A 144,179-nucleotide genomic window follows, 5' to 3' on the forward strand; every position below is an offset into this window, starting at 1 on the left:
ACCTACACTGATTTATCTCTATGCCCAGCACATTGTGAACCTGACAATTATCTAAGAGGCAAATGGGGAAAGGAGGCATAATGCAGACATGAAGTGCGGTAGGTACTCGCATCCCCCACTATGTGATCAATATCACCCAGACACATGCAGACAGTCATGGACATACAGCTCATCTTACTATAATGTGTCTGAGAAAGCAGGATCCTTATTTGCATCTTTATACAACTACCTATCTATCCCACATCTGTAGTCTATATCTACCATCCATCCAGTTACCTATGTATTTCTCATATCTAATCATCAATCTTATATCTATTGTATTATATTTGTCTCATACTATTTAGCCCTCTATCTATCATCGATCCATCTCATATCAATTGTATTCTATCTATCCACTACACATCTCCTATCTCTCTATCTCATACCTGTCAATGTCATCGCTATTCTATCAATCATCTATATCTTATCTAATCATCATATCTATTCTATCAACCATCTCTTTCCATATCTATTGATCTTTGTTCTATTCTGTATAAAATCGGAAACACCGGGGACAGACGTTTTTGTCTTCATATAGCAAAGTGCATAGTAACTTTCCCACTACTATGCTGCCATTGGAATATTAAGGATTTATTCTCCTCTTCTAGATACAGGAGGGGGGGGGGCAGTCAGTGGCTTGTGCTTTGAATATATGGAGAGACATCATCACAGCTGGTGGCAGACTAGATGGAGCAACCTGTCATTAGCTTTCCCCTCCTCTAGAGGGAGCCCTGTGGTCTGAAGAAGATTAACCAGATAACTGACCTATGGACAAGAGGTGAAGACAGGGCGGGGTGTATAAGTGTCTTTAGGGAGCATCCCAGATTTACCTACAATTGGAAAGTTCTGCAATTTAATGTATACTGCATATGACAGATTCGTGAATCGAATCAAACTGAGCCTCAGATGTGTATGGACGTACGCATCAGCCTGTGGGTTTTAATATATCCAAAGGAAAAAACAGCACTCTCCTGGGTAATAGCAGATCCATTATTCCATAAAGTGCAAGTGCGACGTTTCGGCTCTAGATGAGCCTATTTCAAACTCATGTCGAGCCGAAACGTTGCACTTGGACATGGAGGACCTGAAGCCCGCTTCTTTTCAACGTGCACCCACCATTTTGGACTAGCGTTTGTGCTGCTTGGACTCCCTCCTTGTGTTATATATATAAAATTAGGGTATGAGACCACCCAAAAGTATATTGAAAAGTTATTTATATAATATATAGTTGTACTTGAATTCTTGTACAGATGAGGTGTTCTTTTTTTTAGAAATATTTTCCTAAATATCAGTTTTAATTAAAAAAAAAAATCTTGGCCACCTTACAATTTATCATCCTAAAGCCGAGCCCCGGGGCCCCCAGGTCTAATGCCTTCCCGTCCTCAGAGAAATGCCACCCTCCACTTGTTAATGAGATCCACACCTGAATATGCAGCTCCATTCCCCAAAGGTTAATGGGTTGCATATTTGGGATCTTCCAGTAACACTACCCCTTCTTCCTTCTGTATTGGGCTTTCCCATATATGTGCTGTGAGATCCGTCTCAAGGAAAGCACAGTCAGCCTTTGAAACGCTATACATCCCGTGCTTGTAACTAAAAACCTCCCCAGACGTGAGGTTCTCTCCTGTGGGACCAGCAGCTGGTGTCTGCCTAATAAAACACACACTCTCACATAATTCATGGCTGACCTCCTCCAGTACAGGCCTATCTACAGCACACTCATGCACACACCTCCTCCTACCACCCTGGGATTTCGCAGAAATTTAGTGGTGTGCAAGATTTAAAAAAAAAAAAAAAAAAGTGAGTGAAGGAACAAATATTCCCTTAAAGGAACAGAAGTAAATGGTTAAGTTGTTGCTTAAACGGGGGTGGCCATATATAGCAAACTTTAATAGGAAAAATACAACAGCTATCAATATGAAAGTTTGGTGGTGGCCCCATGTGACCGATGTCCAGCAGGACTCGGGACTTCCCGTGATGTCGGATCTGGACACTCCTCCAACCACTACTATAAGGGTGATGTCACACTCACACATGGCGTTTTTAAACCATTTTAATTAGTGCGTTTTCAGATGGTAAAAAACGCATGCGTTAACAAAACGCATCCGTTTTTAAAAAAGCATGCTTTTTTGTCCGTTTTTAATTGCCCAAATTCGGAAAACTGGACAAAAACGCATGCGGTTTTTAAAAACGGATGCATTTTTAACGCATGCATTTTTTACAATCTGAACTAAAAACGGCCCAAAAACGGCCTAAAAACGCCATGTGTGACATCACTCTTAGGCTGCGGTCACACGTTGCCTTTTGTTTGCGTCTAATGCGTTTTCAAACAGAAGAATGGGTGATTTACCTAATGACATTATTGTCAACATTGCATTTACAAAATGCAAGTGTTAACACAATGTTAACACATGCAACATTGCCTCAGGGTGCGTTCACACGTTCACATGTTATGAACGCGGCGCTAGCGCACAGGGGGCGGAGTTTGGGGCGATCGCATATGCGTTTCCAGAGAAACACATGCGATCGGGTTATTAATCGCATGCGTTTCCCGGGAAACGCATATGCGATCGGCCCGAGCCCCGCCCACTGTGCGCTAGCGTCGCGTTATGAACGCGACGATAGCGGAACGTGTGAACGCGCCCTAAGGCTGCAGTCACATGTTCATTTTGATTGCGTTTTCTAACAGCTGAAGAGGAGATTTACCTATTACATTGTTTTCAATATTGCGTTTACAAAACACACGTGTTATACGACGTTAACACAACGTTAAAACAGGGTTAACACAATGTTAATACATGCAACATTGCCTAAGGCTATGCATCCATTTTTGACAGGTTTGACCAATTATCTTAATTCAAACTGGTCAAAAACGCATGCTTAACGGATTGCTTAAAAACGGGCCAAAAGCGCGTTCAAAATGCCACGTGTGCCATCACCCTTAGGGTGATGCCACACATGGCATTTTGAAACCGTTTTTGGTCAGTTTTTAAGCAATCCGTTAAAAAACGCATGCGTTAATAACGCATCCGTTTTTTAAAAACGCATCTGTTTTTTGAAAATGTATCCATTTTTGACAGGTTTTCCAAATTTGCGCAATTAAAAATGGACAAAAAAAACGGATGCGTTTCCAAAAATGCGTTTTTTAACGGACTGCTTAAAAACAGACAAAAAACTGTTTCAAAACGCCATGTGTGGCATCACCCTGAGGCTGGTGACACACGTAGCGCTTTGCAAACGCAGACAAAGTCGCGCCCACCGGGGAGGGCCTCAGCCCGATCGCATCGCTTGCTTTTTTGGACGGACTGCTTTAAAATGGACCAAAAACGGGTTCAAAACGCCATGTGTGGCATCACCCTAAAGGTTTTCTGCTTACCCCCATTGGTACCTTTGCCACAGTATTGCATAGGGGGTGACTATTTAATGAGCGAAGAACCTGACATGACTTCTCTCCTTTCCATTGTGTCATGGGCTCTTATACAGCACTTCTAAAATAAGACGTATATATATTGTCATAAAGGAAAGATAGAGGTATACAGCTGTAAACATATCATATTCTCATGCACTCATACACACAGTGATGTAGACCTGGAAATAGAGCTCTATTGATTACTGTTAAGAATGCTTCCTCTATACTCCGGAGACTCTGGAAAGATCACACGTCAACCATCTCTCCACACTTCAGTGACTAAGGGGATCTATAATGTAACATACAGGCCCTATTACGTATATAGCGCTAAAGAAATTAAGTGCCCCGTTGGTTTCTATCTAGAGATGAGCGAGTATACGCGTCCGAGCTTGATGCTCGTTCGAGTATTAAGGTACTCGAAACGGCTCGTTGCTCGGACGAGTATTTCCCCTGCTCGAGATCGAGCATTTAATTAAAAAAACACAGTGAAGAACAATGAAGAATAGAATAAAAACAGTGAACACAGGATCATTTAAGTGAAAAACACAGTGAAAAACACAGTGAAGAATACATTACAGATGTTCGCCACATCTGCTTACTTGTCGGAAGATACGTGCGGAACGGTGCGAACAAAATAGTATGTGAAGAACAATATATATGTGTGAAGAACACATTGAAGAACACGGTGAGCAGGACAGAGACAACGGGGAGCAGCACAGAGACACCGGGGAGCAGCACGGAGACATCGGGCAGCGGCACGGAGACATCAGGGAGCGGCACGGAGACATCGGGGCACGGAGACATCGGGGAGCGGCACGGAGACATCGGGGCACGGAGACATCGGGGAGCGGCACGGAGACATCAGGCAGCAGCACGGAGACATCGGGGAGCAGCACGGAGACATCGGGGAGACTTCAGTGGAAGAAGAGCAGCGGATCCCGGGACAGCGTATCTCCCAACAAGTAAGCAGATGTGCCGAACATCTGCAATCTATTCTTCACTGTGTTTTTCACTTAAATGATCCTGTGTTCACTGTTTTTATTCTATTCTTCACTGTTCTTCACATCTGCTAACTTGTCGGGAGATAATATACGCGCGGAACAGTGAAGAATAGATTGCAGATATTTGCATACATCTGCTAACTTATCAGAAGACATTCTTTTTCAATTAATTAACACATTTTATTCCCGAACCATGGTCCCTTTGAAAAATGCTCGAGTCTCCCATTGACTTCAATGGGGCTCGTTATTCGAGACGAGCACTCGAGCATCTGGAAAAGTTCGTCTCGAATAACGAGCACTCAAGCATTTTAGTGCTCGCTCATCTCTATTTCTATCCATTCTGTGAAAATGAGCACGATGTTCGCTATGTAGTCAGATAGTTTCTGTATAATATATAGTAGCTGGGAATTGCAATATAAGAAGTGTTGTAACATGTATTGACCCAGGGGCGTAAGGGTGATGTCACACGTGGCGTTTTGAATGCGTTTTTGGCCCGTTTTTAAGCAGTCAAAAAAAACGGGCCAAAGCAGTAGTTTTAAACAGTTTTTTGAAAACACATCCGTTTTTGACCAGTTTGAATTTAGATAATTGCCCAAACCTGTCAAAAACGGGCCCCATAGAAGCTGCTGTGGCTTCTACCACTGTAGTTACGCCCATGATTGGGCGTAATGTTATAGAGCAGGAGGAGTTAAGCATATTGAACATTGCGTTGTATCTCTAGGCAGCATGTTATAGAGCAGGAGGAGTTGAGAAGATTGTACATAGTGTCATATCTGTAGGCAGAATGTTATAGAGCAGCAACTGAGCTGAGCTGAGATTGTATTAGAACACACAAATCTGGTGGTTTAGGGCACCCCAGGACATATTAGTTGGTTGGGACCAGTCCAGCCAAAATCTACTGGTTTTGGCTGACTTTATATGCATGGCCATCATAGCAAACATCCCAGAGACCTTCTGTGAATAGAAAGCTGCCAATAAGCCTACTTCCCTTATTTTAGTGTAGTCCAATGTTATGGATACAATTGAAGGGGAGTTGTAACACCTACAATTTGTTGTTTCTGTAGGAAGCCAAACAATAACAAAAATGTGTTAAAGAAAACACATTAGGTAACAGAGCCAGGCTTTGAAGCTCTCCATCTATACAACACAGTCTAGAAAGGGGGCACTGCCCAGCTGGGGTCTACTTAGGGGTCTGCGTCTTGGTTTTGGAAACCAAGTTAGCGGCAGATATTGGAAATTTCATAAACTATAAGAGACAAAACAAATAAAAATGTATAAGGATTTAAATCAATGGACATTTTAAAGGATTTTTTGTATGTATTATTGTACATATACAAGATTCGTCCAAAGCGAGTTGGTAAATTCGGATTCAATCTGTTGTCTGAAAATGGGCAGATTTGTACTGAATCCATGTATCAGATCTCTTATGTCTATCCCTAAGTCAGAAGGACTACATGGCACTATATACTACACCATAGAACAGTAATAACATTATTTTAGGGAATTGTTTTATTTTTCCAGGAGTCACTTTCATCACATAGATTGTCACACTGATGTATTCAGTATCGTGACCCATCTCTTACATGGTGGCCTTCATTACCCTAGGCCTATATGGAGGGATATCCCAGGGTGCTAAAGGTTATATTTGCATAAGACAATACACCCCCTGAGATAAAACTACTAAGCAGGGTGAGGATGTTATATCATAGGAGGGGGCTGCAGAATGTAGGAACACCCACTTGTCACTGAATAGGTCACCACAGTGTGCGTCAGGGAGCAGGCTGCAAGGTGCTTTTATGTGATTAGACTGACTGGCACTTCATGTGCAAGTGAATTTTTTCACACCTCTTAATGTGACCCCCTGCTGGTTGCTTGTTTCTCAGTTTCAGTCCAGAATCCACAATTCAAAGCCTAGTTTCACTCCAGCCTCATCTCCTTTTCTATCAATGACAGGGGTAGCAGCAACATTGCCACCCCAGCTGCCTCCTCATAGAAAACACCCTCATTGATACTGGCTCTAGACATGTAGAAAGCCATCAACGCGTCACTAATGAGGCTTTTACTCCGTATTCAGCTCTTTACTCTTCTGCTACTTCAGTAATGATTAGGGTATAGGCAAATCATTAGAACAATAGCTGGGAGAGGAGGTGTCTGCGTTCTTATGGAAGAAAAGACAGTCATAAGAACAGGCCATATATATGTTAATATAAATATATAATACATACTCATTGACCAAAATCGTTTTTGGCGCGATTCACACAGAGCGAAATATTGTGAAAATTTGTGGAAGTTTTTTTTCCTGAAACTTGCCTACAAATCTAGTGTAAGGTTGCATTCAGATGAACACATGCCCGCATGGCTATGGCCATGGGGGCCTACGTCCGCCGCAATGGAGAGGAGATGGAGGTCCTATCTTTTCTCCATGTACGGCGGGGTACGGTGCCGCACGTGTGCAGCATCTTATCACTCTGTGTGGCCATTGCTGTCCCCCATACGTTCATATGAATGTAGCCTGTACATTCAGTGTAATAGATTGCAATGCTTGAAAACAGCTACAAAAACTCATAATTTGGTAAAATTTTATCCACTATTTTACTACTTTAACAGGTAAGTCCATTATTGATCTGGAGCAGCAAGCTCACAGACCTAAGGGTTCATTAAGATCGCTGTCTAGGGGGGAGCGTACATGCGGCCGCAAATTTGCGGCTGCATATACGTCCCTGCACCTACACCGGGAAAAGATAACAGGTAATATGTGAATTAACCTTGTTACGTTATTATAATGTTTTCTTTTTTACTTTTTTTTCAATCATGACAAGAGGAAGATCTAAAAATTGAATAAGAGGAAGAAAAATTGTGCGGTTTATTGCCTACATCAATACAGCCAGGGCAAATTTCTTTTATACCTTTAAAGAAAACCTGTCATCACATAAATGCAGTTGTACATAGTGCAGGCAGCGTGTTATAGAGCAGGTGGAGCTTAGCAAAATGTACAGATTCCTAGCTTTATGCAGAATGTAATCGAGCAGTTTATAATAGTGTCCTATCCACAAGCATTATGTTATATAGTAGGAATAACTGAGCAGATTTTACAGAATGTCCTTTCTGCGTGTAGCATATTATAGAGCAAGAGGAGCTGAACAGATTGTATAGTGTCCTATTTGCAGGCAGAATACTATAGAGCAGGAGGAGTTGAGAAGATTGTGCATTGTGTCCTATCTGTAGGCAGATTGTTATAGAGCAGGAGGAGTTGAGCAGATTGTACATAGTGTCATATCTATAGGCAGTATGTTATAGAGCAGGTTGTCACGTGTTCTAATTGCAAGGTGTGTGGTCTAGAGCTGGAATAATGGGAGGTATTATCCTGAATACAAGGACTCAGTATAACTTGTCATTAGGTTATTGATAGCTCTGTGCTTTCTATGTGTAGGAGTCCAGTGGGCGGTGTCACTTAACAATAAGCAGCCTCCATAAGCTTACATACAGAGATACCATTTAGTAAATAACAAGCTATGCTAAGTCTTCTCCATTAATTATATTTCAATCTGTTCAGCCCCTCTTGCTCTATATATGACATTGTATACAAGATCTAAGCTGATATCTTTAAGGCCTTGTATATACAAGTGGTTTCTTCTCTGCTTCTCCTTCCTCTTGTGTCACAATGAGATCACATCATCTCTTCTTATCCTCCCCTGAGCAGGATTCCCATAACATGGCCAAGCTTCTTGTGTCACACAGTAATAAGTGTCCAGTCAAGTCAATTAATTTCATTATCCTGATGTCTATGGGCTTTCACAGAATCCTTTTTTCTGGCGGTGCTTTAGATGAGAGCTGGAGTTGAAAGGGAGCTTTCCCCCTGGGACGTCTCTGAGTGAAGTCAGGAACATCATGCTTGTACACAGGCGGTTACATTAACATATTTGGCGGGATGGAATCCAATGTCTTTCCTGGGTATCCAAGAGATGCATCTGGCACCGAACAATGCGCTTATTAACCCTTTTACCGTCAGGGGACCTCCTTGCTGACAACTCCTGTGTCTGACAGCAGGGCCTCCACCGGAGGCTTTTTTCAGCCTCATTACTGTTTTACATGTATATTTTAACCCCTCCACCCTGCGAGAATCCTATTTGCACAGATCTGTTACTACAAGCCTGAGAATTAAGCTCTAGAGATGTCACATATGGCTGAGGTTGACAGTGAGAGGCCCCACAGGGAACATTATCATACTGATCAGAACTATAATAAACTCATGGCAGCTATAATCTCAACTGCGTTTGACCCGGGACTCAAGGGACCCCTGTAATGAATGGGTTACATGCATTAATTCATGGCAGTACATGGCACGCAACTATCATCCCCTTCCTGTGGGTCATGTCCTTGGGGATTGCTTTTAATGAACTGTATGATGTATCTGTTCAGGAGAAGAAGTGACTATATTAGAGGCGGATGTGTTCACACAATTTTTGTGGTTACGGCTTATGTCCCTGTTTTTTTAAATGTTCATATTTTTCCATATATACAGTATTTTAGATATTAAAAGTACTGTCAGGATTATATTTAACTATGATCCCCTATAACTATCTGTCATACATCTTTATAAAAAAAAAAAATAAAAATTAGATCTTATATTATATAGGTAACTATATTAATATATATATAATCCTTATTTTCAGGTCTCATTTTCAGGGGATGTCTTATTTTCCCATGGACGAAAAATCACAGTTATTGTTGAACAACAAAATGAACATTTATTAATATACTGTGGTCATGTCATCACATCAACAACCATCTGTATTCCATCAAGAATTTCTTGTGAGACTATTTCCATGCACAACAATCTATGGTACATTTAATGATCCCAGTATTTCTCAATATCTATTGGAATTATTGGCCCCAATCTTTGATTTTCCTTCAATCAGCCCTTCTTGTTCAGGTAGCTACTCGTAGCATTTGTAGAACAGTGAGTGATTTTATCCCATGAATTTGTTACCCATGTAACAACCTCATGCAGTATCTAAATCATCTACTAATACTAATGTGAGGCACAGGGGAAATGTAACTGACTGTCTCTAGGTCTTATTTTCACAGGAGGCCATATATTTCTAAGTTTGAAAAAAATTGCACTTGGTCTTATTTTCGGGGAAACAGGGTATTTTTCCATCATATAAGTAAAGTCAATTAGAATATGTTATCTTTCTCATATTCTTATATAGCTTATACCTATTGATCACAATCTATTGATATATGTATCTCCTATACTTCAATCTCATAACCATCCTATATTTTTTGCACTGCCACCTGAAGAGCACTAGTGGTACTGCACTTCCACAGCTATGCCTTTACTCTCACCTGCTGCATTTACTCCTTGACAAATTGACCATCCATATTATTATGGAATGGATCTTCTTCAGGTCTTTTAAGAATATGTTTGCATCCATACTTACATAAGAGATCGGGAAGCAAATCATGACTACTGCTCCCTTACCTGTACATAACATGATTGAGTCGGCTTAGCACTACTATAGCCAAAACTTACTTAGGATTTAGAATATCTAAATGGGGATCCATTTTCAACAGTTTTCTAGAAAGGGGACCCTAGGTCTCCCAATAAAGGCCGTCACTAGGAATTTTGGGGCCCCTGACTGGAAGATTTTTCTGTCCCCTTACACCCACCCGCCCTCATTCCCAACCCACCAGTGTCCATTCCCACATTGATAAATACCTATTTAGTTTTAGGCCAAAACATCACCGCCGCATCATAGTGTATGCGCCTAGGGAGGGAGGGGAGAGGAAAAGACGGAACTGCAGGCCCGGGGAGAAGAAGCTGGAAGGGGAGTATAGTTTTTTTTTTTCAGACTGATGGCGACAAACAGTGCCCCTTTTGTTTGGAAAACGGGGGTCCCTAGAACACAGTCCCACAAGACCCCCATGATGGCGGCCCTGCTTTCAATCCCATATTTACAAGAATGCAAGGAGAATAAGTTGAAGAGAGCAATGGTCAAGCATGTGCTTTTTAAAGGGTAACTAAACTTTGAATGATCAATAAAATTTGTAATACACTGTATTAAGGAAATATGTTTGTGTGTCCTTTTTCCTTTGCCTTTCTTCCTTATTTAAAGGAAATCTACCATCAAAATCAAACATGATAAACTAGGGAGAATTACTCATAGATCCAAGCATTATGACAATGGTATTATTCTTATATTTGTTATCCATGAACTCATTCTTTCTTAAATCAACTTTTCTAATAATAATAGTGAGCCCGAGGGCCCCAGGGTCCTCAGTGCAGTAGCTTTAAAGGCTGTTACAATGAGTAGAGCAGTTTCCTCCTCCCCCCGCCTCACCACATGCTGCTGGCAGGGATCCAGGTAATGTGAAGTAAAGTTTTATAAAGTACTGAAATGATTCAGAATGCTGACAAAGGCATCAGCACAGCATAGGCTATTGGAACCTGCCACTAGCTAAAAATTACATTCCTGCTGACAGGTTCACTTTAAGAAACTGACTGTTCCTGTTCTGTTTTGTATGAGTGTGTTGTCTATTTTTATTATGAATTCATAAACTTGAAGGGGTTTGTTCCTCAACAAAGGACCAGCATAGGACATTCTCCAAGGCGTTGTAAAATGTAGACTGGCACAGAAGCCCAGACTACTTTATATTATGACTGCACACAGATTTGCCATTCAGAGCTGTAGGAAAGCTGGGTGCCATGTTACGCAGGAGCTGTAATGGCAAACATTAGGAGTCAAATGATATTTTTCAGCTTGAGGGAAAGTATTTTCTATAGGAAATAATATTTGTTTTGTGCAGGAACAGGAAAAAAAAAATCGTCTAAACTAACCCGGTCTCATGCTGAAGCGACAACAATGTTTCACGCATGCAGGTGCGCATCCAACTATGGCATAAACAAACTATTTCATAAGCATTCATTTCTGAAATATTCAGCATTGTTTACTGGGTACAAGGTTAGTGGAAACATCATGCAACGTGAAGAGCTCTATAAAGCGGCAATAAAAATAATAACAACTTTTTTGTTTCCCAAGCAGCAGGCGCAAACATCAGCAAAGAAGGATCACAGCCCAGAAGTCAAAAGCAATGTTAGTTTTATTAATTGGGGATCAGTACCTGAAAAAGCAAATACCGGCATGTCCTTTAAGGGTCTGTCCACTTTCAGCAAATAATCAGCAATAAAAAATCCAATTTTCCAATGTAACTTTCCTTATAAATTTCTCATTGTTTTTAGATGTCTGCTTGGTTGTTTACTTACTGTGTATATAAACCTGTCCCTGGTCATGTGATGTCACACAGGTGCACAGCTGATATTAATGAGCCATGCACCTGTGTGACATCACATGACTAGGGACCGGATTTTATCCACAGCAGGTAAACAGTGTAGCTTCTTGTTGAATGTCAGCAAGCAGAGATCTAGAAAACAGTGAAGAATTGATACAGAAACTATATTGTAAAATTGTGTAACTATTTATTACACAAACAATAACAATTATTTGTTGCAAGGGGATTAACATATTTAAGGTTTCATGCAAACAGCTGCTGTATACATCCATGTGCTATCCAGTTTTGTTAACTGATGGCAAACTGACACATTAATTTCATTGGCCCCGTGCACGTGAATGTGTTTTTCATGGATCTGTTAGGCGACTGTACAAAACTGTAGGTCCTACTCCTGCCAATGTTTGCAGCTCAGACCCTCACATAGAACTCTATGGGAGCATAAAATGTATGGACGTCACAAAGGGGTCATCCATTTGTGGATCACTTGCTAGGTAACACAATCTTGTAACCCTTCAAGACAAGTGACATCATTTACCAGCCTTCCAAATCTCCAAAATTGGACGACATGAAGACCATTTTTGCAGACATAGAGATTGGTAACAGATTCCACGCTATTGGACTGCTTAAAAACGGCCCAAAAGCGGGTTCAAAATGCTACGTGTGCCGCCGGCCTAAGGGTGGTGGAACACGAGGCATTTTGAACCCATTTTTAGTCCGTTTTAATCCCGCATTTTCAGCCCGTTAAAAAACGCATCCGTTTTTGTCCGTTTTTAATTAAGATAATTGGGAAAACCGGACAAAAGCACATGCGTTTTCAAAAAACTCAAAACGCATGACTAAAACAGGTTTAAAAATGCCATGTGTGCCACCACCATTACTCTGATGACCGTGTAGTGTCTCAACTGCACCACAATAAGGATACTGTGATCAGTCCACAGTATCTGTTACATGTGAGTACTCATATACTATCAGGGTGTGGTCACAAATTCTGCTAGTGTGAACGCAACACTAGTGGAGCGTGGGACCGGGCCATTAGGGTGCGGTTACATGTTGCGAGAGGTGATTTGCCTAATTACATTACTGTTAATATTTTCATTTACATAATGCAATGTAAACACCATGTTAATGTATGTGTTACCATTGAATTAAGGCTAGCTGTTTGTTAACACATGTGTTAACAACGTGTCAACGTCATGTTTACATTTTATTTTGTAAATGTTAACAGCAATGTAATAAGGCAAATCACCTCTCCTTATCGGTCATAATTTGTTTCAAAACGCAGTGGATTTTGCTAATCTGGTGGGTCCATCAAGCATATAGGTTTCAGAAAAAGTGCTCAGTATGGAGTCCTTGTGTAGGTCCACCACTGGTCAGACGAATATACTGATACTGACCATGTGAAAATGGCCTCAGAGGAAGGATATTCGGCCTAACCTCAGTCTAGCCTTTGTTTTTTTTAGCAATTGTTTGCTTTAAATAGAAAATGTTTCCTATTTCCTATAGATCAAAAGCTTCTGTCATTGTTTTGCATTCTACATATCACATATACATATATTATTTGAGGCAGGAATGGTTTGTACCCTAGGTATTATTTAAGCAATTCATGACACTTCTAAACAAATAAGCAAAAACATAAACATACCCCAGGAGCATAACATATCTGCCGAACACGCCTCAATATTACACAGACAGATATATCAGTACACTTTACAGCAGCTTAAGGGCGCTGTCCCAAGTTGCGTTTGCAAACGCAGACAAAATACGCCCACCGGGGCGGTCCGCGGTCCGATCGAATTGGCGTTTCTATGGAAACGCCTGCGATCGGGAACGAGCCACCGGTGTTGTGCATTAATTTAACGCAAAACACCGGCGGCTCGTACCCGATCACAGGCATTTCCATAGAAACGCCGATGCGATCGGACCCTGGACTGCCCCGGTGGGCGCGGTTTTGCAAACGCAACGTGGGACAGCGCCCTAAAGGGGTTTTCAAAGCAAGTTAGGCCCTATCAACAGAATAGGGCCTAACTTGCTGATCGATGGGAGTCTCAGTGATGGGACCCCCACAAATCACGAGAACCACTGAGATGGCTGGAGCATCCGGTCACACATGGCCGGGCTGCCCTGTTCATCTCTATGGATGAATGGCCATCTTCGTCAGCTCCATAGAGATGAAAGGGGCAGCCTGAGCTGCTGAACTGGCTGCTCCGGCCATCAATGTGGTGATACAAGGGGTGCAACAGGGGTACATTGGACCCCCATTCTTGTGGTCTGTGGGTTCCCATCACAGAGACCCCCACTGATCAGCAAGTTAGCCCCTATCCTGTGGATAGGGCCTAACTTGCTTGTTGGGAGAACCACTTTAAGGACCCATCATATAAAATAAGTATAATAATATGATGTGATATGTGATATGTAAAGCCATCAACATCTAAGGTGAACTGCATGATGCAGAAATAGCGGAGGTGCAAGTATGCCGGTATGAAAACCTTAGTGCACGATCTGGGTATAATCTCTATGCCAAATCCTGTGCAATCTTACACTTTATAGAGGTCTAGGTAAACTGCCCCAACAATAAGAAGTATTTGAGGATAGGGTATAACAAACTGATATGTGAGGGTTCAACTGCTGGGACCCCCCTAGCAACACAGAGAACAAAGGTCAAGTTCACACTAATTGGTGGAGCAGCAGGTCAGCACGAGTCCTGACGTTCTATTCAATGGTATAGGATTATAGAAAATTGCCAAGCACAGCGCTCAGCTATCTCCCACACTCTCAATCACTGAGACTGATTTTAGTAGAAAGTGCAGCACTGTGCTCTGCAATGTCTCACACTCCCATTCTATAGAATGGGGCAGCAGTACACATGCTTGTCCTGCCGCTCCACCCATTTGTGAGAATGGGACTCCCATTCTCCAGATTGTTGGGAGTCTCTTTCTTGTGATCTGTGGGAGATGCTCACCAATCATGGTATCCCTGAACATGTATGCTAACCTATTTAAGTAGTATGTAAACACAAGATGGGTTATAAGGTTGACCAACAGGGTAGGACCCATAGGATCCTAAGTAGAGATGGGTGGACCAGATGTTTGCGTTTGGGGGGCACGACCCGGACATATTGTCAAATTGCTAGCCGAACGGCCAATCCAGCAAATTGAAGCCCCAAACCTTGGCTATGATTGGTGAGGGGGACACCCCATGGCTAGTACCCCTGGCCAATCATAGCCATGGATAGTTACTGGGAGTGTCAATCTGGCAATATGTCTGGGTCGTTCTGTGTCAAATCTGAACCCAGAAAGCAAACATCGGTTCTGCTTATCTCATCTCAATTTTAGGTTTAGGCATTTATCTTTCATTTATCTTTGTTCTTCTGAAAACTGGAGGGTCCCAGCAGTCAGACCCTTTCCATTAGACACTTACCCCTTATCCTGTGAATTTCTGTAGTGCCATTGCCTCATTATTGGTTCACACATTACTTGAGTATGGCGCCATGAACCTAAGAACCATAATACAGCACCCATATATGGGTGCAACTTCATGTCTGTGATTTCACATAGCAGAGAGGTTGCTGTATTCCATAGGAATCTGACAATACATAGTGGGGCTTATTTACTAAGGGTCCGCAGACGCACATTTTCGTCGGACTTCCTGACTTTTTCGGGTTTTGCCCAGCTGTGCCATATTTAACTGGGGATTGTGTTGCACGCGATCGGATGTTGGCGCAGCCGCCCTGGCTTTCCTGCGACATAAATCGGGGGACGGGCTGTCGGCCAATCCGACTAATTCGGACTGAGCGCGTGATTTAACTTTCAATGCGAGATCAAGCACTTACATGCACCAGGAAGAAGAAGGTGAACTCTGTCGGACCTGAGTGGGGAAGCGACATATGCAGGATATCGGGCGCACAATCTTAGTGAATTGCGGCACAATGCATTATCATCAGACAATGCACTTTCTGTAATACTGAGAATACTTGTGTGTGTGGGGTGTGATAAGGTGCACGAGGGAGTTGTACAACCTCCATACACTACAGTAGAGACTGCACTCACGTGGCTTTATTCTTCTGTAATACCAGAGACAGATATGAGCTAGTTCTTTCATCACATGGCCGCTAGGATTCTTCTATTGTCATATACCGTCCCATGTTGTCCTTCCATATATTCTACACGTGTCCATGAATGGGTAACGCGCTCCTTGTATGTTCGCGTATAACCTCCCCTGTGTCAGCCTCTGAGTATAATCTGTGATTGTGTGATCTGATTTACCAAATAACCTCAGTGCACGAAACCCGTCTAGAGTTTCATTTTAAAAACCACAGACATGTGTATACAAGATCGTATCCTCAGCCACTTGACCTTAACGCTTCCTGTAGGTTGTGATCAAACACAAAACCAAATACCATCCCCAGAACTGAACTCCAGTAACGCTCCACGTGTCCCGAAATCTTCACGGATTGTTGGGCTTCGGGGGGGGGGGGGTGCACATCCTTAAACTGAAAAAGGGGCTTTGAAGACTTAAAGGGATGTTTTACTTTTGCCCAAATCACCAGAACGAGCAGCACTGGGAGAGGGGAAAATGCTATACTTACCACCCCAGGAACTGATGTCACATTCATGGGCTGCTGGGGACAGACCTGGACTCCTCCTGTGATTATCTATTGAAGTAAGATTATGATTATGTAAATGCAATGTAAACACAATCTTACTTCAATAGGTGATGGCAGGAGGAGTCTGTGCGATGCGTTTTAAAACGCATTGCAAATGCCACATGTGACGTGACGCAACATAATGGCTCTTCCTGCGATCACATGTTGAGGTAACATTGCGTTCCATCACATTTAGTAATGCGATCACAGGAGGAGCCTATGCGTTCCCAAACACAACGCAAACGCCACATGGAAATGCGACCTCAGATTCCTGGATAACCCCTAGGCAGCAGAAATAAAAAGAAAGCATATCCCATTCTGACATTTCCATTGTTCGGCATTGAATTCAGTCTGAAATTCCAGGGGTTCAGCCGATGCATGGCCGCCTCAGACAGGTAAATCATTTGCTGTTCCCAGGTCCAAGGAAGCCATTCATTGGCTAAAGCGTGCCAAAAACTGGAACAATGCAGAAACCGTGATCCAGAGCAGGGTAAGTATGTGGTGATGCCCAACATCCTGGTATGAGCAGGGGCTACCGAGCAGTTGTTATTCATTCAGATTTAAAGCCCCATTAATGAGGGGTCCTCCACACTTCAAAAAGTTAGGGCATAGACTTCTGAAATGGGAGTACTCCGGGTAACATTGATTGCCAGGTTGGTTCCCTCACAGCGCCTCATCCATACAAGTGGCAGTGCCTGGTACAGCGACTGTGCAGGGGGAGCTGCTGTGCCTGGATAAAGGACAAGTGTTTGCAAGTTATCAGCTTATCTGATGTCTTGTTGGACAAACTACAACCCTCATCATGCTCCACAGGACTACTGAAACAAAACCGTGGCTGACAGACCCTTGTAGAGGAAGTAGAGTCGCCCCGGGGATATGATATCATGCTTGTATAACGCACTCCCCCCCTCCCTGCGTCATCCACACAGAAGTGTCGCACAGCCGGCGGGCGCAGGGACAGGATGTTTGGCGCATCCCCCGGATCCGGCCTGTGGGAAAGTCTCGGGCGGGAGGGCGGCGCACGTGTTGTGTGTGTGAGTGTGTGCAGGACACGTGTGACGCGGCGGCCGGGCCTCCCGCACTGCTCTCCTCCCCGGGGCCGCCTGTGTGCACAGGTCGTGAGAACACACCGAACCCTGCAGCCTGCGGCCGGGCCCGGTGCCAGCACCATAATCCCTTCCTGCCTGCGCCTCGTCTCACACAGCGGGGGCGCGCAGCACTCAGCCCGGCGCGGGGGCGCGCAGCACTCAGCCCGGCGCGGGGGCGCGCAGCACTCAGCCCGGCGCGGGGGCGCGCAACACTCAGCCCGGCGCGGGGGCGCGCAACACAGCCCGGCGCGGGGGCGCGCTCCTCGCTCACCGTGTACCGCGTACTCTGCGCAGGACGCCGTTCACACCAGGTTTACTCTGAACTTTTTATATTTCTAACCAGAGCCATAAGATTTATAGAAATGACAGTCATAAAATTCAAGCAGGGTAAACAATGGACACTTACCCATAGCTCCAGGCACGGTGACTGTGGTTTTCTTCTTATATTTATTATTTATGACCTCCTCCCTATTAAAATCAATGTTTATAATTATGTCAGTGAGACAGAAGGGCTTTGGGACTGTTACCAGAGCCCCTCCATGTTGCAGATTCACAAGCTGTTACACTGTCTCCTTCCCCCGCTGTGTGAGATTTAGGGCGCTGTCACGCGGGACGTTTTGGCTGCGTTTGCAAACACAGGCCAAGCCGCACCCATCGGGACGAGCAGGGGCCTGATTGCATCGGGTTTTCTATAGAATCGCTGAGCCGATCGGGCTGCGGCCCGCCCCGATGGGTGCGGTTTGGTCTGCATTTGCAAACGCAGCCAAAACATCCCGTGTGACAGCGCCCTTAGTGATGGGAAGTAGGATCATTAGCCTTAGCTCACTAAAAAGAGCCGGCTCTACTGTCTCATGAATAGCTTCCTATTAGGGTGCGGTCATACATAACGCTAGCGCGCAGTGCTAGGGGGCGGATCTCAGCCCAATCACACATGCGTTTCTATGAAAACCGCATACGCATTAGGGGCAAGATTCGACCAAGCGGTATGTGCGCTAGCGGTACATGTGACCTCACCCTTAAATGTATAATAGGGAACCTCAGTCCAGTCAGTCAACCAATTTCCACACCACTTTGAGGGCGCGTACACACGTTGCGTTTTGGTTGCGTTTTCATTGCGTTTGAAACGCATATACAACAGCTGATTACATTGCAATTTACGTTTGTAAACGCAATGTTAATGCATGCGTTAACAAAACGCATGTGTTAACGCATTGTTAGCGCATGCGTTAACATCGCGTTTACGATGTGTTTTGTAAACGGAAATCTTTACAGTGATGTAATTAGGCAAATCACCTCTCCTCAACTGTTGTATATGCGTTTCAGACGCAATGAAAACGCAGGTCAAAATGCAACGTGTGAATGCGCCCTTAGGGTGCGGGCACACAGTGTGTTTTAAACACATTGAAAACACATACTTTTTTTTGCATGTTACTATCCATTTGGTTTCTTTAAATTAGTTTTTCTACATTTATGGGAGTGTTAAGTGTGAAAATGTTTACACTGCCGCTGTGTGACCTGAGCCCGCTGGGAACGCTGCAGCGCATGCCCCTTATGATCAGAGCATAATGACCTCGGTATTGCTATGCGCAGTGTTTTCGTGCCCAGGGTCTGACGCAAACTCCAGTCAACTTTGAAGTGAGATGCAAGTTGGTTGTATAAAGTCAAGGAGAGTTTAACAGTAAAGTCAAGTTGGGGAGCTGTGAACACCTCCTCCTCTGTGATTGTGCTTTGGACTTCAGGAGATCTGGTTAGTGATGTCTCTGGATGCAGGACCATCAATCACAGTGAAAGGGGCTTTCTGAGGAAGAGAGAGCTTGACTTCAGTGTCAAAATCTCAACCTCCTTTACTTTATACAACCAGTTTACAGTTCACTTCAAAGTTGATCTGCTGGATGATGCCACCGCACTGGATCATGGCAGAAACAGGATCTGGAAGGTGTTCAGCTGCTTGTCAACATACTGGTAGTGGTTTATAAGGTTAAAGGAAATCTACCATTTGGTTTTATGCATTTTTAACCAAACATACCTTGATAATGCAGTAGCAACACTTCTGCAGAAAAATATCTTGTTTAATCCCTGAACTGAGTGGTTTTGCTAAAAAATACTATTATAAAATTATGATAATGAGGCTTCTGTGGTTGCCCAGGCACTCTCCTCTTCTTAATGCTTCAGCCCTGTCCTGCCCAGTATTAGTCGAGAACACTGTGTTGGCCCTGACAGGCAGAAGTAATCAATTGCTGCACCATCCCCCAGTTGCTGTGTATGTTTCATCCAGCTCAGTTTGGTAAGTCCTGTCTCGACAGTTCAGGCATCTCTTTTATGTACAGCAACCGTTCTGCACCCAAATTTCCCAAAGTCATGAACTTTATAATTGTTTTTTGAGCAAAATCACTCAAATCAGGCATTAAACAAGATATGTTTCTGCATCAGTGTCGCTACAGCATTCTCAAGGTATGTTTGGTTCACAATGCATAGACACAAATTGTAGTTTTCTGCTAATTTCTGCTGCCAGGTTCCCTTTAAACCCAAGCAGGATGTTGGCATAGTGCTGGTTGGGCTCCCAAACTGACAGGTGATTTTCATTGTAGCTGAAGATAGCCATCTACATTAGGTAATTGCATGCATAACAATTCCATATCTTTTTCATATTTTATGGGAAGACCCCCTTAAGAGCAGATCGGTATGCAAAAAAACCCTGGCTCCCCATCAGCCGATCTGATGTCTGTGAGGACACCAATCCCACCCATCATTCCAGGTCCAAATATAGGCGGCCTCATGTCCATATACAGCTGACGGCTGAGGTAAGATGCACTTGATCTATTCCTGCGGGGAGGTAGCACGTTCTATGAAAGATTTTCCTGACAGCTGAAGAATTAATTAATTGGGGTCACGGTTCTCTCATTTATAGCACAGGGCAGGATTATGGTGTGAAGCTGCCATTGCTTCCAGCAGTCAGTGCTCAGGATAGTGAAATAATTAGCTGCCAGATACAAGCCTTCCCATCCTTCAGCTTGTCTTCACCCACTTCAAAGCTTCATGTACTTTCATCAGGAGGGAAATTGATCCATATGCTGTGCATTCTTACATTGGTTTGCTTTGGCATCTTCAGAGCTCATTGTCAGAGGGATGGATAACCTGTTGTATATCCGTTTACCGCTGGTGGTGCACATGGCCTTCCATCATTAGATACAGTTTCATGTAGCCAACGTATTGTGCGAGTGATATTAAATTTCTTGCTCCAGTCCCTTCAAGATTACATTATGGCACCTCTATCTTTGGTCTAAAAAAAGATGCCTTACAATGTTATTCAACCCCTGTTCTGGATTGCACTCTAAAACCTGTGTACCACTCCGAATGATCTCCGCTCCAAATCAGATAATTATAATTTGGGTACCCGAAGAAAGAATCACACACAGACACCTATGGTCTCTAAGATTTTCTAATTTATTATTGAACTACAGAGTATTTATCTAGCTATACATGGTTTCCCATGAAAGATAGTTCTCAAACTTTAAGTTCCTAGTGATGTTTATACAATAAAAATAATTTTCAACCCCCTTACTTTACAATTTTACTCAGTTTTATTGCCGTTTTAGCTCCTATCACTTAGTGATGGTCATTGTAAGATTGCAGGGACTCTCTAAGCACTTCATGATTCCTCTGTGCTATGAGATGCTGTGTGCTGACAATGTGCTTAGATTATCAGGGTGCAGGGTTTATCTATCTTTTATTTAGCTTTTGAACATTCTACTAGAATCTGAAACATAGAAAAAGAGAGATGAGATGGATATAACACACAATGAGACTTTCAGCTCTGCAAACTCACCTAATCAATGAAACACAGTCAGCTCTGCTATAAAGTCCTTATCTTTCTGTAGCTTGTAGAGTAAGTTTCTGCACGCTGCTGCTTGCCAGCAGGAAGTGCCTGTGTCTGAGCTGGTCTTGTAAGGAGGCCCCTTGCAATGCTGTATTTTTGTTAATAACAGTGAATTAGAGAATGTGTTATTTTGTTATTTCGAATATATTTAAGAATCTTGTCCTTGTGGGAATACCCCTTTAAAAGGGAATACCCCTCTTAGGTACTACGCTTGGTTTTGATTGGCTTGTCTTAATTTGGTCCTATTTCCACAGTTGTGCACTAAGTAAAAAGAGATATATACGCATTTACTTTACATGGTGTTAGATAAAGTATGTACTTCACTAAAAAATAAAGTCCTATTCTTAACACCCCAAAAACATTTTGTATCCACAGGATAGGACATAACCTGCTGATTGGGGGAGGCTTCCTCCCAACGAAAAGAGCAAGACCCTGCACATGGACCCTGCTCTCCTATTCATCTCTATGGCACTGGCAGAGATAGAAGTAGCTAAGCACTGCCCTCTACTATCAGTGCCATAGACTGAATGGACCTGTTGCTCCTCTCATTTGGGGTACAACGGATCCTGTGATTGTGCTATGACCCCCACTGATCAACCACTATCCTCTATGCACAAGACTAGCTGCAACTGGGAATCTCTTTTAACCCCTTCATGAACGGTCGACTTATATATACGCCGGCTGATTGTGAAGTGGAGTGTATTGCACAGCCAAAACCTGCCAATAACTGCCGCAGTCAAAGCTGGCACTTACCACTGCTGATTATGGGTGCCGCCATCTTTGATGGCTGATCGGTTTCCATGACAGCGGCAAGGCTCCCACAGGTGTCATTCAGCATCCTGTATTAGAGAGACAGTCTAATACAGGAGCAGTGTATTCACAATGTACTGCAATACAATACAATTGTAGTATATTGTCTAAGTGATCAGAACCCCTAAGGTTTAGGTTCCCTAAGGGGGCTGAAGGGGAAAAAAAAAAGTTTGGAAAAATATTTAAAATTTTTTTAAAAATGTAAAAATTCAAATCACACCCCTTTAGGAAATAGTAGCAGAGAAAACTTTCTCTAGAGTGATCTAAGTGTATAAAACATAACTTTTATTCAAATCACATAAAAGAGCACAAAAATTATATGTGATAAATCGTTAGGGTTGTGGGCATATACTGTTCATAAGTAAAGCCGCCTTGTGGATGTAGTACAGTTAAAATTAACATATATCCATCATCACAGAAAACCACCATCCAGTAGAACCGTGTGATGGATGTCATAGGGGGGATACAAGGGGTATCCGGGCAATTCAATGATGATAGGTCAATGAAACGCTAGGTGGCGCATGCTGTAAGCAAGAGCTCCATAATATCAACTGTAAGTCACACCCCTTTAGATGAAAAAGTTACGGGTGACAGATTATGGCAACACAAGGGTTTTTTTTCTTTTTTTTAATGTATGGTTTTTGAATTTTCTTAAAGGTATTTTTTAAAGACATACCTAAACTATATACATTTGGTATGTCTGCCATCATACTGATCCATAAAATAATTAAATACCTTATCTTCATGTTGCTGAAGTTAGGGACTCGGCAAATAGCCTACCATATTCAAAATCTAGAACTACTCCACCATGATTAATATGCTACTACAAAAAACGGAGTTATAACGTTCTTTTATAAAAGCAATAAATTTAAACCTTTATTTATTCCACAAGAAAACACACAGTTGTATTATCATAAAATAATTGGTGTATTTTTTTATAGAGGAAATCCAAACAAAAGGTCTGATGAGACAAAAGACCATATGACTGCGTTACAGGGTATCTTACTCGATTCTATGGTTCACACATCAATATTCGCTGTCATTGCCACAGTCATGCTTATCAAGAGTGAGCATAAAGTGTGCCCCAAATTATGAGATTCACAAGTAACAGACAAGTGTCCTACCCATTTTGCGCCTTCTATGGCTGCCTCTCGGACTCCCAAACGCGCGTTCTCCCACGCTTCTTCACCCCCTGAAGAGGGGTGCCCAAGCCAATTTTATGAATGGATACTATGGGCTCATGCACAAAATGGCTACATTCACACGAACGTGTGATTTCTTGTATTTCCTGACATTTATTTGGTCATTTTATTCTTTAACTTCCCATGACATCTTGTTAAAAAAAAGTGTTTAAGCCATGAACTTCTCTTGCTTGTTCCTATGGATACTTTGTATTGCGGGGAGTCCTTGACACACAGGATGGGCTGTTTAGTAATTTGTGACAATGACAAATGTTTAGCAAACACGGGAGAAACACATTTGATCGACAGTCAACATAGCAAATGTCATCAGTATAAACAGGCCCTGTGCAAATATGGCAAGGCTCCTTTCTCCATGTCGTTACGAGCAGAATTATGAGAACCTGACGTGGACATAGGATGTTTTATTAGATTGGATTCTGTTTGTTTTGCAGATTTGCAAGTGTCTCATCTCATGTTGTAACATCTCATAAGGGAACTGAGCATTGGAAGACTGGCCATACATTGTGTCCCAGCACACATGGGTATGGCAGGCCATAATTTTTAATAGGAGAAACGTTTGTAACATTCTTTAAAAGCACATATACCCTACAGGTGCAGATGACTAGACAAATGCTATATGAGCCATGGCTATATGCACTAGGTAAATAGGGATACTATATACACAGATAGGGCACATTTACAATGCTGTTGTTGGTCCATGAACTTAGTGCCCTAAGGCATGGACTGCCATCACTGCGGGGGACAGAACTCCTTACTAGAGATGAGCGAGCACTAAAATGCTCGGGTGCTCGTTATTCGAGACAAACTTTTCCAGATGCTCGAGTGCTTGTCTCGAATAACGAGCCCCATTGAAGTCAATGGGAGACCCGAGCATTTTTTTAATAAAACTGAACAGTAAAAGAACAGTGCAAAAAAAAAAATTCCAGATGTTTGCAGATGTTTTACTTGTAAGAACACATTGAAATAACACTATTCTTCACTTTGCAGGTGTTCGCGCGTGTCTCCCGCTAAGTTAGGAGATGTGCACGAACATCTGGAATGTGAAGAATAGTGTTCTTTCAATGTGTTCTGCACTTAAATGCTCCTGTGTTCACTGTTTTTAATGTTTTAATTCTATTCTTCACATTGCAGGTGTGCGCGCGTGTCTCCCGATAGGTTCGGAGATACGCGCGCACAGCTGCAAAGTGAAGAATAGAATTAAAACATTAAAAACAGTGAATACAGAACCATTTAAGTGCAGAACACATTGAAAGAACACTATTCTTCACATTCCAGATCTCCTAACTTAGCGGGAGACACGCGCGAACACCTGGAAAGTGAAGAATAGTGTTATTTCAATGTGTTCTTACAAGTAAAACATCTGCAAACATGTGTAATATTTTTTTTTTTACAATAAAAATACTTTTATTCAATTTATTTTATTAATTTACTGCTCGATCTCGAGCCGGCGAGATACTCGTCCGAGTAACGAGCCGGTCCGAGTATGCTAATACTCGACCGAGCAGTATACTCGGACGAGTATACTCGCTCATCTTTACTCCTTACATTATAGCCATCTATCATATAAGGAGTTCTTGTTTTTTCACTAAAAAGAAGCAATAACAGGATTACTGTCTGTTTAGTAAAGATGCAGCACTCCTTACATCATTGATTGCTATGATGTAAGGAGTTCTGTACTTAGTAGTGATGTCAGTCCATGCCACAGGAATATGGAAGGTCCAAGGTTCGCTCGACCGACAATGGTAGTGTGGCAAATAAGAAACTTGTCTGTAATAAAATATGTAACCATATTCATCAGGAACCTGGTCCAAGAGTGCCTGTATTTTTGGGAGTGACTGAGCTTTGTTTAAGGGGATTTCCGCTAACAGTATTTACCCCAGGGCAGGTACCTAACCCATAGCAGTCTTTCCAATTAGACCTTCAGTATCCAGAAGTTTCTTGGTTCCAAAGTCATCTGTGTAAACGGAGTCGAGGCACTAAAGTATGACTCCCACCACATGGACTTGTATTGAAAGGTATATATGTAGTCCTAATATGTGATATGCTTAGTACCCCTTAGACCAGTGGTGGCGAACCTATGGCACGGGTGCCAGATGTGGCACTCAGGGCCCTCTATGTGGGCACCCAGGCCACTCCCCCAATTTCACCAAACAGGACCAAATCCACCAAATCTTCGTGTAGTCCCAAGAAACTTAAAAGATGCTGCTCTCAGCTCTGTTTTAAAGTGACACTTCGTTGGCTGTTTGGAACTGCAGTAAAAAGTGAGAAGGTGTTGACTAAACTGCATTGTCTTGGAGGTCCTCCTGCTGGATCCCACCATTCTTCCTGGAGAGAAGCTACAATGATAGTCTGAATGTGTCCACCTTCTTTCAACTGTATTGGTGGCCTCAGGGGGCCGATACAGTTGAATGATGTTGAAGAACAGGTAGCAACAAGTTACTACTATGGTAAATAAGTGGATTCTGGTTGTAGTTTGGGCACTCGGTCTGCAAAGGGTTCGACATCGGTGCCATAGACGTTTTCATGAAACATGTTTAAAATTACACCTGTGCCAACACCTACTAATGTTTTGTGTTATGTAGAAAGAAGATGTCTCTCCGACTCCTGGTAAAGCTCTGGATTCCAACGTCCGAGATATAATATGATATGTTTAGAGCAGAGGAGCCCCGGCTGGTAGCTCGACTCTGATATACTCCGTGTAAGGACCTGCCAGAAGTGACATTACTTTGGCTACAGAAAGCTGCACAGCGGGTTGCAGTCCATCCATGTTGCATTGCAAGGTAAAAACTGCTGTGAAAACCTGTGCGTGGATGAGATATGTTTATGTACAGCTTGCTGCAGCTATTATACCTCAGCATTATCGTCCTGTGTGAACAAGGATTAATAACAAGTCCTGGAAGGAGTTTTTCTTTCAAAATGCTCTTTTTCCGAAATCTGAATGAACAAGCCAAGTATTTATTGGCATTCCATTCATAAGGCTATAGCAGCATTTTTTCCATTTCAGTCCTGAACATGAACGTGAAATTCAACATTACTTTCAGAATGTATTTGTTTAAGCTGATTCTAAAGAATGTTTATGTCTAAGGAAACTGCTCTTCATTCTTTTATCAGCTTTACTCCTCACTCCCACGGGTTTTGTTTTACTTTATTACTTTATGTCGAGAACCCGAACAAGGCCAAAATGTTTTTTTTGGCGGTTAAGTTCTAAGGGTCTGTCAACTCATTTCTATGCTTAATCCTGTGTCAAGTGTCATGCAAGTGAAGGGAATTTCTGCATCACAGTAAGTGACTGCCATTTTAGGACTATAGAGGGTGAATCAACATTTCAGAAATGGGAAACGGAAAAAAAATGGACAAATCTGAATTTTCCATCAAGTAATGGATGAGAGGGATCTATTTTTTAGGCTATGCTTGGAAAGTTGCTGCCATTTAGAAAGCCACCACATAGGGCAAGGTTTATCCAATCGGAAGGTGGTCATGTAGCAAGTCAAAGACCAGAATTAATTGCTGCAGTATCTGTGGTGGTCAAATAATGTATCAACACAGAAAGTTGCAAGAACAACCAGGAACATGCCCTGTGATGCACAGCTATGTGACGTGTTGTCCACTGTGGTGAACTTGAAGCTAAAGGCACTGGATCCAATCATTTTGAACCTGCTTAATAATCTTCTATCTAATTGAAGAAATGTTTATAAATGTCAGATTAATGAAAACTGAATGTGAACGCCCAGACGAGAATACCCCTTTAACTGTTGTCCTCCCAGGCAGTGGTCCCAGCTGCAATTACAAAGTATTCCACTTTTGGAGACCTCCTAGAGAGGTGATCAGTCTCCATAGTCAGCTCCTAACATGCAGAGGGCACTATTCGCAACAACTACCCACCCTATGCATTGGTAGGGTTGTTGTAGACCCAATATGGCAGATTTAAATATGATGGCCATGTTCCAGACATGCCCTAAAAGATCTTCATGGACATATTTCTATCCGCCGGAAGTAAGCCTCAAGCCACATGGTTAGGTCCGACAGAAACGGATGACGCCGAACCTACATTTTGGGTCTACTCATCTCTACTAGTGAGGAATTGATACATAAAGCAAATTGGACAATAGTATCCGGTTTCATCATACAAACAATAACCATTATTTGCAGTAATGGGAACACATTGACTAGACTGTGCTCTTGGTCCCGCTTTATCCGTGGACCTCATAGTAGTTGCTATGACTGCTATAGTTGTTAATACACCAATATAATCCAGACTCTTTTATTGTAACATGCGATCTACAGTCTACATCCCCAACACTAACATCAAACATTAATTGTACAATCTTACATAACCATTGGAAACACTGGATCATAAACTGGATTTTGGCAGAATCGTAGCATGTAAACACAACTTCATTAACCAGCGCAGATGTACATCCTTAGGTAAATTATACTTTATTATAGGGTGCAGTCTCCTTAAGGAATAAAGGAGCAGCCCTAAGGAAGGCAGCGACAAATGACTATATTTATATCGTGCAATGGAATATAAATTCCAAAAACAATAGTGGGTAGAAAATTATTTATCTGTAATGAAAATGACACCTGCTGTATTAGAAGGTGAACTTTAAAAAAAAAAAAATTATTATTTTTTTTGCAGGTCCAAACCCTACAATACTTCCATCACCGAAATTTTATAAAATAGTTTTTTCTTAGTTGTAACACGTCTTAAAGATTTCTGTGCTTTTGTTTTCTTCTGGCATTGTACTACACTGCGTCATCTGTCGGTGCTGTATAAATAAAGGCGCTAATACTAGGATTACCACACAATATATACCACAGCGTAGGCTTGTACCGCAGCCTAACTCGTATAACCCAGTGAAGTTGCTGATATTATCCCTCAGTTGATGCAGGGAGGGTTCGTGCACTAACCAGAGTGAGCTATTTCGGGTCAGGGGATAGATTCCAGACAGGTCTGGTTAGGGAGGGACATTGGGGCATAGAGGAGGAAGGTCAGCTGACGGCGGCTTCACAAGCAGAGACCTGCACAGTTCTGGGAAAGTATCATCTTGTGAGCAGGCCCTGGGGCTTCTGTAACGTCATTCCCCGGCTCTGTTATTTCAGTCACAGGAAGGTATCCTGTTAGGGCTGTCAGACAGGGTGTGCCGCAACGTCTCTGTAACACAGGCCACAAGTCAGTGCAGGGAAGTGACACAGCCGCGGCTTCTGGTGTGAAGTGTGCGCAGTGACATCTGCCAGCGGAGGCCTCCTCCCGATGGAAACCTGACACTGGCTGTGTGTCACAAGGAAGCAGGGAGGGAGACACAATGACACATAACCTCTGACACCACATGACACGGATCCTGGGGAAATGTCAACCCAGCCTCACACTTACCCTGATGCACGACTTAGCTCATGGCCAAAAGAGATCGCCTTTTATCTGTTTTGTTATACATTAGTCATTAAATGCACAGGCCTTGCATTGATATAACACTTTAGACATCACAGTAGAAGGCTTACCGTGCACAAATAGCGGATCCGTTGCTGAAGCGTCTGTCCTCACAAACCGTATGTCTTTCATTCTTTTTGGGGATCCTCATAAAAAATGTAAGGCTGGCAAATGATGTCACTATTTTTCATGTTCCCGTAGATTTCTACGGGAGGCTTGACCCCCAAACACAGACAGGAATAGGATCTGATATGAGTTTTCTACAGCCTCCACATCCAATTGCAAAAAACAATTGTCAGTGGGCCACCCACAGAAAGTAAAAAGTTGTTGCCTTAATTGTTGTCTGCTTAACCCCTTAAAGGGGCTTTCCCACAAGACAAGTAAGGCTCTGTCTCCGCGATGAGACTCCCACAGATCACTAGAACAGGGGGTCTGATAGGGTCCAAGGTACCTCCGTCAGACCCCTCTCCCCTCCCCGAGATGAGCGGAACAGACAGCCGTGCGTGACACCCCCTTGAGGAAGCGACGGTGAAACGTTCGTCGGGGTGCTGTGGTGGTGGTCTTGGGATCCATTTGTATGGTTGGTAGGCACCTATACATATAACGCTCTTTTTGGGCAAACTTACTATTGGGTTCCGGTATATACACATATATTTATTTTGTGCTCTCTAGATTTATTTCTATACCTATTGAGGGTGGATTTGTGTTTCATTGACCACCACCACTCTTGTGTGTTTGTTGTGTATTTTAGGTGATGATTTTAAATAGTTTTGTCCTTTTTGGTTGCCTTTTGGAAATAAAGATTGAAGATTTTATTCTATTGTTTCATGTATTGTGACTTCATTAATGTGGTCCTCAGTGCGTGTCAGTTCTGCTCCATTCATCTCTTTGGAGCTGATGGAGATTAGCGACTTCTAGTATGACATACTTCCCCATATGAGAAGACTAGTTCTATAAACCATACATTATATTCGGGAACTTGGCACAGACTTTGCCAGTTTACACCACTGCCCACAGTTAACACCCATGATTGGTGCCATCACCGGCTGCGGGTGTTAACCCGTTAAATACTGCTCCCGGCAAAGCTGCCATCTTGGTTCTGATTGTCTGCTCCCATTACAGCCTCCAGTATGTGGAGTATGTGACCAAGTCATTGAGGGGTTAAAGGGGATGTGTAGCAAATATCATCTATCACTTTGTTGACAGGACAAGGCTATATTCACAAGACTTAGGGTGATGCCACACATGGTGTTTTGAAGCCGTTTTTGGTTCCTTTTTAAGCAGTTTGATTAAAAAAATGTATGTGTTTTTTGAAAACGCATCCGTTTTTGACAGATTTTACCAATTATCTTAGTTAAAACTGGTCAAAAATGCATGCGTTTTCAAAAAAAGCATGTGTTTTTTTTTTTTTGGTTCAAAAACGCATGTGTTTTTTTAACGCAAGCGTTTTTGGATGGGCTGCTTAAAAACGGACCAAAAACGGGTTCAAAAAGCATGTGCCCATTTTTAACGGTCCGGTTGCATCCATTTTTTTCTTTTGTTTACGGTGGAATTCCTGATTCTCCTAGCAATGAGACATTTTGCTAATGAGTGTAGTCACATTTTTATCATGGACACATTCTATTGAGAAGACAGTTAACAGGCTACACTAGTGCAAGCTTTGCTATTTAACAACACAGACATGTTGAAAAACAGCCACAAATGGACATTTTTTTCATGTAAATAAGCCTTTAAATTTTCCCTTTTATGTCAAAAGGTAATAAATATAAACTGGATCTCATGCGTTTTGCCATTCTTTTGCACAACAATAATGCAGTGTTGCCATGTATAAACACAATTCCACCTTATACACTGAGCAGCCTATAACAGTATTGCAAATCTGTTGATGAAAAAACTGTGCCCCATTGGACTTTGTCCGGCATTGCAACCCTTTTTTATGGTAACCACTTCTAACTTAGTATAAGCAGAAGACAAAGTCCTCCTCAAAGAACATCTTTAGGTCCAATGGATTGAGACTTGTAATTACCAGCTACTAATGTTTCGCCTCCATTTGTGTCGTCATCTTGCAGGATGTCCTGTGCAGCTTACTCATCATTTCCCTAATACAGGGATATTATTGGAATTGCTTCCTTAAGCAGCAGGAGTGTCCTGAAATACACATGTAAGACTGCTGGGAATGAGTGTGATGCAATGGTTTATGGCACTTGTAATTGTCGGCAAGGAGAGACCACAACCTTTTGGGTGTCACCTCTGACTTCTGAAGTCATCATTTTATGTTTAAATCTATGGAGATGTACCTTTTTAGAGGGAAAATATGGTGTACCTACATTTGGAGTTTAGGTGAAAGCATATTTTACAAGTGAAACACATTAATTTGACATATATTATTGAAAATCAGTGACTGAGCTGAAATTGTCCTGTGCACAATTGATATAGTTTTAAAGAGAACTTGCCATTTAAATTAACACACCCAAAGTAAATACTGCACCAAAAACTATGATTAAAATCATTGCCTTTATCCATAAATTGTTTATTTCCATAACTGCAAAGTTAAAAAAGTCAGTTTGTAAACTTATACTAAGTGAGTCCTGCATATAAAATTTTACTTGCACTGCCCTGCCTCCTCGTTCCTGGTTGACAGGTCTCACTGCTAGGCATGCGGCTGTGTGGAACATTGAGAGAGAGCTTTGTTACATCATTGGGCACTTCATGTCATGTGACCAGGGTGATGTCATCGAAGGTCCTTTTACCCAGTTGCATTTGCAACGTCTACCCCAGGGGTGCACAACCCGCGGCCCACCGACCCTCAGGTTGCAGCCCCCACCCTGCTGCCTGCAGCTTCTAGTGCAGAAGCTGGTCTGTAATTGTATTATGTTTTTGCCACTTTTTGTGGCAAAAATGAAATAAAATGTGCAGTAAGTACACAGTGCTGCAGGACCTGTCCTGCTGTATGGAAGCTCAAGGACCTTTGATGATGTCATCATCACATGATCCTCTGGGTTCTCTTCCGTACAACCCCCTGTGGATCAGGGCTCATCGTGAGGAGAGGGGAACTAGAATTAGGGGCAGGGGAGATGGAACAAGAACTGGGGGCAGGGAGGAGGGCGGATAGAACTGGGGGCAGGAGGGAGGGGTGATAGAACTGGGGGCATTAGGGAGAAGAGGATAGAACTGGGAGCAGGAGGGAGGGAAAGATAAAACTGGGGGCAGGAGGGAGGGGGAGGATAAAACTGGGGGCAGGAGGGAGAGGGGGGACGAGAACTGGGGGCAGGAGGGGGGCTAGAACTGGGAAAAGGAAGGGAGGGGACTAGAACTGGGGGCAAGAGGTAGTAGGAACTAGAACTGGCTGCAGGAGTGGAGGGGATGCCATGTCTGACCGCACATTTTTTTTACAAATGTGTGCTTAACTACTAACTTTATCAGGTCTACTACACCAGTTTTCTGCCTTGCAAACTGCCAGTAATTTCTATTATTTTCCCCTTGGGCTGGCAGAGCTTGAAGGGGTGCACAAGCGGCAGATCGGGCCGGTGGGGTTTTTTTTTGTTTTAGAAAAGGTTATTCTGTGCCACAGACTGTCCCGTTTTCACTGTGCGTATACACGGCCTACATAACCTAATTCCTGGGTCAGTAATGCTGAAAACCACATAATCAAATTACCCGAATATATTCATGCGATCCCAATGCAGGGACTTTTGCTATCAGCTTGAATAAACTGACATCAGCATATAGCTCTTCCTGAATCATGAGTCACAGTTCCTAACCCTTTTTCGGTGATAGACATCAGAATGAAGCAAGTCTCATACATCCACAGAGCCATCACACGGTATACACCAAGGCTGTCACACCCATGTTGGACCTGCCTCTGACCTGTTGCTGGAGAGCGATTGGGGCACCCACAGCTGTCATCAATTTCTAAAGCGCCCATCAAGAATACACATGTGCTAATCATTCCTCCAGAATGACATTACAGGCGGACATGCCTCTCATGCTGAGATCCCAAATCTTCAGCCTGTTGTAGAAAATAAATCATGTCCCTCTGGGAATGTACTTGGCAGTTGGCGGACGCCAAATATAGATGTTTATTGTAATTTAATAGAATTATAGCAGGAGTATGCCAACACTGGAAGCAACGGACCCTGTACCCGATAGACATATTAGCACCCGTTTCTGGGGAAGAAAACTTTTTCTCTAATGGTAACATTCTGTTACATAAAAGATTCTAAAAACGTATGTCTTAATATGGTAGCCAAAGCGCACAGCCATGTACCGGGGTTTTTTATTTTCTGTATTCCGTAATCTGCCTGTAGAGACGCCTAGTGCACATTGGATAAAAATGATCTAAAAGCACCCATTAAGCCAATCATCTAATGTGTACGGGGTGTTCCAACTTTCCAAAAAGGGCACACATATTGGGGAAGATATCTGCCATCTGTTAAATAAAAAAAATAATTTTATTCCAGGATTGTAGCTGGTTTTGGAACACCCTGGGGCACTCATGTGTAAGAACTCTTCGCTGAATAGAGCACAGCCACACTGCTTTTAGTAATAGCACTATCAGGCTTCTGGTTAGATATTATAGCAGAGGGGAGGAGCTGGGAGCAGTTGGAAAGCAGAGATCTAAGAACACATTGGTGTGAGGAACTCTGCCAGTGCTTCAATCCTATAAATATAAATCCATTGTTCGCAGGCCTTTTCTTATAAGCATACCCCATGGTGTAATTTATTAATCCAATTCAGCAAGACTTTTCTGAATTGGATTAAAAAAAACTCTCTAAAATGCCTTGCAATGTATTTATCTTATTTTTTTCTGTTTAAGACCTTTTTTGACACACTTTCTACTAAGGTATTACTGGAAAAGGGACATGACCAGGAGTAAATCGTCCGTGTGCCACAAAAATAATAAGGTCCACCAACTAGATGTAGGTCTAAATTAGAACTTGACAATATTACACTGCACCAGAATTTATCATCACAGAGAGAAATCTTTAAATCCTGCGATCAGTCTGAATCAGTCGGATCGTCTGACAGCACGCCCCCTGATCTGTGTCGCACGGAAGCCAGTGCAGCTGTGCCAAAAACTGATCGCATGCGACACAATCCTAGTGCAGACTGTAATACCTGTCCAAACCGTGCAATCCCCGAAACAGAAAACAGTCCGACGAAAGTGCGATCCCTGACTCTTAGTAAATAAGCCCGTTGTCTGACCCTTTATTAGGCCTTGTAATGTTGTTGATAAAAGCCAAAACAACTTTGCAACACATGAGAGTTGAATGGTAATCATATGGGCGTTCTTTTGGCCATGATAACTACACAGTTACTATAGGGCAGCGATGGCAAACCTTTTGGAGGTCGAGTGCACAAACTGCAACCCAAAACCTGCATATTTTTTGCAAAGTGCCAAAACGGCAATACAAGCAGTAACTTATTGCAATTTTTTTGCTCCGTGCTGTACCACAGCTTTCAGTAGGCCTGAGAGCACCAATATCTTTGTCAGAAGGAGAGGAATTTTGGGTTGTCACTGGAGCTTCCCTTGACAGCTTCCTAAACAGGGAGATTCAGGGGTTGCTCAGGAGGGGCTCCAGTGTTAACCTGACCCTGTCCACACCGCTCTCTTCCTGCAGCCTCAAGTATACCAGGATGCTCCACATTAAAAAAATGCTAAACATGGCAAGTCCTGAGACTGCCTATCGAGAGGGCTCTGAGTGCCACCTCTGGCACCCGTGCCATAGGTTCGCCACCACTGCTATAGGGGGTCAATTTGTTTGCCGAGGTTAAAAAACAATGTCATAGTCTGCACTAATTAAAATTGGTTATGCTCTATATTGCTCTATCCTGCTGATTACTGACTGCCATACAGAAGTAGAAAGTAAGGTTGTCCACAATATCATGGGGAGAGTATGAGATCCATATTCCTGCGACCATGGACAATATACATCTGTGATATGTGAATACTGCACTTTAAGGCGCATCAGAGAAAAATGCATGCAGTTATTTAAATTCACTTTTTAACCTTGTAGATGAGTGGTTTGTTCTTGGATGACATACATTTGGCGTAGGTCTTGCCGAGCTGTCTTCTATACATCAGTGGAGTCCGTGTGTTCTTTCATGCAGGATGTTATCAGAAGTCTGACTCCAGGATCATCAATTTCGGACTTTCATGCTCAGAGGCAGCTTTGTGACAATTGCTCGGGCTTGTTTGCGTAAAGATACCCTGAAACTGTACCTGCAGTCTGTGCTTAGATAACGGATGACAGCACAGACACAAATCACCCAATACTTTGAACACAGGAAGGGTGAGCTCAGGGCAAAAAGCAGATGTCAGGAAAAACTGGTATTACAAATCACAGAGTGACCTGCAGCTCAGGCCATGCTTTCTTCAATCTACATTCCTTGCGTCTTGAAGTCGTGGGAGCAGCTGGAGGGTGCCTGACAGCACCACCCACACATGTCTGTGGTCACAGGTGCCACACTGCACATAGATGCCGACACATCTTCTGAAATAACGCCCTATCTATAGCTGTCACACTCATTCTAAGTCAGGACGTAAATCTTAAGGAAGTATTTCATTGTGGATTCAATGTTTAATTTGCTGTGCTTTTGCTTCTTCTCCAGGTCATTCAGGTTTTGGGGCAGAGTTACAAGTCTCTACAAAGTAATTTAGCTGGTCTAATGGGATTCAGATCTGGAGAAAGTGCAGGACACTCGATTTCATATCACCGAGTGTCCAGCAGCCATTCCTTAATCATGTGACCTTCATTACCAGGCTCCATAGGGCATTGTTTGCAATGAAGCAGTCAGCAGTGTGGGACATGGCCAAATGACATCCATCTCTATGACTCTTCCATTTTCCCTAAATCTCTGTTGCAACCAGCTGATAGACACACCGTGACACTCTAAGCTCAGTGGCTACTTTTGTCGAAGAACTCTCAAAGCTTCTTAATGTCAAAATCCGAACAGCATGATGAGGAGGACTGTTTAAAAACAAATTCTCATTGAATGTGTGGCGATTTATAGATCAAAAACCTGTTTCTGCTCCTTTTTAGAGAACACCAAGTTGCGTGAAAAGTAATTAAATTTTGAGTTGGACATGTGCTATTAAAAATGAAGAGGTCATATTAAGTTCATCTGTAAAGGTTAGCGTGCATTTTAGGCTCATCCTGAAATTTCACCCGCAAGTCAAATATCCATCAGTATTGTATACAAGTAGTATAGAAGGTTCAGAAGGTTGTAAAGGGGCAGCGTTTACAAACACTATGCAAAATACCTGGGGGCGGGGCTTGGGCTGATCGCATATGCGCTTCCAGCTCTTAGAAAGGATATTGCAGAAATTGAATTTTTATGAGAAATTCAAGTGCTTTCTATAGCAGAAATGAAGAAAGGGGTGTCCTTCTACTACAACGCTTGATTTACATGGAAATACCTATATGTAGCATTTAGTGCAGTGAACAGTGAATGTTATTCCTGCTGAACCGCTTTTATTCCTACATGTCATGGTATTATCATGGATTAAAGCCTTTCACTTGCTGATGCTAGGGGCTGGATACTGGATCTATGCACTATTGTTACACATCTATCAAGATGTATTAGGATGTTCTTCTTGTCGGTTTCCTGGAGGCAGGCTAAGGGTCAGCACCAGGACCATCTTTAGTGTAAGACACATTTGCCCCAAAGCCCAATGGTAATATGGAAGGATCTTTTCCAAATCCCACCAAGAATAGCTTGTTTGGCGAGTTTTTCCTTTTTTTAATCAGCAAACAAGCTGCAAAATAGGAAAACAGAGGTTTATGAAGAAGATGGAGATTTAAGATATAGTGGTAGACAATGGATAAACCAAGGAACTCAATTGTCTCCTTGTCATAACTATTCCTAATGGCCCCTGTTACACATAAGAGAAAATCTGTTCAAATCCACCATTTCTGGTGGGACTGGTTGAGTAACTTGTGTGTATGTTGGCCTCCTGACTCTTAGATAAAGTCATGGAAAAGGTGGATCAGTGATGACATATTTCAACCCCCAGATATTTTGTTATCAGCCTTGTCAAGCAGTAGCCCTATGAAGCCTACATTAACATATTGCGTTTATAATATATTCATCATACATGCCAGGAAAGCTTCAGATGTATATGCTGAACGTATCCATGAACATATAGTGGCCTCCATTTTTGCCTAGTATACATCGCATCTAGCAGGAAACGCATCAGCGAAGCCCATAATAGCCTATGGGGGAAAGTATGGCATTCATTCCCGGCCTTCACTGAGCATACGCTATGGGAGGTCCCAAGTGATGCAACATCCTTGTTAGTGAAATGAATTTCATCTTTTATAAAGGGCAGAGCCCTCTTATAAAGGGCAGAGCCCTCTCCATATAGGCCATGTGTTTCTATGTTAGGTATTGCCGCATCCTAAAAAGTTCAATCTAATATATAAAAATAGTTATTCCTGGCGGTGAAATTCATAGCGGAAAATAGCGACAATAGTTATTGGCGGCAGAATATGGCAAAATAAAGAAATTATGTTTAGTACAAAAGGTTTTAACTTTTTAAATCCATTAAAACACAATAACACCTATATAAGTTTGGTACCAACCCAAAAATTAAAAGGAGATGTCATTTGTAGGGCACAGTGAAAGCCGTAAAAACAGTCAAAAAGAAAATGGCGCATGAGTGTTTTTTCTTCAAGTTCATTCATTTTTGGAATTTTTTCCTGCTTCGTAGTACACGATGTGGAAAATTACCTACCACCAGTAGGATGTACAATTTCTTACTCAGAATGAAGCCCTTATAAAGTCATAAACACTGAAAAATAAAAAAAAGCTATGGAGCAAAAAAAAAGGGGAGCAAAACACGGAAACGCAAAAACTAGAAACGGCATAGGTGGAAAGGGGTTAATACTGAGGGGCCCAGGCACAGTTCAGTCCGGCAGGGAAACGCTCTCCTTACAAGGGTCAGACTGTCAGATAACTTCAAGTAACAACCATTCACTCTATATTTCTCTATAAGGTGCCTGGCATTGTGCATGAGGATTTAGTTTGCATGTAGCTGCCAGGTTATGGATCCTTGTGCCATGAAGCTTCTGGCACCAGACCGCAGTTTTTGTCCATGGGCATTTAAAGGGATTGCCCACTTTCAGCAAATAATTGATATGGTCTGTGTAAGGAAAAGTTATACTATTTTCCAATATACCATATATACTCGAGTATAAGCCTAGTTTTTCAGCACAAAAAATGTGCTGAAAACCCAAACTCGGCTTATACTTGAGTAAAAAAAATATCAAAACTCACCTTTCCGGCTTGCCCTGCTGCTGGCTACGTACTGGGGCAGGGGGCTGGTTATATACTTGGGGATATGGGCTGGCAGGCTATATACTGGGGGGCAAGTGCTGGCTATATACTATGGGGCAGGTTCTGGCAGGCTATATACTGGGGAGGCTATGACCAATGCATTTCCCACCATCGGCTTATACTCGAGTCAATAGGTTTTCCCTATTTTGTTTAAAAATTAGGGGCCTTGGCTTATATTTGGGTTGGCTTATACTCGAGTATATACAGTACTTTTCTAGATCTCTGCTTGCTGTCCTTCTATGGTTTACTTGCAGTAGATATAAATCTGTCCATGGTCATGTGATGTCACACAGGTGCACAAGCCATTATTATCACACAGCTTTACTCACTGTGTTGTAACTTTCCGTCCACCTGTGTGATGCCACTGGGTGGAGAGCAAGCAGACATCTAGAAAACTGTGACGAATTGATACAGAAAGTTTATTGGAAAATTGTATAACTTTTCCTCATCAATTATTTGCTGAAAGTGGACAACCCCTTTAAGTCAGCAGAGCTTTGAAAACTTGTATGCACTATACACCTCAGCACTTGTTGACCCCTCTCTGTGTGATCTGTCACTTTATGGCAGTGATTCCTAAATTGTTCCATGGAAAAAAGGCTTTTTTTTGTAATTTATAGTACTTTTTTTTTTTGTTATTTTCAAATTAACTCAAAATGAATTCCCTATTTTGTTTCGGTCGTTTTGATATATAATATGTATAGTATCGGGCAAACGGGGTGACTATGGCAATGCTTTTTGTAGTGTAACAGGGGATTTGGTTTTTATTATATGGGGAAATGTCATTGTATTTTTATGTATGCTTATTAATTTTTTTATGTTTTTTTTTTTTTTTGCTTTATATGTTCCCCATAAAAGACCCCTGGGGGACATTTTCACGTTGTTTTTTTTTAATTTTACTTTATTTTAAATTTGAAGTAACGAACCACATCTCCCTTGTCCCTAGAGTCTCCGGGTGCCTCTGACCCCAGGAGAACGGGTCCTGCTCCCGCCGCTGCAGACTCTGGACTTTAGATGTCAGCGGGCAGTCTGAAACGAGTTAATGCGGCTGTGTGCTACCGTACAGTTTACGTTTGAGTGGCCGCATTGCCCATCCATTGACAGAAAAAAGATATTGGGGCAGATTGACTTACCCAGTCCTGTCGCGATCCCGTGGTGCGTTGTCCGATTAGGTTTTGAGTCCGGCGCGATTCACTAAGATCGTGCGTCCGAGTTCCAGCAGGTGTCGCTGCTGCGCCGAGGTCCGCCAGAGTTCACCTGCTTCTTCCTGGTGCATGTGAGTGCTTGCTCTTGCGACATAATTCCTTTTTTAAATTTCGCGGTTTGTCCGACGGCCACGCCCCCCGATTTCTGTTGCATGCAAGCCGGTGCCGATGCGCCAAAATCCGATCGCGTGCGCCAAAATCCCTGGGCAATTTGGCGCAAACAGAAAATGCGTCTGACGGACCTTTAGTAAATGAGCCCCATTGTGTGTGTTGTGGACAGATGACGTCAACGAGTTTTTTTTTGAAAAATAAGATAGAACATACTATATCTTTTGCTGTACATAAGAGTTCTCACCCCTTCCCCTTACTGAGCCTGTGGTATGCTATGCCTGGGTGCAGCATATGTTCATCTGAAAGGAGCCTTAGTTTGATGATGAAGAGGTGTGTCCTAATATTTTTGCCCATGAGGTATATTACTAGTACACGGTAAAGTGTCTTCTGTATGACAATACGACCATCTGTTTGTATGGCCGTATTGCCCACCGGACCGTTGCATTGATGGAAAAAAGATAAAGATATTGTATGTGTCGTGGACAGATGATGTCAACGGCTTGAGAATGCGCTAGGTAGCCCAAAACGGTCGATCGCCAGACCCCGCATACCATCCCTTTAATAAAGTTATCTGCACATGATTCTGGTGAGTGCTGCTCTGCTGTTTCTTATTTGGAATTTTATGGCAAAAAAAGTTAGAATGTGCGGTATCTTTTGCCGTACATACGACTTGGCAGCATGACTACCTATGGAGAGGGGAGGGGTGAAGAGTTCTCATCCTTCCCCTTACTGAGCCTGTGTTATGCTATGCCTGGGTCCAGCATATGTTCATATGAAAGTAGCCTTAGTTTGATGATGAATAGGTGTGTCCTAATATTTTTGCCCATGAGGTATTTTACTAGTACACGCTAAAGTGTCTTCTGTATCACAATACGACCATCTGTTTGAATTGCCGAATTGACCACCGTACCGTTCCATTGATGGAAAAATGTTATAGATATTGTATGTGTCGCGGACAGATGACGTCAACGGCTTGAGAATATGTTCATATGAAAGGAGCCTTAGTTAGATGATGAAGAGGTGTGTCCTAATATTTTTGTCCATAGGGTATATCTCTAGGACAATCTAAAGCGTCTTCTGTATGAAATATCTTACCAGTCCATCAGAGTTCTATATGTGCAGCGCTGTTGCATTCTTACATTGCAGGGAGTTTGTAGGCCAAAGGTGCAGGGTCTTCCTTTGCTTATCTGACTAATAATTCAGTATTCATACTGCTATGTTTAGGAAAGAAATACGTAGACCCATGTACGAGTATTGTTAGTCAGTGCTACTAAAGTTTACTTGACTTTGAATGGAAGGAGCGATACGTAAGGGCAGGACATAGAAAATTCTCTGCCTGGTTTCTCGGGAAGTGAGTGTCCTGACGAGACTGCACATGGCAGAGACTGTTAGCCACACACCCTCTGCCCTTGAGATGTCTTCCAGTCATGCCTCATCTTGCATTAGCTTCTTTCCCTTTGGGCAAACCATCATCTATGGCGACGCTGTCAAGGGACATGTACAAAGAAGATAAAAGGGAAGGGACAGCTTTTCCATAAGATCTGGTGTAGCTATTGGAAAAGGACGTGTCCACTGCTGAAGGTGATTTATAGATACTGCTGTAACAGTTTTTTTTTTTTTTTTACTGCTGGGCAATATTGTTTATGACCAGCGCAGCCTGAATGTTATAGAGGACACATAAAAATGAGCGCTCACCATATACTATCATAAACTCCCAATCGGGGTCTGTAAAAATTCTTTCCATGTCATATTGGCCTAAAACGAATACAAATGTCCTCTACAAGAGTGTATATACAAACCCACGGTGACCTATTTTTTATACCAATGTTTTATGTGAAACGTATGTTTAAGAAATCCTTTTTTTTTTTTAAATTTGTCACTATATTTCATGAAAATACTATTCCCTACCATTTTCACTATGGCCACTAGGCTTAAGGAGGTTTCCTCTTTTGTAGATAACTCAGGAATGCGCATTTGTGAAAGTTATACAAAGCCCTTCAGATTGTTTCCGGGGTATCATCCATGCCCCATTGCATACAGATCAAGTTAGCGGGGAACAGTCATCCATCCCATGGACAGTAAGCTTAGTATAAGTATTAGAGTATAACTTTTTCTTCTATTTTGCAACATTTGCAGAATCTTCAGGAGTTCTCTGCAAAAGTAAAAAATCACTACAGGATTAGAAAGTGTCAATCTTTTATTGTGGAGGGTTCTTTGCAGCTTAATCACTGACAAGACAAACAGGTTTACAATAAAAGATAAAATAATTGCATCCACAATGAACAATAGACAATAGACAATTCTTTGACCATCTCTGCAAAATGACCTCTATATAGATAAAACTGACCAATCATTACATCACTACTGACAATAAATGATGTCACAGCTTATCTCCTCCCCCTCCCTGTACAATGACCTCTATATAGATAACACTAACCCATCATTACATCACTACTGACAATAGATGATGTCACAGCTTATCTCCTCCTTCTCCCTGTACAATGACCTCTATATAGATAACACAGACCCATCATTACATCACTACTGACAATAGATGATGGCACGGCTTATCTCCTCCCCCTCCCTGTACAATGACCTCTATATAAATAACACTGACCCATCATTACATCACTACTGACAATAGATGATGTCACAGCTTATCTCCTCCCCCTCCCTGTACAATGGCCTCTATATAGATAACACTGACCCATCATTACATCACTACTGACAATAGATGATGTCACAGCGTATTTCCTCCGCCACCCTGTACAATGGCCTCTATATAGATAACACTGACCCATCATTACATCAGCACTGACAATAGATGTCACAGCTTATTTCCTCCCACTCCCTGTACAATGACCTCTATATAGATAACACTGACCCAACATTACATCACTACTGACAATATATGATGTCACAGCTTATCTCCTCCCCCTCCCTGTACAATGACCTCTATATAGATAACACAGACCCATCATTACATCACTACTGACAATAGATGATGGCACAGCTTATCTCCTCCCCCTCCCTGTACAATGACCTCTATATAAATAACACTGACCCATCATTACATCACTACTGACAATAGATGATGTCACAGCTTATCTCCTCCCCCTCCCTGTACAATGGCCTCTATATAGATAACACTGACCCATCATTACATCACTACTGACAATAGATGATGTCACAGCTTATCTCCTCCCCCTCCCTGTACAATAGCCTCTATATCGATAACACTGACCCATCATTACATCAGCACTGACAATAGATGTCACAGCTTATTTCCTCCCACTCCCTGTACAATGACCTCTATATAGATAACACTGACCCAACATTACATCACTACTGACAATAGATGATGGCACAGCTTATCTCCTCCCCCTCCCTGTACAATGACCTCTATATAGATAACACTGACCCATCATTACATCACTACTGACAATAGATGTTGTCACAGCTTATCTCCTCCCCCTCCCTGTACAATGACCTCTATATAGATATCACTGACCCATCATTACATCATTACTGACAATAGATGATGTCACAGCTTATCTCCTCCCCCTCCCTGTACAATGACCTCTATATAGATAACACTGACCCATCATTACATCACTACTGACAATAGATGATGTCACAGCTTATCTCCTCCCCCTCCCTGTACAATAGCCTCTATATAGATAACACTGACCCATCATTACATCAGCACTGACAATAGATGTCACAGCTTATTTCCTCCCACTCCCTGTACAATGACCTCTATATAGATAACACTGACCCAACATTACATCACTACTGACAATAGATGATGTCACAGCTTATCTCCTCCCCCTCCCTGTACAATGACCTCTATATAGATAACACTGACCCATCATTACATCACTACTGACAATAGATGTTGTCACAGCTTATCTCCTCCCCCTCCCTGTACAATGGCCTCTATATAGATAACACTGACCCATCACTACATCACTACTGACAATAGATGATGTCACTGCTTATCTCCCCTCCCCCTCCATGTACAATGACCTCTATATAGATAACACTGACCCATCATTACATCACTACTGACAATAGATGTTGTAACAGCGTATCTCCTCCCCCTCCCTGTACAATGGCCTCTATATAGATAACACTGACCCATCATTACATCACTACTGACAAAAGATGTCACAGCTTATCTCCTCCCCCTCCCTGTACAATGGCCTCTATATAGATAACACTAACCCATCATTACATCACTACTGACAATAGATGATGTCACAGCTTATCTCCTCCCCCCCCTGTACAATGACCTCTATATAGATAACACTGACCCATCATTACATCACTACTGACAATAGATGTTGTCACAGCTTATCTCCTCCCCCTCCCTGTACAATGGCCTCTATATAGATAACACTGACCCATCACTACATCACTACTGACAATAGATGATGTCACTGCTTATCTCCCCTCTCCCTCCATGTACAATGACCTCTATATAGATAACACTGACCCATCATTACATCACTACTGACAATAGATGTTGTAACAGCGTATCTCCTCCCCCTCCCTGTACAATGGCCTCTATATAGATAACACTGACCCATCATTATATCACTACTGACAAAAGATGTCACAGCTTATCTCCTCCCCCTCCCTGTACAATGGCCTCTATATAGATAACACTAACCCATCATTACATCACTACTGACAATAGATGATGTCACAGCTTATCTCCTCCCCCCCCCTGCACAATGACCTCTGTATAGATAACCCTGACCCATCATTACATCACTACTGACAATAGATGATGTCACAACTTATCGCCTCCCCCTCCCTGTACAATGACCTCTATATAGATAGCACTGACCCATCATTACATCACTACTGACAATAGATGATGTCACAGCTTATCTACTCCCCTCCCTGTACAATGACCTCTATATAGATAACACTGACCCATCATTACATCACTACTGACAATAGATGATGATGTCGCAGCTTATCTCCTCCTTCTCCCTGTACAATGACCTCTATATAGATATCACTGACCCATCATTACATCATTACTGACAATAGATGATGTCACAGCTTATCACCTCCCCCTCCATGTACAATGACCTCTATATAGATAACACTGACCCATCATTACATCACTACTGACAATAGATGTCACTGCTTATCTCCTCCCCCTCCCTGTACAATGACCTCTATATAGATAATACTGACCCATCATTACATCACTACTGACAATAGATGATGTCACAGCTTATCACCTCCCCCTCCCTGTACAATGTCCTCTATATAGATAACACTGACCCATCATTACATCACTACTGACAATAGATGATGATGTCACAGCTTATCTCCTCCTTCTCCCTGTACAATGACCTCTATATAGATATCACTGACCCATCATTACATCGTTACTGACAATAGATGATGTCGCAGATTATTTCCTCCTTCTTCTGGTTTCACTGGTTGTAATAAATTAAAAAGAAAATAAGAATTTATTAATTATTATTAGAGATGAGCGAACATGCTCGTCCGAGCTTGATGCTCGGTCGAGCATTAGGGTACTCGAAACTGCTCGTTACTCGGACGAATACTTCGCCCGCTCGAGAAAATGGCAGCTCCCGCCGTTTTGCTTTTTGGCGGCCAGAAACAGAGCCAATCACAAGCCAGGAGACTCTGCACTCCACCCAGCATGACGTGGTACCCTTACACGTCGATAGCAGTGGTTGGCTGGCCAGATCAGGTGACCCTGGGATAGACTAGCCGCTGGCCGCGCTGCTCGGATCATTCTGTCTCTGGATGCCGCTAGGGAGAGAGCTGCTGCTGGTCAGGGAAAGCGTTAGGGTGTTCTATTAGCTTACTGTTAGGCAGGAGTGATTCTCAAAGAACCCAACAGCCCTTCTTAGGGCTACAATAACGTTCTACTTTTTTTATTTTAATTTGCATCTTTTACCATTTTGTGAGGAATTAGCAGGGGGACTTGCTACCGTTGTGTTTAGCTCTTAGTGGCACACATATCCATAGCAAAGACCGAAGTGGGAAAATTCAGTAGGGGTTGGATTTCTATTAGGCAATAACTCAGTGTCATCTCATCTGGCATAGTAGTGTGCTTCCTTTGATACTTGGCTAGAAAATAGCCATAGGAGAATACAAACAGCTTCTTGAAGCCTACAGTAGCGTTCTATATATTTGATTTCTGGTTGATCTGCTGGTGGCTGTAGTTTCTGCAGTGCATGTACTTGCCAATTCTGAGCAATTTGTAGTGAGACTTGCGACCGCTGTGTTCTGCGCTTAGTGGCGCACATATCCATAGCAAAGGCCGAAGTGGCAAAATTCAGTAGGGGTTGGATTTCTATTAGGCACTAACTCAGTGTCATCTCATCTGGCATAGTAGTGTGCTTCCTTTGATACTTGGCTAGAAAATAGCCATAGCAATAGGATAGGATTGTTTGGTTTTAAAAACTCAAAAAAAAACAAAAAACACAAAAAAAAAAAAAAACACAAAAAAACACAAAAAAAAACAAAAAGAAGTAAAAAAAAAAAAAAGTTATAACTCTCATTTTAAAAATGTTTAACCCGAGGGCTAGGGGTAGAGGACGAGGGCGGGGACGTGGGCGTCCAACTACTGCAGGGGTCAGAGGCCGTGGTCCTGGGCGGGGTGAGACACCACCTGCTGATGAGGGAGCAGGGGAACGCCGCAGAGCTACACTCCCTAGGTTCATGTCTGAAGTTACTGGGACTCGTGGTAGAGCACTGTTGAGGCCAGAACAGTGCGAACAGGTGATGTCGTGGATTGCTGACAATGCTTCGAGCAATTTGTCCACCACCAGTCAGTCTTCCACGCAGTCCACCCATGTCACCGAAATCCCCACTCCTCCAGCTCCTGCACCTCAGCCTCCTCCCCCCCAGTCTGCCCCCTCCCAGGAAAATTTGGCATTTGAACCGGCATACTCTGAGGAACTGTTTTCTGGACCCTTCCCACAGTCACAAACCACTTGTCCGGTTGCTGCTGAGCAATTTTCCGATGCCCAGGTTTTCCACCAGTCACAGTCTGTGGGTGATGATGACCTTCTTGACGTAGTGGAAGTGTGTAAAGAGGTGTCCGACGATGAGGAGACACGGTTGTCAGACAGTGGGGAAGTTGTTGTCAGGGCAGGAAGTCCGAGGGGGGAGCAGACTGAGGGATCGGAGGATGATGAGGTGACAGACCCAAGCTGGGTTGAGAGGCCGGGTGAACACAGTGCTTCTGAGACGGAGGAGAGTCCTCGACCTGAACAGGTTGGAAGAGGCAGTGGTGGGGCCAGACGGAGAGGCAGGGCCAGAGCTGGTGCATCAGCGCCACTGTCAACTAGTGAAGCTCCCGTGGTGAGGGCTCTTGCGGCGAGGGCTAGATCTTCAGAAGTGTGGAGGTTCTTTAAGGAAACACCGGATGACCGACGGACTGTGGTGTGCAACATTTGCCAAACCAGGCTCAGCAGGGGTTCCACCACTACTAGCTTAACTACCACCAGTATGCGCAGGCATATGAATGCTAAGCACCCCACTCAGTGGCAACAAGCCCGTTCACCTCCGGCCGTGCACACCACTGCTCCTTCCCCTGTGTCAGCTGCTAGTCAGCCCCCTGCCCAGGACCCTGGCACAAAAACCCCATCGTCGCCTCCACGATCCTCCACAGCATCCACCAGCGTTCAGCTCTCCATACCCCAGACGCTGGAGCGGAAACGCAAATATAGTGCAACCCACCCGCACGCCCAAGCCCTTAATGTGCACATCTCCAGATTGCTTAGCCTGGAGATGCTGCCCTATAGGCTAGTAGAGACCGAGGCCTTTCGCAACCTCATGGCGGCGGCCGCCCCTCGGTATTCGGTCCCCAGCCGCCACTACTTTTCCCGATGTGCCATCCCAGCCCTGCACCAGCACGTGTCAGACAACATCATCCGTGCCCTGACCAACGCCGTTTCTGACAAGGTCCACCTGACCACGGACACGTGGACGAGTGCTGCCGGGCAGGGCCACTATATATTGCTGACGGCACATTGGGTTAACTTGGTGGAGGCTGGGACCGAGTCTGACCCTGGGGCTGCTCATATACTGCCGACGCCGAGGATTGCGGGGCCTACCTCGGTCCAGGTGTTTCAGGCCTACTATGCCTCCTCCTCCTCCCACCCCTCCTCCACCTCCTCCTCCGAACTACCATCCGTGGGCACGGCGCCATCAGTCGGTAGCTCTAGGCACAGCAGCAGTGCCGTCGCTAAGCGACAGCAGGCGGTGCTCAAACTGCTGAGCCTAGGCGACAAAAGGCACACCGCCCAAGAGCTATTACAGGGCATCACGGCGCAGACTGATCTGTGGCTGGCACCGCTGAACCTCAAGCCGGGAATGGTTGTGTGTGACAACGGCCGTAACCTGGTGGCGGCTCTGCAACTCGGCAGACTGACACATGTGCCATGCCTGGCCCATGTGTTAAATCTGATAGTGCAGCGTTTCCTCAAGACATACCCCAATCTGTCTGATTTGCTCACGAAGGTGCGCCGCATCTGTGCGCATTTCAGGAAGTCCAGCCCAGATGCTGCCACTCTCAGGGCAGCGCAGCGCCGCCTCCAACTGCCCGCTCACCGACTGTTGTGCGACGTGCCCACGAGGTGGAATTCAACACTGACCATGTTATCCAGAGTTTACCAGCAGCGCAGAGCGATTGTAGACTGCCAGATGTCAACTTCCACCAGAACTGGTAGTCAGGTCAGTCAGCTTCCTCAAGTCTACAATGAGGAGTGGACGTGGATGTCTGATATCTGTCAGGTGCTGAGTAACTTTGAGGAGTCAACACAGATGGTCAGTGGCGATGCCGCCATCATCAGCCTCACCATCCCGCTGCTTGGCCTGTTGAAAAACTCTCTGGTCAGCATGAAGTCGGAAGCTTTGCGCTCGTCACAAGAGACGGGGGAAGAATATTCCCTTGTTGATAGCCAAAGCACCCTGAGGTCTGTTTCTCAGCGCATATCGGAGGAGGTGGAGGTGGAGGAGGATGAGGAGGAAGAGGAGGAGAATGTTGGCGAGACACAAGAGGGGACCATTGTTGAGTCCTTCACTGTTCAGCGTGTATGGGCAGAAGAAGAGGAGTTGGAGGAGTTGGAGGAGGAGGAAATGGACAGTCAGGCCAGTGAGGGGAGTGAATTCTTACGCGTTGGTACTCTGGCGCATATGGCAGATTTCATGCTAGGCTGCCTATCCCGTGACCCTCGCGTTCAAAGAATTTATTCCAGCACCGATTACTGGGTGTTCACTCTCCTGGACCCACGGTACAAGCAAAATCTTCCCACTCTCATCCCTGGAGAGGAAAGGAGTGTGAGAATGCATGAATACCAGCAGGCCCTGGTGCACAAGCTGAAACAGTATTTCCCTTCTGACAGCGCTAGCGGCAGAGTGCGTAGTTCTGCGGGACAAGTAGCGAGGGAGAGTAGGCGAGCAGGCAGCTTGTCCAGCACTGGCAAGGGTACGCTTTACAAGGCTTTTGCCAGCTTTATGTCACCCCAGCAAGACACTGTCACCTGTCCCCAGTCTCGGCAGAGTAGGGCTGATCTTTACAGAAAGATGGTGAGGGAGTACGTAGCTGACCATACCATCGTCCTAAATGATCACACAGCTCCCTACAACTACTGGGTTTCAAAGCTGGACATGTGGCACGAACTGGCGCTGTACGCCTTGGAGGTTCTTGCCTGCCCTGCCGCTAGCGTCTTGTCCGAGCGGGTTTTCAGTGCAGCTGGTGGCATCATCACCGATAAGCGTACACGCCTGTCGACTGACAGCGCTGACAGGCTGACGCTTATTAAAATGAATAAAGGCTGGATTTCTCAGAATTTCCAATCTCCACCAGGTGAAGGAAGCTCAACCTGAATAATTGATCCACTCCTCCTCCTCCTCCTCATTTTCCTCCTTCTCCTCCTCTTTGTACAGTAAAGCAGAGGAAAATGGCTATTTTTTGACAGGGCCCACTGGCTCTTGCTATAGTACTTCATGCATTTAATTTTTCTGGAGGGCCACCTACCCGGTCCTCTGTTTGAAACAATTTTTGTGAGTGCCACATACAGGCACTCAATCTATTCCATTTTTCTGGAGGGCCACCTACCCGGTCCTCTGTTTTAAAAAATTTTTGGGACTGCCACATACAGGCACTCAATCTATTCCATTTTACTGGAGGGCCACCTACCTGCTCCTCTGGTTTGAAACATTTTTGGGACTGCCACATACAGGCACTCAATCTATTCCATTTTACTGCAGTGCCACCTACCTGCTCCTCTGGTTTGAACAATTTTTGGGACTGCCACATACAGGCACTCAATCTATTCCATTTTACTGGAGGGCCACCTACCTGCTCCTCTGGTTTGAAACATTTTTGGGACTGCCACATACAGGCACTCAATCTATTCCATTTTACTGCAGGGCCACCTACCTGCTCCTCTGGTTTGAACAATTTTTGGGACTGCCACATACAGGCACTCAATCTATTCCATTTTACTGGAGGGCCACCTACCTGCTCCTCTGGTTTGAAACATTTTTGGGACTGCCACATACAGGCACTCAATCTATTCCATTTTACTGCAGGGCCACCTACCTGCTCCTCTGGTTTGAACAATTTTTGGGACTGCCACATACAGGCACTCAATCTATTCCATTTTACTGTAGGGCCACCTACCTGCTCCTCTGGTTTGAAACATTTTTGGGACTGCCACATACAGGCACTCAATCTATTCCATTTTACTGCAGGGCCACCTACCTGCTCCTCTGGTTTGAACAATTTTTGGGACTGCCACATACAGGCACTCAATCTATTCCATTTTACTGGAGGGCCACCTACCTGCTCCTCTGGTTTGAAACATTTTTGGGACTGCCACATACAGGCACTCAATCTATTCCATTTTACTGCAGGGCCACCTACCTGCTCCTCTGGTTTGAACAATTTTTGGGACTGCCACATACAGGCACTCAATCTATTCCATTTTACTGGAGGGCCACCTACCTGCTCCTCTGGTTTGAAACATTTTTGGGACTGCCACATACAGGCACTCAATCTATTCCATTTTACTGCAGGGCCACCTACCTGCTCCTCTGGTTTGAACAATTTTTGGGACTGCCACATACAGGCACTCAATCTATTCCATTTTACTGGAGGGCCACCTACCTGCTCCTCTGGTTTGAAACATTTTTGGGACTGCCACATACAGGCACTCAATCTATTCCATTTTACTGCAGGGCCACCTACCTGCTCCTCTGGTTTGAACAATTTTTGGGACTGCCACATACAGGCACTCAATCTATTCCATTTTACTGCAGGGCCACCTACCTGCTCCTCTGGTTTGAACAATTTTTGGGACTGCCACATACAGGCACTCAATCTATTCCATTTTACTGGAGGGCCACCTACCTGCTCCTCTGGTTTGAAGAATTTTTGGGACTGCCACATACAGGCACTCAATCTATTCCATTTTACTGGAGGGCCACCTACCTGCTCCTCTGGTTTGAAACATTTTTGGGACTGCCACATACAGGCACTCAATCTATCCCATTTTACTGGAGGGCCACCTACCTGCTCCTCTGGTTTGAAAAATGTTTGGGACTGCCACATACAGGCACTATCCAAATTAAATTGTCTCCATAGCAGCCTCCACACGTTGTCTCCATTGCTACCTCCAAAAGTCGTCCATATAGCTGCCTCCATACATCGTCCCTTTATCAAACGAGGTGTGTCAGGCAGAAATTTGGGTTGTTTTCATGGATTCCACATCAAAGTTGTTAACTTTGTCGCCACCCTGCTGTGTTATCCACAAAATATACTGGCAAACTTTTACCATTTAGGGATATTATTTCAGCGCTTCTTGCGCATCTGTTTACATTCCCCTCACCCGGCATATCCTAAACTTATAAGAACGCTACTACACTTGATCTTATACAAAAGGTTCTTAGAAGTGCTGTTTGGGGAGTAGCCTAGAGACAGGGGCTTGGATTGGCGAAAGCTCGCCTGGCAGCGGAACGCCAGCTCCATGCGCATCATGCGCTTCTTGCGCATCTGTTTACATTCCCCTCACCCGCCATATCCCAAACTTATAAGAACGCTACTACACTTAACTTGGTGCAGGCTGGGACCGAGTCTGACCCTGGGGCTGTTCATATACTGCCGACGCAGAGAATTGCGGGGCCTACCTCGGTCCAGGTCTCAAAGGCCTACTATACCTCCTCCCACCCCTCCTCCACCTCCTCCTCCTCCGAATTACCATCCGTGGGCATGGCGCCATCAGTCGGTAGCTCTAGGCACAGCAGCAGTGCCGTCGCTAAGCGACAGCAGGCGGTGCTGAAACTGCTGAGCCTAGGCGATAAAAGGCACACCGCCCAAGAGCTATTACAGGGCATTCCACATCAAAGTTGTTAACTTTGTCGCCACCCTGCTGTGTAATCCACAAAATATACTTGCAAACTTTTACCATTTAGGGATATTATTTCAGCGCTTCTTGCGCATCTGTTTACATTCCCCTCACCCGCCATATCCTAAACTTATAAGAACGCTACTACACTTGATCTTATACAAAAGGTTCTTAGAAGTGCTGTTTGGGGAGTAGCCTATAGACAGGGGCTTGGATTGGCGAAAGCTCGCCTGGCAGCGGAGCGCCAGCTCCATGCCAAGATCCAACTAACATAGTTTTAACTGCAGCACCTTTAATCTACTACTAGTTCACTGCCTCCATACATGGTCCCCTTATCAAACGAGCTGTGTCAGGCAGAATTTTGGGTTGTTTTCATGGCTTCCATATTAACTTTGTCGCCACCCTGCTGTGTAATCCACAAAATATACTGGCAAACTTTTATCATGTACCGATATTATTTGAGCGCTTCTTGCTCACCTCCTTTGGTTCCTCTCTGCCACCCATTGGTTTGAAGCCTGAGTCCATTTAGGGTATGTCGCCATGACACTCTCTAGCCTGCTGCCGCTGCCTCTGCATGCCGTCCCCTATAGTGTCAGGGTCAATTATTGGATGTTTTAGATGCTATCTAGCTTCATTCTGTCACTCTGTCATGGCCATGCTGTTGCCCATAATTTTGGCATAATGGTGCGATTAGGCAGCCTCAGAGGCATCCATGCATGCTGCCCCTGCTGTTTCCTGTCCATTTCCGTGGTGTTTCCATCCTTTTCTGAGGTTCCCAGGTGTTTGGCCAAGCTTCCCTGTGCAGAGCCTTGGTCCCCTTGAAAAATGCTCGAGTCTCCCATTGACTTCAATGGGGTTCGTTATTCGAGACGAGCACTCGAGCATCGGGAAAAGTTCGTCTCGAATAACGAGTACCCGAGCATTTTAGTGTTCGCTCATCTCTAATTATTATACATTTGTTTTATTTTGAACAATACTTGCATAAAGTACCAAGATTATCTAGGAAACATTTAGGCTCTTTTTATCCTAGACATTTTTTTCAGCCAATGTTGATAAGCATAAATTCGCTTTTACCATATCCTTCCATTACTACTTTTTAAAAGTTGATTAAAATTACAAAACCATTCCCGAAAAAAGTATTCCATTGAGTAGGGTGGGTATCCTGACATTAATTCCTTACCCTCTATATGTATGTTGTGTAAGCAGATGATTTTGTGTACATGAATGGTATTTCCTATGCGGAATGTTTAAAATCTCATTTGACCTTAAAGTCGTCGCTAATTAAATGGTGAAATCCGGGTCTGATTATTATCCTCAGACAATAGACGGAACTTTCACTCGTTATCTGCTTCTTCTTAATTGTGCTAATGATATGAATGGGTCACTTTCTCCCTGTTTATTCAATTTGTGTCTGTCATGTCTGTTTAGAACATGCATAATGAATTTTGAAGTCTGCCGGGAATCCTGATTCTTTAAAGAGTGACCTTTTTCGGTTAAAAAAAAAAGCACAATATAATGCAAAATATGTTTTTAAAACGCTGCTAAACTTTTTGTAAATTAAACTTTGTAATACACATTATTAAAGAAATCTGTTCCTGGGTCCTTCTTTTTCCTCTGCCTTTCTTCCTTATCAAGATTGTGTAAATAATAATAATATTAATCTTTATTTATATAGCGTCATCAAATTCCGTAGCGCTTTACAAATCATAGGGGACATATACACATATAATATTACATTACACGGAACAAACAGTTATATGGAACAATAGGAGTGAGCTTTCTGTTATGTTTTCACTGACAGCTGAGATATAAAGTGTCTAATGACTTAAAGGGAACCCGTCACCAGGGACCTCATTTTCACTAAAGACAGGTTTCAATGAAAAAATGTCTTTCTGCCTTTTCTAAGCATTTGCATTACAATGTTATTAACTTACCTTACACTCCTAGAATCCTGTTCTGAGTCCCAGGTTTGTTTTGGTTTGGATGCATTTCAAAAAATTACATGTGACTTGTCTGTGTCGCTCAGTCAATCAGCTCCCAGCACCCAACTCTTCTCTCTCCTTGTGTGCAAAAAAGCAGGCAGGAGGAGCTGTACAGAAGCACAAAGGTGGGGGCTGGGAGCTGAGGAGTGAGTGAGCAGCACAGAGTCACATGTATTTTTTTGAAATGCATCCAAACCAAAACAAAGCTGGGACTCTGGGCAGGATACTATCAGTGTGCAAGATAAGTTCAAACACAAATCCTCAGAATGCAAATGTGAATGCTCTGAAAAAGCAGAAAGACAGTTTTGCAATCCAGCTGTAATGAGCTTCTGCAACCTATTTTTATTGAAAATGGGGTCCCTGGTGACAGGTTCCCTTTAACACTTTACAGACTGTCCCTAGATAGTCTCATCAACTCAGAGAGCTGAATCATCCAGGGAAATATTCTCTTTGTGTGGAAAGAGTTAATCATCAGCCCACTTATCTGTCTGGTGTGGATGGACCTCAGAAGACTTTCAGATTAATTGCTCACTACAGGAGAAAGGAGCAGAAAAAAGGCACCTAGAAGCTGCTTTATTTAATGAAGAATATTACAAAGTTTACTATTATCACCTGCTCTATTCATTTCTGAAAAACAAATAGAAATCTGCTTTTAAGGTTAAGTTTGTTTTAACATAAACTATAAATTTTCTCGGGTATTACGTGTAAAAGTTAATATTACATTCTTGATATTAAAAGAAATGTCCACACAAATGTGATTAGCCTTGTTCCACACTATGAAATCCATATGGCTTAGTATGGCATGTATATACCTATAGATCCATTAGCAGTTCCTATAGCAGTCAAGTAAATCTGCACAACTGAGCGATATTAAATGACCGTAGTCCTAATTCAATTTAATGTGTGTGATGTCTAAACCGCATATAGAACTGGACCACACACATAATGTGATTAAAGAGGAGGCTAGAAGAGGAACAGGTGGGCTAATGGTCCTCAGGGTTCTCTTGTTATTACAGATGATGACTGGTGGAAGCTTTGGAAGGTTATCTTCAAGTCCTTCAGTACTAGAAATAAACTAACGGCAGGGTCATATGCCAGCTTCCGAATCCTTCATGACTGGCTAGATCTCACAAGTTTTTAGTGAATGCAGTGATATTATTTGGACATTAATGTTAGAAAAATAAGCAAAAAAATGACCATACATTTCATTGAAATTTACCCAATGGGTTGGAAAGTACGGGGTGAATATTTCGGCTTAAAACCAAGTCTATGACGTTTCCTGAGTTACAGAGAGCGACTGTGCAAAATTTAGTGATTGTAAACGCGACGGTGCAGATTCCTTTAGCGGACATACATACACCTATTAGATTTATATTTCATAATGGGCAGAGAGTAGTAAAATATTATGTGTGGGCTTATTGTATTTAGGCCTACAATGTAATCTGAAAGGGTTACAGAGATATGTAGGAGCCGACAGCCATGAAGAGACTGGTACTCCTCCTGTCATCAGCACTGACTCACTTCATTACTCCCCCCTTACTGTATTGTATTTCAGGATCCATCTCTACGCACATTACAGAGGACACCACCTCTCAACAAGTCATAGTCACATTAGTACGTACTTCTTAAAGGGAAAGCTTACTAATGACTCAACTGACTTGAGTCAGGAATAAATGACTCTATACAGTGTTTACAACCCAAAAGATATTGTTGCTATACATTGATGAAGGTGGGAGACAAATCAATTGTGATCTAGATGATAAGAAATATTAATATATATATATAAAAAATAAAAGAAAAATTTATATCAGATGTTTTTTGATGCTTAAATAGCAAAAAAATGAATAAAATGAATCCAACTCGCTTTCTGGATGCAGATTCTTACATGTAAATAACTTTTAATGTGGTCATAAATAAAGGAACTCCTTTAAATTCCAAAATAAAAACAGTGCCTCTCTTGTCATTGGGCTGTGTCTCTGATGGGGGCTCAATTAACTATCAATTTTGAGACAAACACTTTAAACTTGTATATCTAAGCTCTGAGTAAGCTAGAGTAACCATGTTCTAAAAGGGGTCTTCACACGTAGTAGATTTTGTAACAGACATTTCTTGGACTATTCTATGCATTCAAATACTATTTTCCAAAATCCATGAACTTCCCTCCAGAAATGTCCCCATTATGTAATGAAGGCCTCTTGGTAGGAATTCACACTTAGCAGATATATAAATGTCAAGCCAATTCAATTAATAACTGTGGTATTAATCAAAATTCTCTACAATTATAAAAAGTAATCTTTAAAGGAAGTTTTTGAATCATTTGGATCTAGATAAGAAATAATAATAATAATAAAAAAGTCGAATAGGTATTTCCCAATCATACTGGAAAATCTAAGGGTGACTGGGGTGGGGCAAGAAAATTAAAACAATGTGCGATCCAGCTCAAAGGCGCTCCAATTTAGGCAGAATATGGTTTAAAACTCTTATAGTTTATATACCGTAATCGTTTTAAAAAAAAGTACAGATAAAAAAGTATGGTAGACAGAACATATTTCGGTAACTAAAACTTACTCATCGCTCTCATGTATAGTCGTACTATGAAAATGGAGAGCCCTCTTTCAACTAAAACTTACTGTTTTTTTATGCAAACATTAGGTTATGATGTCGTTCTAACATTTGCCCTGATCCACCAATCACACCAATGGCTGCACCAATATAAAAATTATGTATCAAACCAAGAAAACCCTAAAATTACTCAAAGTAGTAGACAGATCTACACATTGATAATAAGGCTAGAGCTACACAGATACTTTGCAACTCCCATCACATGACCACATCACATTCTGGGTGTTGCCTCCCCCCATCTCATATTGATCACCTTTGCTAATGAGAGAACCTATCACCAGATTTTACCCCACTAAACTACCAGCCTCCAACAGGTAGGGTTGAAATGTCCTTTCTAGAATTCCCATTTTTATGTGAAATGTTGCCCGTATACCTATAAAAAAAATATTCTCCAAAGTGATGTGAGCAGGGATGAGTCATATTTTACCTGAGATGAGTCATGTTCATGGAGGGGGGAGTCACTTTAGATGCCCCCAACTTTGGTTCTGTAGCACTTGGTGTCATAGTAAAGATAAGAATGTCATCTTTCAGATCAAGTCAAACTTGAGGTTCTGTGAGCTGAAGACCCAGAGATATAGGCAGTAGGAACTGGACCTTTACCTACAGCTCACATTTCCAACTATGTTTTTTAACTTCTTGTATATCTGGTTCTTATCTTTAATATCAAACCAAACTCTTGTTTCTAGGTTCTGTAGAACCTACGATAATGGCATCTGAAATTACTCTCTCCCTCTGCCCTCTGAACTTGACTCATCTCAGGCAAAAGATTTAGAATTTTCTGCTCACATAACATTTTTTTTATAGGTAAAAGTGCGAGATTTTACATAAAAGAGGGAATTCTAGAAAGGACATTTCAAACCCTACCTGAGGGAACTGGTAATTTAATGAAAAATGAAAAATCCAGAATGGAAAATCTTTCACATGGTCCCACCTGACCTTATTAGGGTTGCATTAGCGGAGCAAACCACTTCATTTCAGATTATTCTTTTGCAAAATATAGAAAGAAAATCTTAGAAAACTGGCAGAATCCAAACAGCATTCTTTCTGGTATCTCCCATCCATAAATCAGCGCTAACATTACTCTTTGTCTGACTTGAAAGATGCCCAGAGCCAACAGATACAGGTATACTGAGGCCAGCAGGCTCCACGTTTCTCCTTGTGGTTGTACGTCTGCCTGCCATGTAACCTCTTTTTCCTCCGGCAGTGTTTGTCCCAGGATAATGTGATCGGATCAGACTCTCAAAAAAATCAAGTACCGCAAACCACACAGACTAAACACAAATCACTCCATGAGGTGCTTATCACTGGATGAAGATGGGGCTTCATATGTTACTGAGACAGCTTCAAAGGCTGGGATGATACACTGACTAGATCTTGATGAGGTGAAAAAATTGATTCCAGCATTTTTTCCTTGTATGGCATGGTTTGTTCAGAAGCATTTACTTGCATATCTTACATATGTGTATAGGGAGAGGTGTGCCAATAGAGCATAGCTGGGCAGGGGCATGTGTACAGAATCTACCCCCCTCCCAAGCATACTAATCTGCTGGCAGCATGTTGTAGGGAAATTAACACCTTTATTTGTCTTTATTATGCCATTTGCAAGAAATTCTCATTTAATCCATATGCTAATGAGGCAGTTGGTGCACAGAGGATGTGTCCTTAGCACCTGGAGTGCTGTTTTTTATGCGTGAACCACTTAAACTACCCGTTCCATCATACATACAGGAGATTTATATTGTGAAAAGCACAGGGTGACATTGATTGTAGTGATTTAGGCAGGAATAGCAGTGCTCCTGGTGCTGAGGACATACCCAGGCGCACCAACTGCCTCATTAGCATATGGATTGAAATGGGAATATCTCAGAAATGGAACAATAGACATACAATGTGGACAATGACAGTACTTCCTACACTTACACATGGTGGAGGTGGACTCTTAAAGTGTACCACAACTTTTAACCCAAATTAAGAAGTTCAGTACAGTAACAGTTTCCAGCCATTATGTGACTTTACCTTTATGTAAATTCTATTTCCCAGAAGCTTTATCTATATCATTGTGCTGTGGGAATCAGGAAATAGACAGGGCAAGGAAAAAACAAAGGTTTTATATTGAAGAACCGCCAGTGAATGTGTCCTACCTCTGTGTTACAACGTGTTCCATACTAACAAAAAACATTTTAAAAGAGCACTGGTTTACGGTTATAATTGAGATATGAATTAATTTTTGGGGCTTTAGATCTGGAATCTGAATTGATTTGGCATTCAGAATTTTGCACATACATCTATGTAAAATTATAGTAAAATTATAACAAAATTACCATATGTACTCAAGTATAAGCCTAGTTTTTCAGCACAAAATTTGTTCTCGAAAACCCTACCTCGGCTTATACTTGAATCAAGAAAAAAATTAGTCAAAACTCACCTTTCCGATGTCACCCGTAGGTCTTATGCTTGATTCGATGCTCCGGTGCCACCGCGGGTCCTTGGATCCTCTTCAGGTTTTTCTGCTTCTCTTCGGGTCCCCTCGCGATGCCGGCGGCTCACAAACAATGACTTCGGCAAGCAGCTGACGTAATTCTGTGTGCCGCCCGAGCGCTAAGACCCGAAGAGGAGTGGAAAAATCCAAAGAGGACCGAAGGACCCGAGGCAGCACCGGAGCATCGGAGACAGACTGAGCAGGCTGTATACTACAGGGGCTGGGCAGGCTGTATACTACAGGGGGCTGGCAGGCTATACACTACAGGATCTAGCAGGCTATATACTAGGAGGCTGTGACCAATGCATTTCCCACCCTCTGCTTATACTCGAGTCAATAGGTTTTCCCAGGTTTTGGTGTTGAAATTAGGGGCCACTGCTTATACTCGGGTCGGCTTATACTCGAGTATATACGGTTAGCAAAATAACTTTGTCCATCGAAAAGAGGCAGCTTCTTTCAGGCTGTTGTATAATGTAGACTTTTAAGCGTCCATATTCTTGAGCAAAGCAATTGATTGTCAAGTGATTCTGCTTAATTTCATCAGATGAGCATAGAGCACTATGGTGACTTACATTTTATTTATCTGAATTGTGGGAGGTCTGAGTGTTTTTCGGCAAACTAAAGACAGTATACTCAGTCTTCTCATGGGGAAAACCTAAAGAAATTGCATACAAGACACTTTTAAAGCTATAGCCATTAGCTTGACATGATTTGCTTGCCAAGACATTTATTGTCGAAGGTTCTAGAAGCTAGACATATCTATGTAAAATTCTAAATTTTCATGTTCAAGTCTCAGGTCATTTACAGGAATTCCTGAAGTCACCTGCACAACCAGGTACATTCTGGCACGTTCCAGTCCTAAGAAACACTTTGAAGTAAATGTGCAGCCTCAGTCCATTATCCTGCCGACAGGAAACCTGGTCTGGATGAGGGGATGGTCCTCACAAAGAAGTACATTTTTGGAGAGGCTTCACTGTATTAGGAAGTGTTCTATGCCTTAACAAAATTTTGATTAATAATGAAGGCTGAGATGAGAAATGGCATGAAGGAAATAGTCACCTCTGGCATGTTTATGGAGGAGTCACAAGATATGCTATAAATATCTAGTAAGAATTTGTCTCCTCACTTATCAGACATAGAACATAGAAGATATCACGATAATATGAGTTATGAAAACAGTTTTATGCAACATTGTATTGCCAATGCTGTTTCTGTAACTCATATTGTGTAGATATCTACTGACATATATACCTCATGATAAATTAGGCGCACCCACCAATCTGCATTGTCCTTAAAATTATGCACTCTATCACAGAGGGCTGCACACTTTTCAGGTCTCTATATGGGTTGGATTGACTTGCCAAATGTGGCCTCATTGAACCTCTGTTCTGTGAATAACTAGTGGGTCGTAGAGGTGAGACTACTCACCTACAAGTAGTTAATAGTATATATATATATATATATATATATATATATATATATTATATTAAATAGAAAAATAGGCGGCACTCCAATGTTTGTGGGGATAAATCAAGTGGTTTTTATTCCCAAGTTGCTACGTTTCTGCCTCATCCGAAGCCTTTCTCAAGCCTTGAGGAAGGCTTCGGATGAGGCTGAAACGTAGCAACTTGGGAATAAAAACCACTTGATTTATCCCCACAAACATTGGAGTGCCGCCTATTTTTCTATTTTATATGGACTGTGGGACCTAGCCGACCCGTTTGTGCGTGCACCCAGCCATATCTATTAAGCAGTGCCGCTGTGAACTTTCTTTTTTCTTATATATTATATTAGCTATAAATATGTTGTAAATGTCTAAACTATCTTACAAGATTTTCACATTTCAATGACAACTAGTTCACACGAATTCCTGGTGTCACCTGTACAGCCAGGTATATTCTGGCGTGATCCAGTCCCCTATATACACTAAAATAAATGTTTAGCCTTAGTCCATCATCCGTCTGTCAGAAATTGTATTTTTGACTACTAACAGCATGTAATAATGTGCATCTTGTAATTTTATATTGTTCCTGTTAGCAGGGGTTGTAAGACCACAAGGACCAGACTGTCCTCTTCTCAGCTTCTCCACAATGTCCTCCAGGCTGGACGATGAAGAGCAGCTATTTAAGTTATATGTCTGTCAAGAGTTCATAGTACATTAATGCTGTAAATTACTATTGATGCCGGATATGACCTCTGACTCCGTCACAGCCGAGGGAGCCTTGTTTCGCAGCATCCTCCAGCATTTTGGTTTTCCTTCCGTTAGTATTGCTCAAGCTGTTTGAACTGAAAATGTCCTTATGGATCATCAGTGGAACAATCACTAGTGCGATGTGATGGTTCTGTGACCACTTGTAGTTTCATAGTTAAATGGGATATTAATATTATGTCTTATATTTTTTCTAGTTTGTGATAAAAGGATAATTATCTTCATCTTCATTTCTCTTTGCCCCGAACACCTGTGATCACTAAGCTTTATTGACAAATATGTTCCATTGGTCTCCATCTGCTGGTTTCATCTTATGTGGCAGGTTGGTTCCAGCCCATTTTCCCCTTATTTAGAATAGATACTTTATACGCAGTGGCGTAACTAGAGTCCACTGGGCCCCGGGACAAAATTCCTAATGGGCCCCCTCCCCCCAATTATACCGAAAAAAACCCCTCAAAACCCTTTCTGCTAACCGACATTTCAGTGATTATTACATATTCTGCCCCCCACAATTAATTATTTAATATTCTCTCCCCCACAATGAATTATTAAATATTCTGCCCCCCACAATAAATTATTAAATATTCTGCCCCCCCCACAATGAATTATTAAATATTCTGCCCCCCACAATGAATTATTACATATTCTACCCCCCCATAATGAATTATTACATATTCTGCCCCACATAAGGAATTATTACACATTCTGCCCCACATAAGGAATTATTACATATTCTGCCCCTCTACAATGAATTATTAAATATTCTGCCCCCACAATGAATTATTACATATTCTGTTCCCCCATACCGCGGTCGGTACGCCACTGTTTATACGCCTCTTAAAACTTCTGGGCCCAGATGCGACTACAGCCTCTGCACTCACTGTTGACCTCCTCACTCTTGAAATTTCCCTGTGCTTCTTCCACCCTTCCCTATCTGCTTCTATGTCCTCCTTGTGTTGTTCCTTCATGTTTCCTATGAAGTTCATGTTCATCTTATTTTTGTCCGGTTGCTTATCAGTGACTCTCCCGAGGAAGACCAGTTGCTAGGGTTGCAGTGAACTTGGTGAAAACTTTTTTCATGGCATAATAGTATTAAGGGCGCGGTCACATAGTGCATTTTGGTTGCGTTTTAATTGCATTTTATAACACATTACAACAGCTGAGATGAGGTGATTTGCCTAATCCCATTACTGTTAACATTTGCGTTTACAAAACACAGTTTAAATGCAATGTTAACATATGTGTTTGAGGTGATTTGCATTTATGCAAATCATCTCATCCCAGCTGTTGCAATGTGTTTCAAAACGCAATGAAAATGCAGCCAAATGCACCGCGTGACTGCGCCCTAAATCTCTTATAAGGGTGTAACAGAGGATACCCCAAAGAGTGTATGCAAGAGAGAAATCTACAGAAATAAACTCAGGGGAACATTAAAGCACATGATGAAGTGCTTGTGGCTAGGGAGGAACTATATAATAACTATATAATAGAGTAGGAATCACAGCACATGGCGCCAGGGCTATATAATATGATGGAAAGCAGGGCCGATTCTAGCATATTTGCTGCCTGAGGCGAATATTAAAATGCTGCCCCCCCCCCCCCCGCTCCCTGTTCAGTAAATGCTGAAAACGTTACTAACAAGTAACATCCCCCAGGCAGCTCCCTGACACTGTGTGACTGACTACAGGATCTGAGAGGCATTAGTGGCATCTAGTACCTTATAGATGACAATCTCTTCCATCAGGACGACTTTATTCCGGGTTCTCCAATCCATGACGTATCACTGCTGAATGCACGGCCGGATATCTTCAGCTCCGTGCAGCATCTCCACCCGGCGTCCCTAAAAATACCACAGTCACTTACAGTATAAAGTCTCCTGGATAACAACACTGCGCTCCTAAATAATATATACCCCTCACAACACAACTGACCGCACTCTACCCCACATATAACACATCCCTTCATTATATATATTCTACTGGAATTGTAGCATACACAGCACCAATCAATATACAACACCCCCAATTTATTAATACAGACCCCTAACATTTAGTTTACATGATGCAAAGTAATCCTAAGTATGGTATCCTATAACTAATATATCCCACCCTGTTATTATGTTACATGTGAATTTATATAGAGTGCTACCCTGATCAATGTAAATATATAGCACCCCCTAATGAATATATATATATTTTATTTTTATAGCCCCCCCCCAGTATAAACAGTATCTGGCGCATATAAATATATACAGCCCCCCAGAATAAACAGAGTACGGTCCCCCATATAAATATATGCAGCCCTCCCCCAGAATAAACAGAATACGCCCCCCCCCCATATAAATATATACAGCCCCCCCAGAATAAACAGAATACGGCCCCCCATATAAATATATACAGCCCCCCCCCCAGAATAAACAGCATCTGGCCCCCAATATAAATATATACAGCCCCCCCAGTGTAATAAGAATTTGGCCCCTCATAAATATATACAGCCCCCCCAGAATAAACGGAATCTGGCCCCCCATATAAATATATACAGCCCCCCCAGAATAAACAGAATCTGGCCCCCCCATATAAATATATAGCAGCCCCCCCCTCCCCCCCCCCCCAGGAAAAATCGGATCTGGCCCTTTATAAATGTACACTGGCCCCATATAAGCATATACAGAAGATATACTAGTACCACTACAACTCCCCCCCCCCCCCCCCCCCCGTTACAGGAGTAATCGCCCCCTAATATATATATGGCCACATTTAATTGATTTGACAGTAAAAATAATAAAACTTCTACTTACCCCCGGGCAGGGTGGTCCCACGGCGCGCGGCTCCCGTCTTCAGGCGCCTCTTCTGGCAGCCTCGGCTCTCCTGAGTGACACAGGCGGCGTTACGTCATCATCAGCCGCCTGTGTCACTGCACTGTACGGAGCGACGCCAGCAGCCGGAAAGGCGCTGTGTCGCTCCGCATGTAAATCGCACCTGTTTCTTAAAGAGATAGGTGCGATTTACGTGGAGGGCGATTCGGGCGCCGACGGGCGCCCGAATCGTCCGCATTGGAGCGGCAAAATGCCGCTTTTAAAGAGGTCCGCATTCTGCCGCCCGAGGCGAGATTTTCATCTCGCCTCATGGCAGATGCGGCCCTGATGGAAAGCATTAGACCCCCTGTAGTACAGTAAGTATTTGTTCAACATTAATGGGTGCTGGGACCTGCCCTTGTACTATTTAAACACCAAGACCTGGTCTGTAACTATTAGTGGGGGGGTTATCATGTGCTGGCACTCGTTTGCCAAAGTATGTACCCTGCCTTGGCGTGAAGCTGGTCTAAAGGGGGTAATAATGGCAATTTCTGGTTGGTTACTAGCAGTTGTGATTATTTCGGGGCTTCTACGCCAGTTTGGTCTGGCATAGAAACCCTGATAAATTTCTCCTTATCTATGTATCCTGCTTAATATACATAATCTAGTATGATAATGATGTTGCCATAGCAGCACTGTGATCAACAACTAAGAACCTCGAGTTCGTTATATAATGTAGCCTAGCGGGAGTAGATTATTGTGTCATGTCTGGATGTGCGGTCCAGTTCTTTTTCTCTCCCCATGTTGGTTTAGTACATTCTATCCCTTAATTTATTGTTTTTTTGCCTGGTACCAGCACTCTGCCCCATTCGACCCTGGTGTTTTTAAGTTAGCAGGAGACTGCATAAAAGGGCCATCTACTTGCCATCAGCCAGTGTCTGAGACCACATGGAACAGTGAGTATTCAACACCTGTTCACACATGGTGAGCCTTTTTTCCTGTTCACATGGTGCGGTATTGCATGGCATCTGCTGCTCCTGTCATGCGGTGCTGGTGGGGGCCCAGAGCCATGGGGGCTCTGACTGCCAGTATGGATTCTGGGGGGCAACCGGGACTTGGTCCTTGCTGGTGCTGAGCTGCAGTGGCGGTGGATGCCATCTGATACCGCACACAATAGCGTAGGGACCCACCACAGCGAGGTCACCATGAAGTGGATGGTGGGCTTACACAATTTGATCAAAATGTAACTAAGAACCTCGAGTTTGTTATATAATATAGCCTAGCAGCAGTAGATCATTGTGTGATGTGTGGAAGTGCGGTCCAGTTTCTTTTTCTCTCCCCAATATGATCAACAATGTTTTTCTTGTTAGTGAACATGGATTTAGTTTAGTTCTTTAGAACTAGTTATGTATACACTGTCTACACAACCATGTATGGACAGCATTCCTTTAGAACTATGGCATAAGCACTGAATGGCGGTCATTTACTAGGGGCCCGATTCGCGTTTTCCCGACGTGTTACCCGAATATTTCCGATTTGCGCCGATTTCCCCTGTATTGCCCCGGGTTTATGGCGCACGCGATCGGATTTTGGCGCATCCGCGCTAGCATGCAAGCGACGGAAATCGGGGGCGTGGCCGAACGAAAACCCGACGGATTCGGAAAAACCGCCGCATTTAAAAAACCTAAATTGTTGCGGAGCTTGCACTTACCTTCATCCAGGATAGGCCGGTGAATTTGAGTGCGTTCCGATGCTCTTCAGGGCAGCAGCGCCACCTGGACGTCGGAGGAACTACCTTAATGAATCCCGGCCGGACCCGAATCTACTGCAGAGAACGCGCCGCTGGAAGTAAATCTGCCCCATTGTGTTTTTCCATGTTTGTTCTGTTCTCCAGGCTTTCACCAGCACAGTTATTCCCAGACAATCCTTTCAATTTCTGGTTTGAAAAAGTTTCTTCAACTTTTTGGTTTGAAAAACCCATTTTCCAAATCTATTATGGATATGTGAAATAAATTAAAAATGTTTTAGCAATATTGTCAGTGTGGGACTGGCCTGCCAGAGCAACATTGCATTGTTCGATGAACCCTGGCTTTAACCTCATGCTGGAACAGGAGAAGACAACCTAATTTGCCATGAATGATGGGCTTAAAAATGCTTTTAACTGGTGGGCCTAAGGACTCCAGTGATATTATTTTGGGTCCAGTGGGAATTATGCTATGCTTTCTTTCTCCAAAACTACAATATTCATTAAATTAATTTAGTAATTTTCAACTTTAAATTGACTCTAGGATATATTTAGGGAGAAATCAGATCTTGATTGGGGGAGGTTTTCTTAAAGGACATCTACCACCAGGATCAATGATTGTAAAACAAGCACGCTTACATGCTGGATTGTCCCCCCTTATGGCAGGATCTGCTCTTCTTTTGGTTCCTTATGCCCTTGTTTTTACTAAAGAAAAAAAGGCCTTAAAAATTATGCAAATGAACACGAGGGGCTTTGGGCTCAAAGGGGTATTCCCGCAAAGACAGGTTTCTTATATGTACTCAGGATAACAAAATGTTATTAACAAAAATACAGCATTTCACAGATATAAGTCCAACCTGTCTCTAGTAGTCCTGTTGTACACAATTTCAGTTGACTCTAGACATGAGCCAGTAACTTCTGACTTAGGGTTGGTGGTCAGGTGATTCGTATGTGACAGTGTGGAGCTGCGATCTCTGTCTCTGTTGTATGCCTATAGCCCCGCCCCCTGCTCCAATCTCACACTGATCACTTCCTGCCAGGACATCGTGAGCAGAAAGATTCCACAAACTACAAGGAGAAAAGTGATCCGGGGGAAGAGGGAGGCAGGCAGGTATATCTGTGAGATGTAGCAGAGCTCACAGTGTAACAGTGTAAAAGTCTGTCATCCTTTGTATAATAGGCATCATGCACCTCATGCACCTCGGATCTGTCTCATCTCTCTCTTTCTATGTGTCTGTGTGTCAGTACAATGTCAGAAGACAGGTGAAAGTGTATATACACCTTATACCCTGATAATGTAACTACGTAGTAACCCCCCAGAACTAGATGGATTATAATGTCTTCTTAGTGAGGCCCCATCAACACCCTGGGATTTTGCACTGAGCAGCCTAGGGAGTGATAAAAGCTAATAACACTGAGTAACATTGTAAAGAAAGGTTTTAAAATGATCTCTATTGTGTAAACAGCACGAGGGGATTCAGATGTGAGAATTTTCTTTTGTGGTAAATCCCCTTTAATTAACAAAAATCCAAAAACGGGCAGCACTCCAAATTGTGAAGAAAAGGTGATTCTGTTTTTATTCCATAATGAACTACATTATGGAGTTATGGAGTCTTGAGCCCCTCAGGCTCATTTGCATGATTCTAAAATCCCTTTTTTTAAAAAAAACAAAGGCATAAGAAGCTAATGGAAGAGCAGATCCTACCAGAGGGGGCACACGCCAGTATGTCAGTGTGCTTGGTTTACAATACCAGATTATGGTTTCAGGAGATATTTTACTGTGTATAACATTGGTGGTTATGGAACGGAAACGGTTACAAAAATCTGAGAGATATTGTTATGCTCTGAAAGATTCTATCACACAATGCTGGAATCCTCTGAGTGACCACTTCATGCTAATTAAATTACCCTTTAGCCATGCTGGTAATGGCCTTACTCTCCCAGGGCCGTCTTGCTTCTCATAGACTGGAATTAGCCCCGCTCATTACAAGGTAGACTGAAAGGAATGAATAGCTGAGTATGCCTACACTGCCAGGAACCTAAGCGGCCACAAAGGGCTCAGTGAGCCGCCAGGACCAGACAGCTTGGAAGAGACGAGGCCGAAGTTAGACTGAGACAGAGCAGAGAGCGTTGTCTTGTTTAAGTGCTCCGTTCACATAACTGAGGCTTTTATCCCTGTTCAGAGCAGATGTCTGACAATTCCCAAGTGGTTATGGACTCACTTGAGAAGGCTAATTCCCATTCTCCATGTTCATTAAGCTAATGGTTTACCCTAAAGTGACATGCCAGCATACAGACCACAACCCACCATACACTTATAAGATTACTCCACTGTTTGCTTCACTAATACACATTATTACAGTTTTCTTCTGAAAGATTGTCCATATTGTCACAATGAGCTAGAGATCAATGGGTTTTTCTAATATTACTCCTTCCGTTACTACTAGAAATCTAACATCCACCATTAAGATCTCATAGCTATTGTGCGCAGTCCGCAGCCACATTCCCTCCCTTTTTAAAGAGGTAGGTCAGCAGTTTGCGAAATTGTAGACAGTGTTAGGAAGCAGCCCTAGAGAGTTGTTTAATGATACCTTTGTATAAGTTGTTATAGGACTGTAAAACATGTAGTTTGGGCCTAGGGGTGGTGGTGTGATAGCACATTGTAATGAAGGGGTTAAAACAAGACAGCTTTGGGTCTTCGGAAGACCCGAGGCTGTCATGGCGACAGATCGCTGTTCCCCGATGACGTCACAAGGAGCGATGATCCTTGGCAATGTGGCGATCGGTGGGAAAACACCCGCGAGATCGGTGCTAGCAATATGCAGCAAAGACTTACCGGCTATGGAGAGGGATCAGCCCGTGAGCCCTCTCCATGCACCCACACCTGGCATGTGATGTAATACTACGTCACATGTCGGTAAGGGGTTAAGTTATTGCTTGGTAGCGCCAACTTTTGCTGCGATAACAGCTGTAAGTTGCTTGGGGTATCAGGTCTCTATCATTTTTGCACATGGAGAGACTGTAATTCTTGCCCATTCTTTCTTGAAAAACAGCTGGAGCTCAGTGAGGTTGGATGGAGAGCATTTGAACAGCAGTTTTCACCTCTTTCCACAGATTCTCGATTGGATTCAAGTCTAGACTTGGCCATTCTAACACCTGGATACATTAATTTGTGAACCTTCCATTGTAGATTTTGCTTTATGTTTGGGATCACTGTCTGGTTGGAAGATAAATCTCCGTCCCAGTCTCAGGTCTTTTGCAGACTCCAAAAGGTTTTCTTACAGAATGGTCCTATATTTGAGTGATGAGCTGTGTTGCTTATCGTTTGTCATTGTGGCCAAAAAGTTTGATTTTGTTTTCATCAGACCAGAGCACCTGGTTCCACATGTTTGGTGTCTCCCAGGTGGCTTGTGAAAAACTCTAAACAATACTTTCATGGATATCTTTGAGAAATGGCTTTCTTCTTGCCACTTTTCCATAAAGGGCAGATTTGTGCTGTGTACGACTGATTGTTGATCTATGGACATACTCTCCCACCTCGGCTGTAGATTTCTGCAGTTCATCCAGAGTTATCATGGGTCTCTTGGTTGCATCTCTGATTGATCTTCTCCTTGTCTGAGATGAAAGTATAGAGGGACAGTCAGGTCTTGGTAGAGTTGCAGTGGTCTGATGCTCCTTCCATTTCAAAATGTTCGCTTGCCCAGTGCTCCTTGGGATGTTTAAAGATGTGAAATCTTTTTGTATCCAAATCCGGCTTGTATCCAAAACAGTATCACGGACCGCCTGGTGTGTTCCTTGGTCTTCATGATGCAGAACCCTGATATTATCACAGAGACTTGATAACACACAGGTGGATTAGATTTATCATCAGTCATTTAGGACAACATTGGATCATTCAGAGACCCTCACTGAACTTTTGGAGTGAGTTTGCTGCACTGAATGTAAAGGAGCTGAATAATGTTGCCCAACTTTACAGTTTATTTTTTTTTTTTACAAAGTTTAAACTATCCAATAAATTTTTGTTCCACTTCACAATTGGTTTGAAGCCTAACATGTGGCAAAAGGTAGAAAAGTTCAAGGGGGTTGAATACTTTCTCAAGGCACTATATTTGTAGAATGTCCATGCAATCTGCCAGCCAGCGCACACTATGATGCGGCGCTGTTGCCGCTGATGATGTCATAGTGTGCACTGGCTGGTATATCGCACGGACGCGTCTCTGATGGCTGTTAAAGGAAAGAGAAGAAAGAAGAGGAGCCGCGGGACGGGAGCATCGGGGAGCTGCGCCGGGCATCAGGAGAGCCCGAAGGTGATTATGCAAGTTTGTTATGTTTTATGTGCTTAGCAAACTGCGGGCTGGCTGGCCGTAGGCTAAAGGGTGGTGGCAGGCTGTATACTACATTGGGCTGACAGGCTGTATATTACATTGGGCTGGCTGTATACTACTGGAGGCTGGCTGGTTGTATACTACTGGAGGCTGGCTGGCTGTATACTACATGGGGTCTTGCTGGCTGTATACTACATGGGGTCTTCCTGGCTATATACCACTGGTGGAGGCTGGTTATATACTACTGGGGGCTGGCTGCCTATATACTTCTGGGGGTTGGCTATATACTTCTGGGGGCTGGCTATATACTATTGGGGGCTTCCTGGCTATATACTACTAAGGGCTGGCTATATGCTGCAGGGGGATGGCTATATACTAGGAGGCTGTGACCAATGCATTTCTCACTCTTGGTTTATACTGGAGTCAATAGGTTTTCCCAGTTTTTGGTGGTAAAAAAAACTGCCTAAAGCAGATTATCTGCCCTGAAAAGGGTAAACTCTCTCTCAGGATCCTGAAAGTAGATAGGGGGAACTTTCTGTGTTTTGGCAGCCGGTGGATGGTGGAGTGCCCATGTAGGATAATGCCAGAAACAGACTAGCACACACACAAGTACACAGAGGGACAAGTAACAGATAGAGACAAACCGTTGTAGTTGGACAGAACCGGGTCAAAACTAAGATGGCGGTAAAGGCACAGAATATCATTACTAGCTTTCATTACTCACTATCATTACTGTTGCACTGTTTGAGTGTCATTATTTATTTATTCTCAACTCGCTAAAAGAAACAGATATCAAAATAATACATATAAAAGGTTGAGTAAATGTAGCAGAAGTCGGAAATTACTATCAGCAAAAAGGCATAAAGAGACTAGTAGAACCAGCAAGGTGTAATGGAACTGGGAAGATTCATAAAGGAGTTCCTGGATGCCACCCCTCGAGTCACTCGAGTAACGCTTGCTGGACAGGGCTGGGCTGAAGAGATCTGGGTGTGGCTCAATCAATATGCAAAGGAAATTAACGTCTTCTAAGCCGTGTTGATGGGGTTTGTACACTTTCAGCAAATAATTGATATTGTTTGTGTAATGAAAAGTTATACAATTTTCCAGTATACTTTATGTATAAATTTATCACAGATAGATCTATGCTTGCTGTCATTCTGTAGGACTCTTCACTGTTTACTTCCTCTGGATCAAACGATTCCATGGTCATGTGATGTTACGCGGTTTTTTAGTATCACAAAGAGTAATCAGAGCTGTGGGACATAACAAGTCGTGCACCTGTGTGACATCACATGACCACTGTTTATCCACAGGAAGTAAACAATGAAGCTTCCTGTTGAATGTCAGCAAGCAGAGATTTAGAAATTGGTATATTAGAAAGTTGTATAGTTTTTCATTACACAAACAATATCAATTATTTGTTGAAAGTGGACAACCCCTTTAAGCTCTGCACTGGTTCCAAATATGTCCAGTACCCCTACCAATCTCTATGCCCCGTGCTTCTTGGTGCACAAGAATGTCCACTGGGCTAAACACTGGCCTTGTCATCTCTAGAGCACCTGGTCTACGTCGACTAGGCTTGGTTTGTAAATCTCCCTTGTTTTTATTCTATAACAGCAATCAGTGGTCTTCAAAATAGTGAGGAACTGAAACACAATGATCTGATCTGCTTATCCTGTAATATTGAGACCAGGGCCGGTTGTCGACGAGTAAATGTGTTCCAAAAAACTTGCTCAGTGAAGATTCCAAATTAGCCTGGCTGAACCTAGAACTACAGAACTGAAGTTTTGAGTTCATTTTTAACAAGGTAAAGCACACAGAGCGATTTTATTTGAAGAAACATGTTCATGCGAAACCGGCCTTAAGATGCACCAAATTTATCAGTAAAAATAAAATTTAAAAAAAGTTAAAAACATATATATATTTATTAAATAAACCTAAAAATTCTAATCACCCCCTTTCCCTAGAACTGATATAAATATAAACAAACAGTAAAATTCATAAACACATTAGATATCGCCTCCTCCGAAAATGCCCGATCTATCAAAATATAATAACAGTTTTCACTGCGTTTAAACCCGTAACAGAAAATAGCGCCCAAAGTCAAAAATGCCACTTTTTGCTATTCTGAAAACTATAAAAAAATTCAATAAAAAGTGATCAAAAGGTCGTACAGTCCTAAAAATAGTAGCATTGAAAACTTCATCAAAAGTCACAAAAAATAACACCACCCACAGCAGCAGGTACCGAAGTATGAAAAAGTTATTAGAGCCAGAAGATGGCAAAATAAAAAAAATATTTTACAGGAGGTTTTAATTTTTTTTTAATGTATGCAAAAATTATAAAACCTACACAAATGTGGTATCCCCATAATCTTATCGACCCAAAGAATAAAGTAAACATGTCATTTGGAGAGCACAGTGGAATCTGTAAAATCCAAAACAGCGCAAATGCGTTTTTTCATCAATTTCACTGCATTTGGAATTTTTTTCCCCCTTCCCAGTACACCGCATGGAATATTAAATACCATCACTATGATGTGCAATTTGTTATGCAGAAAACAAGCCATCACACAGCTCTTTACATGGAAAAAATAAAAAAGATTTTTTAAGGTGGGGAGGGAAAAATTAAAACGCAAAAACGGAAGGGGGCCTTGGTGGGAAGGGGTTAAAAAACTTCCCCAGTGTAATTTTTGTGATTCATTTAAATCATAAAATACGTTAACTTTTTGTTTCTTCTTATGTCACACACTACGTTGAATATACTGATATTTTATCTAACAGTTTAGATTTGATTGTACCTACTATAACATATCACACGATTACACTATCATAGCATTTCTTCATCTCCACAGTTGCACGAAGTGTTGCAAAATGTTGTCTTCTTGCCAACGTTAAAAAACACAAGATGAATGATATAACCAGATACAGCGGAAAAAAACACAAAAAAGGCTGCTTGCCAGTCATAGAAGAGTTCCCAATGTCTGAATTAAATAATTACATTTGGCTATCGCTGCCAAATTCCCGGGTCTTGTCTAATAGACTCACATGGCCAACACTCAATCTTTTCTTTGAGTCCTTAAGTGGCCAAAATATATGTATAAGTAAAGTTTACTTTCCCCTGGGCTGAGCGGGGAGGGATGAATTGCTAGCAGTGTGAGTAACGTGGCCGGCTATTGTGCGGCTCCTCCAAGGGTCAGGTGGGGACCATATGTTACCATTCTTTTGACTCGTTAGTATGTGTCTCCATGACGCCCGGATCAGCATCGGTCCTTTGTCCAGCCAGGAGAGAATACTATATATATTCATGGCTTGGCAGTGGCATGTCTTAAAGAGGGAAACAAATTGATACATACAAGCTCCCATCCCATTGGGCTCACAGGGCACATTTAAAGGAGACAATAAAGGACATTGCAGCCTGTTTAAAATCTTGAGAAAGCCTTGGTTCCCATAGAGATCAGATGGTAGTCCTGATCCGGCCCATTAAACTCTAATCAGATGTAAATGTCTCCGCGGGCCGCAGTCCTGAATTCATTACCAGCTTTCAATAAAAGGAATCCCTCCGAATAGAAAGGGTCGTCACAATAACTAGTTTGTTTATCAAACCTGCTGTCATTTCTGAAAGGGGTTTCACTTAGGGTTGTCCTTTAAGGTTAACCCCTTCCATACTGCAGGACCATAAACCATTAACCTCTCAATGAGGTGCAGATTTATCACTAAGACATCCCTCAATGCCGTGCAAGGAGGACCTTGTACAAGTTGTCAGCTCAGAGTCAATAATGTTTGACGAAGACATATAGTGCAACACACGGACAGCTGCAAAATTGTAGTTGCGTTGCATTCAAAGGCATAAATTAAAGCTTCTAGACCCAAATTCCAAATCTGTAACATGGCCCCCACTTTCCAAGTGTCCTATATAATTTTTTTTTTTTTGAAGCAAAGGTGAATTGGGGTTCCCTGAACCACCAGGATCAAAGGGAATTGAGGTTCTCTGAGCCACCAGGATCAATAGTGTATCTGCTATTTCTGCATTATACATTTGCATGTTGCATTAATTGATCATTACATTTGATTTAATTGAAAACTCGGGACTGGTTGCATCATTTTTGTGTTTGATCCTCCCAGAGTGTGGCTAAAGACTGGTTGAAGCAACATTATTTATTAATTTATTGAGGAAAAGCAGACAAAAGGCAGCAACCAAAAAATTACCAGTTATTAAATTGGGTGATGCACGCAGCTCAGGGTCCTGGTGTGAAGAATCCAAAGATTCATGCTTGACAAAGATTAATGGCGAATCGAAACGTTGCAGTTTTTTCATGCCTGTGTGAATAAAGGTTTATCACCTTTTTCATCATATTGGATGCTGTGGCCTTTTCCTTTCTTTATTAATTTATTTAATTATTTTATCAAATTATTCAGATCCCTTATAAAGGGTGGCCAAGCCATTATACAAGCACCGTTACTTCACTTGTCACCCCTTTCTCCTCATAGATTGTAAGCTCTTGCCCCCAGTCCTACTGTTTCATATCACTATGTTATTACTCTATCAAGTCTGATTTTGTTTGTGTATGTACCCAATGATCTGTAAAGCGCTGCCGTATATGATGCTGCTCTATAAATAAATATTAGCCATATGTTCACAAAAATATTCCATGTGTCCTCTAAATGTCATCCGATTTTTAAGATCCGCCAAAAAAGGAAGCCTGGGAGATGATGTGTCTACCTGGTCCCAACCTCTTAAAGGGCATATACAATCAGGATGAAGGACTATATGCAAATGAGCCTGGTGCTCCTCAGGATCATTTGCATCCAGTCTTTTTTTTCTTGGTGATAGATGCCCTTTAAATGGTCTCATGAATGTGCTAGATTAAAACTGATCGCCAAATATGGACCACATTCCGATGACATTTGTGTGTCATTCATGTGGCGTCCATACCATTCAAGACAGGACCCTTCAAAAGATTTGAGACAAGCTAGTGTTATAATTTGCCACCCCTGCGTTTTTTTTTCATGGATCCGCAAAAAACGATGGCATGCAGATTACACGCCGTTTTCATGTATAAAAGGCTCAGAAAGGGATCACACATTGACAGACCACGGATTTGATGAACATCACACATTCATGTTCAGGGAGACATAAATTGAAGTTGTTGGGACCCAATGCAAAATCTGTACCAGGCCTCTTTAGTACACTATTATTATCTTTGGTATTGCTCTTCTTTTATTAGTTAGAGACATCTTATTAGACCCCCTTTTGCTCGTAGGCCTGGGTTTCTACGCACCCTCTGCACACCATGTATACACTGGATTCCCAGGTATTGTGGAGTTAATAACATTCTACACATGATGACATCATAGATCTGTATTACTATTGTCCAAAACATCTGCTACGCACTACAGGGACTCTGTTTTATGAGTTACCAGGTGAGTCTACAGATCCAGATGGTGAATTCCCATAAACTTAACAGGCGTTATGCGGGTTGCTCCATGGAGGATATTTACAAAAGAGAACATAAGATGTCAGTACTGTATAGGGCTCAGTTCGGTATCTACAGTATAGATCAGTGATGTCTTGCGATGTATATGTTCATCAGAAATACAATTTCAGTATCTAGAATACTAAAGTGAGGGAGATTAAATAAACAAACACACGTGATATGGGGATCATGCTGCTATTTTATCAAAATTGGTTATAGTAAAATCATCCTGAGTTTTGCACCAGATTTAGAAATTAGAACATGTGTGGAGATCTATCAGAAGTGTCTGAGAGTTGTTCTAGTGGCATTCAGAGCTAAGATTTAATTTTATAACCTGCTGTGGGAAAATGAAAGCAAAGCACCGATTGGTTGCCATGAATAACTAGAACAGATCTACCATATTTTTCAGAAATCAAAGGTGCGCCTTATAGTCCAGGGCGCCTTATATATGAACCGTCTTTACAGACAACAGCTGCCTTGAACTGTGCACAGGTCTGCCACCTGCTGGTTACTCATCTTTATAATCAGGTGCGCCTTATAATCCGGTGCGCCTTATAGTCTGAAAAATACAGTACTCACAGACACTTCTGATAAATCTTCCCCATGGAATTTTTTTTTGGGCCACCATGCCACTTTTGGCAGCCTCTCTTTAGGTTACAACGGCAACTGTGGTTTTCCCTGTGTGGGGCCAGTCTTTGGTCATTCTAAAGTTTTCTTTAGGCCTGCATGTGCAATAATGGCAATGGGAATTGTAGTTTTGAAAAATACAGGATAATATGTAAAATATGGAACATGTCACATGCAGAACAGAGCTCCTATCTATCCACTACGTCAATTGACTCTTTATTTTTCCACCACATTGTCCATCTCTGCTTTCAAGTATTGTTGACCTGAAGAAGACGCCAGCTTGGCGTCAAAAGGCATAGTGTGTCTATACTCAAATAAAATTTATTTATTTATTTGTACAAACTCGGATATAAGTCTCTACCTGGAAGCGCACCCATAATCCCTGTATTTTTAAAAACTACAATTCCCATTTATCTCTTTGGGTCTTCTCACCCGACCTCAGGGAGATTATTGCTGCATCCATTAGGTAGCACCATTTTATTGCCCTTTTTTCACTAAGTCTGAACCACTAGTGGCCATCTACATTCTCCTCTTAGGCGCCTGCAACCAAATTTTTACACTCTCGCAATAACAACAATGGCACTGTCATTCTGAGGATAGGATAGAGCAATGATTTAGTGCTAGAAAGCGTTTTTAAAGGGGTCGTCCAGTCACCTTTTCAGCTCAATTTTTAAATACAAAAAGTGGTAGTTCTAAACTAAGGCCTCTACCGATTCACCTGTTTTGCCATTTTTGGGACGGCGTTTGGCCTCAGTTCTCTAGCTTTGACATGTTGACACATATATGAGACCTCTGCAGTAATAGTAAGGCTTGCCCACCAGAAGACCAAGAAAACCACAACGTGGGCTCTATCTGTAGAACTGTAATCGATTCCTGAGGGGCAGAAGTTTACTAGTATACATTTCAAAGAGGGGAGGGGGATGAATTCAATTTAACTTGTAGACCGAAGGAACTCTGAGTCACTTGCTGTATTGTTAAATACCCTATTTAGTACAACCTGCAACCTCTGACTGGCAGGGGATCTAAAAACCTTAGTATTGGAGCAACAGGGGATTGGTAAGGTGATTTTTGCTTTGTTTACTCCATTCTCAGTGGATGACTAGGCAACCCTTTTTACACCTTAAGCCCCATATTAAGACTTTTTAAAAGTTTTTAAATATGAAATGTTACTGAGCGGAACTTTTATGAGCAATGCTGTATTTTTCGGCCTGTTTTCATAAAGTTTTCATATATACATTATATAACTGATGGCATAGTGCATCGGTTATCCATTGTCAGTAACTAATTATGCAATCGTCATTGTGTTTCGTGATGGAATGACTCAACTCAATATGAATACATTTGCTTCCCTCACAAAGTTCTCATTTCTCAGGATCCATAAATTCAATGGAGGGTATAACTATAGAAATCAGATCTTATTTTTTTTTTATTGAAGAACAAATAGGAAAATGTCCGTAACGCTAAAGTGCATCAGTTTGTTTGCCGACAAAGTCTGGCATTGAATGAGTGACATTCCGATGCAAGAGTCCTTGGCATTGATTTGGTTAATGCGAGAGATCCTTCCCTTGTCTCTCTGGGAACATGAGCCCACCAAGCAGGGGGTTAAGAGTGTCACACATTCATGGAAGCTGTGGCCTCTGTCACTATTCTCTAAAGAATAATAACCAAAACATCAAATTAAAGAGGAATAAGATGTCTATTCGCTCCCATGAGTCCCGGTCAGATGAAAAGAGAAAAAAAAGGCCAAAACTCATGAGTTTCTTAAGTCTCAATTCGTCCCAGATTATCTTTTCAGAGCCTGATACCCATGATGAATAACCCTCTGTTCACACATTACTGACACCCTGGTGCTTCTGTATGGAGAAGGGAGGCACATGCAGCCACATAGGTTAATGTGACCGTCCCCACGACCTTTTGGGATGATGCTGCTTGACAGACTTACAACAGATAAACCCCCTATCCTTCTTCTTTCTACCTCCTCCTAACCCCTATAGTTTCCTTCATAGTCACCCCTTTTATTTCCATCTCTTCCCCTACATTAACTCTTCTTGACAAGCTTTCCCTTTCTAAGGGGGGATATAAAAGCAGATTGTGTCGCATGAGGGCAGTTAAATGGAAAATGCTAAATAATTTGTGTCAATTAACGTAAGGCCGCAAAGAAAATCCATCAGTGGATAGTGAATGGTACGTGTATATGGCCTTATAAATAACCAGATTATTGGCTGTGATTTGTTTACTTAATGAACCCTGACAGAATATTCCTCTTTTCTTCCTTTCATGTCTTCTTATAACATGAACTTTTACCCCAGTATCTAAGTTCACCTGCTGAAAAATAGGACATAAACCATGGCCAACGTCAACTGATATATGTCACTAAGATCAACTGTGGGCCTAGATATAATAGATATTGACCCTATTATTTCCAACTGGTGCTTCTTCTCACCACATTATTCACTGTGGAATACATTTTTATGTATGTTCCAAAATTAATTTAATATTAAAGAATAAGAAAGTCAAGAAGCATGAAACATTGCAATAAAACCAAAACCTAACTGCCTCCTTTGCAATATGGTTTTCTTGAACAAAGTTGGATGTAATAATCGGGCATTCATACACTGACAAGACAAAGGATAACAAAGCTTTGAACTTTTGACTTTAAGGCTCCAGATCAAGACACATATCTGCTATAGCTTCTAACGTATGAATACCACCAAGTTATAGACAATGATCTTGCATATCTCAAACATAAACTTAAATGTCATTTTTTAGCATACAGCATTGTTACTATTTTGCTCCTGGTGGTGGAACAATCCTTTTCTTCTTGTATGCTAAAATTACGACTTCCAGCGTATCATTAGCAGTCTGTTGACCGAGGAAATTGCCAAGCTGCATGATGTGAGTGCCCACGATAGTTGTAAGAAGACAAAATTAAGTTTTATCCATTTCAAAGCCAAGAGGTAGAAGTCCAGGCAAAATATTAAAGTCAACAAATCGGCTCATCACTAAGTCTATAAATTCTGGTGTGACAAATGGTGGTGGTGAAGGTAAAGAAGCCTTGACTTCTACTGTCTTTAACGATTGCTTGCAATCTCGAGCTTATGCTTTTTATGACGATGTTAGGTGGCAATTGTGTGATTTGGAACGATGAGACAGAAGCCAATAGACTGTGCTCCGGTAGATGCCTGATGGTGTTCCTTCACAGCCAAAGTTGCTCGATACTTGACCAGGATTGATCGTGGTCTAAGTGGTGAGTTCTATTTTGAGTTTCCGCTATGAAGTGACAGAGGAATGAGCGTGGGGTTGCTGTGGTTGCGATCGTGTGTTCATCTGTGCTCCATTTCTGTGTGACCCATTATAAAAAGTTCTGGTTGGTAATTGTTAGTACTATAGGATTCAGTAATGGTTGGTACAGTTGACTTGTGTCCTATGCTTTACTCATCGAACTACATATTGGTTAGACCGCCATTACAGTTTTGGATGTGATGTTTTAAAACACTGAATTTGATGGTGTAAGTTGATATTACACCTATGGCAGACGGGAGGCATAACACAACTATGGGTATGTTAACACTGCCTCATTTGCACAGGCACTGAGCACTTTATGTGCCAATAGGGATGTAACAGTACCCTAGGCTGATACTGTGAGCAATAGATAAACTTTATTGCAATTTTCTGCACAAAACAGCTCACCATCAGGAATACGAGTGTCCATGAATTATGCTATATGACTTTGGATTGAATATTTTGCCTCTCCCTGTCGCTCATGTTTTTAATGTTCCCATGTGATATCCTCATTGTCCGATTTTTGTCCCCCCCGTGTTGAATTTGTGATTTTATATCTTATTTGAATTAAGTATGCAATAAAGGTTTCATGTATTTTTTGGCTAAATTGGCTTGGTGTTTTGCTTGTAGTTGTATAGTTGTATAGCCAATCATACAATTTGACCAAATAATAGAAAGGGATTTATTTGAGCGAGTGCACCATGGTTATGGTGTAATGGACACTAAATATATTACTCCCATACCCATTTTTTGTAACTCTAGCCCAATCTTTTGTGTTATTATATGTTTGATAAAGATATTTGTAATTTTGAGGGGTACTTCATTTTTTGAGCCTGTGTACTTCAATAGGCACAACTAGCCATAAGGAGTTATTAGGCTAGTAGGAGTAGGGGTAATTCAATTTTACCTCTCTGGGTTGCTAATAGTCAATCTAATAGTCGCTGAAAACATCAAACAGTGCCAATGGGGAGACAAAGAAAGCAGACGGCACTCACCGGTTTTACAAAGTCTGAGTTTCTTTTATTTCAGGAAGATGTTCGGACGCCGGACACGCCACAGAGATGGGCCGGTTTATTCTTACCGTGCTTCTTCAATCTGTGACAGTGGGAAAAAACACTAGGCTAATAGGATTTGTGAGCGGGTGATAGAACCACAGGTCCTGACTTTAACTTTTTAATCAACTTCTTACATTTGTTTAATGAGTCAAAATGTCTGTTTCATATCAGGATTTAACAGGTTTAATGTTGTTTTTGTCTTCGTAGATGGCCAGGGGCTTAGTATTGTGTAGGTGGGATGTTGGGAAAAATCAATGAACTTCCAATCATCCATTGTTTACAAAATGTAAAAGTTGGGGGCGGATGAAGTGGGGGCTCCAGTGCTGAAAGCTGTCAGCTTTAGCTAATAGATAGATCTGCCTAAAATTTAAATGTTACATTTAAAAGAGGTTAAAGACCATGTGGCTCCATCTTTACTTCTTACCGTGGTCATAGCCTCCGTTCTTTCTGTTCTTACCAGACAATCACAGCCCTGTGTCGATATAACATAACAAACAACAATGCAATCTGGTCTACTCCAACATTATAATTTAATAGCTACCTGCTCTAATATAGCTCCATTTATAATAGACAAAGCAACATTGCCATAAAGAACAGAAAAACAAGCTCTCCTATTGTGTATTTAATGACAGTATTTATTCATTAAGCTCTCTAATTTCTTTACAATATTTTGCTGGCATGTTCCTGGAATCGGCACAGTGTGTGTGACGGAACAGATGGAGACGTCTATAACGCTGCAAGCATGTCACACCTGTTATTAAAAATAAAAATAAAAAAATACATTTGACACAAAAGGCATTTAGAGAAAGGGAAATAATATATGTTATCAAATCAATTCCGATAAATAATCTGTATTTCTGCGCCTACACTGATACAATGACTCCGTGTTCATTCCTGCAGTGGACCTGCTATTCCACCTACCTGTGACAATTACCGGTCATGCTGCTGCGCACAACATGAGTGTTAAGTCCTGTTTGACAGGACTCATCGGCCAAATACTGTAGCTTGTGGTGCATAGTGGTGGTTCACTCTTAACGCTTTTGCTGTGTACTACATTGTCACTACAAGAATTTTGTAATTGAGGAGAAAAGTTAGATTGGTTTCAGAAGTCTCCTGAACAATTTACCAACCACAGCCAAAACTACCACTTTCGGTGAGACAAGCAAAATGTATAAGACTTTTGTATAAGACGTTCGATCACAGTATCTACATGTCTAATAATTTCTTGTCAGGTACAATGCACTACTGCCAATTGACCAAAGCTTCTTCTGCTCTCCAAATTGCCATACATCCATAGTTGGTGAAGCCAACTGTGCATGTATATGAGAATGTTGGGAGGGACACCTTTTGTCCACCAGCTATAAAAACAGCTTTATCCTGAGTTTCAAAAGATCCTTTACCTTGTGTATTTCTTCTTTTGTTTTTAAGGCCTTGAACCTTATAGGAGTTGTCCAGTCACAACACGTTGACGGGACCAAAAGTGGGTTATAATATAGGTGGTTTGGACGGTAGCCTGGGGTCCAAGTTTTCTAGGTGGCCCATGCCCACTCAAATCACCCAGCAAATTTTATACTGAGAAAAACCTTCACCTATCAAATGCCTTTACATCTGTTCCTGTTCTGAATACACTTGTACAATAGCCACTTCAGGACATTTCAAGGTCTTCCAAAGCTCCTGAAACCGCAGATTGAAAGCAGGCAGAAAGGAAGTATCCTCCACTCTCCAGGAATATTGATTTTAGTTCCATACGAGCAAAGTGAATTACGGATTAGTAGGGGGTATAATTTCCATACGGCCTAGGACCCATGGCAGTCTTTATCTGCCCATGGATGGGATCTCCAGAGATCGGTCTCCATGGATTGCGAGAACGAGGTACTTTTGTACACTAAAAGAATGGGACAGACTGAGATGTATGACGAGCTACGTTGTTCTTTTGGGGGCACTCGTGATTTGTGGAGATCCGATCACTAATCACTGTGCCCTTACCACTGTGCCCTTACCAATCAGCAAGTTATACCCTATCCCGTATATAGGGCAAAATTTGATTTTTTATTTCAGTGTCTGGAAAACCTCTATAAATTATTTGCAGCTGTAAGCCAAAAACACATGAAACCTAATCTGAACTCCCCTGTATTGGCATCTGGTTGCAAGAAATGTGACTTTTGGCATGTATATTAAACATACATGTATGTCTGGGTCAACTATAATTTATCATCAAGGGAAACCTTGTCAACTTAAAAAAGGACTGCATACCTTGGAAAAACTATTTTTACTTGCCTTCTTGCATATCCACATGGTTGTTTTCTGCAGTGTCATTGATGTCTAATCAACCAATTACCACTTCACTCCAAAATTGAAGTATTGACTACTGTTTGGACAGTATACTGCCTTCTAAAGGCACATGTCCCTATTAGTTCCCTTCCGATCAGAGGGCAATAAGTAATGTGATATCCCACTGCTTAGAAGAGAACTTTTCCAAACTCTTGGGCAACATTGTAATCACAAATTATAGGACATTTTGTAAGCCCTATTCTATTGGAAGCATCCTAATAGTACCAAAGGTAGCCATTCCAATGCCCCTCTGAGCTCCGATTCATAGGTTGTTAGGGTATATTTTTTCTGTAGTGTAGCAAACAAGGGGGTTTGTAATGAATATTTGTACAGGAGATAGAAGGAGTACAGAAATACCAATGATAGCTTCAGAGTTTTAAGTATCCCTTTACCAAATGGAGCATGTAATATTTCTGTGGGGTATATAATTTATGCATTTCTGTTGAGCCAGCACTTAGGTAGCATTTGTGGTTGTTTCACTCACATTCCAGACAGGTCCTTGGATGGGGCTGCACAGAATATTTCTTCCCTCGAGGCCTATTCACACTACTGTGTGTTCTGTATGTTAGTTCAGTTGCACCACTGGAACCTGACCTGCCGTAGAACAGGAAATAGGGATCATTAATCATCGATCCCTATGAAAGCAACAAAATTGACATTCACGAAAAAATAAGGTACGAAGGGCCAAAATGTTATGTGCAACATTCTGGATCTGCACTTTGTTTCACGAATGATGGTGAGAACGAACCCTCAGGAATGAGTGATTAATGGTCCCTATGCTATTTTACACATGAGATCTATGAATTCTTGTACAGGGATCAATGGTGTTTTTGTTCAGTTTTTGTTTAAACACGCCAATCCTGTAAAACTATTATTGGTTGTAAATGCAATTTTTAATTTCCAAATATTTTTTTGCTACCTATGGGCTCAGATGTCCATGAGGTCAAGTATTTTTGTGCATCGTTACTTTGTAAATCATGGAACCCTCTAAAACTGGCCATCCACTATAGATTACTATTTGGGCAAAATCTATATCTCCCATCTAGAGATGAGCGGATTTGATGTACGATTTAAGGTTGGGTGGTTAGGCTGTGCGGCATAATGCTGGATTGGCGGCTGAACAGCCAGTCTGGCATATTGACTTTCCTTGCAACTAGCCATGGCTATGATTGGCCAGCAGGCATTATGTCCGGATCACATGGCCGCACCCGAACCTCAACACGGACATGAAGTCTGCTCAACTCTACTGCCAGCCCCTCACATTTGGTGAGTTCCACCAATGTGGATCTACTGTGCAAAGCCATTCTTCATTATATTTGTGTACCGCCAAAAAACAACAACCTATATCATGGATAATCCTAGTACAATAATTAAGTGGTTTAGACTAATATAATAAATGTTACCAACTCACAATGCCCCAATGATGACACAATGGGCATTTTGATTTCACAATGGGGTACTGTCATAACTGCCACTGTAATGTCATAATGTTGCCATAAATCGAAAATGTGATCTCTGTGAGATTGCAGTGGGCATTCTGATGTCATAATGTGACTTTATAATGTCATCAATAAGCATTGTGATGCCACAAAAATATATTGTGATTTCATAATAGGGAATTATTATGGAGCACTGTGATGTCAAGTTGGGGCATGGTGCAATCAGAAAAGGGGGGGACAAAAGGGGTATCCTGATGTCATAAAGGGCCATTCTAATGTCACAATGGGACATTTCAATGTTACACAGGAGTATTGTCATATCCCAAATTAATTGTGATGCCATAATGGGGCATTGTGATGTCATAACGGGGCACTGGGCTATCATGAAAGGAAACTGATAAGTTGTATTCTGATGTAATGAAGGGATCATTTAATATCACAATGGGGTATTGTGATGTCATAATAGCTTAATAGCAAGTTATTTTATAATAGGCCATTCTTATTTCATAAAGGTACATTGTGATGGGCACATGCTGATGTCACAAAGTGTGGGACATTTTTACGTGAGGGCATTTTGATATCAGAAATAAGCATTAAATTGTCACAAATCATGAAGAAAGAGGGGTTCACCCTGGCCCAGGGGATCACCAAAGTATTCACCTGCTCCCCTGTCTGCAATGTCTAAGCTTGCACACATCCAAGTATCACCAAGTATAATCATTTTACATGTAAAACACATTCGGTTTTTTTTTTTCAACTTTGCCTTAAAATTTGGTTTTATTTTCCCCACAACCAAGATCACGATAATTTTGAGAATATCAGAACAAGAAATTGTGGAAAAATATATAGATTTTGAGTTGAGAAACAGTTGGGGGTGGAAATAAAAGAACTGTCCATAAAACTGACTTCAGTGAATGCCGTGTGTTATAGATAATGTCATAAATTTTAGGATAAAAGTCCGGATTCATGTGATCACATGACTCTACCCTTCCTGCGGCTACGTCCAGAGGTCACCACTTACTTCCCACACAAAAGTCACCTCTCAGTCATTTCCATAAGAAAGCGCAAGTGTCTCAAAAGTTGAAAAATAAAATGAAACTATTGATTTAATTGTCTTCTCTTGACGGCAAATGGGGGAGAAAAAAAAACCCTGGAAATCAAATCAAAGCATTTTCTGGTCATTTTTCTATGAGATAGTGATGTGCAGTGAATAAACTTATTTACATGCAAATGCCGCAGCCTGAAATTGTATCGGATGGGAAAAGGCAGCCACTGTTTAGGTAACAATGATGAGCAAAACTCTGTGGAGCCACCCCACTAAGTAATCGTTAACAAGGCGATGAGTGAATTAGTGAATGGCAATGAGGTTTTAATTGGTGACACATTATATTTATCAATCTGACAGCGGAGGAGCATGAAGCCACCTCCCTTGTTGTGTGTTTTTCTTTGCTTTGCCTCTCATTCAGGACTCTTCATCCAAGATTCCCCATCAATGGGGACGACCTGGAACGTTGTGAAAGACTCCAGGAAAACATCACCAAAACTCTGAGTCCTGTCTAAATGATAACTGTGAATTATTCATTAGACCCTTTAAAGCAGTGTATAAATCAGGCCGGGGAAACAATTCACATCCCTATTGTGCCACTTCATTTGTTTAAAGCGGGGTCTGAAGAGAGCGACTCCCCCTCCTCGCTGGCGCTAGTGATCTGTGACTTGACTTCTAGGAGATATTAAGAAGTGTCTAATATCTCTAACACGGTCTCTTTGTCACACGGCGTCAATGAAATGGGCACCTCTGATATAAGTAGGTCATGTCTCGGGGAGATTCCATATTTGAAGAGTGAAAAAATGCTTAGTGGCACAGAATATAAACAGGGTTTCTTAAGGATCTGACTAAAATCTGAGATTAGGGATGACATTGACAGACCAGGATAAGTATGTAAATCCACAGTCTCCCAATACATTGAGACAAAGGTATAAAATTGAGAGCAAGAGAAAATAAATACAGGCAGTCCCCTACTTAAGAACACCCGACTTACAGACAACCCCTAGTTACAAACGGACCCCTAATTTAATGTACTTTTACCTTAGGATACAATAAACAGCTTTAACAGTTATCAAAAGTGTCTGCAATGAAGCTTTATTGTTTATCCTGGTTCTAATGACAACCCAACCCAATCATTTTGCTGCTTTTTATCAGAAAATTTAAAGCTTTAAGCTGATTGGATGTTTCCTTGATTACTTTAATCTTCCTCTGTACTAGCACTTATAGATCAACAGCTCTACCAAAGAAGACCAGTTACTATTCCAACATTGATTCCAGAGTAACTTCTCTTATAACTGTAAGTTGTGCTGTTCTTCTGTTCTCAATCTGGAAAATATGTGAATGAATTGACAACTGGGTGTTACCATTCACCGAGTCGCAGGGGCCACTAACTGACACATCTTGACTTCTTTGTAAATCCCTAAATCCTAAAAATAAATGACCACGCCCCCGATTTCTGTCACTTACAAGCAGGTGCCAATGCGCCAAATTCCCAGGGCAATTCGGCGCAAAACGGAAATATTCGGGAAACCCGGCGCCGTTTGGACCCTTAGTAAATGAGCCCCAAGGTGGGCATACTGCAACGTGACCATGAACAATGGACCTCTATTTGTGGCTAGCTCATGGCCACCATATACAGCAGGGGTCCCCAAACTTTTTACATAGGGGACCGTTCACTGTCCCTCTCAGACCATCGGAGGGCCGGACTAAAGTTTAAAAATAAATAGCGGTACATGTGACCGCATCCGTAATACACTGGGCCCCCCTCAATTAATTATTTAATATACTGCACCCCTGGTGAACTATTTTATATATTGGCCCAATCAATAAATTAATTGGGTCAATTAATTTTGAAATATACGGGGACCCCTCTCCATTAATTATTGAATAATGCTGCCCCCCCCATTAATTACTAGACTGCCCCTCATAATTATTTTCTGATGCCCCCTCCATCATTAATTATTTTCTGATGCTCCCTCCATCATTAATTATTTTCTGATGCCCCCTCCATCATTAATTATTTTCTGATGCCCCCTCCATCATTAATTATTTTCTGATGCCCCCTCCATCATTAATTATTTTCTGATGCCCCCTCCATCATTAATTATTTTCTGATGCCCCCTCCATCATTAATTATTTTCTGATGCCCCCTCCATCATTAATTATTTTGTATAATGCCCCCTCCATCATTAATTACTTTGATGCCCCCTCCATCATTAATTATTTTCTGATGCCCCCTAAATCATTAATCATTTTCTCTGATGCCCCCTCCATCAATTATTTTCTGATGCTCCCTCCACCATTATTTTCTATGATGCCCCCTCCATCATTAATTATTTTCTATGATGCCCCCTCCATCAATTATTTTCTGATGCCCCCTTCACCATTAATTATTTTGTATGATGCCCCCTCCACCATTAATTATTTTCTATGATGCCCCCTCCACCATTAATTATTTTGTATGATGCCCCCTCCACCATTAATTATTTTGTATGATGCCCCCTCCATCATTAATTATTTTGTATGATGCCCCCTCCACCATTAATTATTTTGTATGATGCCCCCTCCACCATTAATTATTTTGTATGATGCCCCCTCCACCATTAATTATTTTGTATGATGCCCCCTCCATCATTAATTATTTTGTATGATGCCCCCTCCACCATTAATTATTTTGTATGATGCCCCCTCCATCATTAATTATTTTGTACGATGCCCCCTCCATCATTAATTACTTTGTATGATGCCCCCTCCATCATTAATTATTTTGTATGATGCCCTCTCCACCATTAATTATTTTGTATGATGCCCTCTCCACCATTAATTATTTTCTATGATGCCCTCTCCACCATTAATTATTTTCTATGATGCCCCCTCCATCATTAATAATTTTCTATGATGCCCCGGGCGCCACAATGTATTTGCTGCTGGTAAAAAAAAAACCTATACTCACCTCTGGCAGCGGCTCCCGCATCTTCATTCATTCTGGCTGCTGCCGGACAGGAAGGGGTGCGCGGGCGCGTGATGATGTAATCACGCGGCCACGCATACAGGTTCAAGGAGCGATGTGTGCCGGGGTTGTTTTCCGGGCACATCGCTCCACCTGCAATAATAGTGCTCGAGCGGCCACTTCGACCGCATCGAGCACTATTCAGTGACGGGCAGGAGCTTCCTGTCCGGACGGACTGCAGCGACCCGCCGGGGGCGCTCTGAGAGCTGGATGTGGCGGGGGCCGGATGAAAACGGTCCGCGGGCCGCATGTGGCCGTAGTTTGGGGACCACTGATATACAGCCTTGTGCATAACGCCTTAATCTATAATTCTCTATATTCTGCATAACAAAATATTTGACAATGTTTATTATAACCTCTATTGATTTCTGAAATACAATTTTTGGTTACAATTGAGAGTCAGTTCACACAGTGTAAATCAATCGGATGCCAATGTCCACTCGCATGGGAAAAAAGAAACAACATTCCTTACGTTCTTGGTGGAATTGTAGCTGCTTGGAATATTGGGTATGTTTCTCGAAATTCGTGTTCACAAGCCCTACAGTGGATTTTGATCTGGTATTTGATCCATCACATCAGGGATGTGCATGAATTAGAAAAAATGGATTCTTTCTAAAATTAAATAAACCTGCCTTGTATTGCAGATAATAATAATTCTTTATTTATATAGTGCACACAGATTACGCAGCGCTGCACAAAGCATGTGAAATTGGTCCGACCTTAAGTGAAGTTAATGGGGCTGAGCTGCACTACTACACATGGACATGGACTGATGGACATTTCCATTGTGTTCACGTCATACATTGTTATTTTACGTGACATCATGTTTTATTACCTTCATGTGTCAAAATTTTTATGTCCTTGCATATTTTTTAAATTTCATTCTTATTAGAGATGAGCGGATCTGTACTTCCCATTGGGGTTCAGGTGTTCCCCGCACGACCTGAACATATTGCCGGATTGGCTGCCGGACAGCCAACCGGCATATTAACGTCTCTAGCAACTAGCCATGGCTATGATTGTCCAGGGGTGTCTCGTTTGCCAATCACAGGCATGGCTAGTAGCTAGGGGCGTTAATTTGTCAGCCTGACTGTTCAGCAGCCGTGTGGGAAGTCCGAATCCGCTCATCTCTACTTCTTATCTCTTCTTCTCTACTTCTTATCTTCTTATTTTGTATATCATGTCTTATATTATGTTTCATAGTTTGTTTAGGATTCCATTAGACATATTCTGTATGATATTGTTTTCATTTACTTGTGCTTATGCTATATTATGCCTGCTCTCATCTTTTGACATTCATGTGGTTTCATTAAGAAGTGCTTGTTTGCTGGTATTTGTTATCCTTCAGGCTTGGCATTTACAGGTGTCACCAATGTGGACAGAGCAGAACGTCACTTACGAACGAATGGTGGGAAGAAGAGATGGGAGACAAAACTCTTGTTTTACCAGGCCATTGTTTCTTCAGACAGGAGGTTGGCTAGATCAGCAGGTTGCAAGGGAACGTGGGTCACTCCATATTGAAAAGGATTGTGTTGGCATTGGCCACAGCTGTGCTATCTTTACTCCCAGCTGAGCCACCAACTCTGTCAACTTTTGTCTTACATTGTGGCTTGTTCAGAGTGCCAATTTTACACAGAGATAATTGCATGGAGATTTCTTTGTCATCCACCCTATTCTCCACCTCCTTCACTTCTTCTCCTGACTCCGACCATCCTGTGCTTCAGACAGCGGCAATACACTGTTACTCTTGTCTAAATAAAGGAAATAAGGCCGGGAACTCCTCCACCCCTTTTCTCTGGGAGCCTGGGATACTTACTGTGCAGCTATATTTCAGGCTGTGCGTTACCATTCATTATTGGTGAACACTATAATTTTAGCATAAAGCTTCACAAAAGTGGCCAATTTCCTGCAAATCTTTATTGAATAGGATATTTTGTGCTATACTAAATTTTCATCTGTTTAGACATTTCCAATTGACTGCAATGATATAGAACCAGGGATACAGCAATGGGGACATGCATGAGCTGTTATAATTTGCGTTCTGTAACTTGGGGGGTCTGGTATGAGCTTTATAGGAAATCTATCATCAAAATCAAGCATGATAAACCAGGGACACTTACTGATAGATCCAGGCACAGTGACTGTGGTAATCTGCTTACATGGTTGGTGAAGCTACAGCACAGAGGGTCTCTGGTAATGCTCCCAGAACCCTTCTGTCTCATTAACATAATTCTAAAAGTTGATTTAGAAGATTACCACAGTCACATTCCCTTTAATCTATGAGTAAGTGTCCCTGGTATATCATGATGGATTTCAATGGTAGATATACTACAACTAATCTCTGCAATACACAGATATACCTTGAAATAACAATAAAAATAAATAATAATAATTCTTTATTTATATATTGCACACAGATTACGCAGCGCTGCACAGAGTTTGCCAAATCGGTATGCCTTCGCCCAGAAATCTATGTCAAAATCACATAACACCCTCTCCAATCCATCATATGCCATCGATAATACTAATGTACACTTATAATGCAACTCCTGCCCCCTTAGACACCAGGACTACTGGATGCAATCTCCATAATTCGTATAGCTACCCCTTACCCTTAATTGTTTATAATTCAGCTAATGTGATGGACTGAAAATTTGGCTGCTATTGCAGGGTGGTGATGGATGAGAATTGTTCCTATCTAGTCATACTCACTAAATGTTTTTGTAACACAAATTCACATTAAAATTGGTATGTATATGTGACCTTTAAGGCATTAGGAACATAAAAAACTCTCAGGGGGCTAGGGCAGAAAAAAAAAGCATACATTCCTCAGGTTCCCGCGCTGTTCCGGTACTTCTTTCTTTTCAGGCCTGCGCCCATCTGGAAGTTCCAGGGGTTCACTAGATTCACTTCATCCAATAAGAACGTTACTTCCATTTACCAGCAGACTCCACCTGTGTTGCCACTTGGTCAAAGAGAGCCACTTATTGGCTGAACTTCCGGGTAGACACAGATAGGAAGTGCTGGAGTGAAGCAGTAACTGGGTATTATTTATCAGGGCGTCAGTGGTGTAGAAGCCCTGAAATAATCGTAAATGCTAGCGATTATACTTGCGATTATTTTTCCCTATCCACCACCTTCACGTCGGGGGGCACGGGCATTCCTGTCCCCGCGCCTGCTCACTCGCTGCAGCCCGAGAATTTTCATACGTCATAATAACCCACTGTATGCGTTTTTACTCCCACCCCAGCCCTTCAGTGGGTTTTCCATATTCCTTAAAAAACCCTTAAATGTGCATGGAGTGAAATCAGCAGTGGGATGGAAAAGGCTGGGGAGGCTGGTGAATTCACAGGACTTTCAGTTCATAGTGTTTCCCTCTCACTACAACAAAAAAAACTGAAAATTATCAACAACATTGATAACTCCACAGAAATCTACATGACAGTCATTATAACTGCACTCTGCCCTTGGAGTGTCCATACGTGATGACAGGGTCCCTTGGTTCTCTTTAGCTGAACTACTTTATTCCAGTTCATGGTATGTTAACCTTAGTAACTTCTACATAGACTCTGAATACGTGTTCCCGCTCAAGCTACTTGTTGACAGGTATCTCCGTGAACAATCTCATATTTACAATCTGGATTTATTCTGCTTATTCTGGAGATTTACAGATCCCTTTCCACTCAAAGGTTTAGGTGCAGAAAATCTAAATGGTTAAAAGTTTTTCTAAAATGTTGATAAAGATCTTAGATTGTGTCCTTGTGTGTAGTCTTTACTATATACATTGTAGAAAGACAAAATCCATTTGTAGACTTTACCAAAGATAAGTCTTGGCTGGAGTTGATCCTACTGTGGAATTTTATTCATAGGTTTTTTATGCGTATATTGGGTTTAGAGAAATTGATTTGGCTTATAATATTATACTTGTGATACGTAACCCCTTCATGACTGGCCTGTTTTGCTCTTTAATGACCGCGCCATGTCCCTTCCAAAGTGCCTTGACTTTTTCCTACATTCTAATTGTATAAGGGATTGTTTTTGTGGGATAAGTCATAGGGGCTCATTTACTAAGGTTCCGTCGGACGCACTTTCGTCGCATTTCCTGAATATTTCCATTTTGTTGGATTTTGGTGCATCGGCTCCGGCTTGCACGCAACAGAAATCAGGGGCCGTGGCCGCCGGACAACCTGACGGATTCGGACAAACCGCGGAATTTAAAAATGGTTTTGTGTCACAAGATTAAGCACTCACATGCACCGGGAAGCAGGTGAACTTCGGCGGACCTCAGTGTAGCAGCGACACAGAAAGAAACTCGGACGCGCGATCTTAGTGAATCGCGCTGGACCCGAATCCATGTCGGACAATGCACCGCGGGATCGTTACGGGACCGGGTATGTAAATCTGCCCCACAGTGTTAAAATGCACCTATATTTTTTGATTGTTTTTTAGACTGTGTTTTTGGAGTAATGCAGAAAAAATCTTACAATTCTGGATTGATTATTTAGATTTTCTTAAGAGTTCACTAAATGGGATAACTTATTTGCAGGTTACCCAAAGATCCAGGCACGGTGACTGTGGTAATCTTCCTATATCTGTTATAATATAACATATATATGTAATTGGCCTACTGCTTCTAAAATCATCTTTCAAAAACATGCTAATGAGCCTGGTGGGCATTACAAGAGCCTTTCTGTGATGCGGATTTATAAGCTGTTACGCTTTCTTACCTTCCCCCTGTGTCTCCTCAGCACTTCCCCCTTCCTTCTGCCGGATTTAATCTCACTGTAGCAGAGGATGTTTCAACACACGGTGAGAGGGGGGAAGTGCTCCTTGCACACTGTAACAGCCTGTAAATTCTTAAAAATAAGGTGATCTATTTTGGTGCAAAGTAATCCAATTCATTATTAGGGTCAAGTTAGACTGAACCACAAACTACTTTGTAGGAACTGACACATAACTACCGTCGATAAGTTTTCAGGGTCGGTGGTGGTGGACCCACTGAGCCACCACAATTGATGACGTAAGCAGCCACCTGGGAGCGGAGTCTAAGTGGCACCCGGTTTTCACCAGAGCTTGCTGCAAAGCGGGCTGGACTTGCTGCCGCTGGATACCGCCAGGTCACTCCACAGGCGCAACTTGGCCTGCGGTGGTGGCCAAGGCGAGGTACAGAACCAGCAGGCAGAATCAGAGTCGAGGTCAGGCAGGAGGTCAGGACAGGTGGCAAAGGATCGAAGTTGCAGACGAAGCTGAAGGTCAAGACAGTTGGCAGGGAATCAAGGTCAAGAACCGAAAAGGAGGTCACAACAGATAATCACAGGAGTCACAATTAACACTTTCGCTAGGGCTTCAAGGCACAAAGACCTTGCAGGGGTCACAGGAAGTGGCCGGCTATTTAACAGGTCAGGCCACTGGAGCGCGGAAAGGTAAAAGTCGTAGGGTGCAGCTACACGGGGGCGCCTGGGACCCGAGACGTGGATCACAGGGGCACCCGTGACATAAGTTATGTTATCAATATGATAGTATTATAGCATCCAGACTTTACAGCTAAGCATGAAGATGTACTGTAAATTGTAAATGTTTTACATTGTTTTTTATTTTTCTTTAAGTAAATTCGTACAGATTTTTCTCATACATGAATGATGGACCTTGACAATATAAGATGAAATGCAAAGGAAACCTCTGTAGCCCACATCAGAGAACATCCGTATTGATTTCTATCCGCTTATGATGTGGTCTGTTCAAGACCTGACCACATCCACCTAGACCTGTGGCCTTAATAAGCGCTACAGATATCGATCCACTGAGGTCGTTTTACTTTTCAACTTGAAATCTTCAGAAAAACCATCAGAATTTTAATTAAAGTGACACAAAAGTTATTTAGTGAATAAGACATACGTTACAGCTTATCTATGTATACATCCACTTTTAATCACATTTACCACTTCATTGCTATCATTGACCACGTAGGACATATCATCAATAAGGTCTGAATTATTTGCTTATAAAAAATAGACTCTAGCTTCCAGCTTCAAAGTCAACTCCAAATCGGGCTAATATCTGTTTGACCATTGGCGTTATTATAATATCTGCATACTGGGTCCACTGACAAAACTGCTGGGTGCCAAATCTGTACAGTAACCATAATAATAATTCTTTATGTATACAGTGCACACAGATTACACAGCGCTGCACAGAGCTTGCCAAATCAGTCCCTGTCCCCAATGGGAATCACAATCTAATCAACCTACCAGTATGTTTTGGAGTGTGGGAGGAAACCACACACAGAAACAAACACAGAGAGAACATACAAACTCTTTGCAGATACTGATGCCTATAATATAATGTATAATTTACAGTACTGGTCTCCTTGTATAAAGAAAAAATGTAGTATGTGCTCCCTAAGGCTCCAGAGCCCTGATGTAACCACATCATCTGTACTCCTGCAACACCCCTGCCAATGCATAGGCAGGCTGGTAGTTGGGAATAGCACCCTCTCCGGGTCAGGAGCTGTTAGGGAGATTGATCACCTCTCTAGGAAGGTTCCTGTCCCCAATGGGGATCACAATCTAATCAACCTACCAGTATGTTTTGGAGTGTGGGAAGAAACCACATGCCAGATACCCATGCCTATAATATAATGTATAATTTACAATACTGGTCTCCTCGTATAAAGAAATGCATAGGCAGGCTGGTAGTTGCGAATAGCACCCTCTCCGGGTCAGGAGCTCTCTAGGAAGGTTATAGAATCTGAGTAATGTGTAATTGCAGCTGTAGATACTGTCTGGCAAGGCAACAATTAACTGGTGTTTGTAATTATCCAATAATTTGTCTGTTATGAAAGCTGGATGGTGATTGGAAAGGTGCTACCACCTGACAAGGGGGAGTACAAAAACCCCTGCTGGGAGAGAGCACATGTTACTTTAGTGCTGCCACAGCCATCAATCCCTGGAACTTCTAGTGCCTCAGGCCTACTGCCTGCCACACGGTGCAAGTCTGGAGACTTAAGCCCAGAGTGGCAGCTTCCACCATTTGGACCAGCCCAGCCGGCATCTACTATCAGGCTGCGTGCACTTTTCCTGCCGACCAACTCTCCATGACCACCCCAGCATCAAGAATCTGCTGTTATGGACACATTAATTGCTCTATTAAAAATTGTTAAAAACCTGTGCTGTCTGTTCAAAAATGGTCAGAACATGTCAAGAGCCCTTGGTTTAACTCTCGGTAAAAGTCTGTCAGAGCACTTCGGTCAACTAGATCACTAATGAGTTTAGCTTGGGAGTGGCCTTTAAGGAATTTTGAATGCTGATACCCCTAGTATGGACTTTCCCACAAGTCAATGAGCCATTGGCCCCATTTAGAAACTTCTGATCTGTCAACTCAAATGAGTTCCCAATTCCCAGAACTGACATCAGACATGAGATGTAGTTGGACTCAACAAGAGGCAATGGTGGTACAGTCTAGTGCTTAGTTGGGCAGCAGGTAAAACAATGTATTCAGGTTAACAAAGTGAACATGAACAAAGAATGAACAAAGCAGTTTAGACAAAGCAGACCCAAATAACCTTCTTGATTAAGGACCGAGAACTATCGATAGAATCTTTATTAAATCCAATGGCATATTACCATTGGTAGGAGTCAGTGGTATTTAAAATACACTAGTCCCTAAGTGTGTCATGGCTAGAGCAATTTCTTGTTGAGGTATAGAAAAAAGCAAAAATATACATTGAAACCTGTCATATTATTATGTATATTTTAGCGCATTTTCTATAACTGTGCCAGTTGGGCTTAAGGGCCATCCTCTGTCCCTAAAGTACAGCTAAGGATGCGCTGCTTAGCGTGATTTTGTTTATTCTTGTCTTTGTTCATTTTGTAACATTCATACCTTACTAGTCTGGTTAACTCTGGTTAACTCCTTTCCTGGATTGATTTCCACCACACCGTCTGTCTCCTGTTGATTTTAATTGGAGTTGCAAACAGTTAAGCTAGCTGAGAAGGGCAGAATCTTCTTCCACTCCCATTCTCCCCCGCTGGTCGGATGTTGGGTATCTGGTCCAGTCCCCTTCTGGATTGGTACTCATAGAAGGTTCGCCTGCTATTTTCATTGTGCTTGCTATCAAGTCTTCATTGGAACTAGCTGACATATGCCTTCACTTCTGTGTCTTGGATTCCTTGAGCCTTTGCCTGTTTTATGACCATCCATTTTGTACTGCATAGTCTTCTTAGTTTTGACCTGTATTTGTGAACCACTCTTCTGCCTTTGTCTCCGTGTTTGCACTTTGGTGCACGAATAGAATGTTGACCAGTTGTTAACTACCACTTAGGGTGGCTCTGACATTAGGTAGGGACAACTGGAAAGGAGTTTAACGTTAGGACAAACTGTCCTTGGTGTCCTCTAGTCCATCTTAGCCATTTCCTAACTGGATAAAATTCTCAACTAGGATTTGGAAAGGCTATATTTTGAACTCTATCTACCATATATAGCATTTTCCAATAAAAAGACAATTATATATGGTGGGAAATTGTATGATGATGTTAATTTCCATTATTTCATCATTAAAATGTTAATTCTTTGCCGTGTCTCGTGCAGTCGTCATGAGCAGCTGCCTTTTAGTTGGTTCAAAGTGTATGTAAGAAGATGGATGGAGGCCCATACAGGCAATGATTAACAGATCTGGCAAATGCCTCATTACCCTTGTACATGGAGTGCCATAGTGATTCAGATAGCACACGTGAAAGCTCTTCCAAGTATATATCATGTGCAAGAGCCTCTGTGACTCTTGTAATATTGCACGATGATAGATCTTTACATATTGAAAGGAAAGGTCAGTATAATAAATACACATTTATGAGACTGCACTTGCCAATTAGCCTTTATTTCATTGCTTATAGTCTGAATAGTAATTGAAGGAGCTTGTGTCTTTACTTGATTACTAAAACAGGCTCCGAATGGCTCGCATAGCTACTACATAAGACTGTGGTAGAAGACAGAGTAGGACAGATTTTGTAACATAATGGCTGAAGAGCCTATGTGGTCACCCCACATTGGATCCTATGTAATGAGATGTCACTAGATGGCCTACTTAAAGCACGTGGACCTTCACCCAACCCCACCTAATGTATGTAATTTGTAATACCGGGAATGAGATTAACTATATATAGATATATATTATTGACCATGATATCTGGGTGGTCAGTCAAAGTTATCGTAGAGCTCATTCTAGTATTTTCTAGGGTGCATTAGTTCTGACTCTTACATCGCAACACCTGTAGCTACAGCTTTGGATTGGTAAGCTCAATTCAGACCCATGCAATGGGACCTAAAACTTTGTGTACGTAAGCAATGACACCTAAAAGTCAATGTTCAAAATTCTTGGGCGCCCTTAGAAGTAAGAGCAAATGTTATGCACAAACAAATCTTCTCAAAAGCATAAATGGGGTCAATAGGGCCCTATAGATGTAAGCTATGTGTGCAACAAGTACTTTCCCACCGCCTGTTACCAAAACGACAGGTGAGTGTCTCGCGTTGTGGCAGGAATTATTTTATCTGAAGACTTTGAGTACGGATTTCCCTATAATTGTCTCAGAACTGTCCTTATTACTGTCAGGATGTGAAGAGAGGATTTCTTGTTCTGTGAATTGTATGGAGACTTCCCGTAATACGCCATATCACCATGATCTGAGTGATGTGCTGCCCGCCCTACTGTAATAACACAAGACACACATTTCCCGGTTTATTAGCAAAATTATAAGTGATGGAAAATCCCGCTTAGGTTGCAATTACATTAGTGGTTCTATGTATGCTTTTATTATATATGTTTTTGTCAAAACAAGGTCATTTAGTTATTTTGTGATTCTTCATTTCTATGGGATGCTCCATAGTAAGTAATGGGAAACTCTCAACCATCTCAGTCACAATTGGTTATTTAAAGTAAAGACCAGTCATACGTTGGATTGTCACTAGAGATAATTTAATTGAAGGAAGTGGAATTTGATCCAAGTTTCATGTAAAATACAATTCTGAACGAATCCGAATTTCCTGCCAATTCGTTGTACTGAAGCTCGGAGACTAGGAGATTGTGGAAATCATGACCAGCAGCTCCAGTACAGCCTTCCCAGAGGACGGATACATTAAGAGACTTCTGGTCTTTGGAGAAATTGTGCCAGGAATGGTATAAGGTGCCAAGCCATGCAGGAAAGGGCTCACTGATGCCAGATAGTTAAGACCTGGCATTCATGAAGACATTTACGACATGTCCTGGCATCTGGTCCTATTGCTGCAGAAATTCCTGGCCTGGAGGATGCTCCCTGGGAACTGTAGCACCTGAGCACTACCAGTAGAATCCACTCCTCTGGGCCGAGACGGAGCCCACTTTGTGGAGAGCTCAAAGGGTGCCCTCTCCTGGTCACCCGGGCTCCAGGAGGTCAGAAAAAGATAAAAAAGGGGGGGGGTTCTGAGGGAGGAGGGCAAGATGGACCCCTATTCTCGGATGTACCGAACACCAGGGATCTGTTAGTCTCTGAAAGTGTCCTATATTTGTCAGAAAACTATAGTGAAAGTTCTCATAGGAACCTGGGGCAGAAGAAGTCAGTCCCTCCATGCATAGATTGTCAGCCCTGTACCCTGACAATTCCACCCCATTTATGCCCCGCTGTCTGGGATGGTTTTTTTGTGTGGTGCATACAATGATGATTCAGACAGTCATCGGCTCCCCACGTCAACCTTGTGCAATGGCGGCTGCTGTGTGTAGCGGTGACCAGCAGACATTATGTTATGAAATCATCGTATCAGATGGCTTCATTGCAGCACATAGCAGCAGTGAAGAAAAAAGAGGCGAGGTTTGCTGCGGGAGGGGAACATAAAAAGGTGAGTAACTGATGTTCATTAGTTTTTATTTACACTAAAACAAAGAGAATGGCTACAATATGAGGGGAAGATGAGAGGGGCTACAATATAAGGGGGAGATGAGGGGTCCACAATATGACGGGGAGATAAGAGGAGACCACAATATGAGGGCGGGGGGTTAAAGGGACCAACAATATGATGGGGAGATGAAAGAGACACTATATGAGGTGTGAGGGGGGCCTCTACCAGGGGGCGACACAATATGAGGGGGCCAAGATATGAGGTATGCAACAATGTGAGGTGTAGTTAAGGTTGCTTTTCATAAGAGGTCCTGTCAGGCAAAATAACCACCCAAAACTAAATATCCCTTTAGAAACATGATTAGAAAACATTCCCCCTATCCCTAAATTGTCTCTCTACATGCCTGTAAACTTAAACAATCAGGTCCTAAAGTTGTATGCAATTGACCTGAGATGGGTCCAATGGGTCATTATCACATATAGCTGTTCAGCTTATTCATGAGTGGGAGGCACAGCCACGACCCCCAGTGCTTGACCGACAGCCTGTATAATGATGTGACACTCCTGGTGCTGGCTCCTCTATGTGCTTTCTGGTGCTGGCGCCCCCTGCAGCCTGCGTATGTATGAGATATTCCTATACACATAACTGGATCCTGTATAATAATGTGACACTCCTGGTGCTGGCTCCTCTATGTTCATCCTGGTGCTGGTGCCCCCTCCACCTTGTGTGTGTATGAGATACTCCTATACACATGACTGACAGCCTGTGTAATGATGTGACACTCCTGGTGCTGTTTCCTCTCTATATCTCCTGGTGCTGCTTGTATAGCAGAACATGTTAGGTACTTGTAGCTGATGTCTGTGTCTCATACATCTATATGGGAGAACACAGTGGGGCAGATTTACTTATCCGGTCCATTCGCGATCCAGCGGCGCGTTCTCTGCGCTGGATTCGGGTCCGGCCGGGATTTAATAAGGTAGTTCCTCCGCCGTCCACCAGGTGGCGCTGCTGCGCTGAAAAGCATCTGAACGCGCTGGAGTTCACCGGCTTGGGCTGAGTGAAGGTAAGCGCGTCCCGAGCGACACATTTTCCTTCTTAAATGGGGCGATTTTTCGGAATACGTCGGGTTTTCATTCGGCCACGCCCCCCGATTTCCGTCGCGTACATGCCGGCGCCGATGCGCCACAATCCGATCGTGTGACCCAAAATCTCGGGGCAATTCAGGTACAATCGGCGCAAATCGGAAATATTCGGGTAACACGTCGGGAAACCGCGAATCGGGCCCTTAGTAAGTGACCCCCAGTATGTCACAGCTTGTATACATTACACACAGACCTGAGCAGGGGAGGAGAGGGGAGGGGTAACAGGGATGACATCACTTCTTCTCTTCACGTGCCAAGCCTCATTTACAATAATAAATAAAGACATTAACCCCTTCACGCTCCGTGGCGGATATATCTTAGCCATGTGTACTCTGACATGATACTGGTGCAAAGTACAACATGTCCCGCAAAAAATAAGCCATCAACCAGCTCCGTAGCCAAAAAAGTAACAATGTTATGCCACTTGGAAGACGGCAATACATAAATGATAGATTTTTCCCCACATTAGGGTTTTGTTTGACAAATTTAGTAAAACGTAAGAAAATATATTCAAGTCTGGTATCCCCGTAATCGTATCGACCCATAGAATAAAGATAACAGGATTATTAGTCTATACGGTGAACACCAAAAAAAAAAAGAGTAAAAAATCCAGTACAGAATTGATGCTTTTCTACTCCTGCCCTCAAAAAAAGTTCCTAAATTTTCAACAATAGGTGATACCAACCCCAAAATGGTAACAATGGAAAAAGCATCTCATCGCGCAAAAAAAATGGCATCACATGGCCCAAATAACGAAAAAGCGAAAATTTTATAGCCTTCAAAAGGGGCCAATGAGGAAACTAAAATCCTGGCAGCTGCAGGGCTCTCCTTCCCTTCTGCGTCTCGCTGTGCCCCCATAACACAAGTAACGGCCACATGTGGGGGGTCTTTGTACTCAGGAGAAATTGCAGAACAAATTGTATGGTGGGTTTTCTCTTTTTATATTTTGGAAATGTGTAAATTTTAGGGCTAAATGAACGTATAAGGGAACAATTTGACCATTCTAAATTTCACCTCCATTTTGATTCAATTACTATGAAGATCTCAAGGGGTTAACAATCTTCGTAAAATCTGTTTCTGATAGCTTGAGGGGTGCAGATTTGAAAATGGGTTGGTTATATAGGGGGTTTTGATGCTAAATATGTAAAATTTCATTCCAAACTGTATTTATCCCCAAAATAGTCAATTCTGAAAATCCGGAAAAGCGATATTCTATTTGTAAGCCGCGTGACATCAAAATAAATTATCCAGACATTTCAGAAATTATGAAAATGTAAAGTAGACAAATGGGAAATGTTATTCAGCAACTTATTTAGGTGGTAAATCTATCTGCCTGAAAATGCAATGATTTTGAATTTCGAAAATGGCAAATTTTTAAAAAAATTTATCATATTTCCTTTTTTTTTGTAAGTAAACGCAAAACTTACCAGCCAAAATTTACCACTAAAATGAAGTACAACATGTGGGGAAAAAACAATCTCAGAATCGTTTTGATAAGTAACAGTGTTCAAAAGTTATAACCATATAAAGCGACGCAGGTCAGAATCCAAAAAATCGGGCTGAGCCTTAAGCTACAAAATGGCTGCGTCCTTAACCCCTTAACGACTTGGCCTTTTTTAGTTTTTTCACTTCCATTTTTCACACCCCACCTTCAAAAATCTATAACTTTTTTATTTTTCCACATAAAGAGCTCTGTTATGGCTTATTTTCTGCGTAACAAATTGCACTTCGTAGTGACGGTATTTAATGTTCCATGGCGCGTACTGGGAAGCGGGAAAAAAATTCCAAATGCAGTGAAAATGGTGAAAAAACACATTTGCGACGTTTTCTTGTGGGCTTGGATTTTACAGCTTTCACTGTGTGCCCCAAATGACAGGTCTACTTTATTCTTTGGGTTGCTACGATCACAGGGATACCACATTTGTACAGGTTTTATAATGTTTTCATACATTTAAAAAAATTAAAACCTCCTGTACAAAAATTTTTTTTTTGATTTTGTCATCTTCTGGCGCTAATAACTTTTTCATACTTTGGTGTACGAAGCTGTGGGTGGTGTCATTTTTTGCGACTTTTGATGGCGTTTTCATTGCTATCATTGTTAGGACTGTGCTACCTTTTGATCACTTTTTAATAATTTTTGTATATTTTCCAAAATGGCAAAAAAATGTCATTTTTGACTTTGGACGCTATTTTCCGTTACGGGGTTAAACGCAGTGAAAAACCGTTATTATATTTTGATAGATCGGACATTTTCGGACGCGGTGATACCTAATGTGTTTATGATTTTTACTGTTTATTAATATTAATATCAGTTCTAGGGAAAGGGGGGTGATTTGAATTTTTAGGTTTTTTTAATATAATTTTTTTTTTTTAAACTTTTTTTTACTTTTACTTTAACTATTTTTCAGACTCCCTAGGGTACTTTAACCCTAGGTTGTCTGATCGATCCTACCATATACTGCCATACTGCAATATGGCAGTATATGGGGATTTTACTCCTCATTCATTACAATGTGCTGATAGCACATTGTAATGAATAGGTTAAAACGAGACAGCTTCGGGCCTTCGTGAGGCCCGATGCTGTCATGGCAACGGATCACCGCTCCCCGTGACGTCATCGGGGAGCGAAGATCCGCGCCAAGATGGCGGCGCCCATGCGGCGCCATCTTTTTGAAGCCTCCGGCAGCAATGCCGGAGGTGATCGCGGTGAAAGCACCCGCGATCGGTGCTAGCACCGATCGCGGGTGTTACCGGTAAGCCTTTGCTGCAATATGCAGCAAAGACTTACCGGCTATGGAGAGGGCTCGGGCCGCGAGCCCTCTCCATGCACCGGGACCCGGCGCGCGCCGTACTAGTATGGCGCGCGTCGGGAAGGGGTTAAGGGGTTAATAAAGGAAAGATGATTTTAGAATGATTAAAGTGTAGAGGTGACAGAAATAGTGACGGAGACCTGATGACAGGCGTTCTTTAAGGCTGCATGTGCTAGATGCGCTTGAATTGCATTATGAAACACATTTAAATGCATGTGGAGTATCTCCTCCCCATACATATCTGCCTTTTGACCTAAATGCAGATAGAGTCCCAGGGTGCAGTCACACGTCGCATTTAACGCACGCGTTTACAGATGAAAAACGATTTGCCTTTTTACAAAACTGCTGTGTTTACAAAACGCAACCGTTGCATGCGTTAACAGCTGTTTCATTTGGCAAATAATCTCAGCTGTTGCAATGCGTTTTCAAACGCATGCGTTAAACGCAACGTGTCAATGCACCCCCAGAAGGGAGATAAAACGAGACAATTAGGCCAATATTGCATCCCACACCAATCAGCTGTTCCAGGCAGCCTCAGGTGCCAGAAGCTAAATAATAATTGACCTGCAGTAACTAAAGCGGTGATGCATTACAGTGGACAGAGCATTTATCAATGGCCCTTGTTGCTGCCTAAGGATAAGTCCAAACAATTTCAAAACGGTTCCCAGCCCAGAAAACCCCCTTCATTTATATGTTATATGGAATGTAAATGTGGCTTTAAAACTTGCAACTTGTCCTGTAAAAAACAAGACCTCTTATGGCAATGACTTTGTCTTTTTGACACATCTTACGTTTTTTTTACAGTTGGAGACTGCTGACAGCCTCAGTGATGACTAAATCCTTACACCAGTGAGTAAAGTAGCCTTTGTTATTTTTGTGGTTTTTCTCAGGATACAAGTTAACCTGTCTGAACTGTGCATCAGAAAAGATAGGAATGCACCCTGTCCAGATGTAAAACTTTGCTTATATCTTGGCAGCTCCGATTAACGTCACGATTGTCAAATAGTCGTATTGTCCTATTAAAGCTGACAGCACCTCACAGGGAAAGACCTTTGCTATGTGAGGCACTCTCTCTGAGGTTACAAGTTCATAGGCTTGTCCATGAAACAAAAAGTGTGTGAACAAAATATGGGTTCTATGAAACTATGATGAGAAGACGGGATGTGAATATACCCTTATTATTTTCAATACAAACACAGCACTTAACACAGTTATAGGCTAGGCTGTTAGGTTGACAGCTAAAAAAATAGTTCTCTTTCTCCACCACCCCTCTTTTCATGGTTAAAAAGAAGTGAATTACACCTATGGTCAGAATAGGAACCACAGGAATAGGGACTGGTGGGAGGCCCTTTCAATCAATTATCATTTCCTTCACTTTTAGACAGGAGATCTTTTGCACTGAACAAAACTGGGATAAAAGCTCATTACGACTTTGGATAGCCCAAAAAGCTTGCCAATATACAAAAAACAAGACCGCAGTGGGCCCCGGTGCAAATTTTGGATTAGGGCCTCATATGTCTAAATTCCTTTGTCCAGCCCCCAAGCCTATGCAAAAAATAAGCATACAAAATACATAGGGGAACATTTACTATGTGCAGTTTGCCTGTGTATAGTGCAGGGTGTATATGGCTTTGTGGGACTAGTAAAATTATACATATCTGAAACTTAACTTCCCTGGTTCTCCTGTTGGTTTACAGTGGCATGCAGTACAATCACAACCTAGATTGCATGCCTGCTACAGCATTAGTAGCAGGCATGTTACAATGGTCGGGGTGACCCTCCTGGCCATGTATGTATGTTACAGCAAAAACCCCTCAAATACAGCAAGGAACCCCTTTGTTAATATATAATTCTGTAGCACCTTCTTCATTGTGGTTTAATACAGCAACACGCCCTCATTAATTAATGTATAATAAAGCAGAACCCCCATTATTAATTAAGGTGTAATTCAGCAACACACCCTCATTAATTAATGTATAATAAAGCAGAACCCCCATTATTAATTAAGGTATAATACAGCAACAATAAATACCTATGAATCAGAGCACAAAAATACTTCTGCAAAAACCTATCAACCTATGAAAATATACTACCTATATGTAGGAAAATGCACTTATAAGCCAAACACTCAAAACAATCTTTGAGGGTACAAAAACAACAGTATTCTTTATTCAATTCTTAACCTAAAAAATCACAGACTACACAGGGACAGTTTAAAATCATTTAAAAAACATACATGCACAAAATCTTAAACAGGTGGACATGTGGCCGAGGGAATCACAATGAGTATAGCACACAAATGGTCAATCTGTGTGTAAGGTGTGAAAAGCCTAATATTGTATAATCACAGCTAGCAAAACAACATATTGTAACTTAATAGTACAAATGTGTAAACATCATTTGTAAACATCATTTGTAAATTTTTTAGGTTAAGAATTGAATAAAGAATACTGTTGTTTTTGTACCCTCAAAGATTGTTTTGAGTGTTTGGCTTATAAGTGCATTTTCCTACATATAGGTAGTATATAATACAGCAACACACCCTCATTAATTAATGTATAATATAGCAGAACTTATCGCTTCTTGATATAAAGACCATAGACTGTGCACAGAAAAAAAAAATCATTATTTACCTCCCCTCTGCCAGGGATCCCACAGCCTTCTCTTCGGGCTTCGAGTTCAGGACGAAAGCGGCACAATCAATTGTTATTGATTATTTTCTGGGACTCACAATCTGCCGCCTGAAGCGAATCACTTTGTGGCAGATATGAGGCCTCCTCCACCTCCGTCATCTTTACGGCCCTGCTCATAAGCAGTGAGAGAGATTGTTGTCTGCAGTTTTTACCTGTATTCTTCATATTTCATTTTAAACAGTATAGTAATGCAAAAATTAAATATTATAAAATATATTGTTAGATTTGATTAATGTTATATTTTATGTTATGTTATATGTTTACAACTCAAATTTCACAGTTCCTGATGCAGAATGGATACCCCCTCAATTACTGAAAGATTTATTCATATTAGTTGGTTCCAGGCTCTATCAGTTATCTAGTTTTTTAAAAAATTAGATCCAGGTATAATGTTCAGCACCTCATTGATAAAGTGTTTATAGGGGCCACAGTGCTCATGCAAATGCTGCACACTCTTCGATAATGGGTCGCAGGCATGTTCATACCCATTCATTAAAGTGAGTTTAGTTTCGTTTTTTATACCCAGACTTATTGAAGCAGTTGGAAGGGCCTAATATAACTGCTTTCTAGTTGGGTATATTTTAGCAATTTATCTATGTGTATACCTCATGCACGACGAAGACGAAGCGTGAAGGTTCAAGCTGTCTACATCGTATGTTACCTTATGTACCACTCTTTTTAATGAAATGAAGAAACTTTAGAATTTGCACCTAATATCTCAAAGTGACGCATCTTCTTTTTTTTCTTCATATGCAAGCCTGTTCCAAACCCCATTACTATCCGGCCACTGTTATATGCTGAAACTGCTGGAATGGTGAGCGAGTGACATCCAAAACTTCTTGTTTTGCAGTTTTGTCCCATTCAGTACAGTGAGTTTATTTTTGTTTTTTATACCCAGACTTATTGATCCAGTTAGGGGGGGGGGGTCGATATAATTGCTTTCTATATGGGTATATTTTAGAATTGTATCTATGTGTACAAACCTTATCCACGATTGAAAGTAAAAAGTAAAAAGAGAAGCGTCAAAAAATGGTTTCTTAAGCAAAATGTGTAAATTACCTTTTAGCTATTAATAATATAATAAATCTTTAATTATATGGATCCAAAGTATTCTGGAGCGCTTTACAGATCATGGGGTACATATACAGACAAAATAAGACATTGCAGAGTAATAACCTGGTGAGATGAAACAAGAGTAGAGTAGAGGGTTCGGACACCTGACCGAGACAGGGAGTCCCCCTGGGCAATCATAGACATAGTTAGTTACTAGGGGCATTAATTTGCCGGATTGGCTGTTTAGCCACCAAACTGGCAATATGTCCGGGTCAGGTGGCTGAACCTGAACACCAAACACAAACCCATCAGGCCTGCTCTTCTCTACACAAAAGCTTACACAGGTCTTTCTATCATAAACCGCGTTGACTATTTGCTAAGCTTTAGTATTATTCCTATCCAACGTAACGGAACCACTTAGGGAGGCTCCATACAGTACGGCCAATGATGCCCAAGAACATCAGATGTGTATATATTATGCAATATTATATATGTATATATTATATTTTTGCTTCTTATTAAAGGAAATCTACCATCAAAATCTGCCATGATAAAGCAGGGACACTTATAGATCCAAGCCTTGGGGTAATCTTTTTATATTTATTATCCATGGCCTTATTCCTTCTAAAATCAACTTTTTAAAGTATGCTAATTAGCCTATAGGGCTTTGGGTGTCGTTACCAGAGCCTCTCTGTGCTTCAGCTTCACAGGCTGTACTATGCTTCCTTAGAACTCCCCCTCCTTCTGCTTGATGTAATCTCACACAGTGGAAGGGGGGAAATGCTCCTGCATAGTTTAGCAGCCTGTGAATACTCCGCATGGAGGGGCTCTGGTAATACTTCCAGTAGCTCTTCAGGCTCATTAGCATAAATGTTAATTTAATTTTAGGAAGCCATGGATAACAAATATAAGAGGATTAACACAGCAATTGGGGGACATTTATCCAGGCATTGTGATTATTATCCCGTATACGCCAGCTCCACGCCAAGGGGACACAGCTGGTGGCGAAGTGAAAGTTTGCAGTTTCCAGGTAGGACCTGGTGTAGAATTATACGCTGCACGGCTGCCCCACCGGATACATCAGGAGGCCTAGGCCTCTTGATGTATATGGCGGTGCTGAAGGGGCAGGGATTTCATCATATGATAAATCTCCCCCACGGTGCCTGGATCTATGAGTAAGTATGTCCCTGGTTTATCATAATTGATTTTGATGCTAAATATCCTTTATCTTACGATTGCTTTGTTCTTAATTTTCTTGTATATTTTTATAAACTATTTTTGGCATATGTTACCTCTGCAGCTTTCTTGCTAAAGTGTAGAGGGTTAATGAGTGGCATATCCCTTTTTCCACTGTCTGCTATAAGCTGTATTCATAATAATATATGTACACTCGGTGTACACCTCACTGATTAGGCCTCAACCTGGGAGAGGCTAATAGTGTCATGCTGATAATCATCAATACTTTTCCATCAAAATGTCATTTTTCCACCTCCAGTCCAGGCCCCGCTAATTTTAATCACCGATGTCTGATATCTTAGCTGCCCACATCACGCCCTGGCACTGTTTTTTGAATAAATCTACATTAATGTCACTATGTTCCTGGAAGTGGCTTGTCTGTAATGAAAGAACATTTAATGTTAGAAGAAGAAAGGCCAAGCGGTTGGGAAATGGGCAGAAATTACTAGATGGAGACGGCATCATGTATAAAGCTTTTATTTGCTTGCTAGCAATATGAAATCAAGTGTATAGGTCAGTACTCCATGACTGCGTTAATTATTAGTGACCATTTATGATAAGGTTACAGTAAGGCAGATCAGGTTTAGAATTTTTTCCTCTGTATCCTTGCCAAATTACCACATGGGTCGTAGTTTGGAATGGTTTTGTTTTTTTAAAAGCCCAAGGTTGTCATTTCGCACCAAAGTACATAAAAAGTGCAATATCAAAAGGCCTAGTAGCAAAAATGCTGCTGGCCTCCACACTAGTATCAGTCAAGGAGCAGTCAAAGTGTAACCTCCTCCGAAGAAATCAGAATTTCAAGGGGGCTAAGCAAGACCAGCTCCAGCTTTCAGTAGGCCCATGGGTGACAGAGCCTCAGTGGGCCCCTTTACAGCAAACTAATGTGGCAGCATTAAGAATACAGAAACTAAAACGGTCCCTGTTCCCTAAAATTTTCCCTAGTTTATCATCCCAAAAGCCCCCTCGTGGTTATATTATATACTGAGATTAAGCCGCGTGAGCCCCCCCATCAGGCCTGGGCCCCGACAGTTGCCCAGGTACGCCTCGTGCTGGTGCGGGCCCTGGGGCTAAGGTACCTAGTAGTTTCAAACTTTGTAGACCTCTCAAGGGATCTACTCAGAGGACCAGCCACACAATGAGGAAGTTCTTGTGACAAAATCCATGGGGTGAAAACGCAGCTTCAGTAAAATTGACAACCATGAAATACTAAATGTTTCAAGGCAAGGGTATGTGTTGTTCATTCTTAACACATGGTTTCATTACCTGGATTTTACAGGACTCCTTTTTATTGATGGCAACTTACATCAGACGCTGCAGAGTTCTTCTCTGTGCCCTCATTGGCCATTACATAGCTAGGAGTATCTCAAACCTCCCCCTACCTCCCCTCACACATATTTTTTTTTATCGCTAAAGCTTTATGTGCTATATGTTCTGCACTGAATGTACATGTGTATGTTGTTTGCATGGCATGCTTTGTGCTTTATGCTGTATACTAAATGTATGTTTTGTGTGCTTTATGTATATATGTATGCCGTCTGTACTATACGTTGTGTTCATTTTATGTGAACATGTGTCCATATATACCGTATTTTTTGGACTATAAGACACACTTTTTAGCAAGAAAAAATCTTGCTAAATAGTGCCTGCGTCTTATGGAGCGAAGTTCATGAGGATCCAGCACTGCCAGACCCTTCTGACTGCTGTAATGGAGATCGGATGATGCCCTGACATAGCGCTTCATCCGAACTCCCAGAGAGGAGAGCCTCTGCACTGCTCACTCCCTCTGCCCCCACGACCTGTGGTGATGTCAGAATCATGTGACTGATCACAGTCACAGGGTAAGAAGTAGAGGGGATGGGAGAAGGAAGGGGGGTTCTGTGTGTTTAGAGTAGTTCTCAGTGTGTTCCTTATTTGTGTATAGATGATATGTGTGTGTAGCTGTATGGATAAGGCAGAGCTGTGTGTGTAAATGTATGTATTTAGCAGAGCTCTGTGTGTAAATGTATGAATTTAGCAGAGCTGTGTGTGTAACTGTATGGATGATACAGATCTGTGTGTATAACTGTATGGATGAAGCAGAACTGTGTGTGAAACTGTTTGGATCAATCAGAGCTGTGTGTGTAAATGTATGGATGATGCAGAGCTGTGTGTGAAACTGTATGGATGAAGCAGAGCTGTGTGTGTAACTGTATGGATGAAGCAGAGCTGTGTGTGAAACTGTTTGGATGAGGCAGATCTGTATGTGTAACTGTATGGATAAAGCAGAGCTGTGTGTGTAAATACATGGATGAAGCAGAGCTGTGTGTGTAAATGAATGGATGAAGCAGAGCTCTGTGTGTAAATGTATGGATGTAGCAGATCTGTGTGTGCTGTGCTTTAGTGCGACCAACAGGGATATTTTAATTGGTGTAAAATATATTTTTTCCTTTTTTGGAAGTCTAAATCTTGGGTGCGTCCTATAGTAAGAAGCCTCTTATAGTCCTAACCGGTATAGTCCTCACCGGTTCCAAAAGCGTGGAAAACGTCCTTTTATTGGTGGGGAGGCATGCAGGGGGGTACAAAGACAGACTATGGCGCTTTCTCAAGCTTGAGAACTGTTCGAGAAAGCGCTATAGTGCGCGAAACGGCCCTGTTGCCGGAGTCTGTCTTTATACCCCCCTGCATGCCTCCCCACCAATAAAAGGACGTTTTCCACGCTTTTGGAACCGGTGAGTGCCGTCTTCTTTTGCTGCGCATTCTGCATGGTTATCTTCTCACTTATACCTGACTGAGCACCACCGGGCAGTCCCGCTGTGATCACCTCTGCCCCTGGAAAGCTGAGCTACGTGTTGGGCTGTCGGCAGTATCGTTGGGGCTGTGCCCGCCAGAGACATTTCTTCATTTAATAACCCTTAGAAAGGCACCTGACCCAAACAGCCCCCCCCCACCGGAATCTTAAGTGCCGTTTCGCTGCACAGAATTTTTTAAAAATTCCATACAAACATTGCAAAAAAGGCTTCCACTGTGGATTTATGATCCAGTACATGTTATTTAATTGCTGCAAATCGCCGTGCTCCTGTGCCATGACAAAATCACGAACCAGACCATTTCTGTGCGTTACTGTTGCAGTAAATTTCGTAGCTTGATTGCGGGCATTCTGTGGGTTGATAGGGCACGTTGTGATATGGGTACGTTGTGCGGGTTGATAGGGCACGTTGTGATATGGGTACGTTTTGCGGGTTGATAGGGCATGTTGTGATATGGGTACATTGTGCGGGTTGATAGGGCACGTTGTGATATGGGTACATTGTGCGGGTTGATAGGGTACGTTGTGTGGGTTGATAGGGCACGTTGTGGTAATGGTATGTTGTGAGGGTTGATAGGGAACGTTGTGATATGGGTACGTTGTGCGGGTTGATAGGGCACGTTGTGGTATGGGTACGTTGTGAGGGTTGATAGGGCACGTTGTGATATGGGTACGTTGTGAGGGTTGATAGGGCATGTTGTGATATGGGTACGTTGTGCTTGTTGATAGGGCACGTTGTGATATGAGTACATTGTGCGGGTTGATAGGGTACGTTGTGCGGGTTGATAGGGCACGTTGTGGTATGGGTAAGTTGTGCTTGTTGATAGGGCACATTGTGATATGAGTAGATTGTGCGGGTTGATAAGGTACGTTGTGCGGATTGATAGGGCACGTTGTGGTATGGGTACGTTGTGAGGGTTGATAGGGCACGTTGTGGTATGGGTACGTTGTGAGGGTTGATAGGGCACATTGTGATATGGGTATGTTGTGAGGGTTGATAGGGCACGTTGTGGTATGGGTACATTGTGAGGGTTGATAGGGCACGTTGTGATATGGGTATGTTGTGAGGGTTGATAGGGCACGTTGTGATATGGGTACGTTGTGAGGGTTGATAGGGCACGTTGTGATATGGGTACGTTGTGAGGGTTGATAGGGCAGGCAGCGCTATGTTCCTGTTTGCATCACGCTGCGTTGTAACACTCTGTTTAGTCTCTTTAGGAAAGCACTGCACACATAGTTGGCGTTGATACAAATAAAATCCACCCGTACAGTTAGTTGCTCTGAGTGATATCTGGCAGAGCTCCCACTTTCCCCAGACAGACATTCCTCCTGTAATAAGCAGCAGCTGGAGTGCTGTTTCCGGGCCTGCAGATGAGGCAGTAAGAGGAAGGTGTGCGGAGGGTGTGCTGGATCTGTGAGGGGGGACTTTAATCTCCGAACGTCATTAAATTCTGCAGGAGGAACCTCTGGGAGGAAGCAGGGTGGGAGTGAAGGGGGGGTCAGCACCTTTATGATGTAGGAAGCATCTCAAGTGTCAAGGCCTCCCTGCTTTAATTTAGCAGCTCTGTGAACAACATGCTGGAGTGTGAGTAGGGAGGTGAGAAAAAAAAGACTGGAAGGGAGGAGGCGAGATAGCAGGAACATGCTCATGAAAACCAAGCAACGATTCCCATCTAGAGGAGACCGGATCCGCTGTCTCTTCAAGTGCCCTTCCATCCTTACTGTATATCTGCTGTACAGAGCCACACTGTCGGGAAAATATCGGAAATTATTGACCTAATAAATCAGATCACTTCACCCGCATATCAGTATGATATCATTTTAAGACTTTTGTGTTTGGTCCATGAAATAAATGTAGTATGTATTTCACTGAATGAACAAGCTGACACCAGCCGTGTGGCTAACCAGGGCTGGATTAATGTAGTTGGGGGTCCCTGGAGGCAAAATCTGGTGGGGGTCCCCACTAGTCTGTATGAATCAACCCTGAATACTGTGCATGGTATATATTTCACTGAGTGAACACGACTGACACCAGCCTTGTGGCTAACCAGGGTCGGTTTAAGGTAGTTGGAGGTCCCTGGATACAAAATCTGGTGGGGACTCTCACTGAATGTAGCCCAGGCAGTGGTACCTATTACTATGCTAAATTATCAATAACATTCTAAACTTGTTAGCCTAGCTACTGGCCTAGCGCACCACTGTTTCCCTGAGAGTTCTCTCTCCTCCTCTCATTAAGTGATCTTGGAGGAAATAAACCTAACGCTGCTTGGATAGGACTTGCCAGTTCACTCAACCAATGTTGGGTACTGGATGGGCAGTAAATCCCAGTGAGTCCCCACATGTGGCACGATCGGTGGCACCTCTATTGCGCATCACTCCCTGAGACAGCTTACAGCTGTGAGCCGACCGTCGGACATTGCTGGTAGGGGCCCCGGGTGCATGTCCCTGGATCTCTCCCTATAATCCTGCCCTGTTGATAACCAACAGGTGCTGCCAAAATGAGCAAAGGATATGAATCAAGAGACAACTCTCCTTCTACATCCATCTTTCAATGTAGATATCTTACAGTGATGCTCCAGTGGAAGTAGTAGTCATGTCTTCATATAAAAAAATCAATCACCTGCCATTATGGTGCTTGTTCATGCTACTAAAGCCTACTTTCTCCATACAAAGACGTGATAACTCACCATTGAATCCTATTTCCATTCCATATGACAGTGTGACAGGGTAACATTTGTATTATCTACCTCTAATCTTACCTCTATTATTTTACATTTAACCATAGGAAAGGGGGTAAGGAAATTTCTATTTCTTTAACCATTTACTGGTTTCTTCATTAGCTAATACACTATTTGCTCGTCCAGATTTGTGTATGTTTATCAGCTTTTGAATGCATGTATATACTATATATTTCTCAGTTGAATAAGGATGGAGAATTTAAAAGGGGTCAGCTAAATTTTTATATGTACCTGTACTACGGACTACCATAATAATTTTATGGGTGGTTCCCAGGTAACACGGTATGACTCTGTTCATCTATATCAAAGTCGGAAAGAAGTGTAATGAAATAGTCACCTTGACATGAATTTGGTAAATATCACTGTGGATATACTTTGCACCTTTCCAGCTTTCTCTTTGCTGTTATTCCGTTTTAGTGAAATTGGATAAAACTGTAGAGGAGGGATGCAACGTGCCTCTTTTCCTTCCTCTCCCTTCTAATCTCTTTTACTTCTGTCCATGTGAGCAGGGAGGGCTTAGTCTGCTGTGACGACCTTGTCAGGGAAACCGTCAAGGGAAACCGTGGCTCACTTCCCCATGTACACAAGGAGTGGGGGCTCACAGACCTCACCCTTGGCTGCTGACCAGCGGCTAGACGGCTTGGCAAGGAAAGCGTGAGAAACAAGGGGGCGACACCCAAATGTCATCACAGCTGCAAAACTGCTGAGCAGAAAGGGACTAATTACAAAAATATGCACCCTGAGGCCGCGGCACAGCGAATACAGAGGCACATTTTACTCGGCCCCGCCCAAAATCTGCAATGTAAGTTATTTTCTGTCAAGCAGCGTGGGATTTTCGACTCTTCGGAACTTGGCCACAGCCCTCAGGAGTGTGCCTGGTACACGAACAAAGCACAGCTGGTTACATTAACCCCAGGCTGTCTGTGTAAAAACAAGCACAAGTTCTCCTTGATCTTCACTCATAAGGCGGCAGAAATGGAATGAATAACTTATCAAATGTTTGGAAGTAACACGGCTCCTGTAAAGGTATAGAACATGTAGAAGATATCCAATTCCTAAATTTATTTTATTGAGATCCTCACGAGTGACAGCATCTACATTTACATACGAACGTGCATACGTCAGCCGTGATGGAGAGGAGGAGGGGTGAACCATTGCGCACGGCCAAAATACGGGGAAAAATAGGACATGTCCAATAGTTTCCCGTGTACGGAGTGGTACATGCGGCACGTAACACTCCATTCACCCATTTCTTTCTATGGGGGACGTATGTACGGCTCCATGATGCACGTAGACCTGAAACCCCAAAACATGTGTTGCTTGATCTAGATCACATCCGTTTCAGTGTAAACAAATCTCTGATCGGGCCAAACTCCTCCCCACTGTGTTTCAAGTGAGTTTCAAAACACTAAATCAAACGCATCTAAACGTATCCATAGGATCTGATGTCTTCATGCCGTTTACTGCAAGACACCTTCAGACATCTTGTGAACTCCATCCCTTGTCATGTAAGAGCTTTTTATTTGGCAAGATGAAGCTGGACAATACAGGACTGGAGATTTTAAAGAGGTCGTCCGTCCTATTCTGTGATCACGAACCAAAGCAGTCACTTGTGGCTCAAAGTAACCTGTGCCGCAGGAGGGAAAAACTGGAAAAGCCCTTTGGTATTCTTATTGGTGTATAATAGTTGGAGGTTTTGCTTTATGTCAGCCATATTACACAATCTAAACCAGAACTTTAGAACAGAAATACTCCCAAGCAGCCACATACAAATAATTACTAAGCTTGTTGTATAGGCACTTATATTGGGCTCATATTGGAAAAGTGCATGTAACAATGCTGCAGGTTACCCTTGATGTTAATGGTCTACAGGTGGTGATATAAGGGTATCCCACAGCTGCTGTTTCCTTGGGTAGCCCATCTGAGAATATGCTGTGCTGGATGGATTCAATCTGCACTGTAAGTAGTTTTCCAGATACTCCAAGTTCTCACATAACCCTGTAGACTCTCAGGAGCATCATTAATACATTCTTCTGTTACTGTCTATGGGTAGGAATATAGGAATCATCCACTAATTCTTTAACCTATTTTATAGTATTTCTAATTCTGTAGTTCCCCATTTGCATCTACTAGTCTGCTATTGGAACTGACTATTCACGAGAACATTATCACTTCCAAAGAACATTATTTATTACTAGCTCCACTAACATCATATGGCTGTTTTTAAGAAAAGCGTAAACTGTTTGTCACTGATATCAATATTTATTTTAGATGTATTGTTCATAGGGCATAAGGGTCTACGGTCTGCACTATCGCCGGAATACCCGTCGATTGCCGCTGTGCGCCGCATTTAGAAAGGGTTTTTGGCACACACGATCGGATTTTGCCGCATCGGTGCCAGCTTTCACACGACACAAATTGGGGGGGGGGGGGGGGCGTCGTATGATCTGACGGATTCGGACTAAGTGCGGGATTTAATAAAGCAAAATGTGTGTTTCTCAAGCCAAGCACTTACATACCCCGGGAGGAAGATGGTGAACTCCTGCGGACCTCAGCGGGGAAGCGACACATGCAGGAACTCGGGCGTTAAATCTTCTTGAATCTCGGCAGATGTGGATTCCGGTGGACAACGCACCTCGGGGATCGTGCAGGGACCAGGTAAGTAAATGTGCCCCAATATCTTCCAGTAGGACTCATTGTAGAGACAGCAGAGTCCTGCTTACCACACCCACAGACAGTAATTCTCCATATTGCAGTATGTGTATAAGGAAGATTGTCAATCACTATGTATGGGTTGGGTAAGCAGGACTCTTACTGTCTCTCCTAGAAGTCCTATGGGGAATCTACAATTACTTTTTATTATGATTATGTGATATTACGCATGTACACGGCTCATTATAACACACAGCTCCTTACTCTAATAACAAGCTGTAGACCTGTTTGACATCACATGACCATGGAACATTCTTTTTATCCACTAGAAGTAACAATAAAGCCGTTGAATTACGGCAAGTAGAGATCTAGAATCTCTAGAGGATTATGAACAGAAAGTATATATTAGAAAATTGTATATTTTTTAATTACACAAACAACATCAATTACTTGCTGAAAGTGGACATCCCCTTTAAACTCAGGACCCTGGAACTCATTGGGGCTCATTTACTTAGGGTCCGCAGACCGCACTATCGTCGGAATATCCAACGATTTCCAATCTGCGGCGCATTTAGAAGGGTTTTTTTTGGGGGGGGGGATCGGATGATCTGACGGATTCGGACAAGGCGCGGGATTTAACATGTCAAATTGTGTTGCAAGACATGCACTCACATACACCGGGAAGAAGAAGGTGAACTCCGGCGGACCTCAGTGGGGAAGTGACATATGCAGGATCTCAGGCGCGCGACAGGACCGGGTAAGGAAATGTGCCCCATTGACTTGATGACTTATCTTTATGTATTCCTTTGAACTATTAAAAAACAATGTCATCCTAAAGATGCTTCGGCACTTCTAAAGAGATTACACAAAACAAAGAATTCAGAGAGCCACATCTAGCCCATGGGCAATATTAGTTGGCCGGCACTAGTAAGAGTCATTATCTTATCTGGGTCCACCCTTGGATGTCAAATTTTACTCAGACTCAAACATATTTTAATACTTAGTCGCACTGTGAATATTTGTGCCTGTACTGATATAATCAAATTTAAAGATGTCTTCTAGATACAATAGTGAACCTCTAGTGAATCTTTTAAGGTTTGCAAATGTATAAGGAAAAACCCAAGAACAAAGAGGACATTTCTGATCAATCTTAAGATGAGAAAATTATCTTCTCCTTTATGCACAAAACACAGAATTTGGGGGTGTTAATATGAATAGCATTTTAAATGCCAGTCTTAAAATTCCCATTCATTGCTGCAAGGTGACCCTGTTGGACCTATTAAAATCAGGTCTGACCTAGCAGAGATAACTAGAACTTAACTATAGTCTCTGTCTGTTTTCTGACTATACTAATTATGGTGGGCAGAGCATTCCCACCTACCCCATTACATTGGAAGTAGGGTTGGGGACAAAAAAAGCACGGAAAATTGTGGGGATGGGGCTTAATACATGTGTTCTCCTCCAGAGAACTGGAAGAGAAGGGATTGTAAATGCTCCAGGCCTCATGCACACAACCACTATAGGGGCCGTGATCTAGGTGCAAAATTGGCTGCCAGATCACGTTCCCCATAGAGGTCAATGGCACCCGGTTACTCTGTGTCTCACCTCACAGTGACTAGGCTTGGCTTTTTATGGAGATGGGTGAGGGATACTCACCCTTCCACCAGGGCCGGCGCTATGGGTAGGCAAAGTGGGCAATTGCCCAGGGCCCCTTGGGCCTTCTTTAAAACGAATCTTGAATTGTGTTTCTAGGTGCCAGGGATCCAGAGATATTCAGGTTTAAAGTGAGAATATCAGGTGCAATTCTTATTTATAAAAATCACTCCCGATGGCAGTTTAACAGTTAATAGCTCCGTTTTCCTGACACTTAGAAACACACATTTAGATTCATATAAAAGAGGAGACTCTCTTATTTCATGGAAAAAAGAAGTGAGGTTCTATGTTTCACAGTGCCAGAGATACAGCCCCCTGAATTGTGCCCCCTCCAGATTATTAGCCATCAGGCTGCAGGGAGAATTTGCTGCACACAGGAGCTGCTGCACCTCACAAATAATGGAAATATTCACATTATATGTTACTACATTCTGATAAGGAATAAAATCAACTAATGTTTATGTTTTTAAACCTCTCCTATCCAGAACCATCTAAGAACACACTTGCTCTCTTACTGCCTTTTATTTTGTGATAGTTTTTTTTTTTTGAGAAAATTCAATCCTCTTCACCTAGTGTGCCAACACATTAACACCGCGACCCAGAACATGTCCATAAAGTTATATGTAACACCAAAAACACGTGGTTTATGGATATATAGTTTATTTAATTGGGCTTTATGTATGATCTCTTCACATCTTACTGTTTTAGGAAAGTATCTGGATTTGTACAGATTTTAGAGGACATTTTGAATGTTAATTGCCAAATGCATCGCCTGGTTGTCTGCTTCCAAAATTCTATAGGTTTTATGGCGCCTTTACTTTTTATTGAATTATTTTGCAGGTTGTGACTATCTTAAAATTTCGAACTGAAAAGCAGATATTTAGTTATTTCAGTTTTAGTGATATTATGATGATTTTTTCATGTGAACATATCAATATGAGGCAATTGTGAACTCTACAAATGTCCATCTATTACATTTAGGAGATGTGATGGTAAATATTTTCTGTTTGGAGCACATTTTTTGCCATCAAAGTCAAATTTTAAGTATTTTTTTTATAAAATGTTTCAGTTTGAAACAAAATTGCATTAAGGCGCCTATGTCTATAAACTCTTTAATGCAATTTTGACTTTTGGTTTACTTTAGTTCTTTTTGCTATAATTTCGATTTTATTTTTAAACCTCAAAATTGTAAAAATTGCTCTGGTCAATAACGCGACAAAATATCCAGAAATGCCGGCGGCGAAAGGGTTAATACCCCTTGGTTGAATTCCCGGGTGAAGATGCTTATTATCTATCTCCTGTCTATATATCTATCATCTATCTGTCTAGTTATCATCTCCTATAATCTGACCATTTATATGTCTCTCTATTTTTCAATCAATCTGCTATTTCTCTTCTACTGTATTTATCTCTCATATATATCTTCTGTATATATCATCTATGTTATAATTCTGCATCTAGAAATCTCTATCATATTTCATATTTATCTTCTATAATAATAATTGTAATGAATAATTCTTTATGTATATAGCGCACACAGATTACGCAGCGCTGCACAGAGCTTGCCAGATCAGTCCCTGTCCCCAATGGGGCTCACAATCTATTCAACCTACCAGTCATTTTTTGGAGTGTGGGAGGAAACTGGAGGACCCAGAGGAATCCCACGCAAACACAGAGAGAACATGCAAATTCGCTGCAAGGCTATAGTGCTAACCACTGATCCACGGTGTTGCCCATCATCTCCCTATCATCTATCTCCTATAAAATTCACCAATATAATAGTTGTTTTTTTTTACCATACTAAAGGGAGCCTCTTATGTGCTGTGACTGGTCATAAAACTTTTAGTTTTGCCCAGGGCCCCACTGTGTCTAGAACCGGCCCTGCCTTCCACCCTCCTGCACCCGCTCGCGTGCTTGCACGGGTTACGACCTGGGCGAAAACAAGTTCATGTGAATCCTGCCTCGGTGTGTCATTGGTTTATAATCTCCTTGACATGTATCCACATTGATTCTTAACAATCTAAATTTCCCGATGAATGTCATGGAGTTATAGCTGCAAACAATATTCTTATTAATTAAAATATCTCTGTTACAAGATATTTTCAACCATTTATGTGTCTAGCATTGGTTGATGTCGCCATTCCCTGGAGGATTACAGTGCAGCAGCATATGGAGAACTTGGCTTTACACTTATAACACAAGGGAGGCAAAGAAGACATGACAACTAGATACAATACTCATCTCCAAGCTTGTAGCACTGGAATATTACATTGCTAATTATACAGTTATTGTAACCTTTAAAATATATTAGAAAGGGATTAAAAGGTATCAGATCCATGAACAGCAACCACGTTGTCTCCAAAAGATCTCCCTGCAGAGCCAGTCTCAAAGCTCAAGATGGTAATAAGCATATTACACCTTACTGTATAAATACCTTATTTGCAGGTAAGATCTAACGTACATATTTGCATGGTAAATTTATTAAAAATTCTAGGTAGTTTATTTGAGTAAAAATGGAATATGCATAGCTAATAAATCCCAATCCAATGCACCTTGTGGGGCTTATTTACTAAGGGTCATGGATTGCACTTTCTTAGGACTGTTCATTGTTTTTGGGATTTGCACACTGGGACAGGTATTTAGCATAGGATTGTGTCGCACGCGATTGGATTGTGGCGCAGCTGCGCCGGCTTTCATGCAACAGAAATCGGGGGGCGGCCGTCGGACGATCCCACGGATTCAGACAGAGCGCAGGATTTAATTTTCAATTTGTATCGCAAGACAATGCACTTATATGCACCAGAAGAAGAAGGTGAACTCCAACAGACTTGAGCAGGGAAGCGACACATCCATGATATCGGGACAATGCACTTTGGATGAACTCCAGCAGCCGGGTAAGTAAATGTGCCCCTCTGCATCTAAAGCTATAAATCTTAATATAAGGTGACTCACAAATCTTTTTTAAGGGATAATTACATATTTGAATGTCCCAAAAAGTCATGGGTGAAGGGACCTATTTTTCAGTCTATGTGCGGAACATGTCCACCATCTTCAATGCCGCCATATTGGATCCTGGGCTAGTTTTTCAATGAGTAGATGGTCAATTAATATACCAAATATTTGTCTCAGAAATCAATTGCTGCAATCAGATTTTTGTGGTTCAAAACTTATCAACATAGAAATTCTCCATAGAGTCTCATGTGGAATTATAATGATTGGATCCAGCTTCTTCAGCTCTGTGTTCAGCACCATGGACAATATAATGGGAGTAATCTATTAAGACTGGAGTTTTGAATGCCAGTATTAATATTCTACATTTGCCGGCTCATGGTGTGCCATATATACTGAGAGGCTCCAGCATCTTAGTAGATACGGACATGATCTCCACCAGGTGAAACTTAACTTGCAGCTATAGTCTCCGCCGTTTTCCACTCACATCTTTACCCACCACACTCCCTGTTCTGTCACAACCAAAGTGGTGTGTGAGGTGGAAAAGCCACAAAACTGACATAGATGGCATTTTATATCTCCCCCAATAACTGAACCAAAAAAAATATTGAGAATCTAATTGTGGAAATCTCTGAGACAGAGGACCAGATCTATTTTTCTTACTGCGCCAATTTTCCATCTGACTTTGCACATACAAGAACGTCTTTGGAGCTTGCACATGTATTTAAGAAGTGTCTGTGCCAGTTTTGTGTCACGGCTGCACCGTGTCTGACAAGCCACAAAATTCTGCACCTAAGGGGCTTGTGTTGCACATTGTGACCCACATTTATTAAGCAATCAACACCAGAATTGGTTGCACATGTATTTATGAAGGGTCTGCGTTAGAATTGTGTAGCGGATGCACTGTACACACCATGACACAATACTGTGCAAGTCTGAGAGTTATGTGGTGCATGCCTTTTAAACTAAGTGTGCCACATTCATGAAGATCGTGTCCCGGTCACTAATAATAAATGTGGGCCTATATCAGTGGTGGTGAACCTATGGCACGGGTGCCAGAGGGGGCACTCCGAGCCCTTTCTTTGGGCACCTGGGCCATCGCCCCATCACACCAGATAGGACTCAAAGAATCTTAAAGTGATACTTCACTACTTGAGACTGTAGGAAGAGGGAGAATGAGTAGACAGGGCCAAATCTTTGGAGGACCTCCTGCTGGCCCCACGATTCTCTCTGTACAGAGGGACACTGGAAAGAAGCAAGAATAATGCAAATTTTCCATCTTTGTACTGTGTTGCTGTCCTCAGGAGGCTAATATGATTGAAAGTTGTTGAAAAACAAGAAGCAATAAGTTACTGCTTTAATTTTTGGTGGCACCCCGCGATAAATAAGTGGGGGTTTGGGTTGCAGTTTGGGCACTTGGCTGCTAAAAGGTTCGCCATCACTGGCCTATATGTTTAAAGGTGCACCTAAAATAAGATGGTCACACTTCCTGAGCAGTGCAGTGTGAACTTTCTAGCAGAAAATTGGGCCACATTTACAGTGTGTGCAGTTGTGTAGGGTACAGTTTGCACCAGATTCATGATTTGTAAAAAGACACACACGTGAACCTCATGGTAGCAAAAATGTAAGAGAAAATGCCAGCTCACCCAACCTTATGGGCGTTATTAAGGCAAGTCCGCCTTCTGGGCGCTTCCTGGTGCACGGGCAGAAATCCTTCCTTAGCCGGCTGAAACCTGCATATGTAAAGAGATAAAAAAGGAGTATAAAAAACCCTGACCGGAGCTCCCAATGATTCCAATACGGCTGTTGTTCAAAATTCCTTCAAAGATCTTCAATTATATTCTACCGATGAGGAAAGTTTGGCAACAAGATGTAGGTCACTATTCAGAACGTCCTTAAGGTGCAGTTTTCTCCTTAAACTCACTCAACCGTGTGGTAGCAAAAACTAAAAGAGAAAGTAGGCACCAAATCGCATAGTACGTTCTTAAAACCTTGGATTTTATTCTTAAAAGTTATACTCACAAGAGTATGTTTAAAATGCGCATAAAACAGTATACAAAACGGGACGCCAGCTCCACTCGCTCGCCCGACCCTGGGTTTCGCCGTTCTCAGCTTCTTCCGGGGCGTGCTGCACTGTGTTTTTATAATATGTAAAGAGAGTTGGAACCGGCACAACACAAAAGGACATCCACGGGTGTTCTTTGTCAAAAAGCATATCCTTTATTGTATAAAAAGCATCTTGAAACACAAGGAAACAATCCGGTTAACATGTTTCGACTTAAAGTGTCTTAATCATAATCTGTTATCACTAATATGGTCACATAAGTTCAGCATTGAGTATGAGGTATCAGCCCTCAAGTAGAAAAAAAAAACCATGAAGCAAGCAAATGTGAAAAACCCTAGTTTTATTCCTCTAATATCAACAGCCAAACTGGCAGGGGAATAGGTGGATGGTGCTTTTGGTCCTGTCTTCCATAACAGTCACTGAATAAGCCTTTTGGCAGGGTTTTCAGATATTGGTCCAAGGCAGCAAAGTGAATTTTTTCCCTATACAAATAGTTGGTCTAGCTTGGAATACCATTTCTTACAGTGAAGGTCTTGCTGCTAATTGTGGATGGCAAGGGTACTTGTTGTTATGGGCAATTTGCATTTATTCTTCTATATAGACATCACTGCCACCACCTTCTAAACATACAGACGGCCACCACTTAAGGATACCCGACTTACAGACGACCCCTAGTTAAAGAAGGACCCCTCTGCCCCCTGTGACCTCTAGTGAAGCTCTCAGAATATTTTACTATAGTCCCTGGCTGCAATGATCAGCTCTAAGGTGTCTTTAATGAAGTTTTATTGATAATCCTGGGTCCCTTTACAGCAAAAAATTTTGAAAATCAAGTTGTCACTGGGGCAAAATTATTTTTGTCTGGAACTACTGTACAATTATAAAATATACAGTTACATTCAAATTCAACTTAAGAACAGACCTATGGAACCTATCTTGTATGTGTCAAGGGTGCTCCTGTGACTTATCTCCCGGGTTGCAGCCGCACCCATGTTACTCTCCGCTGCCCGGTCCCCTAGCGAGTCACTCACCGTGCCGTGATCCGGTGGCGACTCTGGCAGCAAGACGCTCACCTCCTGGGGCCTTTGAGGAAATTTAAAGGGCCATCGCGCCGTTAATTGGCGCTGGCCATTTTCAGCAAATTTTTTTAAGCCTGCACTCCTTGCCGGATCTATGTGCCTACGCCTTAGAGAATATTCCTGCGTTCCTGCGTGTTCCTGTATTCCAATTCCTGTGTTCTTGCATTCCTGTTCCCGTGCTCCTGTGTGTTCCTGTGTTCCCGTTCCCATCTGCCTGGACCTCCCTTTGCTGACCCCGGATTGGACTTGACCTTGCACCTCTGCTGCCTGCCCTGACCCTGTGCCTGAACCTGACCATGATACTGTCTTCTGCTAAGGTACTTCGACCTCGGCTGGTACTGCTGGCTAGTCATACCTGTGGCACGACCTGGTGGTACCCTGCCGCAGCAAGACCATCCCCCTTTGTGGCGGGCTCTGATGAAGAACAGGTGCCACTTAGATTCTGGTCCCAGGTATCCGCTAGTACCACTTCCTGCGGTGATCCAGAGGATCCACTGATCCTGAATCCTGACAGTACGTAACCCGGGGACTGCCTGTAATCTGAAAACCCACCTGTTCTGGATCGCCTACAACACACAATAACTGCGCTGCTCCCTCACCTCATGTCTCCATCTTCCCTCCCATATAATTTGTGAGCCCTCACAGGCTGGAACCACCTTCTACTTGTCTCCTGATCACTGTAGTTTTTGTACTTGAATTTGTTTTTTTCTTAATGTAATGCATGTGATACTGATTGTACAGCACCATGGAATTAATGGGGCTCTCTAAATAGTAATAACATAAGGTGCCACCCTTGGCGTCAGCCTCTAACTGGGCACCTATTGGGTGCACATGCTGTAATAGCATCGAATATTAGATGTAGTTTAATATAATTTCTACCTAATTTGATAATCTAGCCATTTGTACAGGGATGAATGGTGTTGTCTCCCTCTAGGACCTATGCTATGTATACAGTTGGTGATTCCATACTATTATATCCTAGACATAGAAAACGTTAATCAAATCCTAAAAATACTACTTTATTATGCTAATGAGGAAATATTTGCCCTATTAGTCTACCCAAGCTCCCTCTGATCACAGGCACGTACAAGCACATTCCACTTGTAAACATTCTTCTACTGATGTTACTACAGGGTAATTTAGTATTATGCAAGCCAAATACTTACCTGTCATAGGATCAGGAAGCAAAACTCACAGTATACTTGTTTCTAGTATAGAGTCCAACTAACACAACAGTGAGACTGGCTGCAACCCAACTAGGACAATCCATTATGATGAATGTAGGCCTACTTTTAATCATGATAAAGGCATTAGTTCAGTGCCGAAACGCATTGCTTCAAGAAATCCATTCATGGTCTTTTGTTTGAACTTATGAACCTTTGTATTTCTATATCAATGATATGTGACCACAACACCAGTTGCAGCCCCAATGTAAGGCAGATTGACAGGTTGGGGGAGATCAAAAGTTTCTCAGGGGAGAACTGTTCTTGTTGCCCATGAAAACCAATCAGAGCTCATCTTTCATTTTCCCACATCTGTTTATAAAATGAAAGCTGAGCTATAATTGGTTTCCATGGGCAACTAGAACAGTTTCACCTCATAAACTTATGATAAATCTCCCCCGTTATGTCTATAACCATCGGTGTTACTGAAAGTGGGTACAAAGAGCCCTAAAGTTGTCTCTTTCCTGTAGAAAAAGTCTAGTACTATAGACGATTGATAGTTGGGGCCTAGTACAGATGTTGCATTGTGGAGTCTCAGCTACAACTTACACAATAATTTCTTAATTCTTAGCCCAACATGTCATTGTTACTGTTTTATAAATGAAAATCTGGTGAAAATCTCATTAAAACCACCAGCGTAAACCAGATACCCGGGGCATAGCAGTAGTCTTGCAGTATCACAGGTTTAGACAGAATCCAAGATACAGGCCAAAGTTGTAAGTAGAAATGGTTTCCAGGACTGTAAACCAGAATTGGAGTTTAAAAAGTAGGTAAAAAAAAATATAAAATGTGCCAGAAATTGCACCTATGCACGAGACGAGGAGCCTTATTGCGAGGGGGAGGCACTTTTAATAACCCAACATCATCATGGATTGGCGGAGACACTTTTGGAAGGTCTGGGGGACATAAGAGTATACCTACCAACTTTTATAGAAAAGAAAGAAGGACAAATGATGCGGTGCACATCTTTTTTTGCTTTAAGCCACACCTTTTCTCCGCCCCTTACTCCACCCCCACAGAGTATAATTTCCATCTTAATGTATCTCCCCCTCACATTGTGTCCCCTCCAGCCCCCTGTCTCATTACAGCCTCTCTGATATTGTGGCAACCCTGCATCTCCCCCTCAGCCACATGTCCTTCATACTGTGCCCCCCAATAGCTCACTTACTTGTTGTAACCCCCTCTCCCTAGGCCCTATCTTATTGTGTCCACCCCCCAGTAGCTCCCCCCCTTATTTTGCCCCCATCGCCAACAGGCGCCGCTCTTATAGACCTCCCCCCAGCAGTCCCCCATCTTATTGTCTCCCCCAGAAGTTCCCCCTCTTATTGTCCCCACCAGCACTTCCATTCCTGAATATAGTCTTACTTTTTAATATAAAAATCTGCCTGGATAGGAATCAAGTTCCTTTCTGTGCCAACTGGCTAGAAAACAGCGGGTACAATGTGCAGACTTGAGCCCTAGTTTCTAAGTCATTTTCAGATCTGTATCACCGAACCCAAAAATGTATCATGTTGAGATGAGAAAATAAATCCTGTCTGAGCTGATCCAGTTTGCAGCGGTGGAATACATGGAACCCGTCAAAGAACACCATGCGAAAAGAGGCTGTTACTGATAAAAACTGAAAAAACTGATTTATAAGGGTTCATACATATTTTTAAAAAATGAGGAAAAAATCCCAAGCAGTGGACTGGGAGCACGGCTCTCACCTTCTTGGATAGCATGAGAGCAGGTGTGGAATGCACATCTGGAAGGAAAACATACACAACACAATTCTCCTGCTGACACAGGAGATTTAGGGAACAATTTCAGTATACAGTCTATACTATCATATACTCTCAGCCAGATGGGGAGGAAAGTACACAGCTAAAAATATACTGTCATACTACTTCTCCTATACAGCCATTAAAGCAAAAGCTGAAATATTCCAGCATCAAGGTAAATGGCTTCCAGACTACATGGATTTGGTCTGGTTCAGCATCTTAGAAAATCTTTGTATGCAAATGATTCAGTTCACACCGAACCTGTCATCATGAAAATGCAGTATAAGGCTTCTATGCTTTGGACTCACTTCTGGATTTGGCTTACAAGTACGGAAGAAAAATAATGAACAAATACTGTCTGTGTGAAAATGGCAAGCAGTGTGTTATAGAGCAGGGGAAGACAAGTAGATTTTACACAATGGGGCACATTTACTCACCCAGTCCATTCGCGTTCCAGCGGCGGCTTCTCTGACGAGCGTTCGGGTCTTCCGGCGATTCATGAAGGTCCTGCGCCCAATGTCCACCAGGTGTTGCTGCTGCGCCGAAGTCCACCGCGGTGCCCCGGAGTTCATCATCTTCAACGTGGTGCATGTGAGTATGGCCTGTGCGACCAATTTTTTTTAAAAAATGCGTCGGTTTTTACGAATCCGTTGGGTTACCGTTCGGCCACGTCCCCGATTCCCGGCGCGTGCATGCCAGCGCCGTTGCGCCGCAAACCGATCCCGTGCGCCAAAATCCCGGGGCAATTCAGGGCAGGCAGCCTGTTATAGAACAGGAGGAGCAGAGCAGATTATACATAGTGTCCTATCTGCACGTAGAGTGTTTTAGAGCAAAAGGAGTTATGAAGATTGTAAAGAGTATATAAATGAATAAAATACATGTTATATTGAATCTGTCCAACCAGGCCCCTCCCATCAACACCTCCCCATGTTCTATGCCTCTTATCAGCATGTCTTGTGACCCGGGTGATGTAATGTAACGTCCTTTACCTAGTTAAGTTTGCAATGTCTACCGCATGTATGTATATGATCACATGGCAGTATCATGGCATGATCACAGCATGCCTCTGTGGACTTATACTCCTCCCAATTATCCATAGAGGCATGCTTTCATTTCATGTGATCAGATATATAACCCCCCCACATGGCTTGTCTCCATGTGGATTTGAGACATTTGCATCAAAAAGTCTCAAAAAGAAGCCAAAATTTGCGCCTTCCAGGATAGGAAAAACTGAACATGTATCACAAGTAAAAAGACATGATCATACATAAGGCACAAAAAACAATGGGGCAGATTTACTTACCCGGTCCAGTCGGGATCCGGCGGCAGGTTCTCCGACGCTGATTCGGGTCTGGCCGGGATTCACTAAGGTCCGTGCGCCGATATCCACTATGTATCGCTGCTGCGCCGAGGTCTGCTGAAGTTCACCAGAGTTCACCTTCTATTTCTTGGTGCAGGTAAGTGCGTGTAAAGCGACACTTTTTTTTTAAATACCACAATTCTTCCGAATCGGTCAGGTTTTCCGATGGCCACGCCCCCGATTTCCGTTGCATGCATGACGGTGCCGAAGCGCCACAATCCGATCACGCCAAAAACCTGGTGCAATTCACCACAAATCGGAAAAATTTGGGATGCCCGACGAAAAAAAGCAATTCGGTCCCTTAGTAAATGACCCCCAATGTCTGAAAAGTTCACCAAAGAAAAAAAAGAAACTACATGTGCATAGTAGGTTTATTGGAGCTGAAGAAGGTGCATAGTGGCATATTAGGTATACAGACATCAGTGTGGGCAGATACATCTTAAACTGAAAACTATGCTGCAGCATTATCATTGGGCTATAAATTACTGCTGGAGTCCATCCCCTGTTCTTCAGCTATATCTCTCCTATCAGTGACATCAATCATGTGGAGGTCAAACGTCAACTGAGCTCCTTAATCCTCACTGTATCATACCGATACTCCATTACAGACATGATGACCTCAGAACAATGCTTTTTATACTGCAATGTTACTAAACATGTTCCTCCCTTTCAATGTTCTAGTTTGGCATTCGAGCTGACATGATTCATCTAACTCATGCTGAAATGACATGGCTGCCCTACTTGGCACATGTGCAAATTATTATAGCACATAGTTATCTAATACGTTATCTAATTTAGAGTTAGTTCTCTCTAATATTACACAAATGGAGATACTAAAAACCTATGATAAGCAGAATATACATAATGATATTGTTGTGATTTCAGTAATGAAATATATATATATTAGTGTAATGAAAGAAATCATGAGGCCTAGTGTCTACTTTGAGTTTTCCTGGTTTAGAACCTGATTAGAGAATTTTGAGCGTTTATCAGTCTGGAGGTCTCAGGATGTCACACTATTTCAATGAGAACTGTGTAATACCTAATTTCACCTGCGGGTGCACTGTGGGGATATGCCATACTTACTAATATACTCCTATGCACATTACAGTCTTACCAATGTCTCTGCTATCCCAAATAAATTGTCCAGTAAAGTAAAGGGTTTTCACATGCTGTTCTAGTGGATGGAAACCTGTGACCTATGACTAAGCAGAGGCACCCTTAAACAAAGTTATAGGAATTGGCAGCTCAAAATTTTTCTTTGTAAAAAAGCTACTGTGCATATTTATTGGGGAGCTTTGTGCCAAACAGGCTGTGGATATGTTGGATTATAATACTACCCTATGCAAGGAAGAAAATCATAGCTACAGATCTGTACATCTAGTAACCAAAATGACGCAGAAGTTCCCAAATTGTGCTACTTGGCTACTAGGAGACCAGTATACATGTGAATGTGGTCTGCTGTGTTTACAAGGTAAGCAACTTCCTACATTTCATGCATCGTATTTGCCCTCTGTCTATATGGGCGCACATCACAGTCTGATAATTACTGGCTATGGTGCAGGGGATAAAAGGGGAAAGAATTAAAAATAGTGCTCTGCTCGTGAATACACTGGACTCATGAGTCTACATTTCAGTTCTAGTAACCCACATTGTTTGAGCCACCTTGACTAGTAATACCGTATGTATTTGAGGCTGAAGTACGCCACGATTATTAATGTGAGTAATTCAGTAAGGGATCACTAAATGAAGTCCTGCATAATTTGTTATCGTTTTGCCTGACTATGCTGCTATGAGGAAGCAGCTCCTGTTAATTTTCTAATTAGTACCCAGGAATTGTTCCTAACAGGCACACGTGTCTCATCTTTGAAAATGAGGTCAAGGAAAGTCCGGGTTCCTTATATATCTACTAAAACTTACTTTGTAGCTTCTGATAATGACTCAAGGTTCTGACTGGTGAACCAGAATTTCTAAGATGGAAATTTACATAGAAAACAGTTTGTATACAATTAATTATATGCAGACACTGATAGGTGATAAGATGTGTACGTCTGCATTTGTAGGATTATTCTGCCCTACGTTATGATTCATTGAGTGAACCTGAAGGGGCTCTGTGCCCCATTAAAAGCTATGGAACCTGGAGCTCCTCAGGCTCATTTGCATACATTGTAAAGCCGGTTTTTCTTAAAAACAAGGGGGTAAGTAGCTAAATGAAGAGTGGACACACACCAGTATGTCAGTGTGCTTGGTTTACAATCCTTCATCCTGGGGAAAGATTTTCTTTAAGTATAAGTCACAACAACAAAATGGCACATGTTGACATCTCTCAGTAGTGTCTACTCAGGCTTTGGGCCTGTAACTTCAATGAATCATACTGCATTATAAAAGTGAGATATATAAATTTATGGCGGAATATGGTCTCTGTAGAGAGTGGACTGTGGATTGTGAGCCCTCAAGGGCTGCGCTCTCCTTCCACGTTTTGTGTATCTCTGTAGATATTGTATTTTGTTCTAGTCATTATGTAATGTATGTGAATTGCTTTCTGTCATTGAAAAGGAAAGTTTTATTGTTTTTCAGTGGATAAAAACTGGTCCATGGTCATGTGATGTCACACAAGTGCAGGCTTGTTATATCACAGAGAGTAATCAGAGCTGTGCACCTGTGTGACATCACATGACCATGGAATGGTGTTTATCCACAGGAAGTATATTATGGAGCTTCCTGTTGAATAACAGCAAGCAGAGATCTAGAAAACCCGGAGGAATAGTATATAGGAAAATTGTGTAACTTTTCATTACACAAACAACATAATGGGGAACATTTACTTTCCTGTCCGACGGAGTTCATCACAAAAAAGGGGACATCCAATAATCATCTGTATGGGACTATAATAGGAAATATTACAAAGCTCTGGGTGTTGGTCACCAGCCGGCCATCCACCTCCAGTCCTACAAGGCCACCCCCAGTCATCAGAGGCAGCATATCATTGGTTTTTCTCAATTGGAAAGAGTTTTAAGTTGTCTTAAAGTGGTCTTACCATAAATATAGGCATTGACAATGGCCATGGAGGTCTCGCAGATTTATGGCAGCATGATATTTGTAGGGTTCACCAAAGGGGCACTGCCGGGGTGAGGGGGCATTTAACAAATGATTTTATTTATTGACATTCTGTCATTTTTGTAAGATTTCCGATAACCCCCTTTAATCTCTACCTCTCTCCTACTGTATGTAAGCCACCGCCGCAGCTATATGAGGTTCTGTGATAGTCTTTGTCTATTATTCCTGTGCACTTTGCATTCCTTTGCATAGCAGCCACTATGTGAAGTCTGTGTGAAGGGGTTAATGCTGAAGAGACCTGAGGGGCATAGAGCATGTGTTGCTAGGAGGAAATTGAGGGAGTTAGGTTCTGGCTGGCCACCAGAGCAGAATGACTGCTTCTATTGTAGGTTGTGTGCTTCCTGCCTGGGAAAAGAGAGGGAGGCCTACAAGACTTGTGCAGCCTCCCACGCAGTGCAGGGATCTGAGCGTCTGTCGTGTGTCAGTACAGCAACACATTATCTACTGAATGCCACTTCTTTCCCACTCACGACTGCTTCTGCTGTTTTCGCACTTCATTTTTTTCTCCTTTTTTTCCCCCCTCCGCTCGCCTCCCTTTTCTCTGGCTGCTGTCTGCGCCATGCGAGCAGTCACTCGGTTTCGTATTTCTTATCACGGTAGCTGAACTGGCTGGGAGATAATTATGGCTTTCCAGTCAAAGCGATGATTTTATCAACAATTCCGCCTGTCGAAAATAGCGCAGCAGAATGTATTTTACAGCCTGCTCACCATTTCCTGCCATTACTCCAGACTTGTAGATCTTGTTATGTATGACATTATCATGATATTTTATATCATTCTATGTGGTTAGTTATCAGTGATAGATATATTTCAGGATCATACTTTCTGTCAAGCAAGCTTTATGACATTTCCACTTATGGATATGGTTAGATGGGACCTTGACCAAGTATCCAACTGGAAATCACCACGTGGTCAGGGAGAAGTGGTCCTGGCAGAGCTCCAAAAGGTTTCTCGTTACACACTAACCTCAGAGATCCTCTGGAGCTTAAAATTCTAGATCCCAGAGGTGTAAGGGTTGTAGAGGGGTGAGTGACTTGAAAGCCTTTAAGGAAATCTACCATCTGGAATCTACTTGCCAAACTAGATTCCCTATGGCAGTGTGATCCAGAATGTTATTCTTTCAATAATATGTAAATTTTTCCAGGGGTTACTGGAGTGGGTGTCTCCGTGTCCTGCGAGCTTCCGGAGCTAAGGTTATTACACGCCTCAGTAGTCCTTCAGTGATGCCCCTTGTGTGTTCACAATGTTGGTGAAGCGACATGAGCCAGCACATGCACACTACCTCCAATTTCCTCGTTGGCATCATGAAAGCTGTGCACTTGTGCTTTGCATAGAGAGATCCCTAAGCATCCCTGAAGCCGGCGGCACAACTGGAGGCAGTGTGCAAGGCTTCACCAACATAACCAACGTGCAAGAGGGCAGGCAATAGCGTTAGCCTCCAAAGCTCGTAGGTTAGGAAGACAACCTCAGAAGCCCTCGCAGCAAATTAGCATATTATAAAATAATGTTTTTAGTGACAAAGGAGATTACAGGATATTATCAAACACACATTCTAGATCACACTGCCATGGGGAATCTGCCACTGGATCTATTAGATTTTCTATTACGATATAACAGCAACGTAGAGTACAACAATGATTTTCCTTTTACTGAGACTGAGGTGGTCAAGAAAAGTCATATGACGCATATACATATGACATATACTACTACATCATCTAATCCATGCTCTTGGCTCTCTGTGGGTTCTTCTTGTTAAGATCCAGTTGGTGTGAGGAATGTTACAGGCAATGTTCCTTGGGTCAAGGAATTTGCATTTGTAGGTTGCCTTAGAAACAGTATTGTATGAGGTTTTATGGTCAAGGACGAATTAAGACTGCCTTGAGCTCTGGGTTTATGAAAATTGTGGCCACGCCACAAGTCATAATTTGTATAATGTTTTCACATTTACTATCTACATATGGTACCAGAAGGAAACTTTTTAAGAAAGGAGAGACGGGATGTTTAAGGACATCTGGAGGACCTTCAAATGTCCTACAAGTGCTCCTGTATACATGTAAGTCTGCACACATTTATGAGGCTCTCAATCCTGGCAGACCCTATATTCTAATTCACTACTGTATAAGTGGTGGAGGAAACTTTGTCATTTAAATGACAATCTGGTCAGACCACCAAAAAAGGTTTGAAGGGAACATCCAATAATCATCTGTATGGGACTGTAATAGGAAATATTACAAAGCTCTGGGTGTTGGTCACCAGCTGGCCATCCACTTCCAGTCCTACAAGGCCACTTCCAGTCATCAGAGGCAGCACATCATTGGTTCTTCTTAATTGGAAAAAAAGTTTTAAGTTGTCGAAACCACCAAATGAGAACCTTCACCTTTTAGAATACAGTTTACTATTGAATTTCCTAGTAGGCCTGAGACACTGCATGAAAGGAATTGGTCTCATGGGGAAGAAATTTTTTTAAATCTGATGTGAAGCAAAATCTTCTGTGGTTCAAAGTTCCAAGAGAAGTAACCAAGTGATAATAGATGGCATAGCCACAATGGTGCAAGACTGGTAAGATGAGAGATCAGAGTAAAAAATTGCGTTGGGGGATTTTTTGAGCCAGGCACCAAAGAATGTGCGCACAAACGGGGGGAGGGGGGTTGATTTTTCAGGTCACGGTGGAGTTGAAGCGTCAAGCCCCGGAGCTGGATTGTAGTCCAGAAGAAGTGTATAGGCAAGGAGGGAAAAAATAAGGGGTCGAATGGATTGGCGTGCTACTTACAGAATAAGGTAAATAGAGTTTTATTAATATTTTGACAACGCGTTTCAACACCGTATTGGTGTCTTCATCAGGTCAGGGACTGCAGGAGGGTCTTGCCGGTTTGAAACTGCGCCACTGCCACCTCGCAGCCGTCTCCCTGCGGCACTGGATTACCACAGTTTGGACATCAGCCAGAGACCCATCTCTGCCACTTTTCCGGCAGGACCCTCCTGCAGCCCCTGACCTGATGAAGACACCAATACGGTGTTGAAACGCGTTGTCTAAATATTAAAAAAAACTCTATTTACCTTATTCTGGACGCAGCATGTCAATCCATTCGACCCTGTTTTTTTTTTCCTCCTTGCCTATAGACTAGTAAGATGACAGAGACAGCCCAGTCCATGTGCAATTTGGGAACATAGAGCCTGTGTGTTTCTTGCATCAAGACAGATTGGGTTCCTAAGGGGTCAGAGGGCAATAGGCTGTACGGAGCTGCCATTGAGTGTGAGTAGTGACCAGGTTACCAGGAACACATGTCTACAAATGATTCAAGCATGCAGTAGTAGGCACCTGCTGTACCAACAATATAACTAACTGAGGTATCAGAACCGGAGCTATCTACAAATTATAATAATAATAATGAATGAATTCTAAAGAGTTCATACTCTGACTCCTGACCACACACCCAAACCCAATGAGCAAGTCTCATACAGTATGTACATAGATGACATCCATACCTGCCTTGGAAAGTAGAGAATCTTACACATAGTTTTTAGATGCAAATACAGGTAACTGATTTGTAACATAGCAAAATTATCACATACCCTTTAACTTTTTATCTAAATTTGGTAAGATAAGGGGTTCAAGGCAGCAATATTTTATAATTTAATTTCCTCTAAAGGGAACTTGTTTTGTTGGACATTGAAGTGAGTATATAAAGACCAGTGCTTTAGTCCTCCTTATCTGGCCGGCTGGCACAAGATTTGGTAGAATTAGAAAGAATCTTTGGCCTCTCTTACCCAAACCATTTTTCCAGCACAGGTTATATTAAACATATAGTTAACCTGGAACGTGGATATGGTCCAAGTTCTAAAAAATATTAGATTTTCACTAAATTCATGAGGTGGAGATTCCAGATGTAAATATCAGGAGAACAATGAGTTCTGCTCGTTACTCGAGTCGAACTTTTTCCGATGCTCGAGTGCTTGTTTTGAATAACGAACCCCATTGAAGTCAATGGGAAACTCAAGCATTTTTTTTGAAGGGGAACAAGGCTCTGCACAGGGAAGCTTTGCCAAAAACCTTTTTTATAGAACAAAGAGAATGATCCGAGCAGCGAGGTCTGGGGCTAGTCTATTCCAGGGTCACCTGATCTGGCCAGCCTACCACTGCTATCGACGTGTAAGGGTACCACTTCATGCTGGGTGTACTGCAGAGTCTCCTGGCTTGTGATTGGCTCTTTTTCTGGCTGCCAAAAATCTAAACGCCGCGAGATGGCATTTTCTCGAGCTGGTGAAATACTCGTCCGAGCACCGAGCAGTTGCGAGTTCGCTAATGCTCGAACGAGCATCAAGCTCGAACGAGTTTGCTCGCTCATCTCTAGTTGGGAACTGTCCTGGTATCGGAACAGCATGGGATTTCCCTCTAATAGATGAGGCACAGAAGACACTTTGCCACTAGTATGTCTGATATATGATATTGTCGAGAATTCCTGGGAAAGGTTTCAAATGATTCCCTTCTCCAAAACACCATCGTCGATGGAGTCTCCATACTGCAGGTGCTCCTCTAATAAGCCAACACAGGCGTTTTTAGTTTGAGAGAGTAAACAAAGTGAGGATGGAGGGAATAGGACAACTTGTTACAATGATTTAATACTCTTAATCCAGAGAGTCTGCTCTTGAGAATATTAAGCTAAAAGTAAACATGCTCAAGCAAACTTGTCAAACAAGACTGGATCTAAATGCAGTCCCAATGGATAGAGAGTGTACTTAGCTGGAACGGAACGCACATGCTGGCTCTTTATTAATGTGAAGGATCTAATTACCTTGAATATTAAAGCAAAATATACATGTTGTTATTTAAAGGGATTTTCCATAATATAACATTGTAGGTCTTTCTGTTATTTTGAGCTCATATTGTAATATTTAGGCAGTATATATTAGTCTTGTAGGGGGTTGCGTCAATCGAAAGTATTGCATAAGGAACCAACCTACCTGGAAGTATTACGGATCAGTGGAAATAAATATAGAGAAGCTCTGAGATACTTTTAGATTTTGTACCCCAAATCCAAAGGTAAGTGAGAATTCAACTCATTTAAAGATAATCTACTACATAGATGCAGTACTTCTAAGCCAAGCACACTTACATGATGACATGTGCCTCCTGAAACATTCCATTCTTCTTTTTGCTTCTAATAGCTTAGTTTTTGATTAAAAAAAAATCTTTACACAATAGGCAAATGAGCCCTGGGGGCTCCGGGCTATGTAACAGAAGCAGTGTGCGGGAACAGTTGATGTCTCTGGCTCTCCAGCTGGAGTATTACCAGTCTACCGGTCTGTAGTCATACATCTCAACACCTTCCATCATGTTTCTTTTATGGCCTTGGGTGGTGTCATAATCCAGAAAGTCAACCTAGAAGTGAGATGTAAATTGGTTAGATGTTAAATCATGGAGGTTCAATGGCTCAGCACTGAAGTCAAGCTCTCCCCACCTCAGGACCCCCTCTGCTGTTATTGACATCATGCACCAAACTTCAGGTGAGACGGTTACTGATGTTTCCGGACGAAGGAACATGAATTACAGTGAAGGGACCAGTGTGGGATGGGGAGGGAGCTTCACTTCAGTGCTTAACTTTCCATCTCCCTGGCAACCAATTAAGATCGCACTTCAAAGTCTTACTATGGTAAGTGGGTAGAGAAAGTATTCAGACCCCATTAATTTTTTTGTTTCTTAGCAGCGAAAAGTTAATTGTTTTGCTCATTAATATACACTCTGCACATTTTTACATAAATAAACCAGAAATGTAGATATTTTTGCTAATTCATTAAACAAGAAAAACTCTATTCAGACCCTTTGCTGTGACACTCATATTTAACTCATATGTTGTCCATTTCCTTCTGATCTTGGAGTCCAGCTGTGTTTAATTAAACTGATTAGACTTGATAAAGGAAGGCATACCCCTGTCTATATTTGACCTCACTGTGCATGTCAGAGCACATGAGAATCATGACGTCTAATGAACCGCCCAAGGAGCTTATAGACAGAATTGTGGCATGACACAGCTCTGGCCAAGTTTACAAAAGAATTTCCTCAGTACTCAAGGTGCCAAAGATCACAGAGGCCTCCATAATCCTTGAAAGGAAGAATTTTGGGATGACCACAACTCTTCTCCGATCTGGCAGTCCAGCCAAACTGTGTGAGGCATGTCTGTGTGACATTATACAGTGTGCACGTACGGACTTGTCTCTGCCTTTACTACTGCACAGCACACGCAAGAAGAGGAAGCCGGAGCGTGGGAGTTTATTTTTTCATATGACGTGACTGTAACTGATAATTTAAAATTTATTAGTGAGGGGAGGCAGCTGCTAGACATGTTATTAGCAGGCAGCTGCTAATCATTTTAATGAGGGGAGGCTGCTGGTGGTCATTTTATTGAGTAAAGGTTGGTTCTAGTTATTTTATTGAGTGGAGACTGCTGCTCGACATTTTATTGAGTGAAGGCCACTGCTGGACATCTTATTAATGAGGGGGGTTATTAAACAGTATCTGCTGGACACTACATATAAGGTGTATGAGTATGGGGCTGTGAGTATATATCGGCATAGCATATATGTGTATTTTCAAGTGTAATATGTGTAACAGGGGTGAGCATGATTTTAGGCATATGACACCACTTGATAGTATATAACCACCCATGAATCTGTATCTGCCAGATAGAGTGTAGACTAACACTCCTCCTGCAGTGCTGCCTGAATCCGGTTTTATTTTATACATTTTTGATACAGGTGTTATTTTCTGCTTTTGAATAGTAAAAACAATTTAGATAATAAATGTAGTAATAAAAAAAACATAAATCAGTACTTCTGATCTTACTATCACGAAGTCCCAGTATTTTTGCACTGTACATGTGCTACCTCCAAGTTGCCAGCATGGTGGTGGATTCCAAGCCGGGACTGGATGTATTTAGCAAGCACAAGAGATTTATTCTTCCATCACCAGTCTTCTGAGAGCTGTTACCAAGCGGAAAGCAAGCTCCAGGCGCTGCGATTTATTAACAGCGCTGTCACAGTCTGTTAAACTGAACCATAAGAGCTGTCAGGTGACAACATAGTCAGAGCTCTCCTCTCAGGCTGACCTTTCCCTCTACAATTCTAATTCTGAAACCTGGTTGCTTATTACAGCTTGGCATAAAATTGTCAATCTCACACTCAAAGCATATGCAAAGTTTTACCCTTTAAGTGCTAAATCATAAAGCTTCAAATAACTGGGGTTAAAATAATACCAATTTTATGAGCAATAAAATATACAACTTTTAATTTTTTCTGTTGACATGAGAGCTTACATAATAAATTGTATTTTTACATTTCCTTGGAGGGGGGGGGGGGGTAAAATAAGTATAACTTCAACTTTTTTATTTGACATCATTTTCTATGTAGTATAAATAACATGTTAACTTCTTTTTATGGGTCAGCGCAAATGCAGTGATACCAACTTTAAATTATTTTTCTCGTTTTCATGTTTTACATCTTTTAAAGAAAAATAAGGTTTTGTTTCACTCGCACATTTTTATTTGTTCTGTTGATGTAGTTGTATGAGGACTTTATTTTTGCAGTTGTAGCTTTATTTAACTTTATGATCACTTTTTAAAAAAAATTGACTGTACAGGTAAAAAAATGTGGGTTTTTCCAAATGTTACAAAACAAAATAAGTATTTATTTTATCCCATTTAGATGTTTTTTTGCAGCCATCGTTTAGCTTTCATATCTCCTAAAATAAAAAAAAATTCCACTAGGGAAGTTGTTATTATTATTATTATATTATTTTTGCTCTTATCGATATAATAGAAATTGTTTGGCCAAAAAAAATTAGGACATGTTAATTCTGATAAAACTAAATTTCATAAATTGGAAATGCACATATCTGCTGATTCTGATTTTCATGCTATAGTTTCATTTATACACCTGAAAATTAAAGCTAGAGGTTAAGGACTCGTTCTTGTCCAGTTAGCTCGCCCTCACAATGATCAATGTGTGTATAATAGGAGCAACATGGGGGGAATTGATATGCGCGGGACCTCCATTTCTCCCACATCCCGGGTTTGGACTGTCATGGTAATGTGATTATATCTTTAATTTACGTGTCTTTGATATTATTGCAGCATATTAGACCTCACTATCACTAGGTATTTACTATATATATATATTTTTCTGATACTTCCATCATTATTTCCTAGCTGTTTCGGTTGAGTACTTCTTATAGACTGCATATTAATATTGATATTGTACTGTACATTTTTCACTTATTTGGGTCGGGATCTGGGAGACTCTTGTTCTTTCCCCTTTTTTGGGGGTTTTAAAATTATTTTATATATTCTTTCTATACTTAATAAAGATTACATTATTTATTCCACTATCACATCCGTCTCTTCTTATACATTAAGGGAATGTATATAAGAGCATTGCAAACTCCCCACTCCCATACATGACCTGCTGGGATCCTGTCCAAATGAAATCTATATTCCTAGTCCTGCCTGGCATATATTTTAGCTATAACCAGTATTGTGCCTTGGTCGGCCCTATGCCAAAAGGGGAAAACCTCACAATTTCTAGGCCATATGCCAGCACTTTTGACTTTTTCATTCCTTGTAGACCAGAAAACTGGCGCATGATGAATGCCCCTGTTTTTTTTGTCATTCTGCGACTCATGTTACTAATTTTCATAGCAGCTCCTTTTTGTGTTGTGTCCTTGTACTGCTTTGTGAAGACAGAGCTGCTGTGACTCTATGGGGGGATGCATTAACGCACTTGTGCCACAATTCTGGTGGTTTGGTGCCTAAAACACAGTGTGAAAAGCCTTACACCACATTTATCAAGGTTTTTAGCCATTTTCCGACTTGTCCAACTGAGGGGCGTGGCTTGTTCTAGAAGGGGGTGTGGCCTATTTGAATGTTCCGTGCGCAAAAAATTGTGGCACAGAGTTTAGACCACTTTAAAGTAGGTCTAGACTGGAAACCGACAGTCTTATCCTGCACCAGATTAATTAACACAGTGATAAATGACTAGGGTTTTCCTCCACTAAACTGACGGAACCTGGGACACATTGATAAATCCCTACCCCCCATGTGTTAGTTTCCCTATATATTGAACTTTGATGGAATCCGACACCAAAGTTGGCTTCTGTCTGTCTGGCAAAGTGGAATTCAGCTGAGCTTTGATACATGACCCGAGATATGAAGGTTATCAACACACCAGGGGTCCTTCTGAAAGTCATTTCTGGGTTCTTGCCCCTCATCAGTACACGTTGGTATACTAGCTGCCTTGTTGAGATTGAGTTACCAAATGGGTACTGGTATCTTATGTAGCCAACCAGTGCTTGCTCTGGACTCCTTCGGTGTAAGCAGATGAAGTAGTTGTCCACCAAGAGGTGCCTACTTTGGCCTGTAGTCCAGTTTAACACCTTCTACTTGCTGGACAGTTGTTATCCATGGATAGAGAGAGTGATAGACAATCCTTGAGGACAGTTCATTTGCATACACCCTAAACAAAAGACTTCAATTTTGGCAAAATCACTAGCAATGACACGTCAAAAGGAGAATGATCCAGACATACTATTTAGGAATCATATTGAAATTCATGAAAGTCTTTATCCAATTCAAAATAATTTACCTTCAGCCGTATCATAGCATGGGCAGCAATAAATTACATTATGCTGATATCAATCCCTTTGAGACAGAAGCTCGACAAAGCACGCATGCCATAATTATATCAATAATCCGAGTCTCACAATTGATAATTACACTCGCCTCTTCTGTAAAACCCTCTATTAATTATGAAAGATGGAGACGCATCAGGTTTCCCGCGTGCTCCTTATGAACCCATGTAGCGCACTGAGAAGCTTTCCAGAGTAAATGTCTCTCAAAATTAAATCTATATCATGTGGAAAATGTAACATCCTTGTGTATGAGCGGCTCCGGGGATAATGAGATCCTCTTGATGTCGTACACACATGTGCGGGTAATGAATACATGAATACCCATTGTATATATGGTGCCGGTGATCAGAGTCTAAGAACATTCTAAGTTTGATGAGAATCCGATAAAATGTTTTTTAAATAAATAGAAATTAAAAATTACTATATTCCCGGTGGATCGATTTCCGCAGTTTGATTCCTTACTATGTCATTTAACTTTTCAGGAATGAATTAAGTAATTGACAACTTTGAATTAATTTTGCTTTATTCTTATTCTTTATTCCCCCCTTCCTCTTCCCCTACGTGCTCTCCCCCATAGTTCTCTCCTTTTTCATTCCCCTTCCACTTCCGAGTGTGTTCTCCTTTGTCTTTCTGCGTCCTATATGTTTAGTGTGGTAAGTGCTGTTAGTATTTGTTTCACAGATGACATAGACTTTATATTGTACATTTTTATATACGGTACATCCCATAAGGGGAGTTAACCCCATACATCGACATGAACCTTGATTTGTATTTTGTGAGGCTTTCCATATGCAACCAGTTTAGCTCCTGGATACACTAGGGCACATTTACTAAGGGTCTGTAGGGTTCCATTTTGCGCTGAATCGGATGGTGGTGCATCGGCGTCGACTTTCATGCAACACAAATCGGGGGGCATGACCGTCAGACAACCCAACTGATTCGGACAAACCGCGGAAATTAAAAATGAAATTGTGTTGCAAGATCATGCACCAGGAAGAAGATGGTGAACTCTGGCGGACCTCAGCGGGGAAGCTACACATGCAGGAAATTGGACGCACAATCTTAGTGAATCGCAGCAGCTTCGAATCTTCGTCAGACATTCCGGCAGCGACAACGGGACGGGTAAGTAAATGTGCCCCAGTATGTCTTTGTCTGTATTGCTTTAAGATATGTGTATTAATTCAGTTTGTATTTGAGACCTTAGTAAGTACTCTGAACTTTGTCATTGACTAATCACAATAAAGTTTATTGAACAGAAAAAATAACTATTTTTTTAAAATATTTCAACATCTACAAGCACTTATACATTACTGCCTCCTAACGAAACATTCACTACACAAAGGTATCAAGTCCTGGTATTGATTGCAGTCTCCGGTATAGTCCCAGACAACATGGAACCCAGTATCTTCACAGTCGGACACATTGGTACAGTCATCCAGACTCGACATCCTGAGGTCAATATTTACTGTCTGTGTCGGCCTGCCAGCAGCCCACAAGCGATCTCAGTACCATAAAGAAGAGAACCCCTGTTTAAGGTATGCCTAGCAGCAATTGGAATATCCCAAGTCTGGAGTAAATTTCAGCTGGACAAACATACAGCCCGGAATAAAGTGTTCTCACCTTGCTGTGTACTCATTAATATTATCAGGATCGTGCAGCAGGTGTATAGCAGCTTAGTCTACTCGTTATAGCATGTCTTGGTGAGCCTATAGCATGCCACAATGCCTATGAATTTCATTATATGCAACAATGAACACTTAAAAACTGAAATGAACACTTCCCAAACTCTGCTGCAAGCTATAGAATGATGCCTCCTCTCCCCCATCCAGTAGTAATATATCAGGTTATTATTTTAGTAAGTGGGCTCTCCATGCAGTGTTTCACACCCATGCTGACATCGGAAGAGACACTGGGGCACATTTACTAAATGCAGTTTGCCTTTGTATAGTGCAGGGTGTGCCAGATTCAGGGTTTCTGGTGCCCCCTGCACAACAAGTGCACAACTTGTTTTTTTTGGTGCACCTTTAACATAGGGTGTGCGGCACATTTCTGTTGGACTTTGTGTGTTAAATCTGGTGCATGGTCTCCTCCTAATTTGTGTCGCATGATGACTAGTGCAGCTACACCACAAAAAAGTTGCGTGCAGACAATTCTTAAATACCTGTGCAAGCAGGTTGCACTAAAAAGAATGTGCAAAGTCCTACAGAAAACTGGCACAAGGCTCTTAGTAAATGCCCCATTATTTTTATGTAGCAAGCCTGCTTTGTAGCAGATAAATGTGACGCTGATTCTGCCTCCCATCTTGCTGCGGGTGGTGTTGCCTGAGGCAGGGCCGCATCTGCCATGAGGCGGGATGAAAATTCCGCCTCAGGCGGCAGATGCGGAGCACTGAAAGAAGCGGCGAAAACAGCTGTGGGTGATTCGGGCGTTCGTCCGAATCACCCACTAGCAGTACGGACTGCCATTGGCTTCCGTTCTACAAAAATATCTCGACCCCGAGAGCGGTCTCAAGCGCGACCGCGCAGTACAGGGCAGCAGCGCAGACCTGTTTGTCTGCGCTGCTCTATGGTATTGGAGGATGCAGGCGACTTGACGTCATCAAACGCCGCCTGCGTCCTCCGGTGCCATAGAGCAGCAGAGCTGCCCGGGAACAGTCCAGGGAAGAGGAGGGACCTCAGCGTGGGACGAGGTAAGTAGAAGCTTTATTATTTTTTAACTGGCCACATTTTATATAGAAAAAATATGGGGGACTGCATATAATAAAAAAGGAGAGGGAAATAAAACCATGGGGAGGGGGAGGGAGGATTCCCTATGGTAAAATGAGTACTATCTATAACTAAACTGGGGTGGAGGGGACTTTTTATGGGGGGGGGGGATGAATATTAATGTAAATAGGGGTGGGCTGATGGGTTGCGGTATATAGCTTTAGTGTGATACTGGGATATTGTATATGGGAGTCAGATCTTAAATAAAAGGAGCACATATGGGGAGGGCTATTATAGAATACTCTATATAATTAAAGGGGTTTTCCCACAAAGACCAGTTAGT

The 144,179-nt window shown here is 42.2% G+C and overlaps 1 long non-coding RNA gene across 4 annotated transcripts; it reads left to right on the top strand.

Moving 5' to 3' along the window:
* The first annotated feature begins 17,306 nt into the window (after window positions 1-17,306).
* LOC140135000 (uncharacterized) lies at window positions 17,307-106,689 on the top strand. Of its 4 annotated transcripts, none has more exons than XR_011856443.1 (4): window positions 20,041-20,273; window positions 25,944-26,141; window positions 103,897-103,941; window positions 106,543-106,689. It is a non-coding gene; the product is annotated as an uncharacterized lncRNA (long non-coding RNA). The 4 variants fall into 4 exon arrangements; XR_011856442.1 differs by lacking the exon at window positions 106,543-106,689 and adding an exon at window positions 105,740-105,971; XR_011856444.1 differs by lacking the exons at window positions 103,897-103,941; window positions 106,543-106,689 and adding an exon at window positions 17,307-17,418 and having other exon boundaries at window positions 20,133-20,273; window positions 25,944-29,570.
* The last annotated feature ends 37,490 nt before the right edge of the window (window positions 106,690-144,179 follow it).

Source organism: Engystomops pustulosus, chromosome 6 (assembly GCF_040894005.1).
Source record: "Engystomops pustulosus chromosome 6, aEngPut4.maternal, whole genome shotgun sequence".
In the NCBI taxonomy this organism is placed as follows: Eukaryota; Metazoa; Chordata; class Amphibia; order Anura; family Leptodactylidae; genus Engystomops; species Engystomops pustulosus.